We start from the raw sequence: 121,896 nt of genomic DNA, 5'->3' as shown, positions 1-121,896 counted from the left end.
GGGTAGACGTGGCTAGGTCAATGGAAGAACTCTTCCATCAACCTAGCTATTGCCTCTGGGAGAGGTGGATTATCTACAGCAATGGAAAAGCCCCTTCTGCCGATGTAGGAAGCATTTACATTACAGTGGCACAGCTGCAGCACTGTAGCTGTGCTGGTGTAGTGTAGACATGGCCTCAGCAGTGGTGACATATCCTTACACTACCAATCAATGGTTCCAATGTTTGTAAAACTCCTAGGATGGCATTGGGGTGTGGACACAGTTTTACAGATGATGCAAATGTTCAGTGCTACATCCAACCATTGCTTGACCTCCATTTTGCCTACTGTAGACAGGAACTGTCTGTCTTTTCTGTTCTCATGTGCAGACAGGGTATTCAAGTACACAAGAATCCATCCGATGAAGTGAGCTGTAGCTCACGAAAGCTCATGCTCAAATAAATTGGTTAGTCTCTAAGGTGCCACAAGTACTCCTTTTCTTTTTGCGAATACAGACTAACTCGGCTGTTACTCTGAAACCCTCCTTGGAGTGTTTCAGGGAGGATGGAGCTGTGTGCAAGGACATGCCTTCAAAACAAAGCTGGTACATCTCATTTAGGGTCTTTATTTTCTTCCAAAAAGAAAAGGAGTACTTGTGGCACCTTAGAGACTAACCAATTTATTTGAGCATGAGCTTTCGTGAGCTACAGCTCACTTCATCGGATGCATACCGTGGAAACTGCAGCAGACTTTATATACACACAGAGAATATGAAACAATACCTCCTCCCACCCCACTGTCCTGCTGGTAATAGCTTATCTAAAGTGATCATCAGGTTGGGCCATTTCCTGCACAAATCCAGGTTCTCTCACCCCCTCACCCCGCATCCGATGAAGTGAGCTGTGGCTCACGAAAGCTCATGCTCAAATAAATTTGTTAGTCTCTAAGGTGCCACAAGTACTCCTTTTCTTTTTGCGAATACAGACTAACACGGCTGTTACTCTGAAACCTATTTTCTTCCAGCCCCTTTTAGAAGCCTGGGTTTAGGGAAACTCGCCTTAGAGGGGAATGAAATGAATTTTGAGAATTCTTCTATACCCATTCCCTGGGATTTTCACTCCACTCATAGCAAAGCTTCACCTGATTTTGGCCTGGTTTATATTAGAAAAGTTTCACTGGTTTAACTAAATCAACTGAGATGCATTCCTGTAGATACACTTACACCATTTTAACCCTTGCTTTCGCTAGTTTTTCTTAAATTGGTCAGTTACCAATGCAAGACAAACTGATTTTAGGAAAGGATAAACTGGCTTAAGAGCATTTACTAGATAGATTTTGAATTGAGTTAGTTAAACTCTTGCAACTTTTCTCAATAGGAAAGCCCTTGTAGTAAGTGCCCTGCACCATGCTATGGTAATCCCCTGAGGGTGCAACTGGCCAGTAAGTGATAAATGCTGTATTCGCATTGGAATTAGCATCTCCCCTTTCTCCTCCCTTCCCCTATCAGCCAGAACACTGGGAGCAAGTCAGAGGACGGAGAAGAGATATCCTATTGTCACTACCCCATCGGAAGACACATCTTTCCAGAGACACCCGAAGACTGCTGTGGAGAAGAGAAGATCTTCTATGAGGTAGGACTTCTCTGCTTCTAGGGAAACTCTGTGTAAAGGTGGGTTTTTGTGTGGAAATAACCAAACTAACTTCCATCCTAGAGCAGGGTTACTTTCCCTATGTTTTAATCCATATTCAAATGATAGCTTCAGTATGTTACATACACTATTAGAAGAATTGTTCCCTGCTTTCAGAGATTTTTCAGCATGGGGCTATGTCACATAAGTGGCTACCGGTAGGAGGAACAAATTCTAAAAGTAACATTTAGGCTCCATTTATTTTCTTACCTTAAATCAAATCGCCTGTCACCCCTGCCGATTCCCAGTGTCTGAAGTGGCTTTTCAGGGCTCAGGCTAATGAGCTCCTTCCACTGCCAGGAAACATTCTTTTCTGATTTTTCTCTTGCCCCTGTTTTCTTTTCCTTTTTCCCATTCCTTTCCCCCTTCCCCATGCTCTCCACCACCAAGTGCTTTTCCCAGAACTAAATGTTTATAGAACTTCTAGTATCTACTGTTAATACTACTAGCAGTTCTCTGCTGGGACAGCACACCAGGGTGTCCCAGCTGGAGGAAAAGCAAATGATGAGGCCTGGATTGGGTGAAAATCCTGGCTCTGAAATTAACTCTGATGGAAGGAATCAATTTCATTAAAATAATTCTAATCTAATTACTGCCCTTCCTTCCATCCCATCAGGGAGTTTTCTTAAGGTAATATACAAATGTGTTTATAAATTGTACCTGAGCTGTGTATTGAGTGTAATCCACATACCTACATAACAATTCATGTTTAACAAACCTAATATGGCTGTGTAATATTAATGGGTATTATGTAAATAGATAGCAATTGTCTAAGTCACTTACAATCTACTACCACCAAAACAAAATCATACTCCCAGTTCTCTTTTCTGAACAATCACAACAAACAAACAACCCCCCCTCCCAACTATTATAAATGTCCCAATTGCCACTATACATCTTTTTATGTAAGTGCAAGAAAGAAGGTGAGTGATTCTGAGCCAACTTGGGATAGTATTATTTAAAAAATGCAATCACTGTAATTCTACATCATTCATTAATTCATTTCTTCACTGCATTGAATTTTTCTTAGTTTTACCAGTTTATATGTTTTGTTTTAATCCATGTTCAAATTATAGCTTCAGTATGTTACATAAACTATTAGAAGAATTGTTCCCTGCTTTATTTTGAAAGGGTGGAATATGTATTCACACCCAAACCTTTATTTTAGTTTAGATTGCATAACGTCTATTTAGAAATTAAACTCCATGGTATGTGTAAACTGGGGACAAAAAGATAAATAACAAATAATATTAATCTGCTTCTTCAAAGAAAATCTAATGTCTCTATTACCTATCCCTTTGAATGTTCAAGGAAGTGGCTTAAATATAGTATATATAGAATATTTAAGCCATGAACATCCAAAGGAATAGGTATTAGAAATGTCAGGTTTTCTTTGAAGAAGCAGATTAATGTTGTTTTTATTTGCCCTTTTGTCCCAAGCGTACACTGTCCGAGGAGTTTAATTTCCAAATAACAGTTATGAAATCTAAACTAAAATAAAGGTTTGGGTGTGAATAGATGCAAATAAAAACCTGCTGGTAAATTTGTGTAATTAGTGTTGCATCATAGTTGTAATTTGACAGTTATGTTATGAGCGCCTGGTGATGAATTTGGCTATCCTAACGTTAATAAATGATGTATTACCCTATGTACCTCTTCTTGTAGGCTGGGGGACGGTGTACCTGATGTCCTGTATACATTAGAAACCAGAACTATAGTTATGGTTTATAAAACTTTTAAAAAATAATTTGAGTCAAAATAAGATAAGCTTAAGGTTCAGATTTTCAGCAGGTAGAAGCCCTGGTCAGCCCCAGTTGTGCGTGCAATGACATGTCATGCTTACAGTTCACGGGCGGCATGTAATCAGGTAAATTCCCCTAATGCATGTAATTGCAGTAACCTTACATAAATAGAGGTATAATGTTGTATGCACTAGTTTCCATAGGGACAAAGATCTGGAAATGTAAGCATGAATAATTTGTCTTTGCTAATACCATTTAAGCTTTATGATATGTTGTTATGAACTAGTGCAAAGACTACAGAGCCCTTACAGAAGTCCCGTTAACTAAACTAAATAAATATGCAGTGGAATTTGGTTTTACTGCCTACCACTTGAAGTGGTCATTTGGCTGTGTGGGTTAACTCTTACTTTACAAGATCCAGCTCACATTTTGTGCTAGGGTGACCAGGCAGCAAATGTGAAAAATTGCGGCGGGAGGGGGGAGTAATAGGAGCCTATATAAGAAAAAGACCCAAAAATCAGGACTGTCCCTATAAAATTGGGACTCTGGTCACCCTATTTTGTGCTGACGTATTTGCCCCTCACTTATACTGCTCAATGGGTTTTTCCATTGTAGGGATGGGTCCTAATCCAAAGTCCATTGAAGACAATGGAAAGACATACACTGGAATCAATGGGAGGGCTCCCATTGACTTCAGTGGGTTTTGGATCAAGCCATTTGATAAGGATTTCTTTCAGGTTTCTTCAGTAATTTCAAAGGTAGGGAAAAAATCCTCCCAGCTTTGAGTGACCACTAATAAGACTTAGACAATGGTACAGCTTGATAGGCTGCCAATTAAAGCCAGTTTTAGCTTGATCAGTGTTTCTTGTCCTGAAAATTATTGATCCAATTTTGCTCCACCCTTCCAAGAGGGAGGGTTTCCTATATGTGTCTCTGATTTGGAAAACTAACACTTTAGTAAGTCTCACAGACAGCTCATTTTAGATGTGAGGATCAAATGGAAGGAGTTGTATTGATCCTTATAATTTATTGTCTATGTATAGGAGAGAGAGGAACAATCTGAACTCAGGTATGTGCACTTAAATGTAGATAACCAAACTGCACAAGAGCAAAACTCCGGAGAGAAGACTTAGCTGAATAGCCTAATATTAGTAAGGAAATGAAATGTTACCTACAGAATCCCACTGGGGAAGGTGTTACGGAGGCCTGAGTTTCCACTGCCTTGTTCCTTGTATTGTACAATGCTATCAAATCAGAAAAGTAGATACAGGTGCATATGATGAAGAGTAGATACACACACTATGCACAGGTGCAGCGCAATAGAGAATGAGACTCCAAACTGGAGATCAGAAAATAATCTGTATATTAAATGTAAAACAGGACAATACTGGTAGTTTGACAAAAAAATGGAGAAAAAAATGTCAGTGTCCTGCATTGGGGCACATTAGACGCAAAACAAGGTGACCTTGAATGAGCTGAAACCAAGAATTTGTTTTTTGCATTCATGATTTACATACTCTGATATGTTATCTTGAGCCACTCTTAAAACAGTTTCAGGCTCTGATCTGATTGTGGATGACTGGAGGGCAGCTGCAGGTGAAGCCTTGACCAATGCAGGTGGGTTGACAGCCCTGTGTATATAGCACACCAAGAATTGGCTGGTTACACTTTTTATAGTGTGGGAAAGGCATGTCTCATTCTGCATATTTTCAGGGCCTCTTGCACTGCGGGTAAAGGTGCACCTCTGTACAATTCAATGGAAAATGCATAAAGTTTAGTTTTTGGGGGGGTTTGCATATGGCGCTGTTCACCTTTATGAAACATTTTCTTAATATCCCTTTAAATTCAGAAAATTCCTCCCCAGTGTTGCTACCTTCTCAATCCTCCTCCTTTCATATTGCTGTGGCATCACAGGAGAGCACATTCTGTTAGGATCGGTCCCAGAAAACCCTCTCCTCTGCAGTGATGGTGACATACTGTGCTTCGGAAGAGGTGTAATGTTGGGCCTATGCAATACAGTTCAAAAAAGCAGGAAAGGTTGTGGTGGTTACGTGCCCCATTGGTAAGACTGCATTGCAAGCAGTGACAATCACTCAGCAGTTGTACAGGTGTGCAGTACAAAGTTTTGTTGGCATTGCTGTGTCCGTCAGGGGGGTGAGAAAAAGCCACACCCCTAGCTGATATAGCTGTGGTAGTAAAACCCACAGTGTAGACCCAGCTATGCCAGATACAACAGGGCTTCTACCAGCATAGCGTACGTCATTCAGGGAGGAGGTGGCATTACTCTACTGGCAGCATGCCTTCTCCTGTTGACATGCACTGAGTCTACATTAAGGGGCTCTGCGGGTAGTGCTATACCAATATAGTTGTATCAGCAGAGCCTGTATAGTGTGGACAAGGCCTCAGTATTGCTCGTTCACTCAGTATTGCTCTGGTTAGTGGGGACACCAGGATTCTATTCCCATCTCTTCGACTAGCTTATTGGTGACCAGGGGCAAGTGACTGGGGACCAAATTTTCAAAAGTGGCCTCTGATTTTGGATGCCTCAGTTTTTGAGTGTCCAGCTGTAGATACCCAGGGTATGATTTTTTAGAGGTCTTGTGTATCCACAGCACCTTCACCTACCGCCGCTCTTTGGGGGTGGTTTAATTAAGATGGTGGGTGAGCTCTCTCCCATCAGCACAGAGCAGCTACACAAGCGATCTTACAGTGGCGCAGCTGCATCGGTAGTTGTTCCACTGTCAGCTCTCTAGTGTAGACATAACTTTAGTAAATCCCCTGGTGAAAATTCTGTTTTATCATGGGATCTGTTAAAACTTTAACATCCGATTTTGTTTGCCTTCTGGCAAAGTTATAACCATAAATGCTTTCCATGTGGGACCAGGCATGTCTGGAAAGTACCAGCACATTGTGAGTGCTGCCATAAAGAGTAAATAAAAATAATAATGTGGGTCACGCTTCTTGCAGCCCAGTGATATGATGATGAGAGAGTCACTCTGGGACTGGCCCACCTCCAAGTGAGAGCTTTGCCATTTGTCCTGCATTACTTACGAAGTTTTGTTTCTTACAAAATGGAACTGGCCTTTGGTGAAGTGTTCCAGGGAACTGGGTAGAGTTGAAGAGTTGTTATAAAGAAGGAACAAATCGATTTTAACTTTCCCAAGAACTGTTTGTTAATACTTGAATTTGAACGGCTGCCATTAGTGAAAATGTGTGTTACGGTTTCACTGTGCTTCAGTTATGCAGCCCACGCAGTGGAAACCTTGGGCATTTTCATATGGGGCATGTTAGCTTGTGAAACCACAGGTTGTACGTTGCTTTTGGATACCAAATGGGGAGAAACTGCATAGCAAAGCTACAACTCAACTTTCATTATAACCTCCTCTTGTCACTTTTTCTTAAATGTCTCTTTTTAAACTGAAACTTTATATACCTGATCCTCACTAAACAGTTATTTGTGTGTGGAAAGTTGGGTCAATTCAGCTGTTTTTGAATTAGGCATGCAGGAACCATACATACTTTCCTCATGTTTCATGTATTTTTAAGACTTTTTATACACACAGATAGCTCAGATGGCTGAGTTCTTAAAACAGCACATGTGGCTAATCCTCCTTGAGGTATAGGTAGCTATTTGTTAAGTTGGAAAGAAAATATTGTAAAGTGATAATTAAAAAATCTTCATGTGCTGTGAAAAGCAAATTCTCTTTTGGCCTCCATTACAGTATAGTCTGCAGTTCTGTGGAGTGGCACAGATCTGTATCTGCCACGTTATAGTATCAGAACTAGGTTTTTCCTATATCTACAGTGCAATGTCATTTAAAACCCAGAACACTGTGGGAAAATGCACTCCATGGGTCAGTGGGAAGGGTTTGTGTGGAACCCAGAGTTCTGCAGTCAATGGTGTTATGTAAAACAGAATTGTATAATTCTGTAAATCAGAACTATATCTTGATTTTTTTTCACTAGGAAAAAGGAATTAAAAGCAACAGCTTCCGTCCTCTCCCCCCCCCCCCCAATATGTATCAGTGGTTAAGGATGACTTTATATATATATAGAAACCTAAAACATTAATTTTGAAAAAGTTAAGGTTGCTAAATGACAACAGTGTAGTTATACATTACTTCTTTTGCAAAATATAGCTATTAAAGGCAAGGAAATTAATAGTTAAGGACATCATAAATGGTACAGTCCCCACATAAATACATTATTCTTATCCACTGCAAAGATAAACATATTTAATCACAGCAGCACAACCTTATCTTTGACCCCTGGGTTATTCTTATATATTATTTTTGTTACTTTATGTTAAGGGGAAATAATCCATTAATATATTTATCAACTGATAATAAAAATTTTGGTTCTTTTAATTATTATTGATTATGATTGCACTGTAGTTATTTATGTTGAAGTAGTACACAAGTCCTCTCTCAGGATTCGCAAAAAGAAAAGGAGTACTTGTGGCACCTTAGAGACTAACCAATTTATTTGAGCATGAGCTTTCGTGAGCTACAGCTCACTTCATCAGATGTTTACCGTGGAAACTGCAGCAGACTTTATATACACACAGAGAATATGAAACAATACCTCCTCCCACCCCACTGTCCTGCTGGTAATAGCTTATCTAAAGTGATCAACAGGTGGGCCATTTCCAGCACAAATCCAGGTTTTCTCACCCTCCACCCCCCACACAAATTCACTCTCCTGCTGGTGCTAGCCCATCCAAAGTGACAACTCTTTACATAATCAAGTAGGGCTATTTCCTGCATAGATCAAGGTTTTCTCACATCCCCCCCACCCCCATACACACACAAACTCACTCTCCTGCTGGTAATAGCTCATCTAAACTGACCACTCTCCAAGTTTAAATCCAAGTTAAACCAGAACATCTGGGGGGGGGGGGGGTAGGAAAAAACAAGAAGAAACAGGCTACCTTGCATAATGACTTAGCCACTCCCAGTCTCTATTTAAGCCTAAATTAATAGTATCCAATTTGCAAATGAATTCCAATTCAGCAGTTTCTCGCTGGAGTCTGGATTTGAAGTTTTTTTGTTTTAAGATAGCGACCTTCATGTCTGTGATTGCGTGACCAGAGAGATTGAAGTGTTCTCCGACTGGTTTATGAATGTTATAATTCTTGACATCTGATTTGTGTCCATTTATTCTTTTACGTAGAGACTGTCCAGTTTGACCAATGTACATGGCAGAGGGGCATTGCTGGCACATGATGGCATATATCACATTGGTGGATGTGCAGGTGAACGAGCCTCTGATAGTGTGGCTGATGTTATTAGGCCCTGTGATGGTGTCCCCTGAATAGATATGTGGGCACAATTGGCAACGGGCTTTGTTGCAAGGATAAGTTCCTGGGTTAGTGGTTCTGTTGTGTGGTATGTGGTTGTTGGTGAGTATTTGCTTCAGGTTGTGGGGCTGTCTGTAGGCAAGGACTGGCCTGTCTCCCAAGACTTGTGAGAGTGTTGGGTCATCCTTTAGGATAGGTTGTAGATCCTTAATAATGCGTTGGAGGGGTTTTAGTTGGGGGCTGAAGGTGACCGCTAGTGGCGTTCTGTTATTTTCTTTGTTAGGCCTGTCCTGTAGTAGGTAACTTCTGGGAACTCTTCTGGCTCTATCAATCTGTTTCTTTACTTCTGCAGGTGGGTATTGTAGTTGTAAGAAAGCTTGACAGAGATCTTGTAGGTGTCCAGTCCACACAAGAGATCCACTTCCTGGACACTACAGTGCTAATAAACAATGGCCACATAAACACCACCCTATACCGGAAACCTACTGACCGCTATTCCTACCTGCATGCCCCCAGCTTTCACCCTGACCACACCACACGATCCATCGTCTACAGCCAAGCTCTGCGATACAACCGCATTTGCTCCAACCCCTCAGACAGAGACAAACACCTACAAGATCTCTGTCAAGCTTTCTTACAACTACAATACCCACCTGCAGAAGTAAGATGTGAGAAAACCTTGATCTATGCAGGAAATAGCCCTACTTGATTATGTAAAGAGTTGTCACTTTGGATGGGCTAGCACCAGCAGGAGAGTGAATTTGTGTGGGGGGTGGAGGGTGAGAAAACCTGGATTTGTGCTGGAAATGGCCCACCTGTTGATCACTTTAGATAAGCTATTACCAGCAGGACAGTGGGGTGGGAGGAGGTATTGTTTCATATTCTCTGTGTGTATATAAAGTCTGCTGCAGTTTCCACGGTAAACATCTGATGAAGTGAGCTGTAGCTCACGAAAGCTCATGCTCAAATAAATTGGTTAGTCTCTAAGGTGCCACAAGTACTCCTTTTCTTTTTGCGAATACAGACTAACACGGCTGTTCCTCTGAAATCTCTCAGGATTGGTGTCCTACTGTGCTAGGCATTGTACCAATCCCATATAAACACTCTGCCTTGAAGAGTTCCCAGGAGGCAACAGAGGAATGTGATTAAAAAACCAAAAGGGACTAGGGAATGGAGGACTGACATCACGCAGTTAGGCTTTGATCTGGTAAAGAATGTTAGCATGTGCTTAACTTTAAGCACATGAGCAATTTTTTAATATATGAATGGGATGACGAATGAGATAACTCAAGGTCAGCCTCTGCTTTGCTGCACTGGGGCCTTACATGGATTTACATTGACTTGTTACACAACTTGATGGTTTAAAATCTGACTTTTTTTTTTAACAATGAATAAATAAAATTACCTATCCCTAATAGCCACACACACTAGTTGTAATAGTGGTTTTCTGAGAATACTGTTTGTTTGTTTATATATATATATATATATATATTTACAATTATATATATATATATGTCTGTCTGTTACCGGGTTTGAGGTGTGCAATCCAGACCAGTGAATGGTTGTGTCGTAACTTGCCCTGCAACCCGGTGTGCCTCACAGAGCTTTGCTGCTGCAGTTCCCAGCCTGGATTGCTCACAACCAGCCTACATGCATGCAAGTCACAGCCTGAGTGTCTATGTGCTAGCTGGCCCTGGTTCAGCAGCTCTGACCCAGCAATCTGTGTACAGCTCTACAGTTCCACTCTGGCTTCCACCAGACTGGATTACTACTTGCAGGGTGACCCCAACACCCTCCTGGTCCTGAATTTCCCAAAACTGTGTGCTCCGCAGTATCCAGCCCATTTCTGGACAGTTCAGAGAAATAATAAGATTCGTTTGTTCCCCTGAAGCAATGGTACTCAACCTATTTACCATTGTGTGCTGCATATGCAGCTCTCTGTTATGTGGGCCGCATCCACACAATATATATACTACCTGTATGGCCCTGAGAATGTCACATGGGCCGCAGTTGTGTGCTGATTGGGCCGCAAGCAGCCCAGGAGCTGCGGGTTGAGAACCACTGCCCTAAAGACTCAAAAACACATCACAGCTTATTAACTTAACTGGGTACATATACCCTTCCATTTAAACACAGTACTGAGTTGGTTTATAGTAAAAATAAAACAATTGTATTAACAAAAGGACATAGGTTAAGTGATGCCAAGTAAAACAAGTAAAGTTAGAAAGGGTTACAAGCAAATAAAAGTGAAAACACGCATCTGAGAGTATAAAACTTAATCTAGCAAGTTACAGGGTTTGCTCAAGATGTTTTCTCACCTACATTCAGTTTCCAGAGACTTCTGGAAGGACCCATCTTTCTCAGCTTGCAAGACCTCTGTTCCCTTGTGTCTGTCTAGTGATGGATGCCAAAGATGGTTTCTGTCTTTGCTTATACAGTAACTCCTCACTTAACATTGTAGTTATGTCCCTGAAAAATGTGACTTCAAGCAAAACAATGTTAAGCGAATCCAATTTCCCCATAAGAATTAATGTAAATGGAGGGGTTAGGTTCCAGGGAAATTTTTTTTTTGCCAGACAAAAGACTATAGTTTATATATACACATGCACATAGTATAAGTTTTAAACAAACTATTTAATACTGATACACAGCAATGATGATTGTGAAGCTTGGTTGAGGTGATGGAGTCAGAGGGTGGGATATTTCCCAGGGAATGCCTTACTGCTAAATGATGAACTAGCAATTGGCTGAGCCCTCAAGGGGTTAACTTGTTGTTAATGTAGCCTCACACTCTACAAGGCAGCAGGAATGGAAAGAAGGGAGACAGCATGGCAGACAGAGACAGAGACACATACCGTGTGTGTATGAGAGAGAGATACGCATTTCCCCTTTAAGTACACTGACCCACTCTTAAGTATACTGCCTTGTTAAGTTAATCAGCAAGCTGAGACCACAGCTGCTGCCAGGAAGCTCCCTCTATCCTGAGCCCTGTTGTGTGTCCCCCCTGCTCTATGGAGATGGGGTAAGCGGGGTGCAGGAGCAAGGGGGAGGGAGACACCCTGACATTAGCCCCCTTCTTCTCCTCCCCTGCCCCCCACAGGAAGCAGGAGGCTCGGGGAGCAGCTCCAAGGCAGAGGGCAGGAGTAGCACATGGCAGTGAGGGAGGGACAGCTGAACTGCAGGCAATTGACAGCCTGCTGGGTGGCTGCTGCACAGGGAACTTAGGGGAGCGGGGAACTGATAGTGGGGCTGCTGGTCCCCCCCTGGTTCCAAGCCCCCACCAGCTAGCTCCACCGGGCTGCTCTTCCTGCAAGCATGGACAAAGCAGGCAGTTGCCAAACGACGTTATAAGGGAGTTTTGCACAACTTTAAATGAGCATGTTCCCTAATTGATCAGCAACGTAACAATGAAACGTTAACCAGAATGACTTTAAGTGAGGAGTTACTGTATCTTCACATGTTCAGTGACTTTTGTTTCAAAAGGCAGGGAGACTTCACACTGCTTTTTCCCTTCCTGTGGGCTTCCCATTGTGTAAATGGAGCTTCCATTGTTTTGATTCCATCATGCTTATGTAGGAGACAGGTAAATAACTGCCTTCTCTCCTGTTTGAGAGGGAACCTGTTTCTCCCTGTGAGGCCACATACTTTAAAGCATAATATCATTAAGTATCCATATTTCCTCATATAGTGTTAGTACATACATTACACAATTGTATAAATCACCAGTGTGTTGTTTGCGTCCAGAAAAGACCTCACTCTCTACACTTTTACGATGCAGTAATATTGTATACAATCAGTTGATTCAACTGTGTTTCACTTGACGTTCAGTCCCCCTGTCTTTATAGACCAATACATCTTTGAAATGAATTCTTCTGAGGGTTACCCCTCCAAGTAAAGCTTATTCAAGCTGTGAGGAAGGCAACATGAAGTTTAGTGATGAAGAAAGTCCATCAAGTGATCCATTCCTAGCTTCTCGCAGGCAGAGGCTAGGGACACCATCCCTGCCCATCGCCATGGATGGACCTATTCTCAAAGAATTTATTGAGTTCTTTTTTTGAACCCTGTTGTAGTTAAACTCCTGCTTACCCCAGATGGGATTAGAACCCATAAACCCTGGCTTAGAAGGCCAATGCCTTATCCTTTAGGCCACTGGGACTGCTACTGTCATGAAGAAGGACAAGGAGTTGCATTTTTTCTATTGAATTGCAAGTTAGGAATGGGAAGGAGATTTTTGTTGAAGAGTGTAATCTCCCCTGACTGGGATCAAACCCCAGGCCACTGTGGTGAAAGGGCCAAATCCTAACCACTAGACCACCAGGGAGACTAAAAGTTAACCCACCTCTGATCTACTTCAAAGTGCTATAGCAGTGTCACAGCAGCACTTTAAGTGTACGCAGCCTATGAGTGAGACCAGGTCTGGCTCCAGTTGGCTCTGCGGATGCTCAGGCAGTAAGACAACAACAGTAACAACACTCTAATGCTTCTATAGTTGATAGGATGTGAATGGGGAGATCCCAATGGATTTCTAGTTTACTGCTTTAACCACTTGGCCACAACTGTGTGATAGGCAAGACTAGAACTCAGGTCTTCTGAGTCCCAGTCCAGTGTTCTATCCACTAAGCCACACTGTGCATTCAAGTGCTATGCTCTTTCTCCTCCCAGTTGTTTGCTTAATAGCTTTGTTTGCCTAATATATAGGTCCTAATGGACCTTATTGTTTTTGTCTGAAGACTGGGCTGGTCAGGGAATCAAGTACACATTCCTTTGTCTCAGACAGACCTGTTTACCAACTCTCCCTGACATACCTGGTTTAAACACACTTTAGGCATAATTCCAACATATGTTCATAATTAATTATCTGTGAATTATTAGTTTTCCAATGATCTCTTACATGACAACCACAAATACAGATTATGACCATAGTGAGTTGGGGCACACTAAATTGGTCAGGCCAGCTGCAACTCACTACCTGATACCAGTGAGCCCCTTCCCCTCTGGCATTGGGATGCTCTTAGGATCACAGCCCCCTCCCCTCACAAAGGTGCAGGAGGGTTACCCACTGGCTGACCCGGAGGCAGCTCGTCAGAGCCCTCTTTCCTAGACAGGGCATCTGCCACCGTATTTGCTTTCCCCTACATATAAAAGAAACCCGTTTTGTCACCTTTGTCTGTTTACAGACTCAAGGACATAATATTAGAGTGTATTCATAATTTCACTTACCTAATTGTTGCAAACATTGTACAGTAACATTAATGACCAGTGTGTTATTAAATTTCAAATGATATATTACATGTCACTGTTTAAATAAATATCATGACACCTGTGTGTGAATATGTCAGACCTAACAAGAGTTGCTGACACAGAGTAGTGAGCCACAAATGGGCCTCTATGTCACACTGTTTCAACAGGAAAAGTGAATAATATTGTCAATGTATGGTAAAATTACTGTATGTATGTATGTATGTATGTATGTGGACTTGTGCTTGAGACTGATCAGTGTGTGTGTCCCCATACAATTGTTATGTCCCTTTTACAGAAGTGGTTTATATGGTATATTTTGTCAATGGTAAGGATATGTGTGATGAAACATGCATTTTGCTGTACTTGATAATAATAATGTGCATGAATGTTATGTGGGCAATGTAAGATTTATGATGTCCTTAACCAATCAATTCCTTTCTTTTAAGCCCTTGGGTTGTGTGAACGATTGTTACCACTTAACAACACTAGCTGGTTTTTGAAACAAACATTTCATAAGAAAGACAGAAAAAAGATATCAAAATATTGTTGTATTTGATACTCTGTATAAACTTATTGCAATAGCTTGATCCAGATACATTATAAATGACATTTATAATATTTGCATTTATTTATGTAGTTTAGAAAATATAAAGTTGTGTTTACTTAATGTTCAGCATTTTCTGACTGTGCAATAATCCTTGCTCGATTTCTTTTCATATCTTACCAAATGTTTGTTCAAGCAAAATTGTGATTTCCCCCTCTCCATCCCCCCGTATAGTGTCTTATGAATCACAATGTGTGTTACAGTGGATTCTTGCTAAACAACACTTCACTACTCTACCTACCCTATAATTCACACACAAAACATGGGACTCACATAACAGAGTCTTCTACTGTGGTCTCAAAATACCAATTGCTACTTCTAGAATACTATGAAGTAATATCCTAGACAATCAAATGAAACTAAATTTGTCTAAATGAACAAAGTGTATCATGTGATAGACTCACAGAGTTTAAGGACCTTCATAATAATCTAATCTGAGTTCCTGCACATTTTAGGCCACAGAACCGTCCATTCCTGTAGGATGCCCATAAGCTCTGGCTGAGTTATTGAAGTCCTCACATCTTAATTTAAAGACTTCAAGTTACAGAGAATTTGACATTTATTCTAGTTCAAACCAGCAAGTGACCTGTGCCCCATGTTGCAGAGGCGGGGCAGGGGCAGAGTTTCATGGAATGGGTGGAGTGGGGGCGGGGTTGGAGGCAGAGACGGGGGTCAAGCACCCAGGGAAAAGGGGGGAAGTCAGTGCCTATGATCAGGTGGGTCTGGCCTGATCTACCTTTTGTAAAACCATCTTGTATCTTATCCCAATTACCATTTACCTCTGTGTTTTTAATTACTCTCTCTTTCAAAATTTATTCCAATACCTTGCATACAATTGAGGTCCAACTGATTGCTCTGTATTTTTCAAGATTCCATTTTTTCCCCTTTATTAAATATAGGAACTATATTTGTAATTCTACAGTCATAGGGTACAATCCCCAAATTTATGGATTCCTTAAAAATCCCCGCTAGTGGACTTGCAATTTCATTGCCAGTTCCTTTAATATTCTTGGATGGAGATTATCCGGATCCCCTGATTTGGTCCCATTAAGCTGTTTGAGTTTGGCTTCCACCTTGGATTGGTAATTTCTACTTCCATATCCTTGTTCCCATTAGTCACCCTGCCACTGCTCCCGAGCTCCTCAGTATCCTTATTAAAAACTGAGGCAAAGTATTCATTTTGGTGTTGGGCCATACTTAGGTAGGTTATCTTTAATCTCCACCCCATCCTCAGAGTTTGGCAGTCCCACTTCTTCTTTCCTTGTTTTCTTTTTATTTATATGGCTAAAGAAGCTTTTACTATTGGTTTTAATTTCCTTTACAAAATCCAACTCTGCTTGGCTTTTGGCAGCTCTCACTGTCCCTGCACTTTTTGACCTCCAAGAGGTAGCTTTCCTTGCTGATCCCTCCCACCTTCCATTCCTTGCAGGTTTTCTGCTTTCTTTGAATCACCTATTTGAGATGCTTGGTCTGCAACCCTTCCCTACAAATTTTTCTCCTTGCTTGGGATGCAGGCTTCAGATAGTTTTTGCAACTTTGACTTGAAGTAATTCCAAGCCTCCTCAGATCCTTGAGTTCTTCAGGCCAGTCCACTTCCCTAACTAATTTCCTTAATTTTTTAGAGTTTGCCTTTTTGAAATCAAGGACCCCACTTTTAGACCTGTTTGTCTTTATCCTTCCATTTAGTTTAAACTGAATTAACTCATGGTCACTCAAACCAAGCTTGTCCCCAGTTCATCTATGAGGTCCTCAGTACTTACCAATGCTAAATCTAAAATGGCATCACCTCTTGCTGATTCAGTGGCTAGTGAAGAAATTTGTCAGACATCACAGCCCTACTATTATTAGTAGCAGTTGTTCTCCAGTCCATATCTGGGAAATTAGTCTCCTGTAATCATACAATTCATTATAATTACTTTTTTTTATTGTTACTGCCTTCTGGCCAGATTCAGCTCTCACCAGTGTGAGTGAGAATCTTTCCATTGACCTTAGTGGGTGTTGGATTAGGCCTTTACTCATCTATTTAAAAGTCAGTGATTCATATTAGACTGCTACCAATCAATCTTGCCATCCCACTTTGAGGTTGAAGAACCCTAGTCTTCATCTAGTTTTTCTTACTGATTTTTAGTTAACTTACAAAATTTCTCACATTAGGCTCAGTCATGAGCCACTGAGCACCTGTGCAGGGGATTAAGGGAACATAAGAAGACCCTTATTCCCCTGAGTAGGGCTTTTGGATTGCCAGACCCTGCACTCATAGGCACCGAGTTTCTAATCTGACCGGGGGGGGTGCTCCCCCAGACCCCACTCCCACTCCACCCCTTCCCCCAATGCCCCACCCCTGCCCTGTTTTTTCCTACTCGTTCCACCCCCTCCCCCAAGTGCGCTGTGCCCTCACTCCTCCCCCTCCCGCCCCCATGCCTCCTGACGCCATGAAACAGCTGATCCATGGCAGGCAGTAGGCACTGGGAGGGAGGAGGAGGCGCTGATTGGCAGGGCCCGCGGTGGGCGGGAGGTGCTGGGAGGCGGGAGAGGAGTTGATCGGGGGGCTGCCAGTGGGTGATACACCCACCATTTTTTCCCGTGGGTGCTCCAGTCCCAGAGCACCCATGAAGTCGGCACCTGTGCCTGCACTGGTAAGCTACTATTTGTAGTCCAGTCATGGGCAGTGTGTGAACCGCCAGCTGGGGGAGGCTAGGCTCCAGCCCCTGAGCTCACCCCCCACGCCGCTCCTGACTCTACTGCCTCCTCCAGTCCCCAGCTATGCAGTGGGACACTGGCCCTGGGCTCCTCTCCCCACACACGCCGTCCCTTACCCCATTGCCTCCTCCAGCCCCCCACTCATCCCTCCCCTCCCTACTCCCCTCACCTCCCTATCCAGGGCTTAATTTGTCCCCCAGCTTGCTGGGGCTGCATAAGTCTGCTGTGAAAAGTGATATTAACAAATATACAACTCTCAGTTTTCACAGTAGCAGACTTCCTAGCTAGCAAGTCTGGGGAAAAAAACAACCAAAAAAGCAAACCATGCAAAGCACCTTATTTGTATTTCTAGTCCGTGTAGGTCCAGTAAAGAAGAGAGACAACTGTCCCTTATTTTTATTATTGAGTCTGCAAAAAAAAAACCCTCCACATAAATAAATTACAATGATTTGGACATGTAGATGTGCATATTTATTTGTTTTTCCTAAAATTAATAAAATATTTTAGGAAAAATTCAGAGCAGCCACCAGCAAGAGTTGGTGGCTGCACTCTGAGGCTACCAAACAATTTGCTGTGAGAACCCCTGTTCTGGCTTCTGTCCAGTGCAGGTGAGCAGGGAGTGAGTGGGCAGGGGTGGTGAGTGGGTGGAGCCTTGGCCTGCATCAGAGGTGAAAGTAAGCCGGTACGCCCCGGTGCGGCATACCAGCAAGAGCCGATGCACCGTACTGGGGAAGCCCGGCTTCCGCAGGGGGCAATTTAAAGGGCCTGGGGCTCCCAGCAGTGGCTGGAGCCCTACGCCCTTTATATTGCCTCCAGAGCCCCACTGCTGGAGCCCTGGGGTAGCGGCTGCGGGGCTCCGGTAGGTATTTAAAGGGCCTGGGGCTCCCCTGCTTCTACCGCCCTGGCCCTTTAAATAGCCACCGGAGCCCCGTTGCCGCTACTCCAGGGCTCTGGGGGCTATTTAAAGGACCGGGGCGGTAGAAGCAGGGGAGCTGCAGGCCCTTTAAATAGCCCCCAGAACCCTGGAATAGCGGGGGCTCCAGGGGCTATTTAAAGGGCTGGGGCTCCAGCTGCCTCTGCCACCCCAGTCCTTTAAACAGCCACTGGAGCCCCGCCGCTTCTCCAGGGCTCTGGCGGCTAATTAAAGGACCGGGGCAGTAGAAGCCGGGGAGCCCCGGGCCCTTTAAATAGCCCCCGGGCTGCTGCTGCTACCCCGGTGGGGGAGGAGGAGAAGGGGGGGCACTTACCTTACAGGGTGGACTGGGGCTGGCTCTGACCCCCTCAGCCCCGCCCCTTCCACCCTAGGCCCCACCCCTTCCAGGGGCCAGAGCTGGCCCCAGCGTACCGGTAAGTCCCTCGACTTACTTTCACCCCTGGCTTGCCTTCACAAAGTGCCAGCCAGCTGCACCAGCGTAACAGGGGAAGCAGGAACCCTGGTTCCTGCCTTGCTCTTGGGGCAGTGCAATTGTGTCACACTCTGGAAAAGATGTGGCCAAATTGGAGAGTCCAGAGGAGAGCAACAAAAATGATCAAAGGTTTGGAAAACCTGACCTCTGAGAAAAGGTTAAAAAAACTGGGCATCTTTAGTCTTGAGAAAAAAAGACTGATGGGGGAACCTGATAACTTTCTTCAAATATGTTAAGTCCTGTTATAAAGAGGACTGTGATCAATTGTTCTCATGTCTACTGGAGGTAGGACAAGAAGTAACGGGCTTAATCGGCAGAAAGGGTTCGATATGAGGAAAAACTTTCTAACTATACGTGTAGTTAAACTCTGGAACAGGCTTCCAAGGGAGGTTTGGAGTTCCTGTCCTTGGAGGTTTTTAGGAACAGGTTGGACAAACACCTCTCAGGGATCATCTAGGTTTACTTGGTCCTGTCTCAGCACAGGGGGCTGGACTTAGTGATATCATGGAGTCTCTTCCAGCCCTACATTTCTATGATTCTGTTATTGTGCTATGCACAAGAGAGAGAGAGAGAGACTCCCTGCCCTGATGAACCTAACTGGCACTGAGTAAGCAATAGGACTCACTGCGTAGACTTTGCTGATTTGTCGCAACATTAAGAATGAACAGAAATAATAATTAGTTGTATTGCCTGAAGGCCCTAGTTGGGATTGGGCTGTAATGCCCATTGTGTGTACAAACATGGAGTAGGAGAGTCCTTGGCTCAAAGAGCTTACAGTCTAATTATAATAAGCAGTGTTTAAACACATTAGCCTTTCTGGATGGATTTTTTGTGTGTGGATAATTGGCATTAATGCTATCAGGACAGAGAATGAGGATGGGCATCTGAATGGATTTAAGGAGGAATTAAACCGTAAACTTTACTAAATGTATTAACAGTACTAAAACTGTAAGTATGAATATACCAGTCCGTCAGAGGCCCCTCTTCAGGATTCTTACTCCAGGCCCCATAGGCCATCTATTGAATTACAAGCTCCACCTGTCTCCTTATAATTCCTTTGTGTCATAGGAATAGGCTCTTGCACGGGCTCCTCCTATTAAGAGCTGTGTAATCAGGAAGCCATTTGCAGTGCACCACAATAACTTCAGTAATGCCAATCGCAAGCACTGAAAAATCGTGTGATTGGCTTAGATTAAAAATAAAGATCTGTCGGGTTCTTTATATTTGCCTTCTGGTTTTGAGTCTTTGTGGTATATTCAGGTCACAGTTTCCAGCTTTTATCTCAGCCATAAGGACCATACATTTACTTTCTTTCTTTTTTAATTAAAGCTGAGATTCTCACCCACTCACATAACCCCAGAGACTGTGGCATTAAGAAAACCACCAAGTATGACAAGACTCATGATAAAATGTGAGAGTTGGCAACACTGTAAACTTTATCGGTCCTACAAATTTCTGAACAAAGTTCCATAATGGTGTTGTGCGATTTACTTGCTGTTTGTAAAACGGTTTGAGATCATTTGAGAGAAAGTGCTATGCAAAGACAGTATTTGCATAGCCTAGACACTCTCAGTACCTGAGATCAGAATTAGGTGAACATGAAATGTTTGGCTAGGATTAGGAATAGAGTAAATGTAACACTTGCCTCCATTCTTCATGCCCTATCTGTGGTTGTTGCAACAGCAAATTATATCTAGACTGCAGTGATGTACTTGGCCGTGTATATGTATTGCAGCATTTTGCAGTTAGGGTGATGATATTTTGCAGCATGTTACATGTCCCGCAGTTAAATTAAAGGCATGAGTTGAACTGGCTCTTATTTCATGTCACGCCACTGATCCTGTTCCATGACTCTGTACAAAATTAACAAGTCACATGTTATTTCTGAATGGGTGAGCCTATCCCATGTTGTCAGGAAGGTAGGAGGGAGCCATCTTTACTCAGTGTCTTGGAAAGAGTGACAGTATTTATTGTGCTCTCTCTGAGCCTGGTAAACAAAATCTGAGCAACCTCCCTCCCTGCTATTCTCTGGATCAATTTGACTTTGCCAGTAAGTGTTCCCGGGTCTTTTGCCTGCTCCGAATCCCCTGCTTTCTGATTATTGTTCATTGTACATCATGCATCCGACGAAGTGGGTATTCACCCACGAAGGCGTATGCTCCAGTACGTCTGTTAGTCTATAAGGTGCCACAGGACTCTTTGCCGCTTTTACAGATCCAGACTAACACGGCTACCCTTCTGATAATTGTTCATTTTACTTGTAATCCTTCCTCACAATTAGCTCCTACCATCACTGCTGAGGATCAGTCAGAGGTCCCATATTTCTGTGTTTTCCTGTCAGAGGCTCACACTCCCCTTGGCTGCTCCTCCCACCGTGCAGAATTCCCTCACTTCCTACTGCCTGGGCACTGCTGCTTTATTATACATCATTTTATGGCATCTGAGTTTCATCATCAGCTGATACTCAAAATACAGAGGGTCAAGAGCAGCAGCAGCAGTGAAGGAGATTCCCTCATTTCCCAAAGAGCCACGGGTGCCGTCCATGAAGCAATGTAGGTGCCTGAATTCCACAGTTAGGTGCCTAAATCCCTATGTAAAGTATCACTGTGATCCACAAAACTCCCTCTTGGCTGATGCCTAAACTCACCTGGCACCTGGCTTTCTGCCGTAAAAGTTCCCTACCTGCCTACGTTTAGCCATTGGGGCATGCCCACTACTGCCCCACTGTAGGCGTCCGGATATCTATCTACTGCCTATGCCACAGATCTCCCGCCTACACCACAAAGCAACTCACAAACTGGGAGGAAATAGGTATTCAGCCATCTAACTTGCATGTGGACCCCAAGCTGGTAGGCGCTTCTGAGCACACCTGCTGGATTGGGTCCCATTCAAACTGAGGCAGAGGAGGTAGTGGTGCCACTCACATTATAAATTTTAGCCAGTGGTTAGACCCCTCACCTGGGTGTGGGAGACCCAAGTTCAATTCTCCCTTCTCTTCAAAACGGGGAGAAAGGATTAGAATGGAGCTAAATAATGAAAGAGTCAGGGAGCAGGGGGACTGGCCCTACGGTCTTCCCACCTCCCAGGTAGATGTCCTAACAATTGACTACAGAATCATTTCTAGCCCAGTGACTATGTAAATATCCACAATGGAGCCGTTGTTGGGCCAGAGAAATAGAGAGTGAGGGAATGACTCTAGCTTTATTGTTAGGACAGCCACTTGGGAGTGGGGAGACCATGGGGCCAGTCCCCTGCTCCAATGACTCTTTCATTATTTAGCCACAGTGGAACAGCTTCAAGAGCAGAGACTGAGGAAACCCCACCTCAGAATAGCCCATATCTCAGAGGTCCCAGAACTCTCCGGAAAGGTGGGAGACCCCGACTGAAAAGCTTTCTCTTCCTTTGGCAGAGAGGGGGGGAATTGGTCTTCCACATTCTAGGTGGGTGCTCTAACCACTGGACTCCAAGTAAGAAGTTAGGTGACACCACCCCCACCCCGAGTTCTGTGTGGAGAATTGCAGGCACCTACCTCAGTCCCACAGCAAAGTGGCTTACGTGTCTCAGCCACCTGACTCCAGGCAGCAGGTTCATGGTCATAGATCTCAAGCAGAGATAGGTGCCTCTCTGCAGCCTGGAATTAGGCACCTATCTATGCCCCATGAGGGGGAAGGGCCTAGCACACACCCTTCTCATCAGCGTCTCCCATTACGTAGTGTCAGCCACTCCTCCCCTACCGTGCCGGCTTTTGTGGATCGCATTCTCAGGTGCCTATCTCTCCCCATCCATTGTATAGGGTGCCTAGGCACCTAACCTGGCTTTGTGGATCTCAGCGTTGTGGCTGATTTTCTAGATGGCTAAAAGTTAGGCATTGTGACAGTCAGAGCTGCAACACCTAAGTGCCTTCGTGGATGCCACCCCAGGTGCTTATCTTGAAGCATTATCAGGGGACTGTGGTTAGACACAGAGAAAACCGCAGTGGTAGGACCCCATGGGTTCCTCAGCATTAGCTACTTCCTAGACTATCAAACCTTAAAGAACTGCTGCCTCAAAGCATACTTGTAATTTATCAAACCTAATCAGGGTGAAGCAGCAGTCATGGCCTGAATTGTGGTAAATAATGCTCCCCAAGTACAGAGTTCCCTTTTCTCTGCAGCTGTGTTGTCTCCCCTCTACCTAAGGCCCTGCAGAAATAATAACCAGACAAAAACCATCAGGCACCAGAGAATGGGGGCCGCGAGGAGGAGCATGCCACCAGCCCTCCCTTGCTGCAGGCTGACTGTGGACTAGCCACACCCACCTGACTGTCCTCTTTCCCCACTGCAGCTCATACAAAATACTCATGTTTTATGCAAACGGGAGGTGATGAGGATATTGAGGCTGGTACACTAGAGACCACAGAAGCTCCAAGCAGGGTGGGGGTCATTCCAACCAGCTGTACTGGAGCCTCTGCATTCACTGTGGCTGCAGATGTTACACAGACCTGCAGGAATTTCATCGTTATTACTGCCTGAATGGAAGCAGATATGAAAAAAATATAGTCGAGTTAATTAGGTCTGTCTGAGGCCATTACTCATCAGTGGTTTCCTTGTTTTGTAACTATGCTCTGAAGACATGTTTGACTCACTTTATTTAAAACATCTCTGATGGGGCGGCTGGTGCCAGCATGCAGTGACCACATCCTTTTCTTGCCCATGATCTTAGGCTCTGGCAATGTCATGTAGAAGAGAGGAAGCCTTAGGTGACTTTAAAGACTGACTTCAGTGTAGAACAGTATTTTAACGTATCCTTTCAGGTATGACAAAAGCCAACTAAAGGAAGATGACAATTACTTTAAACTTTAATCCATCTTAAAATGTACTCATTTCAGTATAGCAATCCTGGGTCACAACATTACTGTTTATACGCTGGTTCGTGCTCAGTAATGAGATTGCCACCTGATGTTTCAGTTTCACTCCTCATTTCAATTCAGTTTTTACTAAAATGCAGTCTTATCAGTAGTTTTTTAAGACAGCGCAGGATTCTAGTTTGCTCTTATATACCAGCTGGCGAACTCACTGTAGAGCAAAAAAGCAAGTTCCTATCCTGATCCTACAGGTTGGACTACTCAGTCCATGGAGCTGGCATACTTCAAGGATTTACGCCCACACCCACACGGCATGTGATTTCAATATCACTCAGATAATCTTTCATCATAAATCAGGCTCAAGCCTGCATGATCAGGTACGATTAGCTGAGCAAACAGAAGAGAGAAATATGAGTCCCTATTAAAAAAAAAATAGAAACCTACTTACTTGAAATGTCCTGTCTTGTAAATAAAGGTTCATTCTAACAATGCACTGATGTTCATTAAAAAAGAAATTGTATTTCTTTAAATACATTGGCTGGTTTATATAGAATAAGATCACTACTGCAATGAATTCGGGGATTTTGCATGAAGAATCAGACTTTATTGAGCTATTTGTTTTGAGTGATGTTGCCTATTTCCTGTTTCCTTCTTTTTTGCGTGTGCAACTGCTCTGCATGTTAAGGGAAGTGGCTTATGCACACTTTGAGAGGACAATTGAGAATTTTATATGCAGGAGGTGCAGGGCACGAAGGGTTAAGTTTAGGCTGGCAGATCTCCTTTTCATTGTGTTGTGTTAACTGGTGCTACACATTTCCTAGGGTTATCTCTTACAGAACATTGTTTTAGTTACAGATCCATAATAGGGAATGGCTGAAATTTGGATTTGAGTTGCTGTATTCAGATGACACAGCATATTTGGATGCCCCTGAATATAGGCCCTCAAATACTATGCACAGCCAAGTATTGGCCTATTGGACCACCAAATAGTCCTCTCTAAGCCCTGGTCTACACTAGGAGTTGAGGTCAAATTTAGCAGCGTTAAATCGATTTAACCCTGCACCTGTCCGTCCACACGATGAAGCCCTTTATTTTGACTTAAAGGGCTCTTAAAATCGATTTCCTTACTCCACCCCCGACAAGGGGATTAGCGCTGAAATCGGCCTTGCTGGGTCGAATTTGGGGTACTGTGGACGCAATTTGACGGTATTGGCCTCCGGGAGCTATCCCAGAGTGCTCCATTGTGACCGCTCTGGACAGCACTCTCAACTCAGATGCACTGGCCAGGTAGACAGGAAAAGGCCCACCAACTTTTGAATTTCAATTTCCTGTTTGGCCAGCGTGGCAAGCTGCAGGTGACCATGAGGAGCTCATCAGCAGAGGTGACCAGGATGGACTCCCAGAATCGCAAAAGAGCTCCAGCATGGACTGAACGGGAGGTACGGGATCTGATCGCTGTTTGGGGAGAGGAATCCGTGCTATCAGAACTACGTTCCAGTTTTCGAAATGCCAAAACATTTGTCAAAATCTCCCAGGGCATGAAGGACAGAGGCCATAACAGGGACCCGAACCAGTGCTGTGTGAAACTTAAGGAGCTGAGGCAAGCCTACCAGAAAACCAGAGAGGCGAACAGCCGCTCCGGGTCAGAGCCCAAAACATGCTGCTTCTATGATGAGCTGCATGCTATTTTAGGGGGTTCAGCCACCACTACCCCAGCCGTGTTGTTTTACTCCTTCCATGAAAGTGCCCTTATACATGCGAAAATTTCGCAGCCACTGGGAATCGTCCCAGACCCGCAACACTATGCGGTCCCACCAGTCTGTGCTTGTTTCCCGGGCCCAGAGTCAGCGTTCCACCTCATGAGCCTGCCCCATTAGCACCATGATGCCCACATTGCCAGGGCCCGTGCTTTGAGAGAAGTCTGCGTCCATGTCCTCATCACTCTCGTCACCGCGCTGACGTTGCCTACTCACCCGGTATCGCTTTGCCAGGTTCTGGTGCTGCAAATACTGCTGGATAATGCGTGTGGTGTTTAATGTGCTCCTAATTGCCAAAGTATCTGAGTGGGCTCCATGCTTGCCATGGTATGGCGTCTGCACAGAAAAAAGGCGCGGAACGGTTGTCTGCCGTTCCCCTGACGGAGGGAGGGGCAACTGATGACATGGCTTACAGGGTTGGCTTACAGGGAATTAAAATCAACAAAGGGGGTGGCTTTGCGAGAAACTGAATGGCCCCCTCCATGATAGAACTCAAAACCTCAAGGGTAGAACTCAAAACTGGGTTTAGCAGGCCGTTGATTTCACAGAGGGAGGAGAAAATGAATACAAAACAAATCTGGTCTATTTCTTGTTTTGAGCCACTTCATCTATCTTTATACATCTTGCTGGCAGCAGACAGTGCAGTACGACCGCTAGCCATCGTCATCTCCTGGATGCTCAGCAGAAGACGGTGCAGTATGACTATTGGCCATTGTCTTCTGCTAGGTGCAGATTAAAAGACAGTGCACTGCCGGTAGGACTCAATTGCCATGAGACGAAACAAGGGAAATGACCTGCCTGAGTCACTCCCATGTTTGCCCAGGTGCCCCTGACCTCATCGAGGTCGGTTAAAAGAGCACCCAGGACTACGTCGACGACGGCTACCAGTCATACCGCACTGTCTGCTGCCAAAAGGCAATAAAAGTCTGCTGCTGTGTAGCAATGCAGTACCACGTCTGCCAGCACCCAGGAGACATACGGTGACCGTGAGCTGAGCGGGCTCCATGCTTGCCGTGGTATGGCATCTGCACAGGTAACTCAAGAAAAAAGGCTCGAAATGATTGTCTGCCCTTGCTTTCACGGAGAGAGGGAGGGAATGGGGACCTGACGATATGTACCCAGAACCACCCACAACAATGTTTTAGCCCCATCAGGCACTGGGATTTCTACCCAGAATTCAAATGGGCAGTGGAGACTGCAGGAACTGTGGGATAGCCACCCACAGTGCAACGCTCCAGAAGTCGATGGTTGCCTCGGTACTGTGGACACACTCCGCCGACTACATGCACTTAGAGCATTTGTGTGGGGACACACACAATCGACTGTATAACAACGCTTTCTACAAAACTGACTTCTATAAATTCGACCTAATTTCGTAGTGTAGACATACCCTAATGGTACCTCCCCTGTGCCTGTAGTCATAATCTTGGTGAGGGCAGTTTGGAGCAGTGGCATTGTAACAGTTTGTATAGTGGGGGTACTCAGGGTCATTGAACAAGCTGTACACCCTGTATATGATGGACACCACTTCAAGGCAGGGGGTGTAGCTGTAGCCCCAGTACCCCTAGATCCAGCACCCCTGGCTTGGAGGCCATGTATATATTTTTTCAAATCTCTTTGAGGCTGGCTCGCTGGCATGCCCTCCTCCCCCAATCCCATTTCTCATCAAGTGACTATCTGGCCCATGGCTCTCATGCACCTGATCCTTCCAGCAGCCAGCAAGTACACCCACTGCCAACCCCAGTCCCCCAGTGATTCCATGGGAGGGGGAGAGTAAGAATGGACAGCCTTCCTACTCTCACCCTTCATTCAGCAGAAGTGAGACTGAAAGTCTCCTCCTGGTCTCAGGCTGACTGAAATGCCCTGGGCTGTCACATGGAGAAAACAATATTATTACTGATCAAGCGAGTAAGCAGCTCTGGTTTGGACATGCCTCTGGCAAGCATCTGGTTCAACTCTGCAAGACTAATCTTTGGCACATTCACCTTTGGAGACATTCCCAGACATGCACAGTGCAACCCCACAGTGAGGTCATGGGCCTGTGGAGCAGCAGCGGCAGGGCCGGCTCCAGGCCCCAGCGTTCCAAGCAGGTGCTTGGGGCGGCAGTGAAAAAGGGCCTGCAGTTCCTCCGGCCGCGGCGGCAATTCGGCGGCAGCTTCTCTGTTCCACCCGCCACCGCAGCAAATCGGTGGTAGCTTCTTTCCTTTGCCATCTGCAGCGGCAGTTTTTTCACTGCTTGGGGCGGCAAAAACTGTAGAGCCGGCCCTAAGCAGCAGCTGCACTGGGAGGGCCTGTCCTGTCCCATTGCTGCTGAGCGGGGGAGAACCAGGCCACCTCACAGAACCGGACATGTTAGTCTCTAAGGTGCCACAAGTTCTCCTTTCCTTTTTTTTTTGTATTCAGTTTGCCTCTCCCTGCATTCTGCTTCCCCTCAGCTCCCATGCTATAAGGGGCATCTTATATGATAAGCAAAGAGTCCTGTGTAAATAAGACACAGTGGGTCGACCTGTGCTCTCACTTGCATCCATGCAGTCCCGCAAAAGATAGCTTTGCTGCAGTCATGCAACTCAGGGTTGAATATGAGCCCTGTGTATTAATCATAATCCTTCCCCAGTACTTGGGAGAGACAGAGGAAAGAGTGTTTAAAACTACATGGGACTGGCCTAGAGGCAGGATGGTCTTGGGTTAAAACACAAGGGTTAAAACTCACGGAAGCTACTAGATCGCATGCCCTGATTCTCATGGGTGACTTTAATTTTCCTGATATCTGCTGGGAGAGCAATACAGTGGTGCATAGACAATCCAGGAAGTTTTTGGAAAGCGTAGGGGACAATTTCCTGGTGCAAGTGCTAGAGGAGCCAACTAGGGGGGGCGCTTTTCTTGACCTGCTGCTCACAAACCGGGTAGAATTAGTGGGGGAAGCAAAAGTGGATGGGAATCTGGGAGGCAGTGACCATGAGTTGGTTGAGTTCAGGATCCTGACGCAGGGAAGAAAGGTAAGCAGCAGGATACGAACCCTGGACTTCAGGAAAGCAGACTTCAACTCCCTCAGGGAACGGATGGCCAGGATCCCCTGGGGGACTAACTTGAAGGGGAAAGGAGTCCAGGAGAGCTGGCTGTATTTCAAGGAATCCCTGTTGAGGTTACAGGGACAAACCATCCCGATGAGTCGAAAGAATAGTAAATATGGCAGGCGACCAGCTTGGCTTAATGGTGAAATCCTAGCGGATCTTAAACATAAAAATGAGGCTTACAAGAAGTGGAAGGTTGGACATATGACCAGGGAAGAGTATAAAAATATTGCTCGGGCATGTAGGAATGATATCAGGAGGGCCAAATCGCACCTAGAGCTGCAGCTAGCCAGAGATGTCAAGAGTAACAAGAAGGGTTTCTTCAGGTATGTTGGCAACAAGAAGAAAGCCAAGGAAAGTGTGGGCCCCTTACTGAATGAGGGAGGCAACCTAGTGACAGAGGATGTGGAAAAAGCTAATGTACTCAATGCTTTTTTTGCCTCTGTTTTCACTAACAAGGTCAGCTCCCAGACTGCTGCGCTGGGCATCGCAAAATGGGGAAGAGATGGCCAGCCCTCTGTGGAGATAGAGGTGTTTAGGGACTATTTAGAAAAGCTGGACGTGCACAAGTCCATGGGGCCGGACGAGTTGCATCCGAGAGTGCTGAAGGAATTGGCGGCTGTGATTGCAGAGCCATTGGCCATTATCTTTGAAAACTCGTGGCGAACAGGGGAAGTCCCGGATGACTGGAAAAAGGCTAATGTAGTGCCAATCTTTAAAAAAGGGAAGAAGGAGGATCCTGGGAACTACAGGCCAGTCAGCCTCACCTCAGTCCCTGGAAAAATCATGGAGCAGGTCCTCAAAGAATCAATCCTGAAGCACTTGCATGAGAGGAAAGTGATCAGGAACAGCCAGCATGGATTCACCAAGGGAAGGTCATGCCTGACTAATCTAATTGCCTTTTATGATGAGATTACTGGTTCTGTGGATGAAGGGAAAGCAGTGGATGTATTGTTTCTTGACTTTAGCAAAGCTTTTGACACGGTCTCCCACAGTATTCTTGTCAGCAAGTTAAGGAAGTATGGGCTGGAAGAATGCACTATAAGGTGGGTAGAAAGCTGGCTAGATTGTCGGGCTCAACGGGTAGTGATCAATGGCTCCATGTCTAGTTGGCAGCCGGTATCAAGTGGAGTGCCCCAAGGGTCGGTCCTGGGGCCGGTTTTGTTCAATATCTTCATAAATGATCTGGAGGATGGTGTGGATTGCACTCTCAGCAAATTTGCGGATGATACTAAACTGGGAGGAGTGGTAGATACGCTGGAGGGGAGGGATAGGATACAGAAGGACCTAGACAAATTGGAGGATTGGGCCAAAAGAAATCTGATGAGGTTCAATAAGGATAAGTGCAGGGTCCTGCACTTAGGACGGAAGAACCCAATGCACAGCTACAGACTAGGGACCGAATGGCTAGGCAGCAGTTCTGCAGAAAAGGACCTAGGGGTGACAGTGGACGAGAAGCTGGATATGAGTCAGCAGTGTGCCCTTGTTGCCAAGAAGGCCAATGGCATTTTGGGATGTATAAGTAGGGGCATAGCGAGCAGATCGAGGGACGTGATCGTTCCCCTCTATTCGACACTGGTGAGGCCTCATCTGGAGTACTGTGTCCAGTTTTGGGCCCCACACTTCAAGAAGGATGTGGATAAATTGGAGAGAGTCCAGCGAAGGGCAACAAAAATGATTAGGGGTCTGGAACACATGACTTATGAGGAGAGGCTGAGGGAGCTGGGATTGTTTAGCCTGCAGAAGAGAAGAATGAGGGGGGATTTGATAGCTGCTTTCAACTACCTGAAAGGGGGTTCCAAAGAGGATGGCTCTAGACTGTTCTCAATGGTAGCAGATGACAGAACAAGGAGTAATGGTCTCAAGTTGCAGTGGGGGAGGTTTAGATTGGATATTAGGAAAAACTTTTTCACTAAGAGGGTGGTGAAACACTGGAATGCGTTACCTAGGGAGGTGGTAGAATCTCCTTCCTTAGAGGTTTTTAAGGTCAGGCTTGACAAAGCCCTGGCTGGGATGATTTAACTGGGAATTGGTCCTGCTTCGAGCAGGGGGTTGGACTAGATGACCTTCTGGGGTCCCTTCCAACCCTTATATTCTATGATTCTCTGATTCATGGGTCAATAGACTTAGGGTCTTTTTTCTGGCTTGACACAGATCTCCTGTGTGACCTCAGGCAAGTTATCTTACATCTCAGGGCTTCATTGTGCCCCAAAGAAAGGACACTTCCCTGGCTGAGAGGGCCCTTTCATTAATGTTTGTAGAAGGCTTTGAGATCCTTAAGTGGAAAGGGCTCCATAAACATAGTGTTTTCATTTGTGTTCTGCAGTGCCAAGGACGGTTCAAGCTTGATTCTGGCATTGTATCCAGAGGTCACGTGTTCAGCCCTTCTGGATATAGTGCAATTGATGTCACTTGACAGTGACTGATTAAAGAGGTAATGGGCATCCCACCCTCTCTCTTGCTTAAAGGAGTTGCGGTTGCAGCTTAGGTCCTTCAGGGTGGGAAAGTAGGAGGAGGGGTCCAAAGAATGCTGATCATTCTTTGGAAGAACTCTCTACCCACAAGGATAAAAGCTGCTTTTATTTTTTTTCTGTTTTATGTGGAATGAGACCTTTCCTCCCTCCTGAGATCCTCCCCAACGATGGAAACTCTGGAGAATAGTCTTAGTTAAAATGAATCTTGGATACAGAAATGCAAAAATCTGTATTGTCCAGTTTTGTCCAGTTAAATCTGCATGTTTCAGGGCAATAGCCAACCTCTAGCTGATCCTCAGCTCATCTCCTTGTTATGTTCATGGCAGCCAAACAGAGAAATTAGATACAAATATCAAATACTCTTGCAGGAAGGTTGCAATGTAATACTACTGTATTACTTAGAATTCAGGACAATAACGCACAAGAATCCCAAACCAGAGAGACACAAAGTAGGCTGCTCCCTAAACCAGAGGCACAATGCACCCCATCTTACTCTATGCTGACTTTCTGAAAACTGACTCTGGATCTGATTACATGCTTCCCTACATAGAGCCCCCTGCCTGCAAGCAGGGCCAGGAAATCCCATAGCATTTAAAATACTCCACACTCCTATTAGCAAATTATCCCATAACTGCCTGCTGCAGGGTTTCTTGCATCTTCCTCTGAAGCATCCGGTGTTAGTCACCGTCAGACAGAGAATACTGGACTAGATGAATCATGGGTTTGAACAGGTTTTGCAATGCCTATGTACCTGTCAGTATTGTTTAATTCATTCTATACATCTTTGAATTTCCAGCCACAGAATGAACACATTGGGCTAGTCCCTGCTACTGTGAAGATAAGATCTCTGTTTAGATAAGGCTTTCAATTCAAAATGCCTGTAATCATACACGTAAACCAAGGACATGCTTTGTAAATAATTCACCTTGTAGAAAATCACCACTTTGCATTAATTGTTCACAATAAAAGCTCCTGAAGTCTTTCCCCTAGCACGAGAGTGAAGTGATCCCAGGCCCCTGGGGCGGAGCCTTCAAACCAACACACCCCTGAGTGGGCAGGCATTTTGCAATATGGGAAAGCCACACCTTTTGTTGTTGTTCTGCTGCATTTGATATAGCAGGAAGAGTTGGGAACATGTGTTTTACTGGCCCACAGGGAATGTTCCCCAACTTTTTCTGCTCCTTTGTGTGCATCTCTATGTAGCAATCTAATCCTTCCAGAAAGTAGAACGTCAGGATTGCCAAACAGACCCAAGTTACATGAAGGTTGACACTTGTTCTCTCATTACGCACAGATAATCCTCAGATCCATGTCCCAGTGGCACTGTGGAGTTCCCTGTTTATAATGGCTCCAGATTAAATGTACTCAATTGACAAGTAAATGGATGGGTTTTCTAACTCCCAGCCCTGCAATGTCATTCTGGGGTTTGACAGCTTTCCAATTTGTACATCATCATTACCAAGGTAATAAATGTTCTGCAGGCCAGACTATGCACTCCGTTTCTTAGATTCCAAGGCCAGAAAGGCCAATTGTGAACTTCTAGTCTGACCTCCTGTGTAACACAGGCCATAGGACTTCCCGCAAATAATTTCTAGAAGCAATCTTTTTGAAAAACATCCAATCTTGATTTAAAAATTGCCAGTGATTGAGAATCCCTCACAACACTTGGTAAATTCTTCCAATGTTTCATAGGAATAGCCTGTTGTGTCTATGTAACCTCATTGTCTCCAGATTATGCCCTTGGTGACACCTGTGTAACTTTATCGCCCATAGTGGGCTTGCACTATAAATGATGGGACCTGTAATTAGAATTCTGCTGATGATGTACAAGAAGGAATTGAATCTGACAATATCTCTCATAAGAACAGCCATATTGGGTCAGACCAATGGTCCATCTAGCCCAGTATCCAGTCTTCTGATAGTGGCCAATGCCTGATGCTTCAGAAGGAATGACCAGAACAGGGCCATTGTCAAGTGGATCCATCCCCAGTCATCCAGTCCCAGCTTCTGCCAGTCAGCTCTTTTGGATCTGCAGAGCTAGCTAGAAATACTAAAAGATGGTACAGAGTTATCTGAAGTCACTGCTGTCAGCAGATGTGACTCTGAACATACACATCTGGTGAATAAAAAGCTGCCAGTCTTACAGAATCACTTTTCAGACTAGAACCACAGTTTATTGGCCTAGACCCATTGTACAGCTCAAGTAAATCCTGAGGAATCTTCCCTACCACGCCACTTTGTGTAACTACTGCAACCTCAGAGATATAGTGGCTCCTTTGCCTGATAGTTCCCCCATCAGAAATATGGGAGGGTTGAGTCAAGAAATCAGTCTGGTCACAGATCCACCAGCCACACCCTTTCCCCAGCCTGTGCCTCACGTCTCTCTCCACATTGGGACACAGGTGGTGTATTTTATGGGACCCAAGGCTTGTAAGCCCCTTGGCAAACTCCTCATCCTGATCTCCTTGCCCCCATGCAGCAGAGCTGTTCAGTTTCTTCTGTGTTCAGGTTCTTCCATGAATGAGGAAGCAGGATTTGCCCCTTCCTGAGGAACCCAGGACCAGGGTCTTCTGTAGTGACAGACTTTTCCTTCCCTCAGCGACTACAAAGCTGTGGATCTTTCCTAAGGCTTGGCTGTCAAATCAAAGATACTGTGTTCAAGTTTTTCTGAGACTGATCATGGTCACAGACTGGGGACACTAGGGAAAGGGAAAACAGGTCATCTTTTCTACTGATTGGGCAGCCAGGCCTTCACCTGATGGGCTAGCCCCTTTTATGAACCACAAGGCCAGATGTGTGGCCAGCTCAGTGGCGTGTGAGCCTGAGCAGAGGGAAGTACCAAATAGTGCTCCTACTCATCCTGCATACAGTTCTATGCTGAACCCCCAGAACCACTCCCTGATACTGGAAAACCCCTGCCCTTGCCATGAGGGGTGAGAAAATGTCCTAACAGTTTCGTGTTCTCTGGCCCATGAAGGGGAATGAGAACAAAGCATCGCCTACTTCTGTAGAGGCCTCCCTTGGCTTGAAGAAGAAGAGGAGATGCCTGTGGTCTGGCCACCTTCTCCTGTGGGAAAGAGGAGAGAAAGCTTGAGCTGATTTTCCTGGCTGGAGCCCCTCCCATTCCCTAAAGGGGCCAGGGAAGAGCCTAGTGCTGCTCCCCAGGCTGTAAGAATCCTGGGACCAGCTGCCAAGTCCCTCTTACCCTCCTTGTGGTTGGGTTGGGGAAGTGGATTAGAGAGTGTGTGTGTGGTGAATGGTTGTGGGAGGGGAGTGAGATGGGCCATGGTGCCAGGAAGTTGTGAGAGTGTGAACGTAGGTGCCCCCTGCTAAACTGCCTTGGTTTTAGGTTACAAGGGTAACTGAGGCAGCAACTGGCTGTGTTTGCATTGTCACGTTTTCATTTTGGCATTGCCAGCTACTCTGAAATAATTTCTGTCTGTTACTGTTTGGTTTTTACCAGGCTCAGCTGTCAAAGGCCCCCCCCCCCCCCTTTACAAACACATTTCCTTGGGGCACATGTTGATGCACAGACTCTGGTTGGCTGCTACATGCTTCAGATTAATCCCTCCAAATCACTGTACAGTACGAATCAGATGGTTGTCATTGCTAGCTAGTAGTCCCATTGACCCTTCAAGTCTGGCAAGACAATAAGCAATGTTTACAAACCCACTAACTTTCCCCTCTTTACAATTCATCAGTGATTGGTTTAATCCCAGTTGCACGTTACGATGACAGCAGGCAGCTTATTCTGTAAGATGCTGCTGTGCAGGGCAGCTCTGGGTTTCCATCCATGAGGCACTCCCGTGCTCCATAGTACATCTGCAGGTGTTAGCTCAGCTAGTCCATTTCCTCCGCGGTGTAGGTTTGTTCCTGCTGCAGAGATTTAAGAGCCAAGTATGTTAGTGAGATCTCATATTACCCAGAGTTTACTAATGGTCACAGAACAAGCAGTATTATCATAAACGATTACTGCATGAACAGAGATCGTTCTGTGCCGTTGTATCACTGCTTATATTTTTGTGTTTGCTCTGTTTGGTTATGGCTACGCTACACGTACTCCAGTGGTTCAGCTAGAGCTCTGCAGCTATCCCGCTGTGGCGTAGACCCATTCTACATTGACTCAACAGAAGGGCTTTTCTGCCCTTGTAGTAAATCCATCTCTCCAAGAGGAGGTAGCTAGGTTGGGAGAAGAAGGGAGCTAGGTTGAGGGAAAATGTCTTCCATCCACCTGGCTGTGTCTGCCCCAGTGGTTAGGTTGACCTAACCACTGAACTAGAGACATGACATTTTTCACAGCCCTGAGTGACATAGGTAGGTCAATCTAATTTTTAAGGGTAGACCAGGCCTTATTTTGTTAATTTGCTGATTCCCAGGGAAAGGGTCTATTGTGGTATATTCTCCAGGGCTTTGCTCAGTCTAGTTTTAAATCACTCTTGTTACAGAACTTCCACCATTCTCATTAAGAGGCTCGTAAAACTCACCATTAGATCTCTGTTTTCATTCTCAAGCCCACATTTTCTTGTGCTCATTTTCATCCCATTGATCTTTAGTTCTACACTCGTGAGACACCCTAAACACCTCCTCTCCCTCCCTGGCACCAGTATTTGGGCATGAAAATGGAGGGGTGAGAAGAAAGAAAGGGAGGAGCAGGAATAGTTACATTTCATGTAAGGGACAAACAAAAATTGGCTGCTCCACCAAGGTGGCCACCTAATAAAGGTGGTAGCACAGGGGTGGCCAAACTGGTAAAGTGCAGCTCCCAGAGCCCCCCACATCCCTCCTATTCTCCACCTACCAGACCTGGGGGGAGGCTGGGGGAAGAGAGCTTGGGACCTCTGCCTTGCAGGTGAGCCCCGGCTCTCGAACTTCTGAAGATTGTCAGATGGGGCTCAGAGGGTCAGTAAGTTTGGCCACCCCTGTTGTAGCAGAACTGAACTCAGATTTTTGGGCTGTCTCTTAATTCAAGAACTGCCTTATAAAGGTAATTGCTTGTACGGGTTTCACTGTGTAGTGCAAAAGTAAACGGGAGAAGGGCAAATGCAAATATAATATTGTTATGCAGGAAGGTGCTAATGGCTGCCATCAGGCATTTCTTTGATCTATAGGTAAAATACAGACCTGTTAAATACAGTGTTATTGTAGCCATGTTGGTTCTAGGATATTAGAGAGTTGAGGTGGGTGAGGTAATATCTTTTATTGGACCAACTTCTGCTGATGAAAGAAAGAAGCTTTTGAGCTACACACAGTTCTTCTTCTGGACTCCAGATCCTGGTCTCCAGACCTGAAAAAGAGCTCTGTGTAGCTAGGAAACTTGCCTCTCCCCAACAGAAGTTGGTCCAATAAAATATATTACCTCAGACATGGTTAAAGTCAGTGGATGTACTAAGTACCCTTCATTCAGGCTAAAGGGAGGGAACAATTTAGCTTCTTTAGTGTAGTGATAGTTGAAGCAATAGAAGTCACTGGCCAGTATGGTAAGTCCTGAGCAGAAGATAAAGCGATGGGTTTTCCTGGGGACTGATTACAAATGCAGGAGCTTGTGGATTGATTGGTTACAGCTGTGTGTGTGAGAGACCAAAAGCAATGAGAAAACCAAAATAACGCTACATGCAGCTAGCAAGAGAGGAAGTTGTCAGAGTGGTCCTGAGAGGGAGCAAAAAACATAGTTCCTTGGAGCACAGGACTGGCTGTAGAGGCGGGTTTGGAAGTTGTGAGCGACGAAACTACCTGGTGTTGTTTGTTCCTACTGTGTTCAAGGAAACAGGACTTTGTGTACAGCCTTTGTAAGTAAGTCCGATTCCACCAATCTCTCCTCCTAACAAAAGGGCAATAGAATATTACATAATTATTAGTTATCTTTTGTATAAAGCCAACAGTGCATTAGGCACCCTCCTGAAAGACAAGAAGACAAAATCTCTTCCTTTAAGAACTTACAGTCTGATGCCAATACAAGAAAGGGAGCGGAAGTTTGACTGCATTGTGAAGTTTAGCTCATACCTTGTTAATACTGCTCCATTTTTGTTTGGATTGTAAGATAACAAAGAGAGTGGGCAGAGGAGACAGGTTCAGGCCCAGCAAAGTTAGCAAAAAACTGCATTTAATAATGTTGAAATGTGAAGGATGCAGCTTTTGAAAAACCACGACTCTTCTGCCTAAGAGGGACATGTAAGTAGCCCCCTGCAGACATTCTTGAGAGCAAAACCTGCCCAAGTTACTCTCTGCTTATTTGTCCTCCTGGTCTTCCATGTCTCCAGTCTCTTCTTCTGAAAATGGAGCCTCAGAAGTTTTCATGGAGTTCTTCTCTGACTGTTTTCTTACAGCCATTGGGTTAAGCATTATACTCACACCAGTATATGGGCAGGAGTTTCTAAGGAGAGCATTTCACTCATCCCACATTCCAAAAAATTCCTTTAAACTTTCTGAATCCCACTTTCCTCAGGCAAAATTGCAGTTTTCTTTCTTTACAATGCTTTGAAAGCACAGCAGTGGGAGAGCAGGTATGTTATTACTGACACTCCCTTTCAACTGACATTTTTGTTTTTGTTCAGCAGATGCTAAGGAATGCTGAATTTTTAAAGAGGAAACTTACTGTTTCCATCCTGTTAAATCTCTCTGCAGTTTTTTGCAAAGGGAAGAATCTCTCTCTCCCTCCCCCGCACCTTCCCATCACCATAGTGCGTGAGCTTCCACATTTATAAAATTAATACCTAGAAAAACCGGAATACAGATTATCCTTGCTCCGCAGTGCATGCAAAATGCTATTGTCTTTTTAGTCATAGAACAATGACATTGATAAAGGAGATACATTCAAATTTGGCATTTCCTCTAAGGAAGCCATTGCCTGCTCTGACAACAAATCTATTCAATACAGTAACATGACAAAGAGCATTGTCCATCCATGGAGGAAGAGTATATTATAGTGCTAAAGAAGAAGATAATATTTTCTCCTATACCTTTTCTTATGTTCACATGTGGCTATATACTCCATTAGTCCAACCAGCTGCAATTTAACTAAGAAAAAAAAATATAAAAATTTCAGAGTTTACCTAGCTGCCTGATGGTTCCATTCTAAATGGTAAGCACAGAGTTAAACTGAGAGCCATAGGTGTTCGGAAAGTTTCAGTACCTCTGTGTGATTATCTGAACCAGTTTCAAATGTGTCCATCAGCCGGGTGTCCCTGCAATCTGGGAAGAATGGTATCCATGCTTAGCTCTTACACAGTACTTTTGAGCCATAGATCGCAAAGCACTCTATAAAAGGAAGCAAGTACCATCGCACCCATTTTTACAGATGGGGAAGCTGAGCCACAGTTACTTGCCTATGACCACGTAAAAGTTGGGTGGCAGAGCTAATCCTAGCACCCAAGTCTCCAGACTCCCAGCCTAATGCTGTATCCTCAGAACCATGCTGCAGTTTTAGCAGCTTAATAAAATATTCTATCATTGCCATTTTTGCAACCCATATTCTGTATCTGTCGTGGGACTCAGGCAGTGTCCCAACTCTTGTTCTCCCAGTTTTACAGCCCTTTCTATTACACTTTTGCCTCCTGATTTAAAAAAAATATTTTGTGTGAATAGTGCTAAGTTGGCAGCCCAAACCTAACACAGACTCTGAACCTTTAGCTTCCCCCATCACTAGCTGCCCTCCTGCATGACCTCTTCAGCTGTACTAGTGACCTGTCTGTGGTTCCACTTCACTGATGTGTAATAAAGATCACACAGGACATACAATGGGAGTAGCTCATACTTGGCATGCCTCACTGTTTTTATTATGACTCCTCCCACTCATCAGCACTGTTGTGATATATAAACAATCTGTTTAGAAAATTAGATAGTTTTCTTGACTTCCCCATTTCATCATATGTTCTAGGGACAAGGGTGCTGTAGCCTGAACCTGGAAAAATGGATCTGTACTTTTCAGAGTTATTTTACGAGGGAAAACTTCTCTGAAAAAATGAATTAGTAATAAGAAAGGCACATTCTGGGCTATATATTGCAATATTTTTTCTCTTTACATATCTTTTCTATACTGTACTTTTCACACAAAAGTGCTTTTTCCCCCCTTAAAGTTTCCATGATGTTTCTGTGAATAGAAGTTGGCAGCACAATGTGTATATGCTGGAAATAGCTTATGATAAAAATCTGGCACGTTACAAAGTCTTGCAGTTGATGTAAAACTGGGGAATCAAAAAATCTAGTGTCATAATTAGTGGTAACTAATTTTAACAAATGCTTCACAAAAACAAATAAAAATATGATCATTGCCCTGAAAAGTGCATTGTCTAGATTTGACATAATACCACAAAGGGCATAAACAGACATGGGGTGATGTGGAGAAGGAAGCGCAAGGGCAAGAGTGACAGTAATAAGACTATGTGGTAGCTCACATCTTCAAGCATGTACGCATCTTCAAGGTTTTGGTCATTGTTTTCTTTGGGGGTCGTTATCATTCCCTCCAGTGAGATGCCAAAAGTGAAATTAATGTGCAATTTTTGTTCCTTGAAAAAATAGATAGTAAAGAAAAAACTATTGCACCATTTTGGAATCTTGGCAGTCCGTAAGAGTAGAACTAGAACACAGAACTCAAACTGAGCATTGCAGGAAAGCTGGGAACTGATAGGGGACAGTTTCTTTGCTCTTTGTCCTGAAAAAGATAAGAGTAAGCAACAAGTTAAACACTGGTAAATATTTGTTTTAGTTAATGAGAAAAAGTGGGATCTCAGCTAGATTTTCTATTCTTGACTGCTAGATCCAATTTCTGACAGGGAGATTACTGGCTACTCTGTCTTGTGCTCACTTAGTCGAAGAGCTTAGTGGAGATTTCATATATTAGGACAGTTGTAACTTTGATTAATGCACCATGAAATCACCATGACTCAGGATAGGTGGCTTTCCATAGTTAGGGCTCGATTCTGCAAATACTTCTGTATGTAAATACATTTACTTATGCCAGTAGTCTCAGTGGCTGCTCACTTAAGTCTACATGATTTTGCAGGATCAGGCCCTCAGGTATTAAGGGGAAGATACCCAGCTGGTATATATTGTACCAGAGCCCCATTTGAAGTAAAAGGAGACATGACAATTGATGCCAGCTGAGAATCTGTCTCTTAGTCTTTTGTTTTTTCCTTATCTGTCCTCCAGGAAGTTGGGGAAGTTAGAAGTGATCACAGAGTTAGTCCCTCACCTACTCCCTGTAATAGTTAAGGTTATTTTGTTGTGAATAATTATACTTTCAGCAGTAAACATGGACTCAGGGTTAATAAGTCAGAGACCAATGAAAATATTCAATACATCTCACCATAATCATCTTTTTCTGATCTTTTGTGACTGTAACATACTGGTAGTCACAGTTCAGGGCAGTTGCATCTGTATTCTCCTTCCATGGTCCATAGAGGGCACCCATTCTAGACTCCCAGCTCCTTAGCCATTGCCTCTTTTGGGCAGACCTGTGTCTTTCTGCCTCCTGGCCAGGGTCTTCCCAGGTTGTATGGTTCCCTGCTTACACTGTGGTATCTCCCGCAAGCCAGACTGCCTCAAGTAGCCAGCACCTGGGCTTTGCTTTCTCTCCCAAGGGTATTAATAGCATAATTGCCTGCAGTTACCACACAGCTCTTTCTAAGCAAGCACATTTATTCTTAAGGTGAAAGTGTTACAGAGAAACATATTAAAAACAATAAAAGAACCTACACGCATGCTAAAAAGCTTATCAGAGATCACCCAACTCCAACCTCAGGCTCTGGTAGGTGTTAGTTCTTCAAAACCCACAGCTGTGTTTTCTTTGTGGTTACAAGTTCATAACTGTCTCAGATTCAGAGCCAGAACTCCCATGAATATCTCAGTCCTTCCTTTATACAGCTTGAGCCTTTGAGCTTGGCCTCATCTAACAGGTGATCAGCAGACAATGGCCCACTCTTCAGCATGTAGCTCCAAAAGGTTGGGTTTTTGTATAACCAGAGGTAGGGAATTTGCATTCACCTCCGCATATATATTCCCCAGGAAAATCACTTAACACTTTTTGTTCCAAAAGTCCATTCTTGTCTGGCACATTGTTCAGCACATTTGAACCCCCCTGGTCTCACCCCTGTATATCTCCCCCCTTAGAGGTTACATATAATAATACATAAATCATTCATTTTATACAATGCACCCCAAATATCTTTAAATGTACTTCATTAAGGTCTCCCAATGATATGATAGGAAATTGCCTTATCCGTCTAGTCTGGTGATAGCTGCCATAGCAAGTCTGATCAAAAGTCTTTCATTTATAAAAAAAATAAATAAAAAATAAGCAAGTTGGATAAAGAACAGCAGGCTGTATAACAATGTGATATCTAGAAATAGCCATAGAAGAAGGGAGTAAACATTCTCTAGCAGCTACATTCTCCTAAGCTTAGCTCCTCAAAGATATTTAGCTGCCATTCCCATTGAAATCAATAGGAGCCTAAATATATTTGAGGACCCGAACCTAAGTTAATCAAGACACAATTAGGACTAATTTGGATTCCACACTCCTGGGTTTCATAAATCCATGCGCAAATTACAACTCTAGGACTTGATCCAGCAACTGTTTAAGAGTTAACAATTAGTCTATACTTTGTATAGCATCTGTCCTGCAGACTATAGCTCATGAGCACAGTGACAAGCATTTAATAATATGCTCCCTGCAGATGGAGAAAAATAGTAGACCTTGGAAGAAAGATCTGCTTTTAATAGAGTGCTTAGATACTATGCTGGTGAGTGCTATAAAATCTAAGATAGCAATTAGGTTGGAGCTCTGAATAGGAGATGTCTGGAATTAAGATGCAGCAATTGTTCTGTTAAACTTGACCATTGGAAAATGGCTCTCATACCTAACATGGCTTTTGTTTCATATCTTAAGATGGCTTAATTTATTTTAAACTAATTTGTTTTCTTTTTTTACATGTGATCAAGTCTAAAGCAGTCATTTTTCTCCCTCCACAGAATGGAGCCTAATCACAGCAACACAAACAGCATGTTCAAAATAAAGCTATAAATAGTTTTGCTAACTCACAAAGCTAAGCATTCACTTCAGTTGTGAAAAAGCTGATGGTAAATGCACCTGACTGAACTAGTGAAGACAACAGATAGCCTATCTGAATAGAAAGTGTGTGTCCTTGATCAAACTCCTCTACCACAGCTGTCTTATTTTTAGCAGATAGAAATGTTTAAAGTTCTTAGGCCAAATTCTGCTCTGGTTTACATCAAGGTAAATGTAGCATAACTACATGGACATTGAGTTACTCCAGGTTTAACCCACTGTAAGTGAGAGGAGTATTTGGCCCTTTGACTCTGTGTGAAGTACAGTTTTTATCCTTATTTTGTTATTATAACATTTGTTTCTTTTAAAAGTGCTCTTGTATGCGAGTCACTAGTTATGGGCCTGATCCCACAACCCTTATTTGCACTAGTCAGGACTATGCACGTGTGGAAGGGTTGTATGATCAGGTCCTGTGACTGTTAATACAAAGTAACAATTTCTTTTTAGTTCTGTGGTCTCCATGATCCCGATGACGGCAAAATACCTTTAAGTGCTGTGGTGGACAATGAAGCAAACATACTTAAACTAATATTTAACCCGGAAGGCTTAAATTACAAAGAAAAAAAATCCTTCCATTTCAATAGAATACAGCAATGTATTCCAAATGGGGGGTACTGAATCACTCCTGGAGAGATTCAGAGTGGGTATTTCCCAGTACTGATTACCTGGAAAAGTTTCAGATAATAAACATACTCTGGTGATATTTGAAGATTGTCTAGTGCAGTGGTTCTCAACCAGGGGTCCGGGCCCCCCTGGGAGGCCGCGAGCAGGTTTCAGGGGGGCCGCCAAGCAGGGCCAGCCTTAGACAGGCTGAACCCTGGGGCCCTGAGCAACTTAGCTTTGTGGAAGCCCCTGTGATATGGGGCCCCAGGCAATTGCCCTGCTTGCTACCCCGTAACGTTGGCCCTGGCTTTTATATGCAGAAAACCCATTGTTGTGGCCCAAGTGGGCCGTGGAGTTTTTATAGCATGTTGGGGGGGGCATCAGAAAGAAAAAGGTTGAGAACCCCTGGTATAATGCACATGCACAGGAGGAATCAGGCTTCCCCAGTTACAGCTTAGCTTTGAAAGGATTAGATTTTTATTGGTAAATGTCAATAAACATGGATTTCACCGTACACGCACAAACTGACAAAAAATGTTTCCATTGATAATTATTGAAATTTACAGACAGGCAAAGTCAGAAAAATGCTGCTAGAGAATGTAGTGTTTGATTTAAGGCTGTTTAGTTTGTATAGTTTGACATGTAACATTGACAATGTGCGTGTTAGAGGTTATAAAGCTTTCACTTTTGAATCTCAGCGTCTCCTGTCATTAAATAATTGTCTGACCCCCCCCCCACAGTTTCCTACAACTGTGAACATTTAAATTGAGAAAAATAGAAATAAAAATGCTTAAAACCCATAATTTTGCACAACTGTGAAAATGTAAATAGATAAAAATAAAGCTTAAAAATAAACATTGATAGTATTTGTCAAAAATAAATTAAATAAAAATCTAATTCTGTCAGGCTTATTTATATTGTTAATAATAACATTTGTAGCATTTGGCATTTTCAAACTGTTGTGTAAGTTAATTAACAATTAGCATGTTACGCAGAGTTCAATACTCTCACAGTACCCCTCTGAGGTAGGCAAATATTATTATTTTAATTCTCAAATCTCTGCTTTTCCTCCTAAGACAAGACTTAGAGAGTGAAAACAAGGAGATTCCCCACGTTAAATTTTTGTAGTTTGAACAATATCAATAATGGGGTTTTAGAAAGCTATGGGACTATTCTCCCTTTGATACATGGGTTTCCAGTTTTAAGCCTCAAAACATGAATTATCACCCAGTCGTGATACTTCTGAGTGTGATGCTTTGGCAGAAAAGCTCTAAATATTGTAAAACTCCATAAAAATTATGAGACACTCTTATTTAAAAAAAAACTGCTCAGCTCTTAAAATATCCCAAAGCTAAGGACAAACCTCTTTGAAAGAGCTTTCTTGAATGTGTTGTGTTTAGATATTGGTAATTTGGAAGGTAGGTTGTCTGCACAACAGAGGTGTCTATTGATAAGATCCCAAGAAAAACCTAGGACTGGAGAAAGAAAAGCTGATAGTGCTACAGCTGTCGTCCAGGATTGAAAAGTGACAGGGAACTAGACACTACTTTTCCACCTGTAAGGAACAGGTTTTTTAAATCTTCATAATCATTCCCTAACAACCAAAATCTACCATGTACTCACAGAGAACAACTGATCCTGAGCCATTGCAGTCAATGGAACTTTTCCCTTTGACTTCAATCAGTATTATTAGTGTTTTTGAAATGTATCTGTATTTCACTAAATCAGTGATACTCAGGCTGAAAGTCATGAGCCGCAAGTGGCCCTTTAATGTCTCTCATGCAGCTCTTTGCAGCACATGATATTAAAGTTATTAACTAATCAGGATGCTTTTACTGTTATTAACCAATTAAGGTATCAGCTTGCACTAAGTTATTAACCTATTTGCTGTGAGAATAATATATAAAATGAAATATTTCCCCATCATACTGTTTGAATATGAATATATAGTACTATAGTAAATGAAATAACGAATTCACACTACTGTGGCTCTTTTGGGTAATGTTGATCACTAATTTGGCTCCTGAACCGCTGATGTCTGAGTATCACTGCACTAGATCCTTGTTCAATGGATGCAGATTCAAGCCCATAATGAGTGATACTTATGAGGGTCTCTACCATGTTAAATTTTCCAAGGACACTGTTCTGATGTACTATAGCTGTAACTAGGTTTTACAGTTTAAGATGATAGACTATAGGTTGATTTTTTTTTCATTTCTTTACTAGCCATATTGTCTGATTCAGGCCTGTTGGAAGTGTGTGGGGAAAATGCATTGAAGTGCCTGACATTTACTCTTCTGACACAGGCACAGAATACCAATTAAGCACTGGAGGGTTCAACTCAGTAAATAAGATCTACATATGGCCACAGCCATTGTCTGCTGGCGAGCACCACCATTAGATCACTGTGATGGTGTGATTCTCCTCGGGGTACCTAGGACTGTGAATCACCTTGTGTATCCCCCTCCCCTTTGTTTCCAGCAAGAAGGAGAATTATTTGTGCTTAGCTGGGTGTTAGCTCCCTGACATCACCAGCCTGTCAGCCACCCAACAATCTCCTCTGAGCTATGACAGCCCTTACTTTGCCTTGCAGGTTAACAACAGGTGTACCCCAGCACCTGAGCCCCTTTGAAATGTCCCCCTGTAGAGTCTAGCTCCTTATCGACTGAACACTCACAGTAATAACAGGTCTACTATCCACAAAGGAACAATGTACAATGATTCAGCTCAGGATCAGCACCTTGTATAATACCACAACACTGAGATATATTTATAGTGAAAATAGCAATACGTTTATTATCAAAGATTCAAGATATAGTGAGAAGGGATAATAGAAACAGAAGGGTTACATATAAAATAAGTTTAGTCTCTAGAAATGATTATGATTTTAACAGATTAACCTTCTATCTAAAGAAGTTTATCTCACCCAAATGTCCTTTGTAGAGTTTCCAACCAGGACAAGTTCTGATCTCGTTTTTCATCAGTGTAATCACACTGGTCAATTACTTCCTAGCTGCAGGATAAATGGGTGTCTCCTTGCCTTCTCCTTCCCCAAAGTTCATTGTCTGTACCTCAGAGTCAGATAACCTCCCGGAGCTTATTCTCCAGTGTGCTGCCTCCCTGTTGATTTCACATCCCCCTGTTCACTTTGTATGTAAATAGCTTATAATGCTTGATTGCATGCAGACTGAGAAAGACAGGTAAATAAACATCTTTTGTCTGTCAGAAGCCTGTTTATCAGCTCTGCCTTGATACAGACTTTATGATCATATTTTCACTTCATACGTAACTCCTTACATAGTATCTGTACGTACATTTCACAACCATGTTAATGACCAGTGTGACCCTGGCTTTTATTGAAGACCTCCCATGATATTTTTTGGGGAAGCAGAATGTACATATCAGAATATTCTGGTAAGCCCATTGCCAGCTGGCATTGAGTGGTTTGTTGGCCACAAATGGGGTTTGGGACTGGAAGTGGAGGTCCTCCCTTAGATGTGCAGCCAGAGCTGTCAAAGAGGTGCCAACTTCCAGCTGGGTGCTGAACTGCTCTGCTGCTTGGCATTTATGTTGCTCAGCTCCCGGCTAGGGCCACTTTTGTGTTCAGTAGCTGGAATATTGGCACTAGAACTTGGCATTCTCTTTGGAAATGGATTCAGTAGAACCTCTACTGCACCTTTTTAAGCTCTTTTCCCCCTTCGCATATATCGAATGCTATGTCATGGATAAACCCATGGCACAGGCTTGTCCAGAAATGTGGGTTCAACCGGTTGCTATATGGCATGATTCCCAGCTGGATTCTGTCACTAATGGTAGACTACCCTTCATTTTAGTTCCAAGAGGTCCCACTATACACTATGTGCACACTAAAGGGAATGGGACTCCTCCTTTCCATAGGGTCCTAGGCCTAGCTCCTCAGAGGTATTTAGGCATGTAACTCCCATTGATTTCAGTGGAGTTAGGTACTTAATTACCTTTTGAACATCTGGGTTCTAAATCTTTTATACAACAATGACATCATTTCAAGAGGTGTCCAAACAACACACTTAATTTTGATCAAGACTTCTCCCTTGAACTTAGGCCGGTACACAACTGAGTGTTAGGTCACTAGCACTGAGTATGCTGGTTTGGATCCTCATCTCATGCAAATCAAAGCTCCATTGAACTCAATGGAACCATGCCAATTTAAACTAGGTAAGGGTCTGGCCTATTACGTTTTTATATTAATAAAAAACCTCTGGCCCCTAAGTAAGTTGAGGTAAAAATTGTCATTTCTTCCTTCCTGGTATTTGTTTATGCTAAAACAACATACCTTCAGGTTTAATTAATTTCTTAAAATTAAATTAACATGTTTGGGTCCAGTTCAAACAGCTTCATGTCCCAGAGCAAACTAACCTTCTAGCTTGTAGTATTTTTAAAGCTTGCATTCAAAACCTTGCTTGCATTCTTATAAGGGAAATTCATTAATATGCAAAACAGAAGAGTCATACTTCACTTTTCATAGAACTTCATTAACAGGAAATAAAGGTAGAACATTGCCTGATTGCAGCATAGTTCAATTCTGTAATATTGTTTTAACAATCAGGGAACACATGCAACTATAAGGACCTATCTGCATTGACAAAGCTATTGGATTGATGGATCATGTTTTAGATCATTGACTCCAACCTTGATATAAAATGAGTTGGTCTTACCTTCATCATGTTCAGAGTTGAAACACAATTTGTTAATATGAGTATAATGCAATATGAACCTATCTACTTTGGCAAGATCAACTGTTATAACACGTTATCTAGTAACAGGCTCCCTGATTTAGCAGTTTTTATTCTACCTTTCTATGGCATCGTCTATATTAGGAATATTTGCACTAGTATAATTAAATTGATTTAATTATATTAGAGAAAACCATTAATACAGAGCAGTGGTTCCCAAACTTGTTCTGCTGCTTGTGCAGGGAAAGCCCCTGGCAGGCCAGGCCGGTTTTTTTACCTGCCACGTCTGCAGGTTCGGCCAATCGCGGCTCCCAGTGGCCACGGTTCACTGCCCCAGGCCAATGGGAGCTGCTGGAAGCAGCGGCCAGTACATCCCTTGGCCCGTGCTGCTTCCAGCAGCTCCCATTGGCCTGGAGCAGCGAACTGCGGCCACTGGGAGCCGCGATCGGCCGAGCCTGAGGACGTGGCAGGTAAACAAACCGGCCCGGCCCGCCAGGGGCTTTTCCTGCATTAGCGGTGGAACAAGTTTGGGAACCACTGATATAGAGGCATTACAGTGGTGTGAAGTGGGGCTTATACCTAAAAAAAAAAAAAAAAAAGCTCTATTTAGCTCGAAAGCTTGTCTCTGTCACCAACAGAAGTTAGTCCAATAAAAGATATTACCTCACCCACCTTGTCTCTCACAGATTTATGTGGTAGTTTAGGAAATAAATCTATAAGGCCTTAGATGAGAGGTTCCCACACTGTGATCCATGAACCATGCTAGTCTCTGGAGCCTGGGGAGGAGAAGTTGAAATGAACAACCAAAGTGGTCTGTGTCATTAACATGTTCAAAAAACATCAAAACACCTATTGCACTCAATAGAACTAGCAGGCCATAAATACTTTCCCAGTGTTTCTTATCCATGGGAGCAATTGCTGTTGTTGCCTATAACAGGGATGTTATGTGAGTGTGAAGGGAGCTTGTCAACACAGTCAAGCCTAGAAGAGGAGGTGTCAACAAAGCAATCTCTATTGAGAACCCCTGTGTTAGATGTAACAGTGCAGTAATGGTTGGCAAATGGTGACTTCTTAATGGCAACCACTATGTAAATGGTACAATATCAAACTGGGAGAAGAAATCAAGTCCTGTCTAGCAGTGGCTAGTTCTAGAACCAGCATTAATCACTATTTTCATTAGTATCTTGGAGAATGGAGTGAAGAATATGGGCCCCAATCTTGTTCCCACAAAAGTCTATGGAAATTTACCTTCAATGAGTGCAGGATCAAGCCTTATACCTGTGAACACTACTGAAGTGAGAGGGATTGCAAAGGACAGGACTAACATATGATCCCAATAAATTGAAGAAATGGGCTGAAAGCAATAATGTGAGGTTCCATAAAGAGAAATGCAAAGTGCTACACATAGGCATGAATATTATGCAACACCTGAGAATGGGGAAATACTGTCAAGGCAGAGCCTGACTAAGGGAAAGAGACTGGGTGTTAGAATGGATGACAAACGACAGGGTGGAGTCAATACACTCATGCTGTCACAGACAGGCAGCTGGCATAATAGGTTATATTAATTAGGTGTAAACAGGTTCATTATTCTGCTTTACTCACCATCGGAGAGGCCTCCATTACAGAACTGGGTTCAGGTTCGGGCCCCACATTTTTGAAAAAGAGAGACAAATTGGAGACAATTCAGAGGAGAAAAAAAGAATTTTAAAAGTTTTGGCAAAAATGAGGCCTATGCGTGGGATTTGCAAAAGTGCCTAAGTGACTTAGGAGCACAAGTCCCACCAGCTTTCAGTGGGACTTGTTCTCCTAAATCACTTTGGAAAGATTTAGGAAATCCTGATTTAGGAAAGACTAAGACAGGACATGCTCAGTGTAAGGGAAATTAAGACAGCAGGGAGGGAAGATTACTGTTTATGTATACAAAAAGGGATATTCTAAAAGGGACAGGGACCATGTATTGTCATTAGCTAATAAGGATGGGAAACAATGGTATGTTTGAAGACTGTGGGGAAGGAGCCAGATGAAAGGGAGTTGGTGAAGATGTGGGAGGCAGATGAAGGGAAGATGAGGAGTTGGGGCTGCGTAGCAGGTGGAGGAGTTCTTCCAAATCAGAAACTGTTGTGGAATAGAGTAGATGAAGGAATGAATGAGAGGAAGGGGGAGATGAAGGCACAGTGCAGCTAGTCAATTTTCTCTTAAAAAAAAATTAAGATCCTGGGCAGAAAGAGACCACTAGGGGAAGTGGCTTAAAGAGACTCAAAGATGAAGGAGAGGCAGCTGGGAATGAAGCCACACACTCTAAAAGAGCTCCAGGGGTCACAGAAGACAGCCACCAGCCTACTTTCTGAGCAATATAGGTCTCTGTGTAACAATAGACTTGCACTAAAGGAAGTCCCAATGCCTCTTGGACTTTCTCCAGAGTTGCTCAGCAACATGGTGCAAGAGGAGACTATAAAGTATGAACCAGGATTGTTGGAAAAATAGGACCATAAAAGGGACATGTCCACACTAGGAGAAATGATGTGGTTTTTACACAGACATAGCTAGTGATTGCTAGCACATTGTAGAATAATAGTGCAGACAGGACAAGATGTTTGTGTTTATCTTGGTGCAGCTGGTTGAGGTGAGCCATAGAACAGAGCCTAGAATTCATCTTGACCAGCTACATAGAGGACAGACTTTACAACATGTTAAGTATCTCATTGTAACAACATACATTTATTTACAGTTTAGATATGGCTTAAGAGAGTGGAGAAGAAAAAGAGTTCAAGTGGAGAAGAGAAAGAGGTTTGAGCTGTAACAGAGGCTATGGACTCAGCAGAGGAGAGGGAGAGTAGTGAGAAAGGTAGGAGGGTGGAGAGAATCAGGGTGGTCAGAGATGTTGTGACTTGGAGATCGCAAAAGTAGGAGATGAGACGGGGGTGGGAGGAAGGTGGAAGAGGAGAGTAGTAACACAGAGGGAGATAAGGAATGGTCAAAGAGTGGAAATTCACTGAGGGAAGGGTCATCCAGAGAGCATTTTGGGGTGTGAACAAAAGGTCAGAAGCCCAAACATTGACTTGGATGGGGAGCTGTTTCAGAGCTGCAGGTTGAATGGGTAAGTTAGGGAGAAAAACTGACAGGTGGCAGGGTTGGAGGGATCTTTAACATGGGAGCTGAAATCCCAAAGAATGAGAGAGGAGCACATGAAGGAAAAGAAGAAAGAGGAGCCAGGAGCTGAAATCAGAAGAGGAGCCTGGAGAATAGTAGCTAACAGCTATACAGTGGGAAAGGGGAGAGAAAGCTGGTTGGAGGGTGCTTTGAAGGAGGCAAAAGAGTGGCTGCAGAGAAGTGTTGGAAGTGAGAGGGACAGGAAAGCACCAGGCTGGTGCTGCTGCAATGTGAGAGAGGAGGGGAGACCACTAGCGAAGAGCAGCCACCGAAGCAGAGGGAAGAGCTAGGTTTCGATATGAGGGGAGTGAACTGTAAGACAGCTTGCTGAAGATGGAGTGGGAATTCTAGAGTGCACAGGAGAAGGGAAGGAAGGTGATGTGACCGGTTACTGTGGGCCATGGTAGAAAATGGAGAGAGCTATGGGAAGAGACAGGATTGGAACTAGGCAAGTATGAGACAGAGGAAGAGATGTGCTGAGTACTTGTCGGATGGGGAGAGGATGGGTGGGGAGAGAGCTGTTGCGGCAAAGCAGAGCAGCATCAGGAAGGCAGAGAATGTTGGTGGAATAGAGAGAGATAAGGGAAGGGAGCAGGAGGATAGAGGAGACGCACCAAGATAGAATGTTAGAAACATGGTGGGGCAGTGATTAGCAACAAATTTGGAGGGCAAGTGAATTAAAGTGACAGTCAGTCCAGTGAGGCAGCAATCTGTCAGTTAAATCGGGTAACAATGTCTCAGTTAAATCAAAGTGGGGAACAATTAACCAATTACAGTAGCTTGGAGCCTCCATGGGTACATTTGAAGACTGGCTTGCTGCCACAGAGTAAAGGAATGAATGCTACAGCTGGCTGCTTCGTTTAAAATATCATAGAGACAACCTCATATTAGTGATGACAGCTCCAGCTGCTCCTCATTTCCTCATGGAAAGGAGAAGGGTGTTCCAGACTGGCAGTAGGTCTGAAGAAATCATTTATAATAACCCCTCCTCCCTCACTAGTTTCAGAAGGGGCCATCAGCCTTTCAAACTCGCAAACAGCATCATAAGGTCACCAGCCTATCTGAGGGTGGAGTTGCAGCTGGGAAGAAGTCCTACCCTTCAGAGCTGGCTGACAATTGGTATCCAGAGCTGTCAGACACAGCAAGTGACCTAAGGGACTGAGAGGCTCAGACAGCATGGTGACAGGCATGCTATAAGAAAGATAGATAGATTGTGCAGTCCCCAGATTTGAGTATTTAAAATCAGTGTGGAAGCAAGACTAGAGACACCAGTGAAAGAAGCTAGCAGAAAATCAATCAACCAAGGGAAAGTAAGAAATTAGTTTCTTGCACTTCCCACACATGGCCAGATTCTGCCACCCTTACTCCCATTGAGTAGGATCTTTCACAGTGAGTAGTCCCATCTGAAGTCAGTGGAAGTATTTGACAAGTAAGGTACTTCTTAACATGCGTGAGGGTGGCAGAATTTGGATCAAAGTAATATTAAACTGGGATTAATGACATGAAGAGATAGGAGGTATCTTGAATGAAAAACAATAGAAGGTAGCAGAAGCCAGGAACATCAGGATAGAAAGGTGTAAAACACAGCAAAATCAAAATATGCAACTGAGTAGGGTATACTACAGATATCAGTAATACAGATAAGAAAGAAATAATTATAACTGTTAGGTAGACAAGGCAAAAGAAGTAGGAATTATCTTTACCAATGTATATAAGATCCTTAAAGAAAGCAGTGTAAATTCAGACTATTTTAAGCAATATAAGTTTTATTCATTTCCTGGTATGTAAGTTTAAATTAGAACCAACTTCAATTCCACAGCCACAGCACTAAGGAGAGAACACCACAGCACCACCTAATGTAGAAGGGCAACCTACTTTTATGTTTACCTGGCCAGTGTGCAAGGTGTGGGAAGCATGGTTTACTGTTTATGGGGAGAGGGTTAATTGTCAGGTGGGAGAAAAGAAGTAAACACCTGGAGCAGACTGATCTGGTAGTGAGATGGTCATTCCAAGAACTAGCAACATCAGATGATAGTAGTTATCATGAAGACAAATCTCTGAAAAACCTGTACATCTTGCTAATTAAACAGCAAGTTACTTAGATGCCAACTAAAACTGTTTTTTAATTGCCTGGTGTCTGTAAGTATCAGGAGTAACCTGGTGACTGTAGATAAAAAGCAACTTGGGTCTGCAGGTTTCTGTTTTTTGACTACCACTTCCCACTTTGCAGAGAGACACAGTATTCCAATCCTAACCCGTCCACATCTTAGAATGTTTTACACATTCTCAAAAAGAAAGGGAGTACTTGTGGCACCTTCATCACTGCATCCGATGCAGTGAGCTGTAGCTCACGAAAGCTTATGCTCAAATAAATTGGTTAGTCTCTAAGGTGCCACAAGTACTCCTTTTCTTTTTGCGAATACAGACTAACACGGCTGTTACTCTGAAACCTTACACATTCTCATCACTTGTTATTAAGAGCTACCGGTTACAGTAGGTGAATCCCAGTAATTAACAAACAAGTGATTTTTAATTGTGCATTACACAAGAAATGTTTATAATACTACAAGCTCTTATTAAGGTGACTATATTGAGAAGGAAGTGAATGTTTAGGTGTCACTCTTGCGTAAAAAAGGTCTTTGGCTATGTTGGTCATGACCATAGTTCAGAATGAATTTTCTCATTATCCCGGAGGGGCCAGTTGAGATTATTCTTGAGGGTGCCTGTCCTCTCAACGTAGTCCTCTCTTCAACAAATCCCCTTTCCCTCATGTCTACTAATCCTCTCTCCTCTACTTTGGGCTTCTCTGTGCTTAAAAACTGTACTGCTTTAAATATACCAGTAGAGTTAATGCAGTACAACCCATGAGTGTGGATAGAGTCATAGCAGTATAAGGGAAGGAGAATAATTGATACAGTATAAATTCAATTTTAAATTTTTTATAATTTTGACAGATAATATTGTTTTTTTTTTTTTTCAATTTTTTATCTATTTTAAATTTTCACAGTTGTGGGAAATTATGGTGGAGGGTCGGGCAGGTATTAGACACTATTTTTTTTAATGTGGTAGATATTGAAATTCAAAAAGTTAAAGCTTTATAACCATTAAAATGCCAGTTGTCAATATCACATGTCAGAAGATACAAAATGAATATCCTGAAATCAAACTCAACTAAGTTCTCAAGCAGAATTTTTCTTACTTTGCCTATCTGTAAACTTTAGTTATTATCGATGGAAATATTTTTTCACAAGATTGTGTGTATTCAGTGAAGTTGATACTGACCAACTTTTACTGATAAAAATCTAATCCATCCAAGACTAAGTATAAATCACCTTTATAGCAGTATAACTATGTCCACACTATAGGTTTCACCAATATAACTTTTGATTAAAAAAATAATATTAATCAGACCCCATTCAACATATCAAAGCTGTGTGTAGAGCAAGCCTTATTCTCTCCTCCACATGGCTGAGTGATGGCTCTCCCCTTCATTCCTCTCCAAATAATCTCTTCCTCTATACACAGAGTGGTTAGTAAGAAGGAGAAGATTGAGGCCCTGTCTCTATGGGAAAGGAGCATCAGTTTAACCTAATGTGTGAGTTTAAACTGGTTTAATTAAACATGTGCAACTCTCCCATACAGACAAGTCCTTGAGACCTATTTTCCCCAGCATGAACCAAAGGAGAATACCTTATACCTCTTTATAGCTATATTTACATTAGGACAAAAGGTACATTTTAACATGTGTTAACTAACATGTTAAAATCCTAGTGTAGACAGGGCAAGGTGTAATTTTAACATGTTAACTGGCCAAAATAAACTTTAAGCTCCTTCTGAATTTACCTACAACTGCTCTGTCTGCACTAGGACTGTAATGTGTTAGCTAACAGGTGTCAAAAATACACTTTTTTTCCTAGTGTCCTAGTGTAGACATGGTGTTTGTGTAGACTGTGGAATTCTACAATTTGACCACAGTCATAGGTGGAGCACTGAGGGAACATCCCCATGTCTAAGATAAAAGTGACTGGAATCTGCTCTATTTTATTCAAATTAGGTGCAATCCTAATCCTCCAGGCATATTGCCTAGGAGGCTACTTCAGCTGAGAAAAATTGGGCACGCCTCATATTAATATAGATGTTTGAACTACATGTAAAATATTAGGATGTCTGAGCTGCAATGGGTAATAAACGGATGACTTTAATAGTGCATTACGTAGGAGATCTTTATGATACTGCATGTTGTCATTTAAGTAATTATACTGAAAAGGAAGTGACTCTTTGGGTGTCATTTTTGGGCCTAGCACTTTGTTGCGATTTGCTGAGTGTGTGTGAAGAGCCCAGTGAGCATTGTATGTCACACCCTTCCAGCTAGTCCATCAGATTATATTTATGCAGAAATTACCTCCTGCTGCTAATTAAAATTAAACAGTTATATAGAAAAATAACTCACCAATGTAACAGACAATATTAATAGTGTTGTACTCAACAGTTAGCTTATAGCATTAACTCCACATGGAAGCCTGGGGTGCCCCTAATAAAATGTGTCAGAGGAAAGTGTAGTTTTAGTCATGTCAAAAGATATCCCCTCACCCACCTTGTCTCTCAGAGAAAAGTATGCATTTGAGACCTATCTCCACAGCAATTCTATGTTAACTTTCTACTTGCTGGAGTTAGATTTTCTGACTGAACTACATAGTCCTCCTCTGGTCCAGTTCTTAACTGTCATACACTCTGCATCCTACAAGACAAGATGTGTGAGGTAATAGCTTTTATTGGATCAACTTCTGTAGGTGCTTCTGTGGGAGAGAGAGACAAGCTGTATAGCTTACACAGAGCTCATCCTCAGATCTGGGCAATATGCACCCTGAATAATCGTTTATATAACTGCAAAATAGGTGTAGGACACTACCAAATTAGAATGGTAGCATTTTACACCCACTTGGCAGGTTGTAGACATTCATAAATGATGACAAAAAGTGCTAGGCAGTGAAGAATTACAGCCCTGCATCTACCGTATGCACAGTGCTTCCCAGCTGCAGCTCCAACACTTGGTCACTTTTTGAGCCTAGAATATGACTAAAGGCTTTGTCTTCACTGCCAAAAAAGATGTTTTGACTGTGAAATAATTAAAGCTAAGTAGCTGTAAAATTCTAGTGGAGACAAGGCACTGTCATTTTTATGACAAGGTAGCTAGATGAGATCAACTCTATATCCCCACCCGTGTTTGACTTCATCTAGCCTACCTTGCAGTGTAAACAACAATATGTTGTCTCAGCAAGGAACAGCTATCACTTTTTTGCAATGAAGACTTAGCCCTGGTCTACACTACAGAGTTAGGTCAAAGCAAGGCTGCTTACCTTGACCTAACTCTGTAAGGATCTACACTAAAATGTAGCTCCCACCAATGTAACTCACCCATTACACCAACTTACATAACTCCACCTCTGTGAGCAGCATAGTGCTTAAGTTGATGTAGTTAGGTTGATGCAGTGTCAGTGTAGACACTAACAAATTTATCTGAGCATAAGCTTTTGTGAGCTACAGCTCACTTCATCCGATGAAGTGAGCTGTAGCTCGCGAAAACTTATGTTCAAATAAATTTGTTAGTCTCTAAGGTGCCACAAGTACTCATTTTCTTTTTGCGGATACAGACTAACACGGCTGCTACTTTGAAAAGTGTAGACACTGTGTTGCTTACATCTAAGGTGACCAGATGTCCCAACTTTATAGGTGATGTCCCACCAGCCCCTGTCCCAGTTTTTCACACTTGCTATCTGGTACAATACTTACATCAACTATTACTGCCTTTTAGAAACTGTCCCACAATGCCCCACACTGGCAGTTAAATCAGTGCAAGTGCACCTGATGAGGATGTGCACCACCAACATAAGGAACATAATGTGGACGTGTAAAACTGATTCAATTACTACCATGACTGTATGTCAACGTAACTTAGGTAGACTTAATTTTGTAGTATAGACTTGCCCATAGCTAGAGCCCTACCAACTTCACAGTCCACTTTAGTAAATTTCACAGTCATAGGATTTAAAAAATCTTAAATTTCATGATTTCAGCTATTTAAATTTGAAATTTCACTGTTTGTAACCGTGGGGGTCCTGAGCCAAAAGGGGGAGATGAGGTAGTTGCAAAGCTATTGTGTGTGTGTGTGTGGGGGGGGTCATAGTATTGCCACCCTTACTTCTGCGCTGCTGCTGGCAGTGGCGTTGCCTTCAGAGCTGGGCTCCCACCAAGCAGCCAGGGTGCTTCCTGCAGCGGGGGATGGGAGGAGGTTCCTAGGGGTGGGTCTGACTCGGCCCTGGGAGTGGCCTGTGCAGGGGAGGAGGAAGTCCTGTCCCTCCCCAGCCCAGCTGAGACTAGCAGCTGGAGTCAGGGACTAGCAGCAGCTGCCACTCTCTGGCCATCCAGCTCTGGAGTAGTGCAGAAGTAAGGGTGGCAATACTGCAACCCCCCTACAAAAGCCAGATTTCACGGGGGAGACCAGATTTCACAGTCCCATGATGCGTTTTGCACGGCTGTGAATTTGGTAGGGCCCTACCCATAGCGTAAACAGTCCTGCTTTCTCAAGATCCTCCAGTTCAGCTAAAACGAAAAGTGTCCATTGTTCACAGTATTGTTGACCTTTGAATGAAAAGGGCTGATGGAGGGGGTGGAATTAGTGAACTAGTGTAAATTGCAATGATCTGTTAATGAGACTAGGGTATGATTTTCACAGTGACCCATAGTGCAAATAAAGAAAGCTCCAGATTTCATTTTAAACCTTTTTTTACATTGGGAAATGGGTTCCTCTCTTCCAAAGCAAGGACATGTTGCTAAAGCATCAGAAGTTCATGGCTGTAAAGAAACGACATCCTTTTGTTAAAATTTTATGGGACTGATCCTGTAGGCACTCCACGCACATAGAACTCTCAATGAGTTGAGGAGAAGGATCAGGCCCCAGATATTTGCTTCTTGTCTAGTTCAGTTTGCTGTCACAAAACTGTGGGCATGATCCTGACCCCACTGGAGTGAATGGCAAAATCTCTATTGACGTCAACTGATAATTTAGAATGATCCTAGTATATGATTAAATTGCTCATTCTGATGGACTGATATTGCCTATCATCTATTGGCCGCTGTAGAACTGGGATTGTTATTCTTGTAAGTGAAGGGCAGAGGAATTTAGCTAGATGGTGTTGATATTCTCGGCCCTTATGCTGGTATTCCTGGCAAGTATGAACACGTCCTTCATCTAAAGCAGGAGGGAACTATGCTAGCTGCAGCACAAATCCCATTGTGCATTTTGTTTGGAAGGGGAAAGGGTTTAAAACCATTGCATGAAGCATATGTGTCTGACAGAGAACTAAAAGTGCAAGGTACAAAGTACAAAGATAGGGAATTTTGTTTCCTATAGATATGAAAAATAAAGCATTTCATCAGCAATTTGATGGGAACTGAAAACTGGATTAGCCATAGCCTTGCTCTGATGTTTCTGCACTGGATGAAAAATTTAATTTCTCGATTTATTTTGATAACATCTCAGTTTCCTTCACAGTAAACACATTTCCCATCCAAAACATACTAAAACCTCACAAACCAAGGACTGAGCCTTCTCCCATTTGCCAGTGGCAAAATTCCTATTGGCTTCATTGGGAGAAAGACTGGATCCTTTTTCCTAAGAAAATTGCCAATTTCAATATTTCGATTTGGAAGAAGAAGCATGCAGTAGTTTTAAACCCTTTCCCCTTCCAAACAAAATGCACAATGGGATCTGTGCTGCAGCTAGCATAGTTCCCTCCGGCTTTAGGTGAAGGACGTGTTCATACTTGCCAGGAATACCAGCATAAGGGCCCAGATCATCAACACCATCTACAAATCCTCATAATTTAAGACAAAAGAAAAAGAAATTTCAGTAGCAAATCCACTTTGGGAGATTTGATAGTCCAAACCAGAATTCTTTAGCCCACACCAGATTTTCCTGTTACACCTGTTACACAGCCCAAAGAAAAGAGTAGAGGAGAAATTTTGATTGGTGTTCCAACCTGAGAGGAGAGTTTAGCACTCAGTTAAAACTCCCATTGACTCTAGTAAGGACTTGAGGACTGGGCCATTAACCTGCACTTCCTGCCTTAGAATCATAGCAGATTATGGTTGGAAGAGACCTCAGGGGGTCATCCAGTCCAACCCCCTGCTCAGAGCAGGACCAACCCCAACTAAATCATATACTGTACTTTGAGTTTTGAGCATCCCCAGTTCAGCCTCCCTGTCCTTGAATAGTTTGGCAGAAGGTTGTCTTAATCCAGACAGCATGCTAGACACTGTCCTGGCAGGAAGGGAGCCCAGTGAGGTGCAGCAGTCATCGTTTAGCCTATGGTGAAAGGACCAAATGGCTAAGCCCCTCTTTTCCTGATGCAGGGAGTTTGAATTTGGAGAGGCAACTCCCAGAACGGGCTGCAGCATTTCCAAGGTTTTGCTCTCTGGGGAGAGTGGTGATATCAAACCTGCCAAATGGGGAGTGATAGAATTAATTTGAAAAATGACCCGACTCCTAGACAGGGAGGGAAAGTTCCCCTGACTTTAGCCCCCCCCCCCCCAGTCCCGTTGGACAGCCCCCACTACACTGAAACCAATGGGCCAGGGGCCCAGGGCTGCTTGTTGAGTAGGGCTGTGTCTTCACTGCAAACAGGGTGGTTTGCAGCCGCTGGGGTGGCTGTGGCGAGGGGGTGAAGAGGCAGTAGGGGGGCAGATGTGGCCCTTCGTCTCCTGGCACGCAGCCCCCCTGGGGACGGGGGAGATTCCTGGCTGCCACGCGGGGGCCCATGGGCCGTAGGTTTCCTACTGCCCCCGGGTGCCTGGGCTGGGAGAGGGACTGGGGGCAGGACGGCTGGAGCCAGGCCAAACGGAGGAGATGGGGGCGGGGTCAGCGCCTCAGCCGGGCTTGCTCCGGGGATCGGGCCTGTCCTCTCCGCCCGCCCCCGGCCCCGGGCTGCGGCGCTCAGCGGAGGAGGCGGGCATGGGGCGGCTTAAAAGCAGCTGCCGGCTGGGAAGCGGCCAGGACCAGGAAAGCTCCGCGGGACTCAGGCACCGACACCCGCAGGCGGAGCAAGGACCGCGCACAGCGAGGCGGCTACTCCTGCCCCGGGCCCCCCGCCCGTGCATGGTGCCCGGCGCGCAACCGGGGCTCTGGTCCGCGCGCGTGGCTGAGGCAGGTGAGCTCGGCGCCGCTCTCCCTGCAGGGCGGCCGGGGCGGGGGCAGCTGCCTGGGCGCCCGCTTCAGGCGCGGGGGGAGACGAGGCGCCTGCCCACGCTGCAGCCGGGCCGGGCTCCGCGGCCAGTCCCGCGCGGGGGGTGGGCTCGTTCCTCGTAGCTCTGAGGAGCGAGGCGCTGGGGCTGTGTGTGCCGGGACAAGCTCTGATCCCCCTCGCTCCCTTACTGGCCTCTCCCGGGGACCGCGGTGGGAACAGGAGCGAGCTACTCCTCTGTGGCCAGGAGTTGGGGCCCGATCCTGCCGGCTCCTCCCTCAGAAAGTAGGAAAGACTGCGGGGGCGGGTTGGCAGGATCGGGCCCTTGAGCCCGGCGCTAACCCCGTGCTCTGTGGAAAGGCGTTGTGAACCCCGGGGCGGTTATAAAACTCTCCTGTTCGGTGGCTCCTATACTCTGCTCTTTGATTCAGAGCGACGTGAATCCTGAATCTGACTCCTCCGTGTTAAGTCCCATAACTTCCCCCTCTTCAAGTCCTGTTCAGTGAAGGGGCTCTGTCTGTCAGTCCATTATGTGTGTCCCTTCAGCTGCCCAGTGACCTTCTGCCATGACTGTCGCTCTGGGTTCATCTTTTACACTTGGCTCGGGCATTTCCATCTTCTTTTCTGGATAAGCTTAGGGATAAGGGGTTGTCGGACTCCCAGGAATCTCAAGCACTTTTCCATTGATGGACCCTATTGTATTCCATGAGGGTTTCCCCATGCACCCAGAGTTGGAGAACTTTTTTTAATAAATTCATTCTGTTACTTGCATGGTATTCAGCAGCTTTTAACTAGTTTAAAAGGCCTCAACCTCTGTCAACAAGACTGTCTTAGCTTGCCTATGAATATATACAGGGTTTTAGTTAACTTGGACAAGATTTGTAATGCGCTCAGCATCCCAAGGGCAGGGTAAATAGGGTAAAGTGTCTCGCTGAGTTTTGTAAAAAGACTGGTTTTTAATTTACTCACATGACAGGTTTGGTAAATTGACCCTTTGAAAGGGTGCCCTGCTGTAGTATCTATTTTTGTATGCTGCTCTTGCTCTTAACTTTCTTTCCCTTGCTGCTAACTTTAACCCAGGGAAAATGAAATACTCCAGTGCTGCACTTGAAGGGACACATTGTCTGTGGATTAAATGTTAAATTAATTCCTGAGAGAAAGGATAGCCTTATGGTTAGGGCTGGGGAATGGGAACTAGGGCACCTGCATTCTTTTCCTGGCTCTGCACAGGAAGTCTGAGGTAAACTTTGGAAAGTCACTCAATCTTATCTATAAAATGGGTAGAATAATACTTAAACCTACTTCACAGGTGCATTGTGAGGCTAAATTCATTGTTGCTTGTAAATCACCTTGATATTCTTGTACTAAAGGCTCTCTAGAAGTGCAAAGAGTGTGTGTATAGAACATATGCATTCTTTACCTGTTTTACTAATAAGTGGGTGGAAGGCCCAGACCTGACTTTCTGTGGAGCAAGAAAGTTTGTCACTTTCACTAACAGAAGTTCCACCAATGTGAGAGATTACTTCCCCACCTTGTCTCTGTCATATCCTGGGACTTACATGGCTACAACAACGCTGTAAACATTAAATAAGAAAACATTTAAAATATCTATCTTTTTCATTCCTTCACTCAGCCTGGAAAATCTAAATAGATAAGTAAATTTTCACTTTTGCTTCCATTCTGGTTGTTTCTGGTTCTCCTGCACCAATCCAATGTTGCTGGTTTGGGGATGAAGATATTTAAGGGAAAGTTTAAGTCCCCAAATCTGCCTTAATTTAACTTTTCATGAGACTTACTTTTTTTTAAATACTTCTATTACTATTAGCTATCCACTTAACACTGGACAATGTCTCTATAAGTTCACAAGACCATGACTTCAGAGAACTAAAGCAACAAGCAATATAAAGGCAACAGCTATTAAAGGTTTCAGAGTAGCAGCTGTGTTAGTCTGTATTCGCAAAAAGAAAAGGAGTACTAGTGGCACCTTAGAAACTAACCAATTTATTTGAGCATAAGCTTTCGTGAGCTACAGCTCACTTCATCGTATGCATCCGATGAAGTGAGCTGTAGCTCATGAAAGCTATTAAAGGTAATTTGTGGCACGCCTATGTATTTGGCTTTGTTTTTTAAAAGAGATTCTCATGGAGGTAAACAGGCTTGCATAAATGGACAGGTCCTATCAACACTGTTACCCCAGGTCAGAGTAGACCATTATTATAACTTATTGAGGAAATAGGAAATGAAAGGTGTGAATTGGGATAAATGTTTCCTGCTCACTATGGCTGGCTTTGCTGACATCGGCAGGAGACTTGCCTGAGTTAGGGCTGCAGTACCTGGCCCTAGACCATAGGCAGTTGAGTAGATGGTGGCTGAAAGCTTCCCCAGGGCACTTTGGATAGAACTGCCTTGTCCGGGTCCAGTCAAGGTCTCTAGGCAATCAGGTCACAATATCTGGGTCTTTGGATTGCAGAATCTGTTTCCATCCTATTTCCTTTTCCATCAATAAAGCAGGGTGTATCCTTTTTTCTCATGTAGCACAGAAATGTTCTGAGTGAAGAAGGATGATTCAAGGGATTGGGTAATGGGCTAGAGAGTCTTTCATTTTGAGGGTGCTGGTTCCAATCCACCTCTTGTTGATAGTGATAACAGATTGTTACCCTCCAATGCAAGATATAATTCTGTTGAGTTCAGAGTCGCTGCATCCACTTATAGTCAAAGTGAATTTGTCTTGGGGAACTCAGAAATCTTGCAAGATGAGTTTTTTTTTTTGCAAAAAAACTCATGGTTAACTTAACAGTGGCTGAATTCCGGCAAGAATTCTTCTGCCTTGTGTCCTACTTTGCATAATGAGAATGGATCTCCTATGGAAAAGTATTATGAATGGCACCTCTCACCAAGCAATAGTAGCTTAATTAACAGTTATGGGGAGAGTGAAACAGTGGCAGGTATTTCTAAAAACTATTCAAAGTTCACTTTAAATCTCTATTTTTTTAGACATATCAACAGAGCCTTGCCAAATCCCACCTTTGTGGTGCTGAGTCACTGTGGGAGCTGAAGACCCTTCATCTTGCAGGACTGAACCCTTATTCAGTAAATAATTGACAAATGTATATTTGCTTGCTACATGCTTTGCAGTGTTACATTTTAATCCAGCAAGTAAAGGTCTAATTATCTCTGAGTCTTTTGCTTCTGGGTTAATTAGTACAGTGACTCTCAACCTTTTCAGGTTACTGTATCCCTTTCAGGAGTCTGATTTGTCTTGTGTACCCCCAAATTACACCTCACTTAAAAGCTACTTGCTTACTTTTGCATTTTTATGTCTGATTTTGTATCACAGCACACAATTACTGAACAATTGCTCACTTTCTCATTTTTACCATAGAATTCTAAAATATTGTATTTACATTTCAGTGTATAGTATATAGAGCAGTATAAACAAGTCATTGTATGAAAATTTAGTTTGTACTGACTTCGCTAGTGCTTTCTATGTAGCCAGTAGTAAAACTAGGCAAATATCTATATCAGTTGATGTACCCCCTGGAAGACCTCTGTGTAGCCCCAGGAGTACACATTCCCCTGGTTGAGAACCACTGAATTAGCACACACCAAGCACCTGTTTTCCTAAGGCTAGAAGTGCTTGAGATCCAAAAATATATCGTTTCAGCTAATGCTCAAGCCTGGACCTATCACATGCTGGCTGTGGAAGGTACTCAGGGCAGACAATAGACTTTGCATACCACTGATTTAAGTCAGACATGTGATCCTTACCTGTCATTGTAAATTTACAGCAAATTTGCAATTTCTTTCCATTACCAACTGCCTTAACTTAAAGACAGAACTGTTACTGTACTTGTAGGAGAGCACTAATGAACTGCTAGAGAGAACTTCCCTGGCTTCTAAGAGGGTAGGACTGTTGTTTTGATCTTTATCAACCACTCTGTAATTCTTTAATAAAAGTTGATCATTTTGTTTTGGGTGTTCCTATGGGGCACTCTTTGATTCTTCCTGTACCCAGCAGCAGAATTACAAATTGCTGTAAATTTCTTTGCATTGTGAAAGGAAAGTCTTTTTAGCTGCCAAAGCCTGAGTTCAGAGTTAAGTTTTCTTCCACAGTTGAAGACACTGCTTAAAACTAAAGCAACGTAGGGAGCATCATTCTCTTTCTGGGTGAGAACAGAGTCGTCAACTGCTGAAGGAAAGACACTGAATTCTGTTATAGCCGTGTTTACATTAGGCTTTTACCAGTAATTATTTTTGGCAAAAAGTGTACCCCTACCTGAGTTATGGTGGTAAAACTTGGAAGTGAACACCAGCCTTCAGTGCCATAGAACTACAGGTTTGAATGGGGGTTGCAACTAAGGTCAGGCTCTTTCTGTCAATGATTTGGGTCCGAAGCAGTTTAAAGAAAAGGAGTGCTTGTGGCACCTTAGAAACTAACAAATTTATTTGAGCATAAGCTTTCGTGAGCTGCTCATGAAAGCTTATGCTCAAATAAATTGGTTAGCCTCTAAGGTGCCACAAGCACTCCTTTTCTTTTTGCAAATACAGACTAACACGGCTGCTACTCTGAAACCTAAGCAGCTTAACAATTCTAAAGCTTTGCTGATGGAAAAAATTAGCATGAGAATTGCCACACCAAAACAGAGAATCCTGTATGGTGTCCTGTCTCCCAACACTGGCCAATGCCAAATGCTTCTGTTGAAGATCTGATAATGCACTTAAGTGTGTGTGATGGCTGGTTTAACTACAGATGCTATCCTTAGACATATTTATCTAAAAGTATGCTGATGAAGGCAACAAAGGGGCTGTCAAGGTTCCTTGAACTCTAGGGTACAGATGTGGGGACCTGCATGAAAACCTCCTAAGCTTACTTTTACCAGCTTAGGTTAAAACTTCCCCAAGGGACAAACTATTTTGCCTTTTGCCCTTGGACTTTCACTGCCACCACCAAACGTCTAACCAGCTTTATTATTGGGAAAGAGCCATTTGGAAACGTCTTTCCCCCTAAAATCCTCACCAAAACCTTGCACCCCCCTTCCTGGAGAAGGTTTGATAAAAATCCTCACCAATTTGCATAGGTGACCACAGACCCAAACCCTTGGATCCTAAGAACAATGAAAAAAACATTCAGTTTCTTACAAGAAGAATTTTAATAGAAGAAAAAGTAAAAAGAATCACCTCTGTAAAATCATGATGGTAAATACCTTACAGGGTAATTAGATTCAAAACATAGAGAATCCCTCTAGGCAAAATCTTAAGTTACAAAAAGACACAAAGACGGGAATATCCATACCATTCAGCACAGCTTATTTTCTCAGCCATTTAAAGAAATCATAATCTAACGCATAGCTAGCTAGATTACTTACTAAGTTCTAAGATTGCATTCCTGGTCTGTCCCCAGCAAAAGCATCACACAGACAGACCCTTTGTTTCTCCCCCCTCCAGCTTTGAAAGTATCTTGTCTCCTCATTGGTCATTTTGGTCAGGTGCCAGAGAGGTTATCCTAACTTCTTAACCCTTTACAGGTGAAAGGGTTTTTCCTCTGGCCAGGAGGGGTTTTAAAGGTGGTTACCCTTCCCTTTATATTTATGACAGGGGCAGTTCAAGGCACACCCAACATCGGAGGAAACCTGAGCTTAACTAGCCAGTGGAGGCACCATAGACATCCATGTCCATATGCAAGCCTGGGGAAATGAGTAAATCAGGATACTATTTGTAGGAGTGGGGGAGAAGGGCATGATCTTATGTTCTGAATTTGTATAGTGCCTAGGGCAATAGGACACCATTACTGACTGGTTCTTCAGGTGCTACTGTAATACAAACAAATAATATTACATATGCTGCTTTTTAGATCTTACTAGTAAGCCATTTGTTTGGGTAATATCCTGTGGCAGTGAGTTCCACAAGTTAGCTGTACATGAACAGAATAAACTTTTTGTTTTATCTTTTTCACCATTTTATTAATACAAACCCAGCATGCCTACATACACTGCAGTCTCTAACACACCTGGTTTGTTGAAGCTATATTGTTAACTTCTGATTAAAGACCACCTGCTGTACCCAGCTTTTAACTGAGGCCTTGTCCACATTGCCACTTTACAGCGTTGAAACTTTCTCGCTCAGGGGTGTGAAAAAACACCCCCCATAGTGCTGCAAGTTTCAGCACTGTAAAGTGGCAGTGTAGACAATGCACCAGCGCTGGGAGCTGCTCCCCTTGTGGGGTTGGAGGTGGTTTTTTTGTTTTTTTTTTTAACAGCACTAGAAGAGCTCTCTCCCAGCGCTGGTGCCCCAACTACACAGCCATGTGAAAGCGCTGCGGCAAGTGACGACACCCCTGAGAGCATGGGCATGTCTTCACTAGCAACATTAAAGTGCTGTTGCCACATTGCAGTGCTGTGAAGTGCCAGTGTAGACAAGCCCTAAGAAAGACCTCTGCTAAGGGGGGAGTGACTATAATCTAACCACTGGATCTTGATGATTCCAGCACTAAGAGCTAGTATCATAGGGGTTAGCAGGGCAAGCACATAGTGCCCTCTTGCTTTGCAACTGCAGCTCTCAACTCTAGTATCCTGATGCTGCCTTATGTAGGTGTGCAGTAACCCTCTGCCGCTAGTGATAATGTTGATAGTCTGGTCGCCCTGGCAGCTCCGCTGGAACAGCAGAATAACCAATGGGGTAGTGCAGCTGTGACTGGTGCTGAGATGTGCAACCGCTTGATCCCCATTTCAAACCATTTTTTGATATAGAAATGCTCTTTTAATTTTTTATTTAAGGGATGAGTTTCTCTACAGTGGAGACTGAAAGCTCAGTTACTCAATGTCATTGAGTTCTGTGGCTCCCTCCCTGCACTGTGGTCTCCCTGGCTCCTGCCTTTGACTCTAATCTCCCTGTATCTCTCTGCTTCCCTTTTCTGCCTTTGATTCCCCCAGATGCTCTTTCTGCTTCTTCTGCTGTTGCCTTTTGCAGATGTGGGGTACACTCCCAGGCCTCAGTCCAGCAAAGAATTTAAGTCAATGAGGCTATTTGTATGCTTTAAGTTATGCTCATGCTTAAGTGTTTTGCTGGTTTGGGGTCCTAACGCGTGTACAGTGGCATGGCAGTTACAGAGCTGTGCTGGCTATATGAAAATAAAGGCTGCCATCAATTAAATTGAATCTTCGTTTTCCTTGCCTTAGTTTTTCATTCCGTCAGAGAGATGGCTGATATTTTATTCACTTTGTCAGTAAAAGGGTCTGAGAAGCAAATATCTGAAATAAAGATGAACAATGGTACTGAGTCAGCAGAGTAGCCCATAATACTTCCACCTCACTGTAAGTAAATTAAAGCAATTGAACTCTTCCAGAACTCTCTTTCAGTTGGGACTACTATAATATTTTGTTGTCATCTGCCCCACATGTTGTCGTGACCGATGTTTGATTCAGGGCTTGAGCAGAATAGGGATAGTTGGTGTGTCCTATTTGGACTGATGGCACTAAGGGGTTGATTCCTCACCCACTGATGTCAATGGCTGTATTGACACTGACTTCAAAGGTTGAAGGATCAAACTGTAAGTGGCTGTATCACGGGGGAGTGTTGCAGGTGTCACATGGCTTTCAGCCAGCATGAAAGCAGGAGTGGAGCCTTGAGAGGCAGAATATGAGAGGGGCAAATGGAGGATGCTGGCAGCACCAGCTTTCTGGATAAGAGGAGAGATACCTGGAGGAGGTAGAAGAGATGGGTTTTTAAGTGGTGAAGGGGCAAAAGAGATTTGGGCATGTGTGTGGTGGGGAGTGACACTTGGTGGGGCAGGAGGAGGCAAAAGGAATAATGAGACCTGGGAAGCTGAAGTGGAAGGGGGGAAGAGAGATGGTGTGGTGGCAGGAAAGAAAAGCAGGGCTGGGTGGAGAGACAGCAGTGAGCCAAGTAAGGCCAGGTCTACACTATCGTCTTACATCCATATAACTATATCACTTTTGTGTGGGGAAAAATCTACACCCCTGAGCAACACCGTTATAATGACCTAAACCCCACCCCACCACCAGTATAGAAAGCTACTGCCTCTCATAGAGGTGGGTTAACTACGCTGACAGGAGAAGCTCTTCTGTCTGTGTAGTAGCATCTTCACTGAAGCGCTACAGTAGCGCAGCTGCACCGCTGCAGTGTTTTAAATGTAGACCTACTCCAAGAAAAAGGGCATATGGAATGGAGGAGATAGGAGATAGGAGGAGAAGGAAACAGACAGGAAAAGAGATGCAAGAAAGCAAACAAAACTGGGAATGCAAAGAAACTGGTGGAATTCAGAGAGGAGAAATGAACCTGTGTTCGTGTGTACAGCGACAAATGTCTATGTGGCAGATCTGTTTTTATAAATGATATATATTTAGCTGTATAGAAGCATCTCTAATCTGTATACAAAAGCAATTACAACATTCCAATATCTAAAGCTCAGTTAGAGCCTGATCCAAAGCCTTTTGTAATTGATGTGAGTCTTTTCATAGATTTTAAAGGGCATTGGATCTGGCCCTTGTCAAGGAAAGATTCGCAATACAAAGCTGAGAACCTTGCAGATATCATAAAAAGAAAAGATTACTCAGTTATAAATTCAGTATCAGAAGAGAATTTGCAACACATGATTCCCAGGGTAAATCCTGACATTCAGTCTCGGTTAAAAATCATGCAGCATGATAAATAACAGATGAAGTAAAGCTAAATATTCAGAAATCTGACTAATTATCCCCTAAAGAATCTTCTGGGAATTCAGGATCTCTTCTGTGCTGCCATGAAGTATGAACCCAGAGAAACTTTTTCTTTTATATGCTAATGAAAACTCTACTTTGCTCCTGTTAAATAACTTTGTAGGATAAAAGAATGTGGCTTGTTTCAAGGGCTTCATTTTGCAAGGTGCAAGGTCCTGGGAATTGCAGTCGGCATCTTGAAGGAGAAACTCTTCATGTCTCAAGATGGGGTTAGTTCAGTCTAGAAAGAACTTGATCTCTAGCCTGCAGATAAGGACAAAAAGTGTTTCTAAAAACTTGCATCTTTGAAGTAATCCCACCAAATCTTCTAGTTTTACTATATCCACCCAAAAGGGGCCATTACATTTAATTGCAATAATAACTCAGAAAAAAATCTTGTATTATCTTCAAAATTCAATGTCCTTGTTTCCCTGAGTTACCTAAGATTTTTGACTTTACTCATTCTCCATACAATAGCTTCCAACTCACCGTGCAGTTACCTTTAACCAATAGAGCAGAAAGGATTTTGGCCCTGCCTGGAAATAAAGGTGTGACACAGAAGATTGCTGGTAAGAGACTGAGCCTTATTTCCTGACTCATGCCATGGGACCCTGGGTCAAAGTTCCAAAGGGTTCCAAAGCCATGTTACATGACAGTCAGTATCCACCAAGCCAGTATCTCTTGTTTTATCTTCCTTTTTATTTATTTATTTTTAAAAGCACACATAATATCAACCTGACATGAAACTAGCCAACTTATGAAATCCAAAGTAGAAGAAATTGTTAAAGGGGAGATCTAAGTTATTGGACTAGAATCTCTGAATCACATTGGCTCACTGATCACATGGCTGCTCCTTGTTCAGACATTCCTTCCGCCGTGGCCTGTTCAGTCACAGGTTTATTTGCTATGGTGAACCTGTGTTTGCTGCTCCTGTTGTCCTTTCCTTGCCAGTGACTGGGTGGTTACTTCTGTCCAGTGCATGAGATTGTCCTCAGCATCCTGAACATCCTCAAGAAACGAAGCTGTAGTCCTCTTTGGTTTTGTCAAACGCTTTCTAACCATCCGAGGCGGCTGTGACCTATAAACCTTGGTGCAGATGATATAGCTGTTATGTTGGCACACTGCCAACCACTTTCTGTTTAAAATCCTGCATTTTCTCCTACTTGCAATTGGAGTGACTGTCATTCTTTTGATAGTATTTCTTCTATGTTGGTTTCCTTGTAAACCAGGACCTTTTAATACCTAAATCAGGGTTAATGATCTTTGTTGGATGTTGGCACTAAGGTTTTGTCCTAGTACGCATGGATCTCTGAACCAGTGATTGTAATAAGGTGTTGTTAGGAGTGATATACATAGCTAGAAGTTCTTTGCTATTTGTATTCACTCGAGCTGGTCAGAAATTGTTCAATGAAATTGATTTCTGATTGGAAAACACTGTTTCATCAAAACCACAGTGTTTTGTGAAACCAGGTCGGATGCAAAAACAACTTTGTCAGAGACAAATATTGCAGCCCAGCAGTTAGGGCACTGGCCTGGGAAATGGGAGACCCAGATTCAAGCAGAATTGAGCAGAGACTTGAATTTGGGTCTCCTGTGTTCTAGCCCAGTGCCGTATAAACCAGACCAAAGTGTCACTTGTATCAAAATGAAATTTTTTTTTTTTTTTTTTTTGGAAACTGAAATATTTCACTAATAAGAATTTTCACTTTCAAGCCAGTCCTATGATTGATCTTCCTACTGACCCATTCCACAGTATGTTTGGTGCTGTAAATGATACTAAACAAAAAAAGACTGACTTGGAGAGCTGACAGTCTAGAAACTGTCAACACCATATATTTTTTTTTAAAGTAAAACCAACATCAGAAAAAAGTCTTTGTATAGAAATTTCAGAGCCAAGAGAAAATATGGAGTGAGAACTTCAAAGGATGATGCCCGACACTGATAAGGGTGGGGGAAAAAAGGGTGGGGGAAAAAGGCTAAGCTAGCTTTGTGGAATGTTTTGGTTTGGTTCGTTTGTTTGTCTGCTTGTTTTTTTTTCTGGGGTCTTCCTCTTCTAGGAGGTATTAAGATAATGAAAATATTCTCTATAAAAAGCTATTGCCCAGTACAGGCAGTCCTCACCCATTTCCTTCAGGGTTATGGGGAAAATCTCTGGAGAAAATTGAGTGTACACCAAATTCAAAACTTTCTCTCCAGCTCAACGAAAATTCATTTCATGCTGGGTTTGGTGCTCGTCCCACTCCCCCAGCATTTACAGATCAAAATGTTGCTAGGGTTCTTACTGACAAAACAGTATTCTTCAGTTTCTAATGTGTGTCTTTTTATCCTGTAAAGAATAAGTGAATTAAGTTAATTGTTAACTGGACTTCAAACAAAATTTCTGTAAATCAGTGAAGGAGAGGAATAGTAGTCAATATTCTGTGTGAGGATAACTCCATTCTGGTTATTGGGGGTGTGGTTTTTTTGTGTGTGTTTCTTCTCAGTTCCCATAATCTATTGTAATACTTCTGTACATAGACAAAAGGACATAATCCATACAACACTATGTCATTTATCTGAACCTCACCTATTAGAAGCTCACTGTTTGAAAAGTTCCTGATGTTAGTGTTGGTGATATGACACTTATCAGCTTAGTGATATTAGGTAGTGGAGCTGGTTGGCTTTCCTGGTGGCTGCCTGACTCAGCAAGACACAAAGATGCTTATGGCTAAAAATTTCAGTAGCACAGAATGGCAAAAATACTTTGTCACAGAGCTGCGGAGCTGGCTAGCCTCTCTGAGGATACTGGCCAACAGGCTTTGAAGTCCCTGCTCAGGGTCACAAACTTTAAATTCTTCTAAGCCAGCTTCCCTGATTATCTGAAACCCCAGTTACTTTGGGTGTCCCTTGAGGATTATAGCATAATATCATACATTTATATGGTGTGTTGGACAATCCTTTGAGATAGAATTTGCCCAGAACTTTATGTGCTACACTTAAACGAAGGGAGGTTGGCAGCCAAGTGGACAGCGCTTTGCACAGCAGAGGGGGGAGGAGAAAGTTTGGTGCAGGACATCAGGTTAAACCCCTAGAACATAAGAACGGCCATACTGGGTGAGACCAAAAGTGCATCTAGCCTAGTATCCTGTCTTCTGACAGTGCCCAATGCCAGGTGCCCCAGAGGGAATGAACAGAACAGGTAATCATCAAGTGATCCATACCCTGTTGCTCATTCCCAGCTTCTGGGAAACAGGCTAGGGAAAACCGTCCCTGCCCATCCTGGCGAATAGCCATTGATGGACCTATCCTCCATGAATTTATCTAGTTCTTTTTTGAACCCAGTTATAGTCTTGACCTTCTCAACATCCTCTGGCAAGGAGTTCCACAGGTTGACTGTGTGCTGTGTGAAGAAATACTTCCTTTTTTTTTTGTTTGTTTTAAAGCTGCTGCCTATTAATTTCATTTGTTGACCCCTAGTTCTTGTGTTATGAGAAGGAGCCAATAACACTTCCTTATTTACTTTCTCCATACCAGTCATGATTTTATAGACCTCTATCATATTTCCCCCCCTTAGTCATCCTTTTTCCAAGCTGAAAAGTCCCAGTCTTATTAATCTCTTCTCAAACAGAATCCGTTCCATACCCCTAATCATTTTTGTTGCTGTTTTCTGAACCTTTTCCAATTCAATATATCTTTTTTGAGATGGGGTAACCACATCTGCACGCAGCATTAAAGATGTGGGCATACCAGGGATTTCTGTAGAGGCAATATGATATTGTCTGTCTTATTGTGTATCCCTTTCTTAATGATGGCCAACATTCTGTTCGCTTTTTTGACTACCACTGCACATTGAGTGGATGTTTTCAGAGAACTATCCACAATGACTCCAAGATCTTTCTCTTGAGTGGTAACAGCGATTTTAGACCCCATGATTTTATATGTATAGTTGGGATTATGTTTTCCACTGTGCATAACTTTGCATTTATCAACGTTGAATTTCATTTTTGTTGAATGCCATTTTGTTGCTCAGTCACCTAGTTTTGTGAGATCCTTTTATAGCTCTTTGCAGTCTTCCTGGGACTTACCTATCTTGAGTAGTTTTATATCCTTTGCAGATTTTGCCACCTCACTGTTTGTACCTTTTTCCAGACCATTTATGAATGTTACATAGGACTGGTCCCAGTGCAGATCTCTGGGGGACACCACTGTTCACCCCTCTTCATTCTGAAAACTGACCATTTATTCCCTTTGTTTCCTATCTTTTAACCAGTTACCAATCCATGAGAAGACCTTCCCTCTTACTTTGCTTAAGAGCCTTTGGTGAGGGACCTTGTCGAAGGCTTTCTGAAAATCTAAGTACACTATATCCACTGGATCCCCCTTGTCCACATGCTTGTTGACCCCCTCGAAGAATTCTAGTAAATTGGTGAGGCATAATTTCCCTTTGCAAAAAACATGTTGACTCTTCCCCAACAAATTATGTTCATCTATGTGTCTGACAATTTTGTTCTTTACTATAGTTTCAACCAGTTTGCCTGATACTGAAGTCAAGCTTACTGGCCTGTAACTGCTGGGATCATTTCTGGAGCCCTCTTTAAAAACTGGCATCTCGTTAGCTATACTCCAGTCATTTGGTACAGAGGCTTATTTAAATGTTAGGTTACAGACTACAGTTAGTAGTTCAGCAGATTCACATCTGAGTTCCTTCAGAACTCTTGGGTGAATACAATCTGGTCCTGGTGACTTATTACTGTTTAGTTTATCAGTTTGTTCCAAAACCTCCTCTAATGACACATCAACCACATCATGGACAGTTCCTCAGATTTGTCATCTAAAAAGAATGGTTCAGGTTTGGGAATCTCTCATACATCCTCAGCCGTGAAGACCAATATAAAGAATTAATTTAATTTCTCCACAATGGCCTTATCGTCCTCGAGTGTTCCTTTAGCATCTCAATTGTCCAGTCACCCCACTGGTTGTTTAGCAGCCTTTCTGCTTCTGATGTACTTAAAACATCTTTAATGTAATTTTTTATATAAATATAATTTTAAAAAAAGACCTTTTATGTCTATGTAGAGCAGACCAGGAATCATGTCTTTTGAGGTCTCTTCCAAAAGACTTCACACTAACTTCATAGTGCTCCATTTATCCTCTTCAGAAGGATGAAGAACTACAGGGCGTAAACTGGTTTGTATCCATAAAGTTAACTTGTTCTTTTGTAGTGTATTGCAGGCAGTGATTTGAGATTTGGTGCATGATAACACAACTACCATTATCAGTTCTTTCTGTTTGAATCAGAAAATTAGAATTCATGGATTACACAAATCCACTATCTTAGTACAGAGCTAAAATATGATCTCTTAGCAGCATGAAGTGCTTTGGAGAAGTGACAGAAGGTATTCTTCTGGACACCAATGTCCCCCCTCTGCTGGGTGAAGCAGAATTCTTGGGCCTTGCACACAAGCTTCCCAGTGAAATAGAAAATCAGTGACAGAGCTTAGTTTATTATTCTAGGCATAACTTGTTTTATTTACATATCTACACAAGTGCTGGAATGGAGGTGGTCAAACAGCATGCAGACAATCCCTTTTGACCTTTATGGCTACTTGTAGTGACAATGTAAGACAATGATATGCCAAAAAGCTGTGAAACAGTTACTGTAGCCCATGAAGAAAAGGAGTACTTGTGGCACCTTAGAGACTAACCAATTTATTTGAGCATGAGCTTTCGTGAGCTATAGCTCACTTCATCGGATGCATGAATATTCTGCCATTATATGTCTTGTATCACAAGTTTTATGGCATTGATTTCCTAATCATTTGGTGTATTAATTTTGTCTTGTTAGGTCAAAGGATTCAAACGAGACAATGGACTGGGGAACACTACAGGCCATTTTAGGAGGTGTAAACAAACACTCCACCAGTATCGGAAAGATCTGGCTCACAGTCATGTTCATTTTCCGTGTTATGATCCTTGTGGTGGCTGCAGAGGAAGTCTGGGGAGACGAACAAAATGATTTTGTCTGCAACACTCTGCAACCGGGATGCAAAAATGTTTGCTATGACCACTTTTTCCCCATCTCTCACATTCGACTGTGGGCCCTTCAGCTCATCTTTGTCTCAACTCCTGCACTTCTCGTGGCCATGCACGTTGCATACAGAAGAAACGAGAAGAAAAAGCAGCTCAGAAATGGAGGGAAAACCTGCGAATATAAAGACATTGAAGAAATAAAAGCACAAAGATTTCATATTCAGGGTCCCTTGTGGTGGACCTACACCAGCAGCATATTCTTCAGAATGATCTTTGAAGCCCTTTTTATGTATGCGTTTTACTTCATGTATGATGGCTTCCGAATGCCACGCCTAGTGAAGTGCAATGCATGGCCTTGCCCCAACACAGTGGACTGTTTTGTTTCTCGACCCACTGAAAAGACAGTGTTCACTATTTTCATGATCGCTGTGTCTGGTATTTGCATTTTGTTAAATGTGGCTGAATTCTGCTATCTGCTGGTAAAGGTTTTCCTCAGAAAGTCTCGAAGAGCAGCATCTCCAAGACATCACCACAACCATGAAACTAAAGAGGAAACTAAACAAAATGAAATGAATGAGCTAATATCTGATAGCTGTCACAACACAGTCTCGGGATTTCCAAGCAGCTAAGGTGATGCAAATGTGAGGAGTCACTTGGTGTGGAGTGAATATTCCTCTTACAAAGCTGCAAATGAAATCCGCTACATTAAACAATAAAGTGGGGTGAAGGTTTAATATGTAATGTCAGGTGGGAATTAAACACTTAGTTCAAAAGAGTCAAAGCAGCATAAAAATGTGAAAAGTATATAAGGATTAAATAGGAAACTGTCTTCATAATATCCTTAAGGCAACTATGACAAGCAAAAACTCACTAGTAACTCGAGGCTAGAGTCACAGAAGGGACTTCGGAGTTAGGCAACACCTAAGGACCCTGCTGCCAGTGCATGAGGAGAGTACAGTGAGCAAGAAGAGGATTCTCAAAGCCTGCATGCTGAGTGGGGAGCTGCCTCAGCTAGCCAGACGTGAAATGCAGAGGAAAAAGGCAGGGGTTTAGGTGCCTAAGCATCTTTAAGGATTTGGACCCTAACTCCATTTGGGATTCTTGGCCCTGAACCCTCTCCTGGAGTTAGGTGCCTAAGCCAGGTCAGACCTTTTTCATAATGAGAACAATACAGAACCCATTATAGCCAATTGCCCAACAGGGTTAAGGCACTCATCTGGGACATGAGAGACCTGTTTTTTTTTTTTTTTTTTTTTTTGTTTTTCAAATCCCTGCTCTGCCTGATCTCTCCTGAAAGGTGAGAGACCCGATCAGGTAAACATCCTCACCAGTGGGCTGTAGATTCGATCTCTCATGGGCCTACTGATTATTTATACAAAGGGGACCTGTTTCAAAAAGAGAGACTGAGGCCTGATCTACACTAAAGTTATGTTGACCCAGCTATGTCGCTCAGGGGTATGAAAAATCCACATAGTTAAGCTGACTTAGGGTATGTCTTCACTACCTGCTATCTTGGCGGGCAGCGGTCGATCCAGCGGGGATCGATTTATCACATCTATTCCAGACACAATAAATCAACACACACATCCCTGAGCGCTCTCCCGTTGACAGGGGAGTGGCAGCAGTTGACTCACCGCAGTGAAGACACCACAGTAAGTCAATCTAAGTATATCAACTTCAGCTATGTTTATTCACGTAGCTGAAGTTGCATAACTTAGATCAATTCCCCCCTCTTCTCTTCCTCCCCCCTCGCCCCCCCCCCCCCAAGTGTAGACCAGGGTTAAAATCCTGGTGTAGATAGCGCTAGGTCAATGGAAGAATACTACTGCCTGTCAAGGAGGTCAATTAACTACAGTGACAGGAGATCCCCTCCTTTTGCACTAGTATCTACACTGAAAGCGCTACGGAACGTGGACATTTGTACTTTGAAGATGAAAAGTGCTCTATGAAACTGAAGTGTTAACAATAATAGTAATCCTGTTGGGAGAAGCAAACACCTTGTAGACCACAACTCATCCCCAAATACCCAATAGCCTGGTGGCTAGGGCATTCTTACCAGACATGGGAGACCTGGGTGGAGCAGGGACTGAAACCCAGATTTAAAAACAGGTCTCTGACATTCCAGGTGAGTGCCCTAACCACTGTCTATTGGGTATTTGGAGGAGTACACACTTGCTAGCCAGGCCCCAAAATTTCTGACTGTCTCTTGTGCAGGTTAGGCATGCTCTAGGCGTGTTTACCAAATTGGTCTCTGGAGAGATGGGCAGGGAAACACCTAGTTTGAGAATCCTGCTATGCCTTAGGTGTAAGGTAGGGCTCGAAGCAGCTCATTAGCTGTCAGGTGGAAATCTAGACACCTTCAAGGTTAAGCAGTAGCTGAATGGTGCTTTTGTGATTGGTCATAAGCACCTAAAGAGGCAGTAAAGCACCTGAGTCCCTTTGTGAAACTAGCCTTTTATGCAGATTTCAGTCCTGAAAACTATACATTCAATAGCAATAAGAACAAACTTTTTCCAGGCAAGATATTCTAGTATTACAAGATGTTTTTACTTACCTTAGTTATGAATTCACAAGTATTTTTGTAAGGTCTGAAATTCCGTGTTATTTAGAGTGTGATAGTGTGTGTGTGTGTGTGTGGTGTGTTTTTTTCTTTGTTTTGTTTTTACCAGAAAAGCAGATGTAATCTCCAATGTCATTTTAATAAAGTATATCAACTTTAAACATCTAGTACACGTGCTGTAAATAATTCTATTAACATTTTACATTTGTGATGGGGCAAGGCCATATGTCTATAGAAAAGTAGTGAGAGATAAATTAGCTCCAGGCTAAACAAATCCCTGGTACTTGGATAAGTTAAGTGGCAGCTGCTCCAGGTCAATTAAGACACCTAGGGCCAATTAAGAACTTTCCAGAAGGCAGGGAGAATGCTAGGTTGATTGGGACACCTGAAGCCAATCAGACTGGCTGAAACTAGTTAAAAGCTTCCCAGTTGGTCAGGTGGGTGCAGATGTTAGGAGCTGTGGGAGGAAGTTGTGTGGTTGGAGAGACTGAGCAGTACACACCATATCAGGCACAAGGAAGGAGGTCCTGAGGTAAGGGTGAAGTGGAGCCTGAGGAAGTGGGAGCTGCTGTGGGGGGAAGAAGCTCAGGGAATTGTATGTGTCTTGTTTCTAAAAGGTCAGCTCCATAGCTGATACTATTAGGGTCCCTGGGCTGGAGCCTGGAGTAGAGGGTGGGCCAGGGCTCCCCCTTTTCCTCTCCCTGATTAATTGCTGAGACTGGGAGACAACAGAGCTGTGCAAGGGAGGATAGCTTCTCCTCACCTCTCTCACTTGCTTATGATGAAAATGTCTCAGTAGACTGTGACCCTTCTCTCTCTAGAGAGAGACGGGTTATGTGGAGGCTCACAGTGAACCTCTGAGGCTAGTGAAATCTGCCAGGAAATGCGGGACCCACAGAGACACGGACAGAGCTTTGTCACACATTGCATACTGCCAATGTTATAAAATCATAGCTATTATGAAAATAACCTTTATCTTTTCACTTCTCAAATGAATTGTTTCTTGTACTGTAGATAGTCATGGAACTGTTTTGGTTTTTTTTTAAACTGTAGACTGAAAATGACAAAATGGTATGAAACTAGGAGCTCTCTGGAATTAGCATGAAGAAATGTCTCAGCTAGTATAAGAAAAAAGCTAGAATATTAATGAGGTCTTCTGAATAAAAGACAAACACTGTAACCTGGTGTAATGGAGTGAAAGTTTATATGTGAGTGTCTTGTAAAGATTTTTGCCAATGACCTATAGCACTTGGTGAACCTTGATTTTTTTACATGCTGAGAGGTTTTTTCCACTTTTCCTGCTTTCACATACTTCAGTTAAACTTCAAAACAAACCCTACAGCCAAATTCTGTCTGTCTGGTGGAAATTCCTGTTTTGCTTTAACAGACATGTTAAACAAAGAAGCTCCATTGGCCGGGAACGGCGAACCGCAGCCACTGGGAGCCGCAGGCGGCCGTGCCTGCGGACGGTCAATGTAAACAAACTGTCTTGCAGGCTGCCAGCAGATTACTCTGATGGGCCACAGGTTGCCCATCACTGACCTAGGAGCTATTCCCTGGTTAGGGGCTATACAAGCGAAAAACACATGGCCCATGCCCACTACCATTCTAGCTTCACCACAGACTACCCCTTTGCAGCCCCTGTCACAGAGAGCTTGCAGAATGGCTTCTGCCTGGGTTAGAGGGGAGCCAGGATTATAGCATCATACACTGGACCCTCGCTAGAACGCACATCTATATAACGTGAATTCAGATATAACACGATCGCAGGCATGGATCCCAAAGTTAAGTACTGTACAGAAGCGATAAATTGACTGCTGAGCACTCTCCTGTCAACTCTAGTACTCCACCAGAATGAGGAGCGCAAGCACAGTCAATGGGAGAGCATCAGCTATTCACGTAGCTGAAGTTGCGTATCTTAGATCGACCCCACGTGGTAGTGTAGATAAGCCCTAAGACGATTGCTGTAGGCCTAGAATGCCATACATATGTAATGTAATAAAAATTTACAGGTATAGTATTTATCTTTAGGAAGGGTCAAAAATGTCAGGCAAAAGGAAGGCTTACTCAGTGCAGGAGAAATGGGATGCTATTGAACAAATTAGAAATGGCAAAACCCAGGCAAAGATTAGCCGCAATATTGGCATTAACGAATCCACCTTTTGTGGATGGCTAAAGAATGCTGACAAGCTTGGAACTTTCATAACCTGGATGAAGAGCATGGTCTTCAAAGAAAACGAGCCCGTTTAGCGAATGATGCAGATCTTGATTCTGCAGTGTACATATGGTTTGTGCAAGAACAGCAGAAAGGCATTCCAATCTCTGGTCTGCTTATAGCCATGCAAGTACAAAAATTGAACAGGGATCTTAATGGTGAATTCAGCAATTTTAAGGCAAATTCAGGTTGGCTATGGTGATTTCAGAAAAGACACAATCTCTCAGATTGCAGTTTCGGGAGAAAAAAGCTCTGCTGATGCTGACGCCGCGCAGTCGTACCCTGCGAAGCTGAGGGAAATTTTACAGGCAGAGGGTTACTCAGAGGAACAGGTTTACAATGCAGATGAAACAGGAATTTATTATAAAGTGTTGCCCGATAAAACCCTGGTTGTCAGAACAGATGAACGTAAGAAAGAAGGATATAAACAGGCAAAAAATCACCTTACTTTATTGTCTTGTGTGAATGCAACAGGCAAGCATAAATTAAAACCATTGTGCATTGGAAAGTCTCACATGCCTTGGTGCTTTCATCACGTAAACATGAATTGCCTGCCATTTTAGTACAAGAACTCCAAAAATTCCTGGATGATTTTTTTTGGTTATTTTTTAACAATGGTTCTTCATCAAATTTGTCCCTTCTGTGCGAAAGCATTTGCAGGCAAAAGGCTTAGAAGAAAAGGCCGTTCTTCTGCTAGACAACTGTCCAGCACATCCTCTGGCCAAAAGACTCAGAACTCGTGATGGTAAAATATGGGTTGAATACTTACCTAAAATCACAACTTCCAAAATCCAGCTGCTTGAACAAGGTGTTATTGCCTTTTTTAAGCAGCACTATCGATGGAACTTGGTACAACAAATGATAGATAGCAAGTTGTCTGTCACCGATTTTTCTGAAGAAGTTGACTATAAAAGACTTCTTTTACAGTGGCGGCGATTCCTGGAATTTATTACATGCTGAAATGATAAACTGCTGTTGGATGGTGGGACTTAGTCGTTTGGTCACCCGCTCCTGGAAGAAAATGAAGAAAACTGAACACAGTCTGAGGAGGAATTTGACTTTGAGGGATTTATGGAGGAGGAAGTTGGAAAAACAGACATGGAGTGGATGCAGGAGCTGTGCCAGCAACTCTCCGGGCTTGGGGTAACTGTTCTGACACAAAATATCGAGTCCTGGATAAGAGGCGACGATGAAGCAGAAGAATTTTGTCCCATTGCTGAAAGTCTAACGGATGACCAAATTCTTCAGGCCGTCTGACCAAACAACATTCCAGAAGCTGAAGAATTGGCCTTCGCCGTGGAAGAAGAGGAAGATGAAGTGGACGTAGTTCTAATGTCAACTGCGACCATAGCCGGCCTAGACTGCTTTGAGATGGTTTGAGACACAAGACGTTGAGCCTATAAAAAGTATGCACTACATAGTCTTTTGGAGTTTGCTAAGCGGAAGTGGCACAGCAGCAAGAAGCAAAAGCAACTCACCAACTTTTTAAAGAAAAACTAGAGTAATTTATTGTAATGTCTACTTTAAATCTTTAATAAAGCCACATTTTTTTCATTTATTGTTTCCTTCAAGTAGGAGTTTATTTTCTAAGGTTTTCCACACTTTATGGAGGAGACATTTACTGTATACAGTAATTTCATTTTAACATGGTCCCTGCTATAGCGTGGTACTTTAGATCCCAAATCCTGCATTCTAGTAAGGGTCCGGTGAATTTCTAGCCTGTTAACCTCCGGGTAGGTACATGCCATATGGTGGAGCACCTCGCCAGAGTGTTTTGCTATAAGGGTGATGATCATGCACTTAGGAGAGCAGTGCAGTGCTCAGGGTGAGGGCAGGCAAAGCAGAGAACACATTGCTCTGGTGTCTTGTTCTCCTTTTCTGTCTCCACCCAAAGGGTGTGAATTTCCTTGTACGAGTATAAACATGTAAACCCATTGACCTCACTACTTCCTGCTCTTACACTAGCATAAATGACTATACCTTTGGCTCTAATGGGTTTATTATGGTGGCCCTCCTTAAGATGACCAAAGTGGGTCACTAGAGAAAACAATTTAAAGTGTGTTTTTTGTGGGGGATTTTTTCTTTTCTTTAAAACACTAGGAACAGAGGGTGCTGCCAATGAAAATGACACTGATCTTAGATCCCTAACTCACACCTCTATTCTACTGGGAGAATCAATTGCTTGTTGTTGATATTGCAGAACTCTGGTAGAAGAAAACTGCTGTTAATTTCTAAGCTTGTCTGTAGGCAACTGGGGTAAAAGCAACACTGTAAATTACAGAGGCCTGAATTGCTCCCTTGACCCACTGAAAATACCTACCCAAGGAGGATCTGCTTGTGGATGTCTTTCTGGAATTATTCCTAATCTCTTTAGCTGTGGTTCATTAACCCACTAGTACACTGTACTTAGGCGGAAGGGCATAGGGAACAATGTTGTGACAGTGCATGAATGTCTGTGCCTTAGAAGGAATGATAAGGCCATAGCCTATTAAGTGGAGAAATATTTCTCCTATGGATGAAAGAACATGGCCCCAGATTACTGAGAGAATTCAGACAGCACCACATACAACAAGCTTGGATGGGGATGCTTTTGTAGCAGAGTGATATTCCTCAGTGCAATCCTTTCTATGGGCTGTCATCTGTGAATCACATACTACTGCATGTAAATAAACTGAGGTCAGTTAGACACTATCAGAAATCGTCTTCAGTAATCTACTTGAAATAACCTTAAGTTAAGCCTCACTTTGACTCATTCTGGAGAATCTTCCTTACACTACGCTTTCCTTAAATAGGACATTCAGTTAGTTCATATTTACATCAAAGTGCAAACCAAGGTGCAAAAATTGGATGTGGCAATAACTCTGTATGTGGTGGGTGTCTTTTTTTTTTTCTTCACTCTCTGCTCCTAATATTTATAAATGGCAGCTTTCTTCTAGCTTTCTAGCAGACTTCAGTGCAGTTTTACAGCCTGTGCTGCTGTTCTTGCTGCGTCATTATTTTAAGCCTAGTTAAATGGACAAGAGTGAGCTGTATGCCAGCATTACCCACAGGTGACAGAAATAGAAGTGGAGTCCCTATATAAGCCACATTCTGTTCAGGCTTGTATCCCACACACGTTACTTTGGTATCCAAGGCCAGAAGCTAATGTACTTATAACCAGCTGCTGTCTCATCTCTATTCAGGCTTATCATAAATAAACAGGCAAATTCTCTTCAGTTACATTGGTGCAAACTCATTGACTTTAACAGAGTTGTTCAGTTGTTACTGAGAAGAGAATTTGGCTCTGAAGCTGTGAATGATGTAATGATTGAACTGCACACCACAGACCCGTAAATATCTGAAACAGGTTCATGTCCCCTGACTCCTGTTAATTACACAGAAACATTGCTTATCTAAATTGACCCTCCTCTGTTACAGTAAGCTTCACTCAGACCTACAATGAAATTGGAATTCCATCAGAAACCTGTCTGATTTCCTGCCAGCGTGCTCACTCAGCAGCCAACCTAGGGGGGAGCTATCAGCCTGGAAGCTCTGGCTCCCAAATCTATCTTAGGTACTCATATGGCCCCTAGCACTGTAGTATCTGAGCCCCTCAGAATCTTTAATGGATTTATCCTCACAACACTCTTGTGAGATAGAGAAGTACTGTTATTGGCTCCATTTTACAGATGGGAACTGAGGCAAAAGGCTATGCCAAGATCACAGGACGTCTAGCAGAGCAGGGAATTAAATCCAGCTCTCCCAAGTCCTAGGGTAGTACCCTGCTTATGGACCCACCCTCCTCTGCAGCTTGGCTAGTAGGGAACTGGGCAGTGCTGGATCCCAAGCTCCCTGCCTTGCATCGCATCGACGTCCAGGACCTGCAACTTCAGGGCAGCCAGCCCAGCAGACTGCCCATGTCAGGATCCTTCTTCTTTCAGAAAGAATTTTGGAGTTTTTGGTTTTCATTCCAAATCAGAATGAAAGCAGATTTCAAAATGTCAAACTCCTCCACAAAAGGGAATGACCTTTCTTCTCCTACCTGTACAGCTAGGGTAAATCCTCTAGCTCTTGCCTCACAACCAGCTGACAACTAATGCCAGAGAAAAAAAATCAAGCGGTGTAAGCTGGAGATGGGCAGAACAACATTCAGATAATTTCTCTTTATATCTATGGAAGTATATGTCAAAGGGAAACATGTATGTAAGATCCCACTTCAGCTGAACAGTTTAGATGTCTGGCAACCGAGTTTGAAAATCTGGCCCAGTAAGTTTATTCTTGTCCCTAGTAGCACATGCCACATCTGGAGTATTTCTGATATGGCATTTATTCCTATCATTTGCACCCACCATGATCTTGATTTCAGACACAGACAGAATAATTGAATTTGAAAGAGTGGCATGTTAAGGTAAAAAATATCCATTTGGCTATTCCGTGCCCTCTTTCCACCCAGACTTGCTAATGCCAACACAGATGTGGTGGGCAGTCATAGCTTAGGGCTTGTCTACACATACCGGAGGATCGACACTGCGGTGATCGATGCATCAGCGGTCAATTTAGCGGGTCTAGTGAAGACTTGCTAAATTGACCACCAATCACTCTCCCGTCGACTCTTATATTCTACCTGATCAAGAAGAGTAAGGGTAGTCGACGGGAGAGGGTCTTTTATCAACATCTCGTAGTGTGGACCCCACGGTAAGTAGATCTAAGCTACATCAATTTGAGTTACACTATGCAGATGTAAGCAGTGTCAGGATGAGCTCCACCCTGACATCTGGTGGTGAGGTGTGGCAAGTTGTGGAAAAGAACTTCAGGGGCCGATCTCATTTGCATAGGCACACCCACCATGCCTAGAATGAGACCATAGCTGCCCAAATGGTCACTTTGGCTGCTGTGGGATCCCCAGTGTCTCTGTTATTGGGGCAGGAAGAATAAATTGTTATTACCCTGATTATGGGAACTGTGCTTGGAACTGTACATGGCCTTTTGTTATGATGGAGGGATTCACCATCAACTAAGTAGCACTCGCTAGGCAAGGGTCATGGGTTCCAAAACTGTGTGAAGGGAGAGAGGCTGGGGACAAGTATTAATACTTGGTGGCATAGGCCCCTTGGTGAGGGCCTTACATGCTAATTGCACTTCTTCCTCTCTCCACTGTGGAATATCAGAGCTAATTTTGATTTCATTAGAAGTCTAGTTATAGGCTGCTGAGCTCACTTTGGGCTGACAGTGCACCAGCACTGGGGCTCCCCTACTACAAGCTGAATTCACCTAAGAGCTGAAATCACTGAGTGTTGTGTTAAGTAGTGGGGGAGCCTGAAGATATATTGTGGAGCAGTTTGCAGGACGGCTGGTGAAGCAGTTCGACGCGGAGCAGTGTGTGGATGGCAGGAGCTGCTTGTGGGCCGTGGAGCTGAGCGAAGGAGTTCGTGGGGCAGCTGGCGGAGCAGAGCGCAGCTGAGCGAAGGAGTTCGTGGGGCAGCTGGCGGAGCGGAGCGCAGCTGAGCGAAGGAGTTCGTGGGGCAGCTGGCGGAGCGTGGGGCAGCTGGCGGAGCGGAGCACAGCTGAGCGAAGGAGTTCGTGGGGCAGCTGGCGGAGCGGAGCGCAGCTATGGAGCTATGGGGTGGTCAGCTTCAGATCATGTAAGGTGCCTCTTACCCCCCGTCCCATTTCCACCCAGGTTGGGAGGTAAAGCTCCGCAGATAAACTTTCGAACTCTGGGGCTGCCCTGACCAGGGACAGAGACTTTTGGGGCATTGGACTTTTGGGACTTTGGGTGATTTGGGGTTGCTGGAGTCAAGAACCAAAGGGAAAAGGGCATGCCCCAATTTGCCTGGGGTGGGTTTTTTTTTGCTCATGGGTTGTGTTATGAATCCTGTTGGTGGTGTTTCCCCAACATAATGCCACATTGTTTCTCTCTGTTATTAAAAGGTTTTTGCTACATTCAGACTATGTGCTTGCGAGAGGGGAAGTATTGCCTCTTGGAGGCGCCCAGCGGGGGTGGTATATATTTGTCCCAGGTCACTGGGTGGGGGCTCGAGCCGGTTTGCATTGTGTTATTGGAATGGAACCCCTAGATATTGAACCCGGCCCTTGTTGCTGCCAACTCTGACGGGCAGAAGGGTTACATTTTTGGGGGCTCGTCTGGGATCGCCTGGGTCAGTACCCCTCGCAAGCACCTGTTGAGTGATCCACTACATTGGGAAACAATTTTTTTGTTTGTTTGTTTTGTGCTTATATTTTGAGGAAATTACTGTTTGTATAATGGCTAATATGTCAGGTTTGTTGGGCCCTGGCTCAGCAGCTTCTAGCTCAGAGGCTGCAGCCTCGGCTGATGATTGGACAAAAGCTCTGGGGCAAATATTGGAAAAGGTTGTGCTGCCCCATGCTGAGTCAGACTCTTGTCGTAAGTTAAGATTATTTGCTGGGGAGGAGGAGTTTGAACCCTGGTTAGAGCATACCACTGAAATGCTGCAAGAGTGGGCCGTACCAGATGCAGAAAAGCAAAGATGCCTTATAGAGAGCCTTGGCGGCCCAGCATTAGATGTGATTCGCACCCTGAAGCTCATTGACCCTGGGGTCAGTGTGAAGGACTGCCTAGAGGCCCTTGAACACAACTTTGGGAGCGTAGAGGGCCCTGAAGACAGCTACTGTAAGTTCCTTAATTCCCGACAACAAAAGGACGAGAAGGCTTCAGCCTACATACAGAGACTGGAGAGACTGCTTCAGAGAGCTGTCATGAGGGGAGCAGTGACTGCTGAGCAGATGGATCAGACCAGACTGGCTCAAATTGTAAGAGGAACTCAGTATCAGAACCCGATTCTACTTCATCTCCAGCTAAGAGAACGACGGGAACATCCCCCAAGTTACTCCCAGCTGATAAAAGAGGTCCGAGAGGAGGAAGAAAGGCAGGCTGCCAGTGAGTTTTGGGAAGCCCAAACATCGGAGCCAGGCAGCACAACACCACTGCAAACGGCCAGTGTACTGATGGTGAGCACCAGAGAGGAACTTGCCCAACAAATGCAGGTCCTGACGGAACGGATAGCTGAGCTGCAAAGTACCGTTGACCGAGTTAAGACTTCCAGGAATAAGAAGCCTCAAACTGTGGCGATTGAGAAGCCCGCACTTAGAGCCACCATCCCCCGCAGGCGAAGGGGGAAAGGTCAATTCTTCTGCTACCGATGTGGTCAGGATGGACACAGTGCTGCCAAGTGCCGTAATGAAGAAAACCCCTCCTTAGTGTATGGAAAGCTGAGGATCAGTTGGGAGAGATCCGGTAGCCACCAGAGGGTCTGGGGACGGGGACCCCCCAGGTCTGCAGGATTTGAAGATTCCCCCAGAAAAGACTGTCCAGCTGGGATCCCTGCAGGACTGATAGGGCCTCGAGCAGAGGTCATGGTGAGGATCGAAGGGGTGGAGTGTAAAGCAGTGCTTGACACTGGATCTCAAGTGACTATTATATTTCAGTCATTCTACCAACAGATGCTTAGGCACCTGCCTATACAGCCACTGACCGGCCTTGGCCTGTGTGGCCTCAGCATGGATGAATACCCCTACCAAGGGTATGTCATAGTGCACCTGGAATTCCCAGAGGAGGTTGCTGGGGTAAGAGAAGAGGTAGACACAGCTGCCTTAATATGCCCTGACCCTAAAGGGACTTCTGATGTGTCTGTGCTGATAGGGACCAACTCCAGTCTCTTCAAGGTACTCGCGGATTACTGCAGAAGGCGGGCTGGGGACCAATACCTGAATACCCTGATGATCCATACGCTTTGTGCTGAAGCCTATAGGAAAATTGAGAGCGCTAAAAGGGACACATCTGAGCTACCGCTTGGGGCACTGAAGTACGCGGGCACAACCCCCTTAGTAGTGCCTGCAAGGACGGAGCAAGAAGTGCTTGTCATGAGTACCTGTCTGAAAGGCAGTAAAGGGACGTTAGCAATGATAGAGCAGCCGATGGGAGGAGAGCTCCCTGAAGGAGTGCTGGTCCCCAGTGGAGTCATAACCCTACCTGCTGAAGCCCAGGAAAGGGTGACTATACTGATTGCTAATGAAACGAGTCGTGATATTGTTGTGAAGGAAGGACAAAAGATAGCAGACCTCTTTGAGCCTGAGTCGATTGTAAAACCCCAGTGTGAAACTCAAGTTCCGACAATAGACCCAGCAAAGTTTGACTTTGGAGATTCACCAGTGTCCGAGGACTGGAAAGATCGCCTGAGGAAGAAACTTTGTGAAAGATCCAAGGTGTTCTCACTGCATGAGTGGGATGTGCAAAAGGAGTAGAGCACAATATCAGACTACATGACTCTCGACCTTTCAGGGAGAGATCTAGGAAGATTGCTCTCTCTGAGATGGAAGATGTGTGACATCATCTTCAGGAGCTGGCTGCGAATGGCATCATTACAGAGTCCCGCAGCCCATACGCCTCACCCATTGTGGTAGTCCGCAAAAAGAATGGGAAAATCCGGATGTGTATTGACTACCGCACCCTAAACAGCCGTACTGTGGTCGACCAGTACACTATGCCTCGAGTGCAAGATGCCTTAGACTGTTTGCTGGGAAGCCAGTGGTTCTCTGTGTTGGATCTTCGAAGTGGATACTACCAGATCCCTCTGGGAGAAGAAGATAAGGAGAAGACAGCCTTCATCTGCCCATTAGGGTTTTATCAGTTTGAACGCATGCCCCAAGGGATTTCTGGAGCACCTGCCACCTTTCAACGTCTCATGGAGAAAGTTGTGGGAGACATGAATTTACTGCAAGTGTTAGTTTATTTGGATGACCTGATTGTGTTTGGAAGAACCTTAGAGGAGCATGAAGAAAGACTTCTTAAAGTGCTTGATAGGTTGGAGGATTATGGTCTGAAGCTTTCAATTGACAAATGCCAGTTCTGCAGAACCTCAGTGAAGTATGTGGGTCACATTGTGTCCCAAGAAGGTGTGAGTACTGATTCTGATAAAATAGAAGCACTCACTACATGTCCACGTCCAAGTAACTACAGAGAACTCAAGACCTTTCTTGGATTTAGTGGCTACTACCGCAGATTTGTGAAAAACTATGCTACGATTGTAAAGCCTCTGAATGATCTTACCAGGGGACATCAGTCCAGCAAGAACAAATCTAAGTCCAAGAATAAGGGGAGGTCCCCAAAGCCTCCTGTGCAGAGACACAATGGCCCCTTTGCACCATTTGGGCCACGGTGGGATGAGAGATGTGAAAGGGCTTTTCGAGAAATCATTACTTGCCTAACTCATGCTCCAGTCCTAGTTTTTGCTGACCCAAGCAAACCATTTATCCTGCATACTGATGCCAGTTTGGAGGGTCTGGGAGCAGTCCTGTACCAGGAAGTGGAAGGCAAATGTAAACCTGTAGCCTTTGCCAGCCGAGGATTGTCTGATAGTGAAACTCGCTATCCCACCCACAAGCTGGAATTTTTGGCCTTGAAATGGGCCATCACTGAGAAATTTCGAGACTACTTGTATGGTGCTCAGTTCCAGGTGTGGACAGACAACAATCCACTGACTTATGTGTTAACAAGTGCTAAGCTGGATGCTACAGGGCAGAGATGGGTGGCCGCCTTGGCTAGCTATGAGTTCAGCATTCAGTACCGATCAGGGAGAAGCCATGTAGATGCAGATGCATGCTCCAGAAGTTGCTGTGATACCCACAGATGGAGTGAGAGCTATTTGCAGTGTGAGTCGCCAAGAGCCAGAGGCCCGTGAGGGCTTTCAGGGATGTGTTGCAGAAGCTTTGGGCCTGCCCCCTGAATGCATGCCTTCTGCTTCAGTGAACTATATTGCATTAGACCAATCTCCTTTGCCCATGCTCAATGTGGCTGACTGGCAAGAAGCCCAGCAGCAAGATATTGACATTCGTGATACACTACTTGCCAAAAGGGGGGGGCGAAGCCCAGCTGCGGTTGTCCCACCTAACCCGGAGGGTAAACTACTATTGAGAGAATGGACCAAACTAAAACTGATTCAGGGAGTGCTACACCGAATGACCACCGACCCTTTACAAAAACAACGAGCACAACTAGTACTGCCAAAAAAGTACAGAGCCCTGGCCATGAGGGCCCTGCATGATGACTTTGGGCATTTAGGGATGGAGAGGACCCTGGAACTTATTCGTAGTAGGTTCTATTGGCCCCGAATGGCTGAAGATGTTCGCAGGAAATGTGAGACTTGCGCTCGATGTGTTCAAAGGAAAACTCTGCCCACGAGGGCTGCATATCTCAAGAACATCACCAGCAACAAACCTTTGGAGTTGGTATGCATTGATTTCTTGTCTGTAGAGGTAGACAAGAGGAATGTTGGAAACATTCTAGTAGTGACTGACCATTTTACACGGTATGCACAAGCATATCCCACACGTGATCAGAGGGCCACCACCGTTGCTCGAGTATTGTGGGACAAATATTTCTCAGTCTATGGATTCCCGGCTCGGATACACTCTGATCAGGGGCGGGATTTTGAGAGTCACCTTCTGAAGGAGGTGCTGAAGATAGCAGGAATTAAAAAGTCTAGGACAACACCTTATCACCCCCAAGGTGATCCTCAGCCAGAGAGGTTCAATCGAACCCTATTAGATATGTTGGGAACTTTCCAACCAGAGCAGAAGGCAACCTGGAGCCAGCATGTCGCATTTCTGGTGCATGCCTACAATGCCACAAAGAACGATGCTACGGGAGTCACCCCATATCTCTTGATGTTTGGGCGAGAACCAAGATTACCCATAGACTTGTGCTTTGGTGTATCAGAGGATGGAGATAGCTATGAAACTCATCAGCAATATGTATCCCGACTAAGAGAAAAGCTGCGGGATGCTTATCGCTTAGCTACCGCTGCGGCTCGGAAGAACGCAGACCGCAACAAACATCGATATGATGGTAGAGTGCGTTCGCAGGAGCTCCAGCCAGGGGACAGAGTCCTGCTGCGAAATTTGGGTATTGCTGGCAAACACAAGATAGCTGACAGATGGAAGGCAATACCTTACCTGGTGATGGAAAAGCTGGGAGATCTGCCGGTCTACAAGATCAAACCTGAAGACGGTCCAGGGCAAATAAAGATGGTGCATAGAAACCTTTTGCTCCCTGTGAGGGAATTGGTAAGCACCCCTTATGAGATGGGCCACGGCAGGGCCGCCGGGCAGAACAGAGGTGCTAGACCAAAGCCGCCATCCAACACAGACAGTGGGCCCCCTGCAGCTAACTTTACCCCTATTCTGCACATCTGAGAGTGAGTCTGAGGAGGAAGACACAACCCTGGTGTATCCTGGGATGGAGACAAGATTTCAGTCTCGATCAGCTGAACCAAACGAGAGTTTTCCCTCTTCCGCCCTAAACCCAATGACGGAACTATTTAGGCCCCTTTCTGATACCCCCGGTGCTGCTGATGAGACCCCCGTGTGATGACACACACAGGTTATTGGACAATGGGGACAGACAGGTAGAGGATGTCCTAGGCACCTTGGACCCTCCAGCGTTAGAACTAGGAGTGCAGGGGCCTACGCCAGTAGCCGAGGGACCCTCCAGGGAAGCCTCTCCATCCGTCACTCAAGAGGATGTTCCCCCTACCTCGGCAACAGAGATTCTCAATAGACGAGACAGGGTGATAAGACCAGTGAAACGGTTAACTTATGATGCACCTGGGGTGACTAGTGAGGAGCCAATACATTTAGCACACAGGCTTGTGGAAGCTAAAGTGGGCTTCCTGAGGCCCTTTGGAGGAAACCAATGAGTTGGTATAAAGGGAGTGTGATTTGTCGGGACCACAAAGTCTCGGCTGGGGGGAGGATGTAAGCAGTGTCGGGATGAGCTCCACCCTGACATCTGGTGGTGAGGTGTGGCAAGTTGTGGAAAAGAACTTCAGGGGCCGATCTCATTTGCATAGGCACACCCACCACGCCTAGAATGAGACCATAGCTGCCCAAATGGTCACTTTGGCTGCTGTGGGATCCCCAGTGTCTCTGTTATTGGGGCAGGAAGAATAAATTGTTATTACCCTGATTATGGGAACTGTGCTTGGAACTGTACGTGGCCTTTTGTTATGATGGAGGGATTCACCATCAACTAAGTAGCACTCGCTAGGCAAGGGTCATGGGTTCCAAAACTGTGTGAAGGGAGAGAGGCTGGGGACAAGTATTAATACTTGGTGGCATGGGCCCCTTGGTGAGGGCCTTACATGCTAATTGCACTTCCTCCTCTCTCCACTGTGGAATATCAGAGCTAATTTTGATTTCATTAGAAGTCTAGTTATAGGCTGCTGAGCTCACTTTGGGCTGACAGTGCACCAGCACTGGGGCTCCCCTACTACAAGCTGAATTCACCTAAGAGCTGAAATCACTTGAGTGTTGTGTTAAGTAGTGGGGGAGCCTGAAGATATATTGTGGAGCAGTTTGCGGGACGGCTGGTGAAGCAGTTCGACGCGGAGCAGTGTGTGGATGGCAGGAGCTGCTTGTGGGCCATGGAGCTGAGCGAAGGAGTTCGTGGGGCGGCTGGCGGAGCGGAGCGCAGCTGAGCGAAGGAGTTCGTGGGGCGGCTGGCGGAGCGGAGCGCTGCTATGGAGCTATGGGGTGGTCAGCTTCAGATCATGTAAGGTGCCTCTTACCCCCCGTCCCATTTCCACCCAGGTTGGGAGGTAAAGCTCCGCAGATAAACTTTCGAACTCTGGGGCTGCCCTGACCAGGTACAGAGACTTTTGGGGCATTGGACTTTTGGGACTTTGGGTGATTTGGGGTTGCTGGAGTCAAGAACCAAAGGGAAAAGGGCATGCCCCAATTTGCCTGGGGTGGGTTTTTTTTTTGCTCATGGGTTGTGTTATGAATCCTGTTGGTGGTGTTTCCCCAACATAATGCCACATTGTTTCTCTCTGTTATTAAAAGGCTTTTGCTACACTCAGACTATGTGCTTGCGAGAGGGGAAGTATTGCCTCTTGGAGGCGCCCAGCGGGGGTGGTATATATTTGTCCCAGGTCACTGGGTGGGGGCTCAAGCCGGTTTGCATTGTGTTATTGGAATGGAACCCCTAGATATTGAACCCGGCCCTAGTTGCTGCCAACTCTGACGGGCAGAAGGGTTACACCCATAACTCAAATTGCATAGCTTAGATCACCTTTTCCCTTTGGTGTAGACAAGGCCTTAGGTCAGGCATCCCCATACCTTTAGAAGTTGAGGTCTTCTTGGAAGCCTGAAAAGACTATGATGGTCTCAGTCTACTTTCAGCAGATGAGTATCCATATCGCAAACATTCCTATGATGATTGTCACTGCTGGGAGATGTCTTAGCAGAGACCCCCAAGGAAGGAATTGGCATGGAAACTCAACTACCATTTCACCTCCTCGAAATGATTCCTCCAGGGCAGGTATGAGTCACATTGATGGGCCTCTGTGGGGAAACTTGGGTTGCTGCTGCCCATTCTCAAAGTCTCCTGTTGAGAATAAAGAGCTGCATTTCCAGGGCTTCCAAACAAGAAATTTGCACAAGCACTAAATTCACACTACACCACACAGTCTGCCAGCAGCACTCAGGGATCATTCCAGCAGCCATGGATGTAGGGCCTCACCAGCCATACTCTATTTCTTCCAGCCATGCTCACCCCACAGCCAAGGGGAAAGAGGGCCTCAGCAGGGCCCTGTGCAGGGATTGTCCCATGCTGGGGAAATCCTCAGTAGTCTGGATCCATGGTTTTTTTGTTTGTTTGTTTTTCCCCCTCCCTACTACCCTTTTGTATCTGCACGCTGGAGCACAAGGGCCACAGGAGGCTGAAGCAGCTGGTCCATTGGATCTGGTCCATGCAGCACCTGGACATTCATTGAAAAGTGTTCCATTGTGTTCATCATCATCATCCTGCTGGGAGAAGCTAACACCTTGCAGCCCGACTCTTACTGCACTCAACCATGCTCTTTCATGGCTGACGGGCAGGCCTTTCTCCTAGCAAGGCTTCCCACTGTTTTGAGGAAAGACCTCCCAGCTGCACTAGCTAAAGTGGGTCTGGGTCATTATTAACTTAAGAGGCCTTCCATGGTTTCAAGCAGCATCTCAATGCTCATTTCCTGACTCATCATATGTCCAGGGGTGACCACCCACTCCTCTGGGGTCATCTTCCTTCCCCAACCTATGGCGGCCCATGGAAGAACGTCTGAGGTGGCATGAGCTATGGGGGGAGAGGGAACACAGCGACACTCACAAGCAGCCACCTCAGAAGGGGCTGTTGGACACTGATGAAGGTGTTAGGCAGTTTGCTGCTATTTTCACTCTGGACAGTCTCCCCCCTATGCTGTTTGGCCATGCCCTCCAAATTCCCCCTCCCACCCAGTCTCACTCCACCAGCCCTGCATGCTCTTGGCCCTTGTCTTCTCCCCTGCCCCTCTCTCCCCACCCGCCTCCCTTCTTTGTTGTTTTTTTCCATTCAGCTCTGGGGTCTCAAACTCAATTTACCTTAGGGCCAGTGCCAGTCCTCAAATCCTCCCAGCGGGCCAATAATGTCACTGAAGTTGATGTTCAGAAAAGAAAACATTTATATTGTATTTATTTCAAATTTCTTAGAAATAATAAAACTGTCATACAACTTTATACAATTCTTTGCCTGCCAGAGAGTTTTTAGTATTTGCCAGACACCTGGCAATGCTTCAGTTCTTTCAGTTTGTTGATGTTTGGCTTCTGACTGAGCAGTTGAAACCTTCAGGATTGCAGCAAGATGTGCGTCAGATAGCTGTGGTCGGTATTTTGACTTGTTTATATTCATTGTGGGGAGGGGGAAGTGATGCTGCCTCCATGGCTGACTCTGCCCAGCAACTAATGATGCTGCCTCCATGGCTGACTTTGCCTGGTGACTAGTGATGGTATCTCTGTCCCTGTCCCCCAGCCAATGGGAGCTGCGGCGCGCAGCACCTGCAGCCAACATTGCCGGCAGCGTGTCTGCATGCGTCTCTCCTCCGCGGGCCGCAGTGGGGAGGTTCTCAGGCCGCAGATGGCCCGCAGGCCGGGACTTTGAGACCCCTGATTTAGCTAATCCCCAAGCACCAAAATCCCTTACAAAGCATTAAATAAAACTTGTGGCATTAGCATGTTTTCAGACCTTCACGCTACTTATGTGCTATACTCCTTCCCTGCACCCAATGTCTGTCTGGTCTAGAGTGTAAGATCTTCCAGGTATGGCGTGTCTACTCCTCAGTGTTTGTACAGTACTAGTATGAGGTGGAGGTGGTGGGGGAGGGAGAGAGGGAGGCAATCTTAGCTGATCCCTAAGCATTACTATGATAAACCCAATGAGTAATAATAAATCATCTGCTACGGGACTAAACTACTGCCCCTGATTGCCTCAGACAATTTTCTTGATTAGTTTCCTGTTTCTAAATTATGCTGTCACCTGAGTTAATACTCCCTGGTGGAAAAGACCGGGTGTGGTAGCTACTTTCTGTCACTCTATTTCTGAGAGGAATCAGGTGCGCTTCAGCAAGTAATCCTGTGTCAAGTCTCTGTACTGCCCTCTGCTGTAACCATGGGTCTCTGCAAGTCATGTTATCGTTCTAATGGCATCATCTGATTTCCTACCTCTGACAATAGAGTCCCATTATTTGGCACCTATGGGTTATAACTGCTGTTCCCTTTAAATTCCAGCAGCTGGACCAAGTTAGCTGATTGATGACAAAAGTAACAACTGATGACCCAAATCAATAAAGGTTATCTCGCCTCTCATCTTTGTCATCTGATGCCTGCTGGACTTTCCTTACTGGCTGTGGAATCCATGGAACTCTCCTCCCACTAGTGGTTTGTCTTCACTGATGAGTTATCACATTATAGCTCGAGTGTTCCAGCGACTTGACACCCTCCATACACAGCAACTCAACTCCTGTCTCCCAGCTGGTGATGGTAATAGCATGAGTTGGGCATAGAACACACATTGAGAGAGCTCAGCTGCTTACACCACCTCTCTGCAGCCTGCATACAGGTTAGTGCTGCAACAGAACACTCAAGGACTGCTAGTCTGCCAACGTCTTCCTGCAATTCTGCCAGGACCCTCTCTCACCCAGTGCCATCTACCTATTCCCTGCTTCTGAACCAGACCTCCCCTATCACTGCATATAACTTATTCAACAGTTGTTCCCCATGTTTGCATGCAGCTTCTAGTACCAGCAACTGCAATTGCACTTGCAATTGCAATCCAGCTTTTTACAGAGCTCCATAATTGTGCGCGGCCAGTGTTGAGTCAATCGGATACAACCTACAGCTAGTGGTAACTCACGGGCAAAGACAGCCCACAGATATCCTCTGAATGGGAGAATGAGAGCCTGTGGCTGCAGACTAGCCCATGTTTGACTTAGGATATGTCTTCACTACCCGCCGGATTGGCGGGCAGCGATTGATCCAGCGGGGATCGATTTATCATGTCTAGTCTAGATGTGATAAATCGACCTCCGAATGCTGTCCCATCGACTCCTGTACTCCACCGCCGCGAGAGGCGCAGGCAGAGTTGACGGGGGAGCGGCAGCAGTCGACTCACCGCAGTGAAGACACCACAGTAAGTCAATCTAAGTACGTCGACTTCTGCCATGTTACTCACGTAACTGAAGTTGCGTAACTTAGATCAATTCGACTCCCCTCCTCCCCCAGTGTAGACCAGGGCTTAGCTTCTGCCTCCAAGCATTTCTCTGTTGACATGTTTAGCATAGAAAACTTCTCCAAGGCACAGCGCTGGTGTTTTTGCCCTGAAAACCCCCCTTTTTGGTGAAAATATAAGCTGGTATAAACAGATCACTCAGGCTGAAATTACAGTAATAAGCAGCTGTGTTCTCCTGCTGCAGTAGAGGCTGGAGTTGAGTGAATGCACACTTTTTATGTAAAATTAGTTCATTGAGGGATTGGCTGGTAGTGGGATAATAATGGACAGAAATATATTATTTTTTTCAGAGAGTTTAAAATCAGAAGGGACCATTAGACCTGCTAATCTGACCTCCTATATATCATAAGCCATTAACTTTCACCCAGTTAGTCCATTGTTTAAACCAGTATTTAGGAGAAGGGAAACCACCAATTGTTTCAAAAGTGCTGATGACAGCTCAGCCAAGGCCAGAGGGAGAGACCATATCCACTCCAGAAGCTATCTGTCCAAGCATCTTGGGCAGCTGACATCTAGTGTCGGGCCCCTGGTGTAGGAGCCTATCACTTGTTCGAGGCAATGCTTATCAAGTCTTCACAGGCAGCCCTACATTTTACTCCACATATCGGGAAGTCACTGGACAAACCCTGAAAAGTCACTCGATGTAGCTGTTTAAGGAGTAAAAAAATGTCACAGAACAAAATTTAAACAGAGAATTATACACATACACACACAGGCGCGCAAGTATCATCACAAAATCATTCACAGTCTTAATAAAATCCATTCCAGGGTCTTTCTTATTCTGTTGCACACCAGAAGCAACTACAACAATCCACTGTCATCATCAGGAGGGCGCCCTCGTTGGGAAGGAAACTGCAGCCCTCTGCTCAATGGGAAGGGTGCTCTGTACGCTGCAGCCCAGGTTGGCTGGGGTTGGTTATTTTCAGCTGAGCCTCCCTTTCTTGCCAACCTGGATTTGAGCTGAGAGGTTAGTGAAAGGGAGAGCCCAGAACCAGGGGGACAGAGCAAGTGCCACCAAGACTGGGTTTCTTCAAGTATAAAAACCTAACTCCTTCACTAGCATGAGCACTGTAGACAGGTGGGGAAAGGGAGAGAGAGCTGCAGAGGGTGGACTCAGGGCACCAGTCAGCCTTCTGCTCTCTATGTGCCAAGTAAGGTGTATAGATAGCACTTCCACTCCCTTAGTCTTGCCAACCTAAGCAGATGCACAGCCTGGCTGTAATTCAGAGCTGGATCTGCCTGTTATATGCCCAGATTTCCACTTCTATCTCCCACAACAACTGAGGTATTTTAAAATAATGTTAAAATTTTCCAGCTGCACTAAAATTTTAGGACCTGATCCAAAGCCCATTGAAATCACTTGGAAGACTCTCATTGAGTTGCTTCAGTGGGTTTGGACCTTCAGGCCCTTAAGAAGGGGTGTCACCCCTTCCTGACACCATATTACATACTGTGTAGTACTTTGCATCATCAAAGCCTTTTACGCACACCTATCTAGTTCTATTGACACTTTACAACACCCTTTTGAGCTAAGAAATAATTATTGCCTTTAAACAGGCATCCACCCTGTCAGAAATTAATGCTGTCCAGGTGCAGTTCTAACTGACACACCTACTGGGACATCTACATCAAGTGGAGTGCCCAAGGGTCGGCCCTGGGGCCGGTTTTGTTCAATATCTTAATTAATGATCTGGAGGATGGCATGGACTGCACCCCCAGCAAGTTTGCAGATGACACTAAACTGGGAGGAGTGGTAGATACGCTGGAGGGCAGGGATAGGATACAGAGGGACCTTGACAAATTAGAGAATTGGGCCAAAAGAAATCTGATGAGGTTCAACAAGGACAAGTGCAGAGTCCTGCACTTAGGATGGAAGAATCCCATGCACCGCTACAGACTAGGGACCAAATGGCTACGCAGCAGTTCTGCAGAAAAGGACCTAGGGGTTTCAGTGGACAAGAAGCTTGATATGAGGCAACAGCGTGCCGTTGTTGCCAAGAAGGTCAATGGCATTTTGGGATGTATAAGTAGGGGTATTGCCAGCAGATCGAGGGACGTGATCGTCCCCCTCTATTCGACATTGGTGAGGCCTCATCTGGAGTACTGTGTCCAGTTTTGGGCCCCACGCTACAAGAAGGATGTGAAAAAACTGGAAGTTGCTCTAACTCTCTAAGCGTCTACACTAAAATGTAGCTCACACTAATGTAACTTGCCCACTATTCTGACTTAATAACACCACCTCCACAAGAGGCATAGGTCGATGTAGTTAGATTGATGCAGTGTCAGTGTAGACACTGTGTTATTTACATCAACTGTTGCTGCCTTTCAGAAACCATACCGCAATGCCCAATGCTATCAGTTAAATTTATGCAAGCACTTCTGATGGGGACCCCGTGCTGCCGACACTAGGAATGTAGTGTCGACATGCAAAAGCAATGTAATTACTGCCATGGCTGTATATCAACGTAATTTAGGTTGACTTAATTCTGTAGTGTAGACTTGTCTTAAAACAGGCCCGCTGCCCTGATGAGTTGACAATTTAAAAAGGCAACATAGAGGGGAGGACTGAGAAAAGGGATAGAACAGAGATTAGATTAGCTAGGGCCCCTCTGTGTATTTTATAATAGCGCAGTAATGCTGTAACATGTTAAAATGAACATTAACTGGTAAAACTAGATAATACTTAATCCTGCTTCAGTGTAGGGGATTGGACTAGATGACCTACCAAGGTCTCTTCCCGTCCTGCACTTCTATATCAGTCCTGCTTCACCAGGTTTGAACAAAGTACATGAACCTGATTCTCCACTGCTTTGCACCTTGTGTGTGCATTTAACCCTTTACAAACTGAGTGTAAAATACTACCAGTCTGATTTGAAAGTATTTTATATCCACTTTGCACTTACTTAGCACAGGAATTGATGACTAAACAATGTGTAAGGCATTAGAGAATCAGGCCCCATGTTTGTTTTAAAGGGATCACATCCAAAGCATCTTATCAAGTCCTTCTCCTCCTTTCACTTTGATCCATCAAGCAACAATCCTGTAGAGTTTTGTACAGCAGTCAGTGGCTATTTTGCTCAGTTGCTCCATGGCTGGAAATGACTAGAATGAGTTTGAAAGAGTGAATCATAGAAACACAGAATATCAGGGTTGAAAGGGACCTCAGGAGGTCATCTAGTCCCCTGCCCAAACCAGGACCAATCCCCAACTAAATCATCCCAGCCAGGGCTTTGTCAAGCCTGACCTTAAAAACCTCAAAGGAAGGAGATTCCACAACCTCCCTAGGTAACGCATTCCAGTGCTTCACCACCCTCTTAGTGAAAAAGGTTTTCCTAATATCCAACCTAAACCTCCCCCACTGCAACTTGAGACCATTACTCCTTGTTCTGTCATCTGCTACCACTGAGAACAGTTTAGATCCATCCTCTTTGGAACCCCCTTTCAGGTAGTTGAAAGCAGCTATCAAATCCCCCCGCATCCTTCTCTTCCGCAGACTAAACAATCCCAGTTCCCTCAGCCTCTCCTCATAAGTCATGTGTTCCAGTCCCCTAATCATTTTCCAGTCCCCTAATCAATGAAGTGATCTGTAGCTCATGAAAGCTTATGCTCAAATAAATCTGTTAGTCTCTAAGGTGCCACAAGTACTCCATTTCTTTGTGCGGATACAGACTTACAAGGCTGCTACTCTGAAACCTAATAATTTTTGAGGTGCCATATCTCAACCTTACTCTGTAGTGTAGACCAGGCTTTATTCTACGTCTGGGCAGCATCTAATGAACTGTTTGGGAATTGCTAAATAAAAGGAATATAAGAACAGACAGACAGGGTCAGACCTATGGTCCATCTAGCCCAGTAGCCTGTCTTCCAGCAATAGCCAATGCCAGGTGCTTCAGAGGGAATGAACAGAACAGGTAATCATCACGTGATCCGTCCCCTGTCATCCACTCCCAGCATCTGTCAATCAGAGGCTAAGAACACACACAGCATGAGGTTGCATCCCTGACCCTCCTGGCTTATAGACATTAATGGACCTGTCCTTAATGAACTTATCTAGCTTTTTTTTTTTTTTGAACAGTTTTGGCCTTCACAACATCCCCTGGCAATACGGTCCACAGGTTGACTGTTCGTTGTGTGAAGAAATACTTCCTTCTGCTACTCTGGAACCTTCCTTCTGTTTGTTTTAAACCTGCTGCCTATTAATTTCATTGGGTGCCCCTGGTTCTTGTGTTATGTGAAGGGGTAAATAACACTTTCTTATTCAATTTCTCCACACCATTCATGAGTTTACATACTTTTATCATATCCCCTCTTAGTCGTCTTTTTTCCAAGCTGAAAAGTCCCAGTCTTTTTAAATCTCTCCTCCTTTTTAGTTGCTCTCTGTTCCACACCCAGAATCATTTTTGTTCCCCTTCTCTGTACGTTTTCCAATTCTACTATATCTTTTTTGAGAAGTGGCAACCAGAACTGCACACAGTATTCAAGGTGGGCATACCATGGAATTATCTAGTGGCATTATGATATTTTCTGTCTTATTATCTATCCCTTTCCTAATGGTTCCTAACATTCTGTTAGCTTTTTTGACTGCTGCTGCACATAAAGTAGATGTTTTCTATCCACAATGACTCCAAGTTCTCTTTCTTGTGTGGTAAAAGCTAGTTTAGACCCCATCATTTTGTATTTATAGTTGGGATTATATTTTCCAATATGCATTACTTTGCATTTACCAACATTGCATTTCATCTGCCATTTTGTTGCCCAGTCACCCAGTTTTATGGGATCCCTCTGTAACTCTTTGCAGTCTGCCTGGGACTTAACTATTTGAGTAATTTTGTATCATCTGCAATTGTACTGTTTACCCCTTTTTCCAGATCATTGATGAGTATGTTGAACAGCTCTGGTCCCAGTACAGACCCCTGGGGGGGCACCATCATTTACCTCTGTCCATTCTGAAAACTGACCATTTATTCCCACCTTTTGTTTTATGTCTTTTAACCAGTTACTGATCCACGAGAGGACCTTCCCACTTATACCATTACTGCTTACTTTGCTTAAGAGCCTTTGGTCAAAGGCTTGCTGAAAGTTCAAGTACACTATAGCCGCATGTTTGTTGACCTTCTCAAAAAATTATAATCGATTTTCGAGGCATGATTTCCCTTTACAAAAGCCATGTTGACTCTTCCCCAATAAATTGTGTTTGTCTATTTGTCTGAGTCTGTTCTTTACTATAGTTTCGACCAATTTGCCTGGTACTGAAGTTAGGCTTACCGACCTGTAACTGTCAGGATTGCTTTTAGAGCCTTTTTTAAAAATTGGTGTCACATTAGCTATCCTCCAGTCATCTGATACAGAAACTGTTTTAAATTATAGATTACATATCACAGTTAGTAGTTCTGCAATTTCATATTTGAGTTCCTTCAGACCTCTTGGGTGAATACCATCTGGTCCTGGTGACCTATTATTGTTTAATTTATCAATTTATTCCAAAACCTCGTCTACTGACACCTCAACCTGGGACAGTTTCCCAGATGTGTCACCTAAAAAAATGGCTCAGGTGTGGAAATCTCTCTCACATCCTCTGCAGTGAAGACCGATGCAAAAAAATTATTTAGCTTCTCTGCAATGGCCTTCTCTTCCTTGAGTGCTTCTTTAGCACCAGTTGCCTGACTGGTGTACTCAAATTTTTTTTTGCTGTTTGTGTTTGAGTCTTTGGCTAGTTCCGCTTCCAATTTTTTGACCTGCCTAATTATACTTTTACACCTGACTTGCCAGAGTTTATGATCCTTTCTATTTTCCTCAATAGGATTTTACTTCCAATTTTTAAATAACTACTACTATTACTTATACAATCAAACATGGTCAATAAAAGAAAAGTATTGGGCTTGTGCCCTTTTATGCTTCTTCATGAGGTATAAAAAAGTCCTGAAAGGATAGCACCAGGACAACTTCTCTGTCTAGGGTAAGTTCCCATTGTGCCACTGGATTTCATAGATTCAAAACCCAGAAGGGATTATTAAATCTTCTAGTTTGCCCTCCTGTATATCACAGGCCAAAGAATTTCACCCAGTTACCCCTGTACTGAGCCCAGTAACTTGTGTCTGGGTATATCTATAATGGGTGTGTTCCCACATCCTGGCTTGCTTGTTAGCCACACGCACCTCTGAGAGTCCATATGGCAGAGCCACACACTCACCAAACACTGTATACCTCATGCTTAGGGGGTCTACCAAATTCACAGCCATGAAAAATGCAGCACGGACTGTGAAATCTCTCCTGTGAAATCTGGCCTTTTGTGTATTTTTACCCTATGCTATACAGATTTCACAGGGGAGACCAGCATTTCTCAAACTGGGGGTCCTGAACCAAAAAGGGGTTGTGGGAGAGGGGGGTCACAAGGTTATTGTAGGGGCATCATAGTACTGCCACCTTTACTTCTGCACTGCTTCAGCACTGGGTGGACAGAGAACAGTGGCTACTGGCCGGGCACCCAGCTCCTGAAGGCACTGCCCAGCCAGCAGCAGCACAAATTTAAGGGTAGCAATACCATACTAGCCCACCCTTACTTCTGCGTTGCTGCCTTCAGAGCTGAGCCCTTGGCCAGCAACTGCCACTCCATGGGCTGGAGAGTGGCAGTTGCTGGCCGAGGGCCCAGCTCTGAAGGCAGCAGCACAGAAGTAAGGGTGGCAACACCATACCAGGTTATCCTTACTTCTGCACTGCTGCTGGTGGTGGCTCTGCCTTCAGATCTGGGCTCCTGGCCAGCACCCGCTGCTCTCTGGCCGCCCAGCTCTGAAGGTAGTGCTGCCACCAGTAAGAGTGGTAATACCGAAACCCCCGCTACAATAACTTTGCAACCCCCTGCCCCCACGATCCTCTTTTGGGTCGGGACCCCTACAGTTACAACACTGTGAAATTTCAGGTTTAAATATCTGAAATCATGAAATTTGCAATTTAAAAAATCCTATGACCATGAAATTGACCAAAATGGACCATGAATTTAGTAGGGCCTTACTCATGCTGCAGCGAGATGTGTTTCGTGGTAGGATTTCTAGGGATATCCCAGGAACCCTAGTGCTGCACCACCGGGAGCTCCTATAGGAATTGGTTGGTGGTATGTTGTGGGAGAACTTGTCTGTCCTCCCCAGTGGAGAAGTGAGTGCCAGGCAGGTCTTACTGTGACTTACCAAGGGGTGGTGGCCATTAGAAATATTCCTGAAATACTAGCAGGCTGTCAGAGAATGGGGTTCCCCAGCTGGCTGGGACCACTGTAGCCTATAAGTCAGGGGTGGGCAAACTACGGCCCGTGGGCTGCATCCAGCCCACCAGCCATTTTAATCCAGCCCTTGAGCTCCCGCTGGGGAGGGGGGTCAGGGGCTTGCCCCACTCTGGTGCTGCAGCCAGGGAGCAGGGTAGGGGGCCGCTCCACGTGGCTCCCAGAAGCAGCGGCATGTGCCCCCTCCGTCTCCTACGCATAGGGGCAGCCAGGGGGCTCCACTCCACACGCTGACCCCACCCCAAGTGCCACCCCCACAGCTCCCATTGGCCGGGAACCATGGCCAATGGGAGCCATGGGAGCGGTGCCTGCAGACGGGGCAGCATGTGGAGCGGAGCCCCCGGGCTGCCTCTATGAATAGGAGCTGAAGGGGGGACATGCTCCTGCTTCTGGGAGCTGCTTGAGGTAAGCGCTGCCCAGAGCCTGCACCCCGTCCTGCTTCCCAACCCCCTGCCCCAGCCTTGATCCCCTTCCCGCCCTCCAAACCCCTTGGTCCCAGCCCAGAGCCCCCTCCTGGACCCTTAACCTCTCATCTGCAGCCCCACCCCAGAGCCTGCACTCCCATCCGGAACCCTCACTCCCCCTGCCTCACCTCACCTCCCCAGCCAGAACCCTCACCCCCTCCCACACCCCAACCCCAATTTGGTGAGCATTCATGGCCCACCATACAATTTCTATACCCAGATGTGTCCCTCGGGCCAAAAAGTTTGCCGACCCCTGCTATAAGTATACATATTTGCTAAGTGAGGCTTGTAGGTTCATTGCATTTCTGCCTTAACTGATACCTTTGTCTTAAGTCCTGTAAGACAATAGCTTAGCTAAACAAGGCATACAGCCATAAAAGCCTAATCATAAGCCGCTAACCAGTAGTAACCCCAGATCATAAGCTACCACAAGAATGAATGCTGTAATACGCAAGTTTATGTAATACACACTGACAGGTAACAACAAGATGCTAGTTTCTACCAGCTTGAGACCTTTTAAACTTAGGAACATCAGCAGATGTCTGACCACAAGAATGCCATGGTAACTAATGGACATATAGGCTAAGGAACTTGAGATAAAAGGCCTAGTAACCTATGGGAGAAAGGCACCCCAGCATTCGTGGAGTGAGGAAATACAAATAAGGAAAAGGGGATGACTCCCCTACTGAATATGCATTAGGCACAGTGGCGTCAGTATAACACATTATAAAAGCTGTATCCCAGCCTGCAAGCCTTGGGAGGGGCCAGAGTGACAATCACTGGTGCTGGTGACAAGGAAGATGATGAGGACAAGGAGGAAGATAATGACTAACACTGCAAGTTGTTCTGCAAGGGATGGTGTGAGTTAGTATATGGGAGCTGAGACTCTCATTCTGTGTTATCTCTATCTACCTTGCTGGGTGGATTTTGCTAACTGTGTTAATAAAACTATTGAAGCTTTTCCTTAGCGTAACTTTAGCACCCTTGTGGCCAAGATGGAATTTGCTCTGAAGAAAGCTCTGGCAGATGGAGGGTCTGTGGCTCCCGCGCGGCTCCAAGGCCCTGTCCCCCGGCCAGAGCCTTGTCGGGGTAAGAGCCAAGTGGGCAGCTATGGGGAGCCGCGGACCCTCCTGCCCTGGGAGGGGGGACCACAGGGTGGGGACATGGTGTGACAGATTTATGTTACCAATCTGCCTGAGGTGTCAGGTGATCAGGCTGAGGCCGCAGGATCGTTAGGGAAGGAGCACACCAAATGACTAAGTTTTAAAGCTTTACTAATAGAATAACAGCGGTGAGTGCTGAGAATGCCCCACGTCACTCAGAGGAAGGAAGAAAGTGTTAGTGCCTGAGTCCTAACCCACTTTCATATCACACACGCACAACACAAGACTGGCCAAGCCTGGGTGTAACGTAAGAAGAAGAGGGGGAAGGGTAGATGAGAGTTCTGTCCTGTGCATAGGCCATCTAGAGTCCGCTGTTAATCTCTGACTTGCTTCAGCTCTCAGGAGGGTTTTTAAGCCCTGGGTTCTTCTGGGGGCATTTCGTCCAAGGACCCCCGTGCTCTGTGCTCTCCGCACGAGTCCAAACCAGTCGTCCGTGGCTCCCTTCATTTTCCCAAAACACACTGGCTTCAGGGACATGAGACTGTTGTTTTCCAACTTGCTTACCTTCACAATCTCACTAGTTTTTGCAGCCCCTGCAGTTCTGTTCAGCTCAATCCTTTTTTCTCACAGCTGGCCAGGGTTGAGATACGGGCTTCCAGCTTTTTGGCATCAGAGAGTCTGTCTGTTTGTGTGTGTCGGCCTTGGATGGCTGAAATCAGCTTATCTTCTTATCTTCGGACCTAGCTGGAGCGTCGAGTTAACCCCTTCTCTTCTCCCTTCTTCCCTCTTCAGCCTCTTGCAACCTGCAAAGGAACCTTTCACTCCACACTCACACCTTCAACGCTTCCCAAAATACACTCCAATGCATGTAGAAGCATTAGCAGTATACAGTGCTGATCTGCTTACCCGGGGACCCCATGGCGGGGGGGCATTTTACTGTGACAATGGGCTGGGGGCTGCTCTTGGCCCCTCCACCCTGGGCAGATGGTGGGTCCACAGCTTCCAGCTAACTCCAGCTTCCAGCTTGGCCAGGGGTGGGGCCTTGGGGGGAAAAGGAGGGGCAGCGGTGTGGTCACAGAGGGGCCTCTGTTCCCCTCACACACACACTTTTGGGAAGGCTCCACTGCCCCAGCAGACACTGAGCAATGTGCCTGCACTCAGAGTTCAGGAGTCCTGGACAAAGTTTCAGTCCAGTGGTGAGTCATGAGTATTCTTGGTCATCTCCAACACCAATAATCTTTCCCCAATGAACTCCTCCGGTGCCCTCTTCTGCCGCTCTCTGCAAACCCATTCTCTAAAGTTAGCGTCATCTTAATGGCAAAGCATCATGGGAATCCTTGCTCCCAGGGAATCCTTAAAATCTTTCTTGGCTTATCTTCAGTGTCAACACAGTGGTAGATGAACTTCACTCTTGACAAAAGCAAATAATATACAGTGGAATATTCAAGGAATAATTTGAACTACTACTCCTCATTACTGACTTCTATATTAAACGTAACTGTTCAGGAGTTAGACCTGGGTGTCACTGATGACAATCCAATATGTGCAGCAGCAACCAAAAAAGCAACCAAAATCTTACGATGCATAAGGAAGGAAAATAATAATGAAAAATTGATCATACCATTATGGCAGTCAATGGAACATGCACCCTTTCCTGGAATAGAGGATGCAGTTTGGGATACCCTATCTCAAAAATAAAAAGACAAAGCAGAAATAAAGGGGTTCACAGATAGCTGATGAGAATGATTAGCGGTATGAAGAGACTCCTGTATGAGGAGAAATGGAAAAGAGTGGACTGTTTCATTTAGGACAGAGACAAATAATAGGGGACAGGACAGCCATATACTAAATAATGAATGGACTAGAAAAGGTAAGTCAGGGATTCCTACCCCTTTCTCAGTCATAAAAAAGAGGAAAGGGAATTCAATGAAAATGAAAGGCAGCAAATTTCAAACCGTAACTTTTTACACAACACACAGTCTATGAAACTCTTTGCCACATGATATCGCTAAGTTCAAGAGTTCAGCAGGATTCAGAAAAGGACTGGACTTTAATATAGTTGATGGGAACACTCACATTTAAATGAGGATTTTTTTAAAAGAAAAAATATTCTCAAAGTTTGGAAGAGATATAAGCTTTCCTACTTAAGAGAAGAAGCCAACCTCTTTCTTGGTGAACAGATGAAAAAGAAATTTCTCTTGTGAACAAATTACAATTACCCACCTCAGGGTTCTCTCACCCTCCTCTGAAACATATGGTATTGATTACTGTCAAAGACAGGATACAGATCCAGGTGACTCACAGGGCTGGGAGTGTAAAGCTGCCTGGGAAGCTTAAACTCACACTTTTCTTACACCATTTTAAAATCTGTGCATGTATGTGTTCAGATTATGGGTCACAGTGAGCTCTTCTCCAGCCATTACTCTTATAAATAGGTAGAATGTGATTATATAACCAAGTAAGTTGATGTACAATTTTCCTTTTGAATTCTCCACATAGTTGTTATCCAAAACCTAAGCTTCCACTTAAAAAATATTGAGTTTCTTCTCCTTGTTGTTACCAAGAAAACTTTCAAAATATGAATCCAATGAATCAATTCAATACAGTGATGTCTGCCTGAGTCTGCAGACAGGCTGGGGCAATAACACTGAAAGGTGTGACCTATGCACTCCCCAAAGTGCAAAATTACTTCTACCTTTTCCCACAATTCCCTCTCCAGTGTTCACACCTCCAGCTGTCTCCTGGTTGCCAACATGGGTGGTGGGGAGACATGGGTGATGGGGTGGCCCCAACCCTTCTCTGAGGTCCCATCCCCACCCGCCAGAGTCTCAAGCCTCCCTCCCCCGACCACCACCCCGTGGCCATAGGAGCCCCAGCCTGGATCCAGCTGTGAAATGAGAAATGTGCCATGCAGCACGTCCCCTCCTGAGACCCCAAGATGCCCACTGGGAAAAGCAAAAGCTCTTCCCTAAGAACTTGAGCTTTTTATATGAGCCATGCAGGTTCCAGGGCAGCTGAGGAGGTGGTATCTACTACTTAGCTTCCCAAATTCATCAGTAATCTCTCTGGAGTCCAGGGAGATTACTGATGAACCTGGGAAGCTGAGTAGCAAATACTGCCTCCTCAGCTGCCCCTACCCTGGAACCTGAATGGCACATAATAATAAGCAAAAACTTCCTCTGGCGAAGCCCAGCCTGTGCAAACAGCCAAAACCCTGCCTCCCCTGGCCTATGCCTAGCCTCCCCTAGTCTATTATGCTCTATGGTTGCCAGAAAACAAAATAATTTCTGAGGCCTCCCTAGGTGCCAACCCAGCTGCTAAAACCTTCAGCTTCTCCCTTTCCCTCAACACCAATTTCTACAAAATAATTACATAGTACAGTACCAACACCAGCAATTTATTGAAAATGTGGGGCAGTGTAAAATAAATTGAATATCAGAAATAATAAGCAACAAGGGCGCGTGTACTGATTCTATTATACTACATAGGAGATGAATGACACAAAAGGGTTTGAGGTGAAATGCTGCATAATTTAGGTGTCCCTACCTCAAAATCTAGGTCTGCCATAGGAAACTGAGCCTGGCTTGTATGTGTGACCATGACTGTTCATATTGGCAAAGCATATGTAAGCAGAATCTGAATGAGCATTCCTCTGACATCTAGTGGTGAGCTGTGGAAAGGGACTTCAGGAGTTGATCTCATTTGCATGGGCACACCCACCCTGCCTAGGTGCTCAGCTTGATGGGGTTGCTTACCCAAATGGCCACTTTTGGCTGGTGTGGGATCTCCAGTCTCCTTGTTATTGGGGCAGGAGTTTATCCTTGTTATGTGAATCAAGGGTAGCAGAACTGTACATGGCATTTCCCGACTGAGGGACTCACCCTCAACCAAATAGCACTCACTAGGCTGGGGACGTGCGTTCCAAAGCTCTGGTGAGTGGAGAGAGGGTAGAGGTAGGTACTTGAGTGTGAGATGGTGTGGGCCTTTTCTAAGGGCATAGACACTATTTTATCCTGCCTCTGTCCAGTGTGTAATAGAGCTAATTTAGACCCAATTGAGAGTCTTGTTACATGCTGCAGACCTGAAACTGCTAATACCTAGGTGTAAGAATTAGACCTCCTTTGGTACAATGTCTTTTATGCAAGAGAATGCCCCCTGTGCACCAGCAATAAAGCTTTCCCACTGAAATCACTGGGAGACGTATTAAGTAGGGGGCCCTGAAGACATCTTGGCCTGGGCAGCTGATGGAGAGGCGTGGTGAGAAACCAAAAGGGGGGCTGATGTAGAGGCACGGCAAGCTGTCAGCAGGGCGGCTGGTGGAGAAGCACTGGCAGAGAGATGCGGCCAGCAAGGTGGCTGGTGAAGAGGCGTGGCTGGTGGAGAGGCGTGGCAAGTGGCCAGCAGGGCAGCTGGCGGAGAGGTGCGGCCAGCAGGGCGGCTGGTGGAGAGGTGCGGGCGGTTGACGGAGAGCTGCAGCCAGTAGGGCAACTGGTGGAGAGGTGCAGCCTTCAGAGTGGCTGGTGGAGACTGCCAGAGCAGAGCCCCTTAGAGAATGGCAGCGAATGAGTACCTGAGCAACGGAGCGAGTACGGTGCCTCCTTACCCTCCCAACCACCCAGGGTGGGAGGTGAACTCTGCAGATGCACCTCTGAACTCTGGGTCTGTACTGTCCAAGGACAGCACCTGTGAGTGGGGTGCAGAGAAGGGATGGGAACGTTAAAGGGACTTTTGGGTTACTCAACTTAAGAACCTGAGGGAAAAGGACACTGCCCAACTTACTTGGTGGTGGGTCTTTTGCTCATGGTTTATGTTTATATATCCTGTTTGTGGTGTTTCCCCAAATTAATGCTGCGTTATTTCCCTCCTTTTATTAAAAGGTTTTTTTGCTACACTTAGACTCTGTGCTTGCAAGGGGGGAAATATTGCCTCTTAGAGGTGCCCAGGGGATGGTGTGTAATTGTCCCAGCTCACTGGGAAAGGGGCTCAAGCCGGTTTGTGTTGTATTGTTGAAAAGGAACCCCTTGATATTGAACCTAGCCCTTGTTGCTGCCAACTGACTGGCGGAAGGGTTACACATATGTTGTGCACATAACTGGCAACACAACCAACCAGACACCCCTCTTGATGTCACTTACACCATTTTCCTGTACACACTGAACTATTTGGTCCCTTGATCACTGTGCACTGTATGGGCCCTGGCACTCAAAGAATAATCCTCAAGACAGCTATTCACAGAATTGGGGGGGAAATATTCTATATTTACAGATATCTTTTAAGGGTTGAATTCTGCCCTTGGATGCTACATCAAGAGCATAATTTGACCCAAAGATGAGACATTTTCAGGCTCTTGATCGCAGCATCCCTGGGCCTGACCAGTCTTGCTACACTACCCTGTTCACATATGATTCACCATCACTAAATTCACTTGTCAGCAATTTGACTCTTCCTGAGATTTTTTTTTATAACTTTCATTTGTATAGTGTCCCTCACTAAAGAGAGGCAGGGCACTACCCAGTTAAATGCTGGAAAATAATCAGGAATTAAGTATTATTAAAAACAAATGCATCTTTTAATCCTGTTTTTAAATGTTAATGAGGAATGCTGCCTTTTTTCTTCAAACACAAAACCCAAGTAAAACATTACACACTTTAAACATAATAAGGCCAGACTGTGTCTTCACTAGGCTTTGCCTATACTAGAAAAGCTGCACTTGCTTGACTAACTTAAGTTTAAATTCATCTAGTTAAATTCATCTAGGTGGAAGCCCCTAGTGTAGATGCACTTAAATTAGTTTAAACCGTTGCATTAAATGAGTTAGATTAATTTGGTAAGGGCTGCTCTACACTACAGAGTTAGGTCTACACCAGGGGTCGGCAAGCTTCGGCACTCGGCCCATCAGAGTAATCCGCTGATGGGCCACAAGACATTTAGTTTACATTGACTGTCCGCCTTGCAGCTCCCAGTGGCCGCAGTTCGCTGTTCCCGGACAATGGGAGCTGCAGGAAGCGGCGGCCTGTACGTCCCTGCAGCCTGCACTGCTTCATGCAGCTCCCATTGGCCGGGAACGGCGAACCACGACCACTGGGAGCTGCGGGAGGCTGTGCCTGCGGACGGTCAACGTAAACAAAATGTCTTGCGGCCTGCCAGCGGATTACCCTGGTGGGCCACGTGCCTAAGGTTGCCAACCCGTGGTCTACACACTACCCTGTGTGATGTAATTAAGTCGACCTTAGCCCCAGTCTAGGCACTACGAGGTCAAAGGAAGAATTCTGTTGACCCAGCTAGTGCCTTTCAGAGAGGTGGATATACTGCAGCAACGGAAGAACCCCTGGTATTGCTGTAGTGTCTAGAGCTGCACCACTATAGTGTATCTAGCGCCGACATATTCTGATTTAGCAATCCAAATTAAACCAATTTAAGCAAGGGTTAAACTGACAAGACTAGCTAGGCCTAGGACACTTGGATCAAAGCCTGAAAATGTATTATCTTTGGGCTTGATGCAGCATCCAAGGGCAGAATTAAACTCTTGAAAGAAATCTGTGAATATGAAATATTTCTTCCCTGGTTTATGTGCGTCTATATTAGGGAATTGCACTGATTTAACTAGACTGAATTAAAATTGGCTCAGTTAAAGCAGTACAATATTTCTAGTATAGACAAGACCGTAGACATGTGCACTATACCTGCATCTAGCCTCAGAATGTTGACCTGAGACTGCTTTTTGGGTGATGTCTCAGGTCTGCCTCCAAAACCTTAGAGGCCAATTTCATTGTTGCTCTAAGGCCCCTTTCCCCTGGCTCATCCATTAGGTGTCCCAAGGGAATACCCCTAGTGCAAGAGGCCTTTCTAGCAGGCATAGAGTCAGCAAAGCCAGATCTGTGAGTCCTTCCCCATGTGGGGGCTGCATTGGGGGGCAGATCCAAAGTGGGAAGGTGCAAGCCAAGGAGGGATGAGGCATGGTCAGGTCATTCCCATGCCCCATCTATTGCACAGTGCTGTAATGTTCATAAGGATCATGAGAGCCATGATACAATTAGAACAATTTAGGGCTGCCCTTAACTAGGGTGACCAGATGTCCCAATTTTATAGGGACAGTCCTAATATTTGGGGCTTTTTCTTCTATATGTGCCTATTACCCCCCCGACCCCCGTCCCAATTTTTCACCCTTGCTATCTGGTCACCCTACCCTTAACCAGGGGCCAATCTGGACTCATGAGAGGGGAGGCACAAACCACCTCCCCTTAATCTCATCACCAGGTGCTGAACCAATGTGGGGATGAATCGAAGCCCAGTGTTTGTGTTGCTGCCACAGGTGTGAGGATAGCAGGTGTTGCAAATAGGTAAGTAATATTAAATAGAATGAATAAGAGGGAAAAGATGCCAAAAAGAAGCCAGTCCCTGAGTCTCACCATTGTCCAGATTCACTTAAAGTAGGAGCTATGGGACAGATTTACAAGGATATTTAGGCACGTAAAGATGCAGATAGGCACTTAGTGGGATGTACAAAAACCCCTAAGCAGGTTAGGGCCCTAACTCCTTCTGAAATCAATGGGGCTAATGGTGCCTAACTCACTAGGCACTTCTGTAAATCCAAGTTTCCTCTGTGAGGAAAAATTCAGGAATTTCATATTTGCGTATAGTACACTAGATGTGGATGGGGCCAGAGGCATGCACGGTGCTTTACAAACAAAACATGCTACAATTCACAAGGCAATTGCGTATGTGCACAACTATAAGTATCTGAGCAGTCCTAGTGATAGGATGGCTCATGCCCTTGATGATACACTCATGCTTGAGTACTTTGCTGAATTGCAGCCATTATTCCTGCCCCACAGATTTTACAATTATTCTAGAATTCATCATGTCTTGACAGAAGGAGAAATGATCTCAGATAAGGAGGAAGTTTGCCATTTGGAAATAAAAACAAAGTATTTCATCAGCAGTTGTAATCCCTTGTGGGAACTGAAAACTGTGCAAAAGAGAGCTCTTCCCTTAAACTTTTCTGCAGCTTCATGCAAATTGTTGCCAGATTTTATCCCTTTGAAATATTTGGTACAATTCAAAGTACACACTTACTTTCCTGAATAATAAATCTAGAATCTAGAACGGAGTGGGCAAACTATGGCTTGGGGGCTGCATCCGGCCCTCCAGATATTTTAATCTGGCCCTTGAGCTCCCGCATGGCTCCTGGAACCAGCAGCATGTCCCCACTCTGGCTCCTATGTATAGGGGCAACCAGGGGGCTCCTCACACTGCTCCTGCTTCCGCATCTCCCATTGGCCAGGAACCGCAGCCAATGGGAGCTACAGGGTGGCGCTTGCAGACAGGAGCAGGAGGGGGCACATGCTGCCGCCTCTGGGAGCTGCTTGAGGTAAATGCCGCCCGGAGCCTGCAACCCTGACCCCCTCCCATGCCCCAACCTTCTGCCCCAGCTCTGATCCCCCTCCTGCCCTCTGAACCCCTCAGTCCCAGCCTGGAGCACCCTCCTGCGCCCCCAACCCCTCATCCCCAGCCCCACTCCAGAGCCCGCACCCCCAGCCAGAGCCCTCACCCACTCCTGCAACCCAACCCCCAATTTCGTGAGCATTCATGGCCTGCCATACAATTTCCATACCCAGATGTGGCCCTCGGGCCAAAAGATTTGCCCATCCTGATCTAGAACAATAAAGCATGCTGAGGAAAGTGCCTCCCACAGTATTTGGCTAGGAAGTCTTTTTTGTAATAGACAGCCCTCTTGTTTTAACAGCTAATGACATATTAGTCAAGTTTGTTTTGCAAGACCTTCTTTGCAATTCCTTCAGTTCTATGTGACTTTTCCCTAGAACATGTTTCCACAAACCCCAGTTCAACTTCCTTGTCTCTGAATAGTTTGGCAAGAGGAGAATGCACTTGTCATATCTGCATGCATGAAAGTATCAGAAAAGTATGATGCATAGACAGGTGGAACCATTTAATTGTCAAACCACACTCACTATTCCTGTTTTTTCTGATTCAGAGTTCTTGAACTTGGAGTGTCAGGTATCCTCCCTTGGCATATCTTGTTGAATTACTTTCCCCTCAAAGTGAGCCAGCTGCTGACAACAGCAATAAAAGAATGATTTTAAATATCTAATTACAATGACAATTAAACGTGTATAAATATCAAATCTCAGTTTCCATGGAGGAATCCTTTTACCAAAATCCCACACACTGCATCTAGCTAGTGTGTCAAACTGGCTTTTATGCCCCACCCCCATGCCAATGAAACCACCATCATCAAGGATTTCAATGACCACTTCCTGACCAAATCATGTGGTTTCTACTCCATCCTTATCCTCCTGACCTCATTGCTGATTATGATTGAATCGATCGCATCCTCACTCATGACATCCTTTCTGCTTTTGTTGCACTGCCTGCTCTCTGCCTCTATAACTGCTCCTTCAGTATGGCCAATAGCAGTTTCTCCTTCTCATCGCTGTGAATTCCTAGAGGGTTTTGTCTTTGCTTCCCTCCTCTACACCTTACGTCTGAACAAGCAAACTCATGTGGCTTCAGCTATCATCTGTACACCCTTTATATCTCAAAGAGATACAGCAGAAATACAGGGGGGCCAGAGACGGACAATGAAAATCATTAGATACATGGGGAGACTTCCGTAGGAGGAGAGGCTGAAAAGATTGGGACTGCCTAGTTTAGCGAAGAGACAAATAAAAGGAACATGACAGCAGTATTTATTTTTAAGGTCAGGCTTGACAAAGCCCTGGCTGGGATGATTTAGTTGGGGATTGGTCCTGCTTTGAGCAGGGGGTTGGACTAGATGACCTCCTGAGGTCCCTTCCAACCCTGATATTCTATGATTCTATGTAAAATAATGACTGGTATAGAGGAGGTAAGTTGGGCACTCCTATTTATCTTTTTGCATACTACAAGAAAAGTGGGTCTGTCAGTGAAGTTGAAAGACAACACATTTACAAATGCTAGAAGGAAATACATTTTGTGCACCATAGTTCCTGTGGACCTCATTTCTGCAAGATATATGGCTCAGTTTAGTAGCGTTCAGAAAAGGATTAGGCATTTTAGTAACATAATCCAGTTACATTAGATAAATTTGATAACATAGAAATAAACCCTCATGCTTCAGGGCATAAGCATCCCCCAGTTGCCTGGGGTTAAATGAAAGTTTCCTCCCTGGGCTGGTTACTTCATAATTGTCCGTCAGAGGGTTTCTTAGATCTTCCTCTGAAGCATCTGGATCTAGTTACTGACAAAGAGGACACCAGACTAGCTGGACTACTGGTCTGATCCAGTATTGTAATTGCTTTGTGCCTATGTTATGTTCATAAATCTATGCCTGTCAGGGATAGTCTATGTCCTACCCATGCGTAGGGGATAGACTAGACAACCTCTCAAGTCCCTTCCAGCCCTACATTTCTATGATTCTCCACACCTGACCAATCCCTCTCTGTCCAGTGCCGTATGTCAGTTGTCGCACCAACATTTCTTCCTGAATGTCTCACAGACAACAAGTTGAACACTGTTAAAAAAGAGCTCCATATTTTCCATTGTAAAATCTTTGTAATTATCTCCCCCAATCTCTGTAATTATCAGTGAGAATACTACCATCCATCCCATTGCCCAGGCTCAGAATATAGAAGTGACAGTCAACTTCTCCCTCTTCTTCACCACACACATTCAGATTGTGTCCAGATTTTGCCATTTCTTCCTCTGCAACGTAGTGAAATCCAATCTCTCCCCTCTGCCTGACCACTAAAACGCTTGTCCTTGCTCTGATCATCTTGTGTCTTGATTACTGCAATCTCCTCTTCTCTGGAATTCTCAATGCCTTCATCACCCCCTCTGGTCCATCAAGAGCATGGCCACTAATATTATCTTCTTGGCCTGTTTATCTGATATCAGTTCCTCTCTGGATCCCTTTCCTGACTTCCCCTTAATTACTACATCAAGTTTTAAGTTTCCTGTGTTCACCATTAGCCTCCTACACAATCCATCCTAAAACTATATCTCAGAACGTATGTCTTATTGTGTTGCCATACCCTTCTGCTTCACCAAAGATGCCAGCCTATTCATCTTCCCCTACTCCTTCCTCTGTGTGTGTTCCCATGCTGTCCCATTTGCATGGCAGGCCTGCCCCATCCTTACTTCCCAGCCCACCAACCTCTCCTTTAAATTCCTCCAAAAGACTCACTTATTCTTGGGCTATGTCTTCGTTGCAGAGTTAACTTGACTTATCTACACTTGAGTTATTCCTCTCTGAGTTAGCCGAACTCAACTGAAAGCAGCCATGCTGAGGACTAACAGTCAAATTGTTTCAGAGTAACAGCCGTGTTAGTCTGTATTCGCAAAAAGAAAAGGAGTACTTGTGGCACCTTAGAGACTAACCAATTTATTTGAGCATAAGCTTTCGTGAGCTACAGCTCACTTCATTGGATGCATATCCATCCGATGAAGTGAGCTGTAGCTCACGAAAGCTTATGCTCAAATAAATTGGTTAGTCTCTAAGGTGCCACAAGTACTCCTTTTCTTTTAGTCAAATTGTTGTGTATACATTGGCACTGCATTCACTTGTGTGGGGCACTAAGACTTCTGAGGGAACATCCCATAGTTCTTGACAATACACTAAGCAGAGTCACTCTTTGAATTCTTTCCCAGTAAATTGTGGGAGAAGTTATCTGTCCTTTCTCAGCGCATGGGATGGGATGGGGGATGAAGGTGGGGATTGTGGGAAGCCATTGGAAGACTAGTAGCACTTGAGTGTCACTGGCCCATCATCACACTTACAGTGTGGGTGTGTTAGCAGCTAACAAGCTGTACTTACTTGAGATTTAGGGCTGGTCTACACTGGGAACTTACATTGGCATTGCTACATCTCTGAGGGGTGTGAAAAATCCACTCCCTGGAAAGACATAGCTCTACCGACATAATCCCCAGTGTAGACAGCAGTAGGTCAACAGAAGAATTATTCCATCAACCTGGCTACAGCCTCTCAGTGAGGTGGATTACCTACACCAACAGGAGAAGTAGTAATAGCAACCCAAATGCATGGTTTCTACCTTCAGCACCCCCACAATAAAAATTGTTCAAGCACCACTGGTAGGTAGTATCTACACTGAAGTGCTACAGCTGCAGTGCTGTTGCTGTAGCAATTTAAGCATAGACATACTCGCAGCCTTTACCCCCTCCAGTTAAAAGCACCACTGCACTTAAGGGTTTGTGTGTATGAACTGGAGTCAATTTAGGAGCAACACAAGTTAACTGGAGTTAACTGTGCAGTGAAGAAACGCCCTCTGCTGCCTCAGTGTAATCAACATACAAAACCTCCAAGTGAGTCCATTAGACCTGATTGCTTCCAACCCTGATATTCTGTGATTCTAAGAACCTCTCTTGATAGCTCAGTAGTTTGAGCATTGGCCTCCTAAACTCAGGGTTGTGAGTTCAATCCTTGAGAGGGCCATTTGAGATGTGGGGCAAAAACTGTGGATTGGCCCTGCTTTGAGCAGGGGGTTAGACTGTCCCTTCCAACCCTGATATTCTATTATTTAAACTAGGAAATTAGCTCAATACAAGGGCACCCCAGAGCCTTCCCCTCCCTAAGGCCCCTTGCCTACGTCCCTGCACCCTGGGGCCCCTACCCAGGGCAGGTGGAGGGATCCAGGATCCCCACAGCTTCCCACGCATCTCTCCCCAACCCAGCTCCAGCCAGGGATGGGGGGGCCTCACAGCCCAGCCATGATAAGAGCCATGCTGGCAGCTGTGGGGAATGCAGCGGGCCCTCCACCTGCCAAGATCAGCCCCTGGTCCATGTCTCCATCCAGGGCAGGTGGAGGGTCCACTGTGGCTTTCCACAGTTGCTCAGGGTGTGAAAAATCCACACCCCTGAGCAACGGCGTTATACCAACCTAAGCCCTCTGTATAGACAGCACTATGTCGGCCAGGAGAGCTTCTGCTCACATAGCTACTGCCTCTGGAGGCGGTGGGGTATCTAAGCAGATGGGAGAGCTCAGTCTGTTTAGTGTGTCTTCATTAAATCACTACAGAGGTGCTGACACAGCTGCACGGATGCAGCATTGTAAGTGTAGACATGTCCTTAGGTTTCCCAGCGCATGGCCCCGTGTGTCTCTTGGACTGTAAACTCTTTGGGGCCCGGGGCCTCTCTCCTTTCCCGCCTTCTGCAGCGCCAAGCACGCGGTTGGCAGCAAGCAAATACTAAAGAGCCCTGCAATAATAATATTGTGGCAGTAAGAAAGCCTGCGGGGGCTGTAAGCCTGTTTTTACACTCAGGGAGAGGCAAAGGCATTTTGGCCCAAATCCATTGCTTTAGGGGGCTGAAAGGAGGCGCGGGGGAGGCTGTGAAGCAACTGGGAGGTGCAGAGGGCTCTGTGTCAAGGGTCACTCTGCCATGCAGGGGGCAATTGCCCCCTTCCCATGGGTGGCTCGGCCCCGCTCCGAGCTCTTGGGAGGGGCTGGGAGAGGGACTGGGGGCGGTGCGGCGGGAACGGCTGGAGCCAGGCCCGACGGAGGAGATGGGAGTGGGGGCAGCGCCTCAGCCCGGCTCGCTCCGGGGAGGGGGAGGAGGCGGAGGCGGGGGTTAAAAGCCGCTGCCGGGAGGAACCTTTTGGAGACAGCGGCCGCTGGGACCTGAGGCGCCCGGACCGCCAGGAGCCCTGCCTGCTCCGGGGCGCTGATCTCCCGCCGCCGCAGGCTCCGCGCGTTGCTGAGACAGGTGAGGGTCCCTCGCGGCGGGGAATCCGGAGTAGAGCGGGAGCGTGACGGCATGTGTGTTTGCGCCCACAGGCGAGGAATCCGGATTAATATGTGTGGGGTGTCCTGCTCGCACACGAGGGGGGATGCGGAGGGAATACTGCGTGTGTACTACGCAAGGAATCCAGATTAGAGGGCAGTGTGTCTGTGACCGTGCAGGACTGGAGGAATCCGGATTAGAGGGGTGCTATGTGTGTTACTGAAGGAGCAGTCCGGATTAGGGGGGCGCTGGGGGGGGTGTGGCTGCTCGAGGAGTCTGGATTAAAGAGGAGTTTGGGGGGTGAGTGCAGGAGCAGTCGGGATTAGAGAGGCGCTGGGATGTGTGACTGCTCGAGGAGTCTGGATTAAAGAGGTGCTGGGGGTGTGACTGCAGGAGCAGTCTGGATTAGAGGGTTTGAGGCAAACTCTTGCCGTATTTAGATGAAGTTTCCTTTTTCAGTTCTTTTTCTGATTGGGGTCTCGTTTGTGGATATCCCAGCCCTGGAGCAGTGAGGGTGCCTGGTGGCAAGAACGCAGGATTTGCAGGCTCTTCACTAAACGGGGACATCTAATTTAAAAAGACTAACCACAGCAGAATATACCAGGGAAGGCTGAATGGGGGAAAGTTCAGGCTTTGGGGATAAAAGGGAATTTTTCAGTGTTACATTTAACCCAGTGCATTTTGATCTCCTTCACTTTTGTTAATATTTTATCATGAATTGAGTGCAGAGAGGTTAGCAGCCCTGGATTTGAACTGCTCAGCATTACTTGAACGAGTAAAGCGGAAAATGTGCTAAAACAGCTCAAGCAATACTGACATGTCAAACCTTACTTGGCTTGTACATGCAAAGTCTTGTATAGGAGAAACACCTGGTTTCCTTGAGGGTGAAAGGAGTGAGTTCTTAAAGAAATTATCGTGCATCGCTGCTTAATGACAACTTGCTTTCAGTGTCAATATTTTAATTAAACTACCTGTCGTTAAACCATCCTACTGTTTACAATCTTGAATTTTTCTAGGAGTCAATGAGAGTCTGCTATTGATTTAAATAGAAGCCGGACTAGACACATGAAGAACATGTGCTGTGATTTTTATAAGATTTTTATCACTCTGTATATTTTAACTATAAAAATCGGATTTTCTAATAATTTCTGTGAAGGTAGTGACAATGTGAGTATTCAGTGTTCATGTTGTCAGTTCCAACAACTGATTTAAATGCTCCCATAGTGGAAGGAGAGAAGGAAAAAGTGCTTCATGTCCAAAATCTCTACAGGTACAAGTGGATTCATATCCACAATGCAAATTTGCTCTTCTTCAGCACTCCTGTTGGATATCAGAGTGGCAATTTTAAAGAGACAAGGTGGGTGAAGTAATAGCTTTTTCTGAAAGAGACAAGCTTTTGAGTTTACATAGAACTTACACAGAGCTCTTCTCCGAGCAGTTTTAAACTCAGATGTGTGATAGCACATCCAATGCATGCGATGAAGTGAGCTGTAGCTCACGAAAGCTTATGCTCAGATAAATTGGTTAGTCTCTAAGGTGCCACAAGTACTCCTTTTCTTTTTGCCAATATTTGCAGTTCTTTTCCTACTTTCAATCAATTCGTACTAGTCCAGGTTTTTTTTAACGATCCTTTTTTAATTGCTGAGATTTTATGTGATGAGTGAGAGTAGGTTGTTAGCAGAAATATACAGCATCTGATCATGGTCAAGGGAATAGGTCATCACAGAAAGCAATACAGAATGGGACCAACTTGTGTGGTGGGAAAATAGAGGGAGGCTAAGAATTTCAACCACCTTTTCAGCCTTTTCTCCTTTATCATTCAGTTTCTCCTTCCCTTATCACAGCAGTAAATCTCTGATATCTCCTTCTACTTTAAAGCCTATCCCCACAAGCATATCTGCCATGTCAAGAGATTGTGTTACTGTTATAACATGCTAGTCCTCTTTGTTGGCATACCACTTGGTCTTGCCTGTGTAGACTACAATAAACCCTGTTAGAATATGTTCAGGGAGTATAGTTTTATAACATGAGCTTTGAGTACAGTAGACTTGCATGTGTAGACAGGCCTTTAGGATAGACATTCACCTCCCATGTGGCAGAGAAGCCCAATAATTGCTGCATGTTACAGGGCAAACACAGTGCATGATACTTCCTCCCCTGGTGGAGGGTGTGTCACCTTCCAACAGGCTTTTATCCATCGCCAGCTTGGGTCTCCCACACAGCAGAATTGAACATTATTCCTAACGGATAATGAACCAGCCCTGCCAGAGTTTTATCTGCTGTTTCAAAGTACTTTGTCTACTTCATCAACAATTCCCAACAACTGTGTTCAGTGAATGATCCATGTCTCAAGGCGGCATATCAGCATCAGCAGAATTTACGCTTTCATTTTAAAAAAAAAAGTTTCTTTACTGGTTGTGAAGAAAACTTTCCAAATGGGAAGTAGTGTAGCACTTGCTGTGCTTTAGAGAGACTGAAACAGCACTAATGAGAGGTTTGACTTACTCCCAGCGCTTGTCTACACTTAAAATGCTACTGCGGCACAGCTGCACTGCTTCAGTGTACACACCATCTACGCTGACAGGAGGGATTCTCCCATTGGTGTAGGTAAGCCACCTTCCTGAAAGGCGGTAGCTAGGTCGATGGAAGAATTCTTCTATAAACCTAGCACTGTCTACACTGGGGCTTAGGTCAGCTTGACTGCGCCACTCGGGTGTGGATTTTTCACATCCCTGAGTGACATAGTTACGCTGACCAAATTTTCTAGGGTAAACCAGGACTTATTTATCTCATTTTGGTGTTAATTCTGAAAACTAAGGCCACATCTACACTAGTGAACTTACAGTGGCACAGCTGTACCAATGCAGCTGCTCCGCTGAAAGATCGCTCATGTAGCCGCTCTGTGCTGACGGGAGAGAGCTCTTCATCGACATTATAACACCACCTAAATGAGCAGCGGTAGCTATGTCAGTGAGTGAAGCTCTCCCGCCGACATAGTGCTCTGCACACCCCTGACCGACATAAGTTTTTTCCGACATAAGTGGTACTGTAGACATGGCCTAATTACATTTCAAATGTCAGCATTAACTGTTTAGCTGATCAGTTTTTTAGCATAAACATCCACCTCCTATAGTGTCTGTATCCAGTCTGTGGATGGAGGCAGTGGTGATACATGGAGGTGGGTCAGCCATATCCTTCTGGCCCCTTCAGAAGCTTAAAAAATTGCTCTAAGAGGGGGATGTCCTGCAGTGCCAGCCTTCTTTCCCTGACTCTGGGGTGGAGGAGGGTTGAGAGGGAAGCAGCAAACTACTGCTGGACTTTTCCCACAGAGATGGAGAGCTCTGAGAAAGAACTGAGGACACAGGTGAGAGGAGGGCTCACTTATTTGTTGGCCTAACCATATCTTAACCAACAACTCCTTTGGAAATGTTAGCACCATCAGAGATCAATATAATTAATGCACTAGTAAAATGTTTGATTCCATCATCTTTTTAAAATATGGGCAGTGCAAATTAAAATGACTTGCATTTGTCTATTAGTCTGTTTACCTGCAATGCTGGGCTAGTGCCAGGAAACCTCCCAGTTCACGGAAGTTATGGTATTGATTTTCTAATCCTTGATAACTGGTCCTTTGGTATATTCCTCTTGTCATATTAG

General features: G+C 44.6%; 2 protein-coding genes across 4 annotated transcripts in view; both read left to right on the top strand.

The window, feature by feature from the left end:
* The first annotated feature begins 1,507 nt into the window (after nucleotides 1-1,507).
* On the top strand, nucleotides 1,508-78,040 carry LOC125634523 (gap junction beta-6 protein). 3 transcript variants are annotated; one of them, XM_048845393.2, is made up of 2 exons: nucleotides 1,508-1,609; nucleotides 74,111-78,040. In XM_048845393.2, exons 1-2 carry the CDS (start codon nucleotides 1,605-1,607, stop codon nucleotides 74,922-74,924), a joined length of 819 nt encoding a protein of 272 aa, XP_048701350.1. In that variant the 5' UTR covers nucleotides 1,508-1,604; the 3' UTR covers nucleotides 74,925-78,040. The 3 variants fall into 3 exon arrangements, with proteins under 3 accessions (XP_048701350.1, XP_048701361.1, XP_074983429.1); XM_048845404.2 differs by lacking the exon at nucleotides 1,508-1,609 and adding an exon at nucleotides 59,258-59,539; XM_075127328.1 differs by lacking the exon at nucleotides 1,508-1,609 and adding an exon at nucleotides 68,835-68,855.
* Nucleotides 78,041-118,076: 40,036 nt separating this feature from the next.
* Nucleotides 118,077-121,896, top strand: part of LOC125634515 (gap junction beta-2 protein-like) — a 7,588-nt gene continuing 3,768 nt past the window's right edge. Inside the window, exon 1 of the mRNA XM_048845379.2 lies at nucleotides 118,077-118,221. The gene's annotated coding sequence lies outside the window, so the exon portion shown is untranslated. The remainder of the gene's footprint in view (nucleotides 118,222-121,896) is intronic.

The sequence above is a fragment of the Caretta caretta genome, chromosome 1 (genome assembly GCF_965140235.1).
Source record: "Caretta caretta isolate rCarCar2 chromosome 1, rCarCar1.hap1, whole genome shotgun sequence".
Lineage (NCBI taxonomy): Eukaryota > Metazoa > Chordata > Testudines > Cheloniidae > Caretta > Caretta caretta.
Note: the sequence above shows the minus strand (reverse complement) of the source record. Positions and strands in the feature narration are given on the sequence as shown.